The 140000-nt window shown below is 41.8% G+C and overlaps 12 protein-coding genes across 19 annotated transcripts; 8 read left to right on the top strand and 4 right to left on the bottom strand.

The window, feature by feature from the left end:
- Positions 1-2218: 2218 nt before the first annotated feature.
- On the top strand, positions 2219-13533 carry sult6b1 (sulfotransferase family, cytosolic, 6b, member 1). The gene is made up of 7 exons (XM_068568502.1): positions 2219-2495; positions 6763-6875; positions 7573-7662; positions 8527-8653; positions 10968-11062; positions 11860-12016; positions 12402-13533. Exons 1-7 carry the CDS (start codon positions 2300-2302, stop codon positions 12527-12529), a joined length of 906 nt encoding a protein of 301 aa, XP_068424603.1. The 5' UTR covers positions 2219-2299; the 3' UTR covers positions 12530-13533.
- A 362-nt stretch (positions 13534-13895) lies between these two features.
- On the top strand, positions 13896-20639 carry znf365 (zinc finger protein 365). Of its 4 annotated transcripts, none has more exons than XM_068568496.1 (6): positions 13896-14032; positions 15189-15871; positions 16445-16754; positions 16884-17055; positions 17743-17789; positions 18294-20639. In XM_068568496.1, exons 2-6 carry the CDS (start codon positions 15199-15201, stop codon positions 18508-18510), a joined length of 1419 nt encoding a protein of 472 aa, XP_068424597.1. In that variant the 5' UTR covers positions 13896-14032; positions 15189-15198; the 3' UTR covers positions 18511-20639. The 4 variants fall into 4 exon arrangements, with proteins under 4 accessions (XP_068424597.1, XP_068424600.1, XP_068424599.1 ...); XM_068568499.1 differs by having other exon boundaries at positions 16450-16754; positions 18294-18420; XM_068568498.1 differs by lacking the exon at positions 13896-14032 and adding an exon at positions 14129-14160.
- An 8823-nt stretch (positions 20640-29462) lies between these two features.
- Positions 29463-32142, top strand: LOC137779482 (2-aminoethanethiol dioxygenase-like). Its single transcript, XM_068567273.1, has one exon. It carries the CDS (start codon positions 29517-29519, stop codon positions 30327-30329), a length of 813 nt encoding a protein of 270 aa, XP_068423374.1. The 5' UTR covers positions 29463-29516; the 3' UTR covers positions 30330-32142.
- Positions 32143-34747: 2605 nt separating this feature from the next.
- On the bottom strand, positions 34748-36362 carry LOC137779478 (E3 SUMO-protein ligase EGR2-like). Its single transcript, XM_068567266.1, has 2 exons — positions 36155-36362; positions 34748-35986 (listed from the first exon to the last, which is right to left on the bottom strand). Exons 1-2 carry the CDS (start codon positions 36297-36299, stop codon positions 34896-34898), a joined length of 1236 nt encoding a protein of 411 aa, XP_068423367.1. The 5' UTR covers positions 36300-36362; the 3' UTR covers positions 34748-34895.
- Positions 36363-44417: 8055 nt separating this feature from the next.
- kif11 (kinesin family member 11) lies at positions 44418-54488 on the top strand. Of its 2 annotated transcripts, none has more exons than XM_068567250.1 (27): positions 44418-44655; positions 44855-44940; positions 45479-45608; positions 46354-46451; positions 46565-46643; positions 46757-46942; positions 47139-47263; positions 47370-47460; positions 47623-47768; positions 48129-48225; positions 48315-48410; positions 48583-48671; positions 49098-49185; positions 49363-49436; positions 49553-49667; positions 50250-50321; positions 50523-50658; positions 51383-51555; positions 52035-52160; positions 52242-52397; positions 52512-52651; positions 52736-52896; positions 53000-53118; positions 53310-53532; positions 53626-53804; positions 53996-54106; positions 54222-54488. In XM_068567250.1, exons 2-27 carry the CDS (start codon positions 44867-44869, stop codon positions 54330-54332), a joined length of 3195 nt encoding a protein of 1064 aa, XP_068423351.1. In that variant the 5' UTR covers positions 44418-44655; positions 44855-44866; the 3' UTR covers positions 54333-54488. The 2 variants fall into 2 exon arrangements, with proteins under 2 accessions (XP_068423351.1, XP_068423352.1); XM_068567251.1 differs by having other exon boundaries at positions 44418-44666.
- Positions 54489-55532: 1044 nt separating this feature from the next.
- On the bottom strand, positions 55533-65420 carry LOC137779489 (protein phosphatase 1 regulatory subunit 1C-like). 2 transcript variants are annotated; one of them, XM_068567282.1, is made up of 6 exons: positions 65325-65420; positions 63253-63310; positions 61628-61665; positions 61049-61103; positions 58977-59177; positions 57728-58048 (listed from the first exon to the last, which is right to left on the bottom strand). In XM_068567282.1, the coding sequence occupies exons 1-6, from the start codon at positions 65403-65405 to the stop codon at positions 57993-57995; spliced, it is 489 nt and encodes a 162-aa protein (XP_068423383.1). In that variant the 5' UTR covers positions 65406-65420; the 3' UTR covers positions 57728-57992. The 2 variants fall into 2 exon arrangements, with proteins under 2 accessions (XP_068423384.1, XP_068423383.1); XM_068567283.1 differs by lacking the exons at positions 57728-58048; positions 58977-59177 and adding an exon at positions 55533-56178.
- Positions 65421-69616: 4196 nt separating this feature from the next.
- Positions 69617-76411, top strand: LOC137779491 (NLR family CARD domain-containing protein 3-like). Its single transcript, XM_068567285.1, is given in 11 exon segments — positions 69617-69856; positions 70025-70112; positions 70506-70616; positions 70874-70990; positions 71604-71682; positions 71834-72062; positions 72225-73989; positions 74077-74250; positions 74365-74514; positions 75255-75301; positions 75414-76411. Coding segments are annotated over 10 exon segments (3312 nt in total). The 5' UTR covers positions 69617-69856; positions 70025-70050; the 3' UTR covers positions 75992-76411.
- Positions 76412-79319: 2908 nt separating this feature from the next.
- On the bottom strand, positions 79320-85489 carry plekha3 (pleckstrin homology domain containing, family A (phosphoinositide binding specific) member 3). Of its 2 annotated transcripts, none has more exons than XM_068567275.1 (9): positions 85125-85489; positions 83367-83483; positions 83113-83262; positions 82686-82807; positions 82428-82532; positions 81772-81815; positions 81345-81439; positions 80239-80580; positions 79320-79421 (listed from the first exon to the last, which is right to left on the bottom strand). In XM_068567275.1, the coding sequence occupies exons 1-8, from the start codon at positions 85162-85164 to the stop codon at positions 80471-80473; spliced, it is 783 nt and encodes a 260-aa protein (XP_068423376.1). In that variant the 5' UTR covers positions 85165-85489; the 3' UTR covers positions 79320-79421; positions 80239-80470. The 2 variants fall into 2 exon arrangements, with proteins under 2 accessions (XP_068423376.1, XP_068423377.1); XM_068567276.1 differs by lacking the exon at positions 85125-85489 and adding an exon at positions 84657-84752.
- A 1732-nt stretch (positions 85490-87221) lies between these two features.
- On the top strand, positions 87222-100943 carry chrna1 (cholinergic receptor, nicotinic, alpha 1 (muscle)). Its single transcript, XM_068567263.1, has 10 exons — positions 87222-87276; positions 91523-91665; positions 92352-92396; positions 92823-92932; positions 93065-93260; positions 93823-94060; positions 98969-99192; positions 99285-99399; positions 100003-100127; positions 100643-100943. The coding sequence occupies exons 1-10, from the start codon at positions 87222-87224 to the stop codon at positions 100769-100771; spliced, it is 1380 nt and encodes a 459-aa protein (XP_068423364.1). The 3' UTR covers positions 100772-100943.
- A 2410-nt stretch (positions 100944-103353) lies between these two features.
- Positions 103354-112598, bottom strand: lnpk (lunapark, ER junction formation factor). Of its 2 annotated transcripts, none has more exons than XM_068567264.1 (15): positions 112465-112598; positions 111497-111565; positions 110341-110382; positions 110080-110130; positions 109844-109980; positions 109668-109726; positions 109402-109442; positions 109081-109164; positions 108947-108998; positions 108717-108833; positions 108298-108408; positions 108105-108210; positions 107179-107249; positions 106878-107048; positions 103354-105317 (listed from the first exon to the last, which is right to left on the bottom strand). In XM_068567264.1, exons 2-15 carry the CDS (start codon positions 111521-111523, stop codon positions 105118-105120), a joined length of 1269 nt encoding a protein of 422 aa, XP_068423365.1. In that variant the 5' UTR covers positions 111524-111565; positions 112465-112598; the 3' UTR covers positions 103354-105117. The 2 variants fall into 2 exon arrangements, with proteins under 2 accessions (XP_068423365.1, XP_068423366.1); XM_068567265.1 differs by having other exon boundaries at positions 108298-108390.
- A 6348-nt stretch (positions 112599-118946) lies between these two features.
- On the top strand, positions 118947-121980 carry LOC137779769 (homeobox protein Hox-D11b-like). Its single transcript, XM_068567955.1, has 3 exons — positions 118947-119610; positions 121482-121623; positions 121887-121980. Exons 1-3 carry the CDS (start codon positions 118947-118949, stop codon positions 121978-121980), a joined length of 900 nt encoding a protein of 299 aa, XP_068424056.1.
- A 5734-nt stretch (positions 121981-127714) lies between these two features.
- On the top strand, positions 127715-131017 carry LOC137779480 (homeobox protein Hox-D9b-like). Its single transcript, XM_068567269.1, has 2 exons — positions 127715-128523; positions 130519-131017. The coding sequence occupies exons 1-2, from the start codon at positions 127725-127727 to the stop codon at positions 130752-130754; spliced, it is 1035 nt and encodes a 344-aa protein (XP_068423370.1). The 5' UTR covers positions 127715-127724; the 3' UTR covers positions 130755-131017.
- Positions 131018-140000: the final 8983 nt, after the last annotated feature.

Genomic DNA, 140000 nt, shown 5'->3' with positions numbered 1-140000 from the left:
CAGAGATATTACTCGTTAGCAGTATAGGTTAATTGTTTCTTTAGGGAAATTGTTGATAATATATATATATATATATATATATATATATATATATATATATATATATATATATATATATATATATATATATATATATATAATAACGGCAGCCGTCCGTGGTTTACCATAAAAAGAGCTGAAAATAGTTCATGTGAAAAGGAACTATAAAACTCATAATGCGCCACAAAAATGTGCCAGAGAATGAAGGAAATGCCTTCATTTGAAACGCTGCAAAACGTTGGGTCCTGATTCCTGATTGATAGCTGATTGAAATCCTCCAGCTTCCATTTTAAGTCCCAGCATGCCCCATTCAGACAATCTCTTGGCAAACAATATGTAATTTTTCTAATTTTTGAACCGCACGCACGACACAGTTTTTGGACTGAAACTCCTTCCTAACAGACCAAGACTTTGTTTTATTGTGATTTTTGTTGCAGATTCTGATTCTTTAGGTCCTAATCTTTCCATAAAGGTGTCTTATTGACGCTCCAGGAGGCTTTTTTGGGGAATCTGGCTCATATCATGCTGGATGTTCATAGTTACCATCAAAATATCTTGTTTTTTTGCAGATATACCTTTTTTCCCAAGACTTTGCTGAACAAATACATACAATAAACACAAGTATTGTAATTAATTTGGGGTTCCTACGACGACTTAAACACAGAGGAAAAAGAGGTCTGGAGACAAAATTGGTTCCAGAGTTTTCAACGTGTTAAAAAGCCACCAGGTGAAGAAAGATGCGTCTGTGTGTCACACACTACTTCAGATGGAATTAAAGAGCAGCTATATGTCTTTGGAAAAGGAAGGAAAACGTCACTTTGCCGCAAAATTCACATCCTTTTCACTTCATCTTGCGCGTGCTTGGAATACAAATGCATTGTATTCGTTTGATGGCCCGTGCTCATCACGTTACTGCAACAGCTGAGTCGACAAAATGTCTGTCAGTATTTATGGCCCTTTCCTGTTCCTCGGGGTTTTTGCTTTAACAACTTGCCCGGCTTTTCGGTAACAGCTTATTTTCATACGCCGCCATAACCAAACGTCTACAATACAGCGCACAATGCCCGAGTGTGTACGAAGCCAGCGCCGTGAAGGAAGGGTTCTCCCAGCCGGGGGAGGAATAACTCCACTGGTTCGGATCTCTGACCTCCCATCAGCGCTCTGGAGTAGAAAGACTGAAACCACAAACAACGAAGCATTAGAAGAAGAAAAGAGGAAATAAATACATTGAAACGACGCCAGCGGACATGCTGAGCGACTCATGTCATCCGCTGACTCGCGGCTATCTCGTGAACTGAAGAGAAAGACAATGAACCGTCACCAAGGGATTTCGTACCCACAATGCAGCGGGGCTCCCTTTCAGGAACCGCCGTACGGAGGCAGACAGGCGACGCAAAGTGACTTTTTTCACTGCACTTCTTATGAAATTTAAATCTTGACTGAATCGCTCTGAGACCGAGAGGACGACATCACCGTGTTAGCGAGCTTAGCGTGGAAGCTAACGCTTGCTATGTTGGTATTATCTGGAACCAGATGACTCAATGAATCCAATGTGTCTTTACAGACACACACACTTTATGGACTCATCCCATGCAGTTTGGGGCATAAAGTGTAAATATAAATGTGTTACGTTCGCCGCTTCCAAAAAACAGTGTATTGGACTTTTTGGGGGGGAATTCGCATAAATTAAATAAATAGTTTCCTCCCCTTTCTCTCCGGTCACGGGGGGAGTTTCTCCTCGTCTTCCTCAGACATTTCTTTTCGGGCCTTGTTGGCAAACGTCGCTGCTGTAAACGCCGTGAAGTCAAAGAAGCGAATGTGTTTTCTGAGCTGTGCAAATAAAATATGATTACATAGACTTTCAGTGGTAATTAGTGTGTGTGTGCGTGTGTGTGTGTGTGCATGCATGTGTGTGTGCGTGACTTGGGGTCTGCAGAAAGTCTGTCAGCATACATGTACCTGCCATCTGCTAAATATTGTACAGAGCCATATCGCATCATTCACTCGTTCATAAACATACACATTTTCTTGCATGTGTGTTTGTTTTTGTGTGTGTGTGTGTGTGTGTGTGGAGTAAAAGGAGGAGGTCCCCGGTGCCTCCTCCTTTTACTACACACACACACACCCTCTCTCTCTCTCTCTCTCTCTTTCTCCCTCGCGGGGCAGCAGTGGATGGACGCTCAGCTGCACAGAAAGCAGCTTCTCTTCTGAACTTTTAAAAACAAAAGAAAAAGCAGAATCATCGCTTTACTGACTCGAGATGAACACCAACGTCTTCGTCAGCCAGCTGCAGTCCAAGATGCAGGAGGCCAAGCAGATCAGCGACGAGGAGAAGCTGTACAGATACAAGGGGGTGTTGTATCCGCGCCTCATGTGCCCGGAGGATCATCTCAAGGCTCTGGAGGACATCGAGGCCAGAGAGGACGACGTCATGCTCGTGGCTTATCCCAAATGTGGTGAGTTCAAATAAAACAAAAGAAGAAGAAGAGAGTAACAACAGTCAGATGGTATCTTCTGTCATAAATGATTAATAACAACAACCGCGCGGTCCTCCCATCCCGACATGTTTGGAAAAAGGTAATTTGATCCATCTGTTAGAGCCGCCTGACCTTTGACCTCCCAACTGTTGTTTGTAATGTTAATGATTGCGACAGTGAGGATGGTAAACCTTTTATTTTACCTGTTTTTCATGTTCAAGCGGTGGCAGACGTGGTACTTGGAGCTTTGAGGGAAGTAACAGTAGTACTACCACAGTATTTATTGAAGTATTTACATATACATAACAGAAATAAAAGGGCTCAATGTGCATAAATGGCTCACTTCAGATTAATATCGCTATGATGTTGGATTAGTATCACTGTAGCATTAATATATTCATCACTTTAATGGTGCAGCTGGTAAAGAAGACGCTCATTTTATTCAACAAACACACATTTTCCTATTCTCAAGTACATAAAGTAGAAGAGTCTAAGTATAAAGTACCAGAAATTTGAAGTACTCAAGTAAAGGACAAGTACCTCAAAATTGTGCATTATTTGAGTAAACTATACTTTCCACCACTGACTCTGATTTTATCCATCAAAGCTTAAAACACTAAACCCCCCAAATCTGCATCTTTCCTCTTACCTGTACTGCTGCTCATCGGCTGATGAACTATGGCGGTTCCTGTGTGAACGTCATCTGGACTAACAGAGTCATGATTTCACGAAAAGAGACGTTGCTTTTTGGAGTTTTTTTAATGATTTTTTTTTGGCACTTTGAGTGCCGCGTCGTCCAATTATACCCGAGAGAAGGCGGTCATCTCTGCGGCCCCTGGAGTTGTTAAGTTACGCAACGACGCGTATAAAAGTAAAAGAGTCTCGGAGTTGGAGCGAGTTTCAAGTGTGTGAAGGTTGTGTCGCGGGCGGAGCTTTGATGAACCATTTGAGGGAAGGTCAGGAGATAAAACGGAGGGTTTGAGAAAAGACTTTTCTCTCATCTTTGCATTTTTTTTACTTCAGATTCTTGCTGAAATAGAAAAACAGTGTAAAACAGGACAAACCACGTGAGGTTGAGGCAACAAAACTAGTTGGTTAGGTTTAAGGGAGAGATGGTGGTTTGTTGCGTGAGTGAAGTGTGTTTACGATCTGATGATCACGGTAAAATAAGTCAACCTTGACTGTTGGTTCCCCGCAGACAGCTGTCTCCTGAGAGCCGCCTGATAACCTGCATTCAACCTGCTGATAACCTTCGAAGCAGCTGGTTCTGCAGGAGGTCCGACCGCCTGGTTCTGCTTCACATGAAGTTCATTCGTAGAGCACATTTCACCAGCAAGGCCACTCAAAGTGCTTCACGTGAAAAAAACATGAAAAGCATCAAAATGTAATGCGGAAGAAAACAAGATCTCAAAACAATCAAGAACAGTCATTAAAATACACAAAAATGTAAAAATAAGTTGCAGTTTAAGAAATAAAAAACAGTCGTGAGATGCAGAGATTTATTAAAATCCTTGAATCTGGTTCAATTAAAGGCAACAGCAACCAGAAAAGTCTTCAATCTGGATTAAAGGAGCATCTATGAGGGTCTATGAGGGTCTATGAGAGTCTATGAGGGTCTATGAGGGTCTATGAGGGTCTATGAGAGTCTATGAGGGTCTATGAGGGTCTATGAGGGTCTATGAGGGTCTATGAGAGTCTATGAGGGTCTATATGAGGGTATATAAGGGTCTATGAGGGTCCATGAGGGTCTATGAGAGTCTATGAGGGTCTATGAGGGTCTATGGAGTCTCTATGAGGGTCTATGAGGGTCTATATGAGGGTCCATGAGGGTCTATGGAGTCTCTATGAGGGTCTATGAGGGTCTATATGAGGGTCCATGAGGGTCTATGAGAGTCTATGAGGGTCTATATGAGGGTCTATAAGAGCCTATGAGGGTCTATGAGGATGTATGAGGGTCTATACGAGTTTATGAGGGTCTATATGAGGGTCTATGAGGGTCTATGGAGTCTATGAGGGTCTATATGAGGGTCTATGAGGGTCTATGGAGTCTATGAGGGTCTATAAGAGTCTATATGAGGGGCAATGAGGGTCTATGAGAGTCTATGAGGGTCTATGGAGTCTATGAGGGTCTATGAGGGTCTATACGAGTTTATGAGGGTCTATGAGGGTCTATGGAGTCTATATGAGGGTCTATGAGGGTCTAAGAGGGTTTATGAGAGTCTATGAGGGTCTATGAGGGTCTATGAGAGTCTATGAGGGTCTATGGAGTCTGTATGAGGGTCTATGAGGGTCTATATGAGGGTCCATGAGAGTCTATAAGGGTCTATGAGGGTCTATGAGGGTCTATGAGGGTCTATGAGGGTCTATGAGAGTCTATGAGAGTCTATGAGGGTCTATGAGGGTCTATGAGGGTCTATGAGAGTCTATGAGGGTCTCAGCAGACCTGCAGCTTTCAGGGACTTTGTTCCAGATACGTGCAGCAGAAGAGCTGAACGCTGCTTCTCCATCTTTAGTACAAAGAAAAAGGAAATACTCATGTGAAATACAACTCAAAACTATATTTATTAATCAAAGTACTTGAGTAAATATACTGGATTACTTTGAACCTCTACCACTGTGTATATTTGTAAGGTATCTAAAGAGAAGAAAACGAATGCTAAAGATGAACCAATCACACTTTACTACAAGGTTTTCTGTAAAATCACTGCACTGGGCCACAAAGTAGTCTGGCACACAGGGAAGTTTGGTTTTGCACAAATAAAAAAACAACATAAAACATGTTAAATTTAGAGGCGATTTACATAAAAGCAGGTAAACTGATGGAGAACTCCAAACAATAAATAACAAATAGCTTTATTCATGTAAAATGGATTAAAAACTTCACTTCATCAGCATCTCCAGAGCCCTTCCACCACCAAATAGCCACTTTGCTGGCATCAATTTGCAGGACTTCTGGGCGCCACAGTGCATTAATGTGCACGAATACCTGAGCGAACGATGATTTATTGATCCTTAAAGGCCCCGACGTGACACCACGTCTAATCTCTTTCTCTTAAAACACAAAGCGCTCACAGTTCGGTTTCTTTTTCCGAGGAAGAAAAGCGTGACATTCCTGCTGTCGCCGCGGTGCGTTCAAGGAATGTGACGTGTTTTCTTTTTGGAGTTTTCTGGGTTTACTTTTGAGAGGCTTTTTCTTTTCTTTTTTTGGGACACGGGTTCGCCGGTTGGAGCAACGACACCAAGACCGACTTGTTAATCGCCTTTAGAGGAATGTGAGATTACACGCACCCGTCCCTCATCTCCATGTGTAGGGGGGCCCCTGTTTGGCTTAGGGGCCCCACATGGGGGGATAGCGGCGCTTATCTATGGGTGTGTGACGGCCCCACCGGCCCGGCCAATGGGGGCCTCTCTGTAAAACGGCTAAATGCTCCCTTTTGATGTTGCGGGCGGTTGAATCAGTGCTAAACAGCCGACTGCCACAGATAATGGCTTCCTGACGTCTTGGTGAGATACGGAGGAAGATTGAAGAGGACTGACCCAACCTTCAAATGTACGGCATGAAAAAGTGTTTCACTGGTTTCTCTGTGTGTGGCGCTACATGGAAGTACAGTTGTTTGTCTCGTGCCTGTCTTTCCCCTAAAAAATAATACATGATAAATCACTTCAAGAAGTCGCCAGAAGTCATTTTCAACACTTTAATTCAATTACACATCGATTAAAAAGATGTATTTTAACCCTGTGTTTGAGCCGTCGTAGGAACCACAAATTAATTACAATACTTGAGGTTATTGTATGTATTTGTTCAGCAAAGTCTTGGGAAAAAATATGTGTATCTGCAAAAAACAAGATATTGTGATTATAATTATGAACATCAAGCATGATATGAGCCAGATTCCCCAAAAAAGCCTCCTGGAGCGTCAATAAAACACCTTTTTGGAAAGATTAGGACCTAAAGAATCAGAATCTGCAACAAAAATCACAATAAAACAAAGTCTTGGTCTGTTAGGAAGGAGTTTCAGTCAGAAAACTGTGTCGTTCTGTTAAAAAATGGAAATATTATGTATTTTAAGCCCAAAAAGTGTCTGAATGGGGCATGCTGGGACTTAAAATGGGAGTTTTCGCGCACAGTTTCCAAAAGGTTAACTTGTGTGTGTGTGTGTGTGTGTGTGTGTGTGTGTGTGTGTGTGTGTGTGTGTGTGTGTGTGTGTGTGTGTGTGTGTGTGTGTGTGTGTGTGTGTGTGTGCAGGGTTTAACTGGATGGTGGGCGTGGTGAGGAAGATCATCACAGAGGCCACAGGGATGAAAATGGAGTCACGGATGCCGCCGCTGATCGAGTTTTTTGGACTGGATGTCATTAAGGTACTTTTCTTTTCATGCCACTATCTGCTGACTCCACCTCATCCATCTCACCGCTTTAGTTACTTTACAAATGTAAGATTTCTTCACACACAAAACACAAGTGTACAAGTACCGGTTGAAGCTAAACCTCATCAACCTTTTTAGCTCCGAGCTCCTAAGCGCCTGATTTTTGAGAAAACGATTCTGATTCCTCAGGTCCGAACCTTTCCAGAAAGGTGTGTTATCAGTGTGTGGGATGTTAAGTAAACTGCTGGTTAGGAAGTCAATCTGTTGGGGCTCAAAAGACAAACACAGCGTCTTTGCAGTAAATTGTAGACAAACTGAGACAGATGTGTGATCAGAAAACACATTTTTACAGACACGAAATAAAGAAATTAAACAGACGTGCAGATGTGCTTTGTGTTTGGAATTTGGATTATTGGAAACCTTTACTGCTGGCCTGTTTCAAGTGTTTAAGGTGTTTCCGTGTGTGTGTGTGTGTGTGTTCATGTGTCATGAATTAAACTGTTAAAATCCTGAGAAATAACATTCAACCAGTTGGAAAATATGTGTATTCTCTTTCTCAGCGAGAGTCAGATGAGTGTTGATTCCACGCTAGCATTGTGGTGCTAACATGAAATGGCTAACGCTAAATAGCAGCGTATCCTTGTATGTTCTAACAGATAAAGTTGACACCTCCGTCCTGCTCTGTCCTCAGGTCCTGGGTAAGACTCCCTCTCCGAGGTTTCTGGGGACTCACCTGCACCCCGACAACATCCCTGCCTCCTTCCACGCAAAGAAAACAAAAGTGAGTTTCAAAACGTCTGCAGCAACACTTTCACCTGAATCTCCTCACGTCGTCAACGTTGAAGAAGTCCTTCACTGGATCAAATAAAAGACAAAGCTGGTTTGGGTTTATTCAGAAAAGCTGAGTTTTTTTTCAATGAAGACAACGTTAAATGAATTGGAAATACTCTCTATACATTGTTACTGTGGTAAAAGACTATTCTAGGTGGAAACGTCTGGTTATTAATGAAATATCTACATTGATGTATAGAGGCCCATCTCCAGCAGCATCCCTCCAGTGTTATAGTGGTACATTGTGTTTGATAATCTCCTTAGAAGACTAATGGATGAGTAGAAGACCCTTGAAACCCATTGGAAACCATTTAAAATCATTGAATCCCATTGAAACCCCTTGAAAACCCCTGAGATCCCTAGAAACCCATTGAAACCTATTGAAAACTCTTGAAACCGATTGAAAATACTAGAAACCCCTTGAGATCCAATGAAAACCCCTTGAAAATCCTTGAAAACTCTTGAAACCTATTGAAAACCCTATAAAAAAAAACATAAAAACCCTTGACACCCATTCAAGAAACTTTAAAATCTCTTAAAATTCATTGAAAACTATGGGAAACTCTTGAAAACCCTTGAAAACTCAACCCAACAGTTCTGCTGGTGAGAGAAGATATGAAACTGTCCTTCATTTGAGCTATTTGAATATCTGGAGCATCACATTTGTGGGATCCCTTAAACCCTCAAAAATGGTCAGAAACAGAGATTATATCTCCTGTAATGTATTCCCTTCAGAATATATTTCAATTTCAACTCTATTTTCCATGTTTCCTCCTGCCGTGTTGGTTTTGTGTTTCATGTGTGTGTTGTTCAGACTCTGGTGATCTTCAGGAACCCTAAAGACACTCTGGTGTCCTTCTACCACTTCTCCAACAACAACCCCGTCCTCCCATCCGGGCAGTCCTGGGAATCCTTCTACTCCCACTTCATGAGTGGAGACGGTGAGAAAGAAACACACACACACACACACACACACACACACACACTGTTGTTTACTTCTGAAGGTCAGATAGAGACACGACCTTCATGAGTAAACAAGGTCGTCCAGAAGATAAGCGACTTCTACACATCGTTATTCTTGTGCTTATCATCGGTGCCACCTGGTAACTCTATGAGCTTCTTCTTCTTCTTCTTCTTCTTCTTCTTCTTCTTCTTCTTCTTCTTCTTCTTCTTCTTCTTCTTCTTCTTCATCCTTTTCTTTCTCCTTCTCCTTCGTCATTCTCCGTATCTTCTTCTTCTGCTGCTGCTTCTTCTTTTCTTCCTCCTTCTTCCTTCTTCTCCATACTTTTCATTATCTTTCTTCTTCTTCTTCTTCTTCTTCTTCTTCTTCTTCTTCTTCTTCTTCTTCTTATCCTTCTTCTCTTTCTTCGTCCTTTTCTTTCTCCTTCTCCTTTGTCATTCTTCGTATCTTCTTCTGCTGCTGCTTCTTCTTCTTCTCTTCCTCCTTCTTCCTTCTCCTCCATACTTCTCTTTCTCCTTCTTCCTTCATCTTCTTCTTCTTCTTCTCCTCCTCCTCACCTTGTATCGGCCTCGCTTCCTCCCTCTCCCTCCCTCTTTTTCTCTCTCAGAATCTCTCTTTCTCATCCCTCTGTTCTGCTGAGTCTTCATCAGTCAGCAGCATCATCAGGTAACAAACTGGTCTGTTTCTCACCGCGGTGCATTATCCTCATTTCCTCCCTTCAGCTGCTCCAATCTGACTCGATGATCCTTCATACATCGCTGTTGTGGTTTGGAGAACATCCTGATTAGCGTTCATTTCCTCCTGACACCTCCAAGACTCCATAAAACACAGAAAAAACACCTTTTGCTTTGCACATTATGACTGCAGCGCCGCTGCGTTTATGGGCTAATAAACACTGTGTGAAGCTGACTCAGCCGGGTAACTGTGGAAGTTTGGGATTTCTTTGAGTCCAAGTGGGGGCTAAAGAGCCAGCTCTGCTCGGTGCATTTTCTACATCAAGACGCTCATAAAACTGCAGTTTTAGATGCTTCTCATGCCTTCACGGGCCAAAGGAGAGCGGTTTATCAGTACTTATGCCATGACGTATCGCAATCCTTTCATGGAGTGAAATACAGCCAAAGTATCATGAACGACTACTCAATTACAGCTAAAAGGTCAAATGCCTGCATTAAATAGTTTTACCTCAATAAAATAAGTACCAGGGAGGCTGGGGTTTGTTTAAGGTTGCGGGGCGCTGGAGTCCATCCCGGCTGACATCGAGTGAAGGCGGGTTCACGCTGGACAGGCAGTTCATCACAGGGTGCTAGAAACAGAGCAGCATTCACAAGGACGGGCAGTTTGAAGCCTCCAATTAACCTGAGATGCATGTCTTTGGACTGTGGGAGGGAATATATATATACATATATATGACCCTGTGTTAGAGTCGTCGTAGGAACCCCAAATTAATTCCAATATGAGTGTTTTTTGTATGTATTTGTTCGGCAAAGTCTTCAGAAAAAAATGTATATCTGCAAAAAAAATCATTTTTAAAAAGATATTTTGATGGTAACTATGAACATCCAGCATGATATGAGCCAGAATCCCCAAAATGCCTCCTGGAGCGTCAATAAGACAGCTTTTTGGAAAGATCAGGACCTAAAGAATCAGAATCTGCAACAAAAATCACAATAAAACAAAGTCTTGGTCTGTTAGGAAGGAGTTTCAGTCAAAAAACTGTGTCATTCTGTTAAAAAATGTAAAATATTACGTATTTTATGCCAAAAGATTGTCTGAAATGGGCATGCCGGGACTTAAAATGGGAGCGGGAGGATTTTTGCTCGCAGTTAAAGGTCAAAGCAACGGCAAACATTTGTTTTGCAACTCAGATGAACAGCAGAAGAGCAACTTGCTTCAGAGCGCTGGTTGTTTTCAGTGCAGCTAAACATGTTGGGGCTGCACCAGGTTGCTAATCGCTACAGTACAAAGCAGCGTACAATGAAAAAGCTCTTTACTGTTTTCTGCAGCATCACTGGTCCGGTAACTCCACCACAACGGTAAATAACTGCCTGCAGAGATTAGAGCTCTGTACAGAGGTTAACTTTATTGCTTTATCTGTTACTGCTGACACGTTCCACCCACAATCACAATGCTGGAAAACAAGTCCTGCTTCTCACAATCTGCTCGCTTTGTTTCACTGACATCGACAATCTCCCTGCTGTAAACCTCCCGCTGCTATCACCTGACCTGACCTTTGTGTGTGTGTGTGTGTGTGTGTGTGTGTGTGTGTGTGTGTGTGTGTGTGTGTGTGTGTGTAGTTCCCTGGGGGTCATACTTTGATCACGCTCTGGCTTGGGAGGAGAGGATGGACGACCCCAACGTCATGATCGTCACCTACGAAGAGCTAAAGCAGGTAGAACACACGATGACTGAGAGAGTGGTGGAGCTCTCAAATAATTTATACGGTTAATATTTAATATGAAAATGTCAATCACGTTCATTTATATCCATGTGGAAAACAATCACTGCCTACACTGTAAAAAAAACACACCGTGAAATTGACAGTTATTAACTGGCAGCCATTGACAAGTAAAAAAAAACACAGTAAATAACAGTAAATTATACAGTAGTTTTTTTGGGTGCAATGATTTTTTACAGTAGATTATTGGCTACTGTGATTTTCCCACAGCACTACTGTGTTTTTATATTATTATTTTTTATAGTGAAGCTTTGACTACTGTAATATTTGAATGAATACACAGTATTTTACTGGGAAATAGTTTACAGAAGGTTACTGCTCACAAACAGTAAATTTCACAGGCGTTTTTTACAGTGTAGAAGTGTCTGGCCCAATCCCAATCTCCACCTTAAATATATATATATATATACCTTTTTCTAACGTCTCCATTCTTTCATTGGCTTTTGCGTGTTTAACCTCACGTTGCAATGCATTGTGGGTAATTCTTCTAGGCAAAGTCATCATCTAAGGGTTCAAAATGTTCGCCACAGAACCATCAGGCACTCAAACTGACAATGGGACACCTCCCTAAACCCTAAAAAACAAAGAGGCACGTAGAGGTTTAGCCCGATAAAATACCTTTACACTACAACATTATGGATTAAAAATGGAACATAAAAGTAGGGATTAAAGTGGAGATTGGGATTGGGCCTCCGTCTGTAACGGATCTGCTTCTGGTTCCTGCCCTGCAGGACTTGATCGAGGGCGTCCATCAGATCTCCACCTTCTTTGGCTTCAGCCTGACGGAGGCTCAGGTGCAGCAGATCGCGGAGGGGAGCACCTTCGCCGCCATGAAGGAGGGCTCCGCCAACTCCCACGGCACTCTGGGGAACGTCGTCTTCAGAAAAGGTGCTTTGATTATTTTTTTGGGGTGGTTTTTAATTGAAGTATGAACTTAATTTCATCCATTGAAGGCATTTCTTTTCAAACTAAATATGCATACGTGTGTGTTGCATTGATCTTTAGTAACTGCATCCACATCTCACATTTACAGTCTTCTTCTCTGCTAAAATAACAACCTGAATGTAACGTTATTTAGCGTGTTAGCAAAATGTCACAAGTGAAATATGATGTATTTTACCAGGAAAACAGATTTGACGTGTCCCTCTTCGTTAGCTTGAACTTCAGCGGTGCAGATACACATGACTTACTCATGTTGAAGCTTTTGAGAAGATCTTATTAAAGGGATAAATCTGAGTGTCATGAACTGCGTCCATATTTGTGTGCTGAGCAGGCGAGGTCGGGGACTGGAGGAACCACTTCACACCGGAGCAGAGCAAAGAAATGGACGATGCCTTCAACAAACACCTGGCGGGAACCAGGCTGGGAGCCAAACTCAACTACCAACTGCACTGCCAGTAGGAAGCAAGAGGAGAAGACGAGAAGAGGAAAGAAGGGAGGGAGCATGAGAAGAAGGGCTGGGGGGCTTTTCTGCCCTGAGCTGAGACTGACAGACTCTCAGGCGCTGCACAGATGCCTTCGTCACATGGTTGGTCGAGGGTTCAGGGCCAAAAGTTCCTTTGTCACAGTCTAAGAGAAAAAAGGAATAAAATGAAAAAAGGGTGGAAGAAAAAAGGGAACAAGGGCTTGTTTTTTTTGTCTGATGAACTCCAACCTGGAACTGTTGTAGCTGTACGAGTTCTACAACGGAAAACATTAATAGTTTCACATTTTTTTCACAAAATAGATGGTTAAGACCTTCAAATTTGGTCAAATCTTATATTAATTCAAAGTAAGAACACAAGTCTTTGTCCGCAGAATGCCGTCACAGACAGAAAACCAGAATTGGTTTAAGGCGTGGCCATTTTTTCAAAGACAAAGGCAAACCAAAGTGCTTCATACAAAGCATTAAGAGGTAAATACAGAACAAATAAAACATGAAATAAAAAAAATTGAAAATAAAGAGTAAACATGGGCAGGAAAAGCAGGGAAAAAAAAATACAGTGACGATTAGATATGAATGAAACATGTTATCATAACTTATCATCAAGACAGATTCCTAGTTAATTACATTTTGAAGAAGAGAAAGGTGATTTGAGTGTTTGGTGTTTTCCTGCGTACCTGGTTGCTATTTACTCCAAGCACATAAACCTGTATGCAAACCAGAGTTTGTCAGATTCAGTTGTTTGACGTGTGCTTGATCTTCTGCCAAAAATCATACCAGATTTCAGCATCATTTAGCAGCGAAGGTCTCACATGTCAGCTCTTTTTCACAAGCACATGAATGTTAAGTCCCAGGTTGTTTAAACACATAAGAGTTGAATTATCTTCATAGTAGGAGTTACTTGAATTCAGGTGCATGGAAACAACTGTGGCTTTAAAGCATTACTGTGATGAGATTATGAGATATTATAAATATGCGTATCACAGTACATGATCAAAGTAGTGAAATGAAAATAAAAACTCTTTTCCAGATCGCTTATTTGTTCTCCATTTGTATGACATGCCATCTCAACATCCTGTTATTTATGTCAAATTATTAGCTAAGAGGGAAGTAACGATCACGCCTGCATCTTATTCTGAAAGGGCTCACCGGATGTGGCGTTGTTATTGATCCACTACAGTGTGTGGCTCGTGAATGAATGACGTCATGCGGGCTTATGTCGGTCTCCATCGGAATCAGAATCTGCTTTTTTGTATGGCTCCATCTCAATATCGTATTATTTATGTCAAATTATTAGCTAATATAAAAGTAACAATCACGCCTGCCTCGCGTGTCTTACTCTGAAAGGGCTCACCGGATGTGGCGTTGTTATTGATCCATTGCTAACTTAACGGCGGTCCAGTGTGTGGCTCGTGAATGAATGACATCATGCGGGCTTATGGCGGTCTCCATCTGCGACATGACACCTTCAGACACTAACGGTGAGACGTTTTGGTTGTGTGTGTTTTTTTTAACTCTGCCGCTGCACCTGTCAGAGCGGCACACCAACGGTTTCCCGGTTAAATGATTCTGCGACTGTTTCCTGGTAGCTCGCGAGCAAACGTTCCAGGTAAGCTAGCTGCTAATGACGCTAAAGATGGTGCGACGTCTTTAACCTGTTACGCGGTTGTTAAATGGACGCTCTGAAGGTAACGTCAACCACTTGTGTGAGGGTTTTTGTATTATTATTTATTGTGTGTACAGGAAAGCACCTGCTCAGGTCGCCTGCCGCCGCCATCCGAGCTGTCCTTTTATAAATTACACATGTGTTGCTAGTCGATGGCACTTTCCCCCTGATTTGAATTGGCTATAGCGTGCACCCAACTGTAACCCCCGTCCCCTCCCCTCCCCTACACACACACGCACACACACACACGCGCACACACACACACACACACACACACACACACACACACACACACACACACACACACACACACACACACGACCGTTCAAAAGTTTGGAACCAGTTGTGCCCACGTTGGTGCATGACGGGAAAATTATGTAAATTTTTGTCTCGAAGTTTCCGGGTTTCTTCTGGGCCCTCTGCAGCCACTCTGTGGGGAGGATGAAGAGGTTTAATCTCTGATGTGATTCATGATCATTAGTGCTCACCTTCTGTTTTGTATACTGAAGTTGAGAAACGGCTTAAAGCAACTCAGTCTAATTTCAACATTGTTTGCTGATAAACATGAATGGCATCTTATCTTACATTATTAGCTATCACTGTAACTGTATTGTAACTGTAGTGATACATTTATTATCAATAGGACAGCTCTAGTTTAATCTGTATTTATCAAGACTGGGTTGTTTTTCGATAAATCTATGAATTATTTAGTGTGTAGAACGGCTGTGAATAATGAAGTTGTCATCCAATGTCTTATGTCGGACCAACAGCCCGAAACCTAAAAATGTTCACCGCATTCTCTCATTATTCAATCTAAAGCAGCACATCTTTAAAATAAAGAGAATAAAACGAGGATTTCAGAGAAACGTTAGTTTCACAGAGCTCAACTTATGTTTAAACGACTTCTTTGTCAGAACAACAGTCAACAACTCAAAGATGTTCATTCACATGTTGATTCCTCTGTATTTCAGGTGTGGAGTGATGCAGCAGAAGTTGTGTTCCAGAGGTTCCGGTTCTTTCCTCTCGGAGAGGAACAGCCAGCCCTGTGGCACCAGCACCTCCTGCGACCTCCCCTTCCGCTGCCCCCGCTGTGGCGAACAAGAGCGCTTCCGCAGCCTGGCCTCGCTCCGTGCCCACCTGGAGTACCGCCACGCGTACCTGTCGCCGGACGTGACCCCCGGCGGCTTCAGCATCACCGGCAAGCTCCCCGATCCCTTGACGGCGGCGATCCCCTGGCACGACATGAGCCTCCCGACCCGCAGGGGGCAGCAGAGCGCGTGGCGGCCGCCTCATGTCCGCTCCCTCAGTGACAGCCGAGACAGCGGGTACCCGCACTCCTACAGGTCGGCGAGGAGACGCACCCAAAGCGTCGGGGTGGGGACGCAGGCTGAGGAGGATGAGGATGAAGAGGATGATGATGACGATGACGACGAGGAGTTTGGGTCAGGGGACGAGGATGATGACGACGACGACGAAGAAGGCGCAGAGAGAGGTGGAGGTAGAAATGAGGAGGAAATAAAAATGCTGTTAAAAAAGTCAGACACTTGCCACCACCATCACCTCAACCACCATCACCACCCGTTCCCTCCTTCGGCTCCTCTCGGTCCCGCACCGCGGCCGGAACTGGACTTGGACCTGGACCTGGAGCTGGTCGGTGCGTTCAGGTTTACTTTCTTACAATACTTTTTGGGGGCAGAGTTATATTTATATAGAGAGTTTTTTTCAGTGCGTGTCAGAAATGTTTCTGAGCTGTTGCAGTTCATCAGGATGAAGCAGGATTTTGAACTCATTGTTAAAAATAACTCAATTGGGACAGAAAATGAATGCAAACTGAACGAGAACCCCTGTTTATTGGACGTCGGTGTTTTCTGCACGTTGTGGGTCGTATGATGGAAGATTTTCTCAGGAATGTTGTCTCTGAATCAAAGTTGTCTTTCGTCCGTTTATTCTTGCAAGAAAGGAAAAGTATGCAGCAGCTACTCAGAGCAGTCTGTGACACCAGATTCAATGAAACAGTCACAACCTTACTTTATATACATGAGGGTTACGCCTCCAAGCCATGGTGATGCAAAGAAAAACGCTGAGTCATGACAAGTGCTTGACCTCTTGTCCCTTAGTCCACAATGGACACGGTTCAGGAGACTCGTTCAAAGATGAATAATCCTGATCGCGGTCACGGCTAACGCCGCAGTAACTCGTCTCCTTTCCTTTTCCCGTCGGCCACCAGAGCAGAACTCCTACTCCGGCTCGGAGACGGCGGCGGCCTCGGCGGCGGTGCGCCGGCGCCTGGCCCGGATCCTGCGGGCGGCCGACAGCACCATGCAGCGCCGGCTGGCCAAGGTGAGCACGGAGCTGGCCCAGACGGACACGGAGCTGCTGTGCGAGCGCGCCCACTCGCAGCACCTGGCCCAGGAGCGGCAGGAGGTGGCGGACAGGGAGAGGTCGCTGAGCCGGCAGGTGGACGTGGCCGTCATGGTGATCGCCGCGCTGAGGGAGCAGCTCAACGCCTCCGAGAACGAGCTGGAGCGCCGGGAGAGGTAAACGGGGCAAACGGATGGCGGATGTGGGGGGAGTTCGGACCCGCACGTAGTATTTAGCTTTCAGGAGATTTCTCATTCAGCTGGTTTGGAAAAGTGAAGTGACGTGAACTGGTTCCCGCTTCTCAGGGAGGTGATTACCATCCAGAAGTTTCTGGAAGCGGCGGCTCGACAGGAGACGTGCGGGAAAGTTCGAATCCAACGCTTCATCGAGAATCTGCTGAGACGCATCGCCCTCGCCGAGAGGCTGGTGGAGTACTACCAGGTCAACGGCAGCCCGCAACAGTGCAGCCACTACAAGGTACAGCGGCAGGGCCGGGGTGTTGCATTCAAGTGTTTCCATGTTATTCGACTTCACACTTCTATTCCAAAACATCTCAGAGGGAGGGCTTGTACTTTTTACTCCTGTAGATGCAGCTGCAAAGTAAAGTCACACAGCTGTTTATGATCCTCTCAGTCGCCCAGTGGAACACTTTAGCATCCTGAATCGCTCACTGACCTTTAAAAACACAGTGTAGTCGATGGCTTTCAGAGGAAACCATCGTTTTTAATTACCCTGCTTAATTACTCCTCATTTGGTGAAAGTTTTGTGTTTGTTTTTTTGAAATTCTGTGCAAGAGCTTAAAACTTTCCCTACAAAATATATATAACTTGTAGGATGCAGTATTACTCACTACCTAACAAAGTTATTAGTAGTAAAAAAAAAATGCTTTACTTGAATCGGTGAAAACATTAAAATGCAGTTAAAGCGTCAAAGAATCGATCATTCTGGATCAGTACTTTTACTTTTGATACTTCACGAACATTTTCCTGACGTTACTTAAATTGCATGTACATGTATACTTCTTCATCGTGAACACAACACACACTGGCTTGGAAAAAACTGAACAAATCCTACATTTCAATAGGTGAAGAGGTACATTTCATGCTCAGTAATTAGCTAAGGTGCAACTTGTAACCTTTGACCTTTTTCTTGTGCCCTCATCAGTACCAGCAGCCAACTGATAATGGACCTCACAGGATCACTAAAAGCAGGCGAGTACCTCCACGTTCTCGTGGGATTTTTGTAAAAGGAAAGATTAAATCATGATCAAAACATTTAGCGTCATCCTTTTTTTGTTTTGTCTTTGTCAAGTGTGGATTTCTCTCTTAAAATTAATATTATTAATACTGACACCAGAAACAATAACTTATTTTAAATCACTTCTTAAAACACATTTTTATAGAGTCCTTTTATGTCTTTTTATGATCTATTATGCTTTTGTTCCCATGGTTTTGTTTGTATATTTTATATATTTGTTTGTTTTCTACTGTTCTTTTAGGCTATTTGTTTGGTCTTTTATGGTGTGGTCTTTTTTGTTTGCCGCCTTGTATGCTTTGCATATCTGTGAAAGCACTTTGTAAACCATGTTTTTAAAAGTGATATATAAAGAGAGTTATTATTACTACCTGCAGAGCTCTTTTGTAACTCATGAAACGTGTTCAGCACCACTTTTCCCGACTCCCTGTCTTCATTTGTTCATATTTTCACATTTTCAGGTCGGCGGGAGGTCAGCTGTCCTCGTCCGGTCTTCACGACAACAGAACGCACGGCGGCCACCCTCTGTTCTCCAAACCGGGCGGCGGCGGCGAGCGAGACCGTGAGCGCGAGCACCGGGAGCGTCTGGCCCAGTCGTCCAGGCTGTTCTGCCGACCCGAACACCGGGACGACATCTGGAACCACCAGCGGCGCCGGTCCGCCGGGTACGAGCCGTGAGAACTGTTTGGACTCAGCCGGGGAGGAAACAAGGAGGAGGGGGCGTCAGCGGGTACAACTCCATTTAACAGTTGTGTTATTACGGTGTGTTAACCTATGGAAAAGTACAGAACGGTCACGGTGAGCTTCTTCGGAGCGGCTGTGTCTAATATCTGGCCAGATTCTTTTAGTTCAAAGCGTTAAAAAAAAGAAAAAAGAACTAACATTATGAACAGAATGTGAAGCGGTCACATTTGTGTGTATTGTTGCACAGATATCTACTAATATCTGGGTTAGGATTAAATGAAAATACGTTTTCTCGTTTCGCCGGACTGTGAGTTAGGTGATAGTAGCCTTTTTTTTATTTTTTATTTTTTTAGATATGACTGTAAATTAAGATCATATTGACGTTTTAAGAGGTAAAATCTCTTTATTTGCAGCATGTGGCCAGTTTATTTAAAGTATTATTGGTAGTGACTTTCCTAAATTGTACAGGATGTTCCAAAAACAGGTTTAAATATTTAAAAAGAAGAAGAAACTATTTATCGCTATGTATTTATATTCAAAATGTTGATAATTCCCCGAATTTACATTTTTTTCCTTTTTCCTTAAGTACTTTATTTTAGTATAATATAAAAATACTTTTGCATATATTACATTAAATATTGGTAAAAAAAAAAAAACGTGATTAGATACAACTGCTTCTCTTAAGTGACACAATTTGTATAGTGATAGTATTTTTTTATGACTCAAACGTATAGAGTAAGATGAAGTATAAATCTTCACCTCTTTTTTAGCAGTCTGATCCCTAAAGAGATAATACACACAAAATACACATAACTACTACTGCGTAACAGGGTAATGGATGTAATGCAATAACTATTATTACTGCATGAACACATTGACATCGCATTGTATTTACAAACATAAATCTATATTGTGAAGATATTTTATTCCCAGCACTGTGGTATTAAATATTTTGTACTTTTCCATAGATTACGGTCCTGAAAACATTGTGACGTGTAACACAGGGTGCTTCTTTTGAGCGGGATTTAAGTGTGTTTAAGGCTAAACTTCCAGTATTCAAACATATAAATGGATAATAGATTTTTGTCTTATTTGTCCACACAAATCACCGTATGTATTGCAGTATTAATCTCAGTCTTTAGTGACACATACTTTCTGAACCCTCTGTATTTTAGAGCTGTTTCAGGTATAAAAAAAGAAGAAAGAGAAGCTTTTCTATTCATCTACTGAGTTGAGTTTTCATGAAGGAATGAGGATAGTTGTCGGTGGCGTTGACGTACGCGTCCTTGACGTCTTCGCCTGGTTCCCACAAGAAAACCCGACCCGTCGGTCCAGTTTTCTGATCTGTTTTGTGTTTTTTTTAAGGCCAAATTTATAACGAAGAGCTACAGCGGAGAGCGATCAGGATGATGCTTACGCATTAGCTGTGGGGCGCGACCCTCTAGTGGGGCGCAGAGGTATTACAGGTGGGGCGCGGGGGGAGATGCAGATTCTTTGAAAAAATATATCATTTTTTTTGGTGGAATTTTCTGCATAAGGACCAATTCAGATACCGTCTGATACTTGTACATAGAGAGAAAGGTTAGATACGTTGATGTGTAAATACTCCATTGTGATATTTCTATATATTTTCTGGCAGTCGTGGTCCTATGGAGCCAATCGCACCCGTTAATCTGTGTCAAATATGTTTTTTTAAAGGCAGCCGTTTTTGGGAAAGTTTTGAGTTAGCCTAGCTTAGCACGAAGACTCGGGAGCTCCATTTTAAAAAGTGAAAATGTGCGTTTAAAAATTTGTGCTCAGAGCAGAGGAACCACAGACAGGAAGTCCAGAAGTGATAAGAAACAAACATGATGTTTTGGTCTTCTTGTGAGATTTGCCAACGATAACAAAAACATAGAATACCATCTATACTTTTTATTGAATTAGGCAAAGTTAATAAAACGTGTTTTTGGGAAGCGCTTTCGTCCCTCTTGCATGGAGCGCGTGTGTCCCGGGTCTTTGAGGTCGAAGGCTTTTGAGGAAACCGCCTATTTTTCCTTCTTTAAAACTAACACACACACACACACACACTCTCACACACACACACATAACGAATGTACTCTTTGAGTTAACGCAGTGGTGTCAAACACACACACACATATATATATATATATATATATATATATATATATATATATATATATATATATATATATATATATATATATATATATATATATATATAAACATTTTTAGATTAAAACTAGCAGATCTAAAATTTGATTCTCCGTGGATGCGTCCGGCGCATTTGCCGTAAACGAAACAAAACTCTTGTCAAATAGGAATCACATTCCCCTTTTTCTGTGATTTGTTTTTCATCAAACGATTAGAATGTAAATGTAAAAGATGGTATTCGGTGTAAAAAATGCATCTCTGCTGTCGTTGGTTCGGGTTTCATTGACGGTGTTAATAGATATTTTGTATACAAAGCTATATTGTGTCGTCAAGTGGAAGTAGTAGTGCTACAGTACTTTGACTTTGGTAGAACAATTCGATGGGTCACAAACTTAAATTGTGTTTTTGGAACGTCTGAATATTCCAGAAATTCCGTTTGATAAATTCATCACGATGTCGAGTTCCTGCCTTTCAGACTCTTCTGAAGCTTTTATTAAATCATTTGTTTCAAGTTATCTTATTTTCATGTCTAATCAGGATCAGTTTTAAGTCTTAAAGCTCGGCAGACATTTTTTAAAGACCTCACTGCAGGAGTTGCGTCAACCATTCATGTAAAATGTGTTGCAAGTTGCAATTCTTCAAGCCAAATTATGTGCTGTATTTTTTTTCCACCAGGTTTTATCAAACTAAGTTAAATAGAGAAAATCTCCCAAAGCCCAAAGGAAACTGTGTGTGTGTGTGTGTGTGTGTGTGTGTGTGTGTGTGTGTGTGTGTGTGTGTGTGTGGACGAGTGTGTGTGTGTGTGGACGAGTGTGTGTGTGTGTGGACGAGTGTGTGTGTGTGTGGACGAGTGTGTGTGTGTGTGGACGAGTGTGTGTGTGTGTGGACGAGTGTGTGTGTGTGTGGACGAGTGTGTGTGTGTGTGTGTGTGGACGAGTGTGTGTGTGTGTGTGTGTGTGTGGACGAGTGTGTGTGTGTGTGTGGACGAGTGTGTGTGTGTGTGGACGAGTGTGTGTGTGTGTGTGTGGACGAGTGTGTGTGGACGAGTGTGTGGACGAGTGTGTGTGGGGGGGAGGGGGGGGGGACGTGTGTGTGTGTGTGGACGAGTGTGTGTGTGTGGACGAGTGTGTGTGGGGGGGGGGGGGCGTGTGTGGGGGGGGGGACGAGTGTGTGTGTGTGGGGACGTGTGGACGAGTGTGTGTGGGGACGTGTGTGTATGTGTGTGTGGGGACGTGTGTGTATGTGTGTGTATGCGTGTGTGTGTGTGTGGGGATGTGTGTGTGTACAGTGCTTCAAGTTTGTAATACTTCCTGTTGTGTGATGGAAGATGCATGAGGCAGCCCTACTACTACTACTACTACTACTACTACTACTACTACTACATATGTAGCTATTGTGTTACTGTGAAAGCATGCTTCATATGTAGCAAAAAAAAGGGAGCAAAGTACTTGCGCTGTGTACTCGATGTACTTTTGTAGCAGAGCGAGGTCTGAGGACAGTTGCACTAACGGAGCTCAGCGTGGAGCTGCTGCAGCTGAGAGCTGGACAATCAGCAGAGAGACGTCCGGAGTATAAATATTAAATGTTTTGAGGGGGAAATGAGAGAGAAGCTTGAGAAGTGAACCAGTATTATAACTGCAGTTAATGTTAGTTTGATTACGACACTACTACCTTTCCTTGTCGGTAGAGATTAAAGTTAGTTTCATGTTGTGTTTTAAAAGTTTGAAATCCTTGAGTCCATCCCGTTCGTCTGTAGGGATTTCCTTTTTGCAGAAGTGATCTCTAGTTTTGTGCCTTCACTGGATAAAACTCTGTCGTCTGTATAACACTGTGCAAAATGCAATACTGTGAAGAACTGGAATACTTTTTATGTTTGGAAATGTGTCCGTCCGTGTGTGTGTGTGTGTGTGTGTGTGTGTGTGTGTGTGTGTGTCTGTGTGTGTGTGAGGTGACCATCAGAGATTAAAAGAACAAACATGACACCGAGATTGTTGCCGTATTTTGTTTTAATGCAAAAAATAAAACTCATTTTTATATTTTCTTTACGCTCGAGGGATTGTGACGTCTCGTACTTTGATGAAAAACACTCCACGCTAGTTTAGCCTTTAATTCATTTGTGTTTTTATTGTATCTGAGTTACTTTTCTCTTATTAGATGTGCAACTGAACAGAGTTTTGCAAACGCATCTTTTAACCTTCTGGGATCTTCCAACTCCATTTTCTGTCCCAGCATGCCCCATTCAGACAATCTTTTGGCATAAAATACGTCATTTTTCCACTTTCTTTTAACCAAACGACACAGTTTTTTGACTGAAACTCCTTCCTAACAAACCAAGACTTTGTTTTATTGTGATTTTTGTTGCAGATTCTGATTCTTTAGGTCCTAATCTTTCCATAAAGGTGTCTTATTGACGCTCCAGGAGACATTTTTGGGGAATCTGGCTCATATCATGCTGGATGTTCATAGTTACCATCAAAATATCTTCTAAAAGTGTTTTTTTGCAGATATGAAAAAAATAAAGACTTAGCTGAACAAATACATACAATAAACATCAAATAAAGTATTGGAATTAATTTGGGGTTCCTACAATGACTCAAACACGGGGGAAAAGAGGCCTCGAGCTCATATTGGTTCCTGAATGACACTGTTTTCATTCATTATTAAAGGAAAGATAACAACATGAATACACCAACACATCACACCTTTTTCAGCAGTTACTGTTTTTAAAATAGTTTTTTCACTGTAATTGCAGAGCCGGTGGTGCAGTACTCTCACATGGCCACTAGGCGTCACTCTCCCTCTACAGAGAGACAGGGACTTGTTGCTCTTTTCCCTGAGTGGGTTGCACCAGGATCACTTTTTCTCCTTCAGCTGATGTCCAACATTTCCCAGAATGCCCTTTTTTATGAGTTCATACATTCTAATGCTACACACGGTGACTTTCAAATAGCTGCTAATTTCCTGTATTTTGTTGCGTGTCAGTACTTGATGTCGGTGTTAGTCGGGTGTTCGGGAGATGAGACTCGAGCCGGAGGTTTGGTCTTCGCTCCCCTTTTTCTTCAATTTTTAAGCAACTATTTCTAGAACTTTCCAGGTGGACGAGCGAGTGCGACGCTGTCGTCTATCGGTCTGAAAATGTGCTTTTCCAGTGACAGAAGAATGTTGTTTGTGAAGTCAAGACGAGTCACGTTGCGTGTCAGCGTGACAGCGTGAGGGTGTGCACATTTTTTATTTGTGATGATTGAAAACCACAATCACACCCATAGAAACACAAACACATGATGATGATGATGATGATGACAACAATGTCTCTTTGGCGGTTTACCATCAGCTAATAATATGACACACACACCTTTGATTTATTGCAGTTCAATTTGGAAATATTCGTCATTACAATAATATATGAACTGCAATGGTGACACCCTCAAGAAAACTGCCTCCAAATAAGATCAGAAGAGTCAAATGTGGTATTTTTCATCAGGATCAAAGCTCAATGAATACGAATTTTGACATTCAATAAATGGTAAAAGATTGTAGACGCAACCTTTTAATAAAAACTGCTAATTGTAATAATAATTTCCACTTATTTCCATTCTATTGAAGCTATATCCTTTCATGCCAGCGGGCCTTGACTCGGCCACCAAATGGTTAATATTCTCACTTTTTCAAGTGCATATTTTTTTTATTTGTGTGTCTCTCTGCGTTCCCTCTTGGCCTCCTTCAGCCGGGCCTCTCTGTAGAATCGAGGTGAACTCGAGGTCTTGTTATGTTATGGCTTTTTTTTTTTTCTACGGCGTGACGGCGAGTCAATAAATACACCGCAAGCTGCTGTTGATCTTTCATGGAGAGAGTAAAGCGCCATGACGCAACGCTTTGACGTCACATGACGCTCTCGCCCCCCCCCTCTCTCCTCTCCCCACCCGACTCTTTGACGTCGGAACAATCTCTGCAGAGCAGGCTTGTTTTCTGAAAACAGCCGCGCAGCCGTATCAGCGTGAGCATCTACAGATTGTCACGCTGCAGGCCGAGGCCATGTGTGCCACAGATAACAGATTTCTGCAAGCAGAGACACACAGCTGACGTGGAAATCGCACACGGGGCCGAGTCGTTGTGCGAAGAAGGAGATTGTGCATGAAGCTAATTATTGTATTTTCTTGATGTAGATGTTGCAGGATTCCTGGTGTTGTAAACAGTAAAAGACACACATGCCGGTGTCGTGAACGGCCCAACATCCTGATTGGTTGGTGGGCTGTGCTCTCCTTCATTGTCCACTTCCAGATCACCTCCCCAGGGTTGCATACATTTTGATGTCAGGAGCTGCATGTGAAGCTCCCTCTGTGGGACCGCTTCCTGTCTATACCCTGTGGACCGAAGCCTCTGTCACACAACACATTTGGATCCCCTCAAAGTTGAAGTGTCTGAGGGACAACGGCACGCAAGCTTCAAAGTGGCCTCATCAAGCTTTTACAACAACCGGATCTCTGATCTCCACTCGGAGACGAACGTGATGGAGGAGCTGAAGCGGCTTTTAAGGATTGCTTTGAAGTTCTTTTTTGGGACTGGAGGGATATATATATATATATATATATATATATATATATATATATATATATATATATATATATATATATATGCGTTCATGCAATCAGTCAATCCTACATTTCCCACGATCCCTTTTAACACTCAAATGAGTTGTGGTCACGAGATGGGACGAGCTGCCGCCGCATGCGTCAAGAAGAAGCTTCACGCCTGCAGGCTGCAGGTCTGCGGGGACGATGGGAGGATCCTCGCTGCTGAGATGCATCGTTTCCTTTCCTGCCACCGAAGCATTAGAGATAGATTCACGCGACACACTCTCATTTTAAAAACATTGGAAGGGGTCAGAGTTCACTGGAATACAGTTCAGTAGGCCGATGATAAGTAGGACACTTTTTTTCTGTGTTTCCGTGTTGAGCTGCAGTGATAAGATGGAAACAAAGCAATGTTTGTACCTTTTGGGAGAAGATACCCGCTGGACCGTTGAAGCCTCAGATGAACCCTACACTGTAAAAACAACGCCTGTGAAATGTACTGTTTGTGAGCACTAGCCTACTGTAAACTATTTCCCAGTAAAATACAGTGTATTAATTTAAATATTACAGTAGTCAAAGCTTTACTGTAAAAAATAAAAAACGTTAAAAATAAAAAATAATAAAAATTAAAAAAATGTTAAAAATAAAAAACACAGTAGTGCGGTGGAAAAATCACAGTAACCAAGAATCTACTGTAAAAAAAAATCTGCGCCGAAAAAGTCCTGTAGAAAATGATAGTAACTAATATTCTACTGTGCTTATATACTGTTTTTTGTTTTTTTTACAGTAAGTTGCTTGTTAATGGCTGCAAGTTCATAACTGTCAATTTTACAGTGCGTTTTTTACAGTGCAGATAAACGACATGGATGCATTTAAGTGGATTTTGGTCCTCGTCACCAGCAGCAAGCAAACCCTGTGTTTAATGTTGTTATGGGAAGCTGACTTGACATCAATGTGACATCAACACAACTTCCACGACAGCAAACCTCAAAAGAGTCCGTAGTCAACACACAACAACATGCAGAGCTTCTGCTGTTTACTGTTATAAATATACAAGGTTGTGTGTGTTTGTGTGTGTGTGGCCCGACAGCCTGTTGCAGTGCAATAATTTATCCTGTTTATTTCATTTGGAGGACGTCCTACTCAGGGGGTTCCACAATTTGGCTCAACATCAGGTCTAAAAACGTCCCAAGTCTGAATCACGGTGTCTATTTTCAGCCCGCCTTCCCTTCCCACCAATAAAAACAACATGTTGCTTCAGGGGAACTGCAACGTCACACACACACACACACACACACACACTCTCTCTCTCTCACAAGGCCTCCGTGTCACATTGTGAGTAGGTGGGTGTCAAAGTGATTTTGTATGAGATGCAGGCGGAAAATTGTTGCGCTGGAAGGGGAAGCGAGGAGGTGAGCTGTGTGGAAGCGGAGGATGTCTCCTGTCCCATGATCACAAATACATTTGGGTTATATTTGTATGTTTGTGGGTGTTATAGGGAGATGTATGGAAGCCCATTTCCGTCACAAAAAAAAGTCATAATGACATGTCGCCTTTTTTTTTCATAATTATGACTCTTTTTTTTTGGTCCACTTTTTTTTGTCATGATTTTTATTATGACTTTTTTTTGTCATACTTTTATTTTTTGTCTTTTTTTTGTGAGACTTATTTTTTGTCAGGTTTTTTTTTGGTAACTTTTTTTTGTCGACTTTTTCTTATGACTTTTTTGTCATACTTTTTGTTGTTGTCAGTTATGTTTTTTTATACTTCTATTTTTTGTCGACTTTTTGTGTAATAATTATGACTTTTTTTGTCAACTTTCTTTTTTTTCGTCATAATTACGACTTTTTTGTCATACTTTTATTTTTTGTCGATTTTTTTTTTTTTTTTTTGTGAGACTTATTTTTTGTCAGTTTTTCTTTTGTCATAATTGTGATTTTTTTTCGTCGACTTTTTTTGTAATTTTTTTTAAAACTTTTTTTGTCATGTTTTTTGTCATAATTGTGATTTTTTTTTCGTCATACTTTTTTGTTATGACTTCTTTTTTGTCATACTTTTTATTGTTGTCATAGTTATGTTTTTTCATACTTCTATTTTTTGTCGACTTTTTTGTGTCATGACTTTTTTTGTCAACTTTAAACTTCCCATTAAACTTCTTAGCTATTTTAATTTGAATAACTGTTTGAGGCTCTTTTGTAACGTTCATCACATTTAGCTGATGAAACTTAACTTAAAGTTGTAACAAACTTTTGATAATGACTTATAAAACTCTTAATTAATACGGATGCGTCTTTATGACCTTTACAAGTAAACAAGACCAACGGTGAGAAAAGTCAATTTATTTATTGTTATTCTTGATGCTTGACGTTGGCGTCACCGGGTCAGATACCACGCAAAATCTGATGAAATCATGTCGGTTCACCAGAAACTTCTGGACTTGTTCCAAGGTTTTGCAGGATCTTCCAATATTCTTGGGCCAAGGACACAATCTGATCACTTGGCTGTAAAGACAAAACACCGGCCCGTGTCGGGTCTCCATCACATCAGTTCGCTCCCTCCCACTGCTTCCTGTTCCTCCCTGCTTTCATCACAGGAATAACTACAAATAAATCAAAACCGGCTGACAAAATCTCTTTTTCAGGTTTGATTTTCCATGAAGTAGGCGGCCATCTCTCTCTCTCTCTCTCTCTCTCTGAGCATCTGTGTGGGTGGGTGTTTCCCAGTAGAAAGACGTCCAAATTAACTGCCTACGTCTTTAGAATGAAATGCCAAACACAGATGCCATAACAAGTGAGTCACGCTCACATACATGAGTCATTGTTCATATTGTGGGGACTTAATTAAGTGTGGTTCTTACCCTCAAGCAAACACAAATCTAAGTGTGTTATTTCACTGATCTTTCCGTTGAATCCTTGTGATGGAAAAGGAAGCCACTTCACCTTTTGACCCCAAACAGCTGTTGAGTTTCTCTCCAAAATGTGACAATAAAGATGGCGTTCACTTCAGGGTGGGTGTTTGTGCACCACTTTACTTTGTATTGCATAATAATATCTATATTGTATATTACTGGATTGCAATTATTGAAACATTGATGTGTGCTCATGATTTCAGTCCTGGTTGATTTAGAATTTTAATTTCAGTGAACACGTTTCAATTGTATAAGCTGGTGTAAACCAGTAAATGCTGTCTGGCAGCTACGAATGTGGAGTAGGCGTGACCCACTCTACTCGGCCTCTGATTGGTTCGTAGTCGTTGGATTTGTAACTGTAAGCCAATCAGAGACGGCCGTGCCTCCGCCATCCACGGAAATAAGCCTGGTGCGGACGTGTGTGACAGTTATTCAAAAATGGCCATGAATTAAATATGACTGCCTGCTCCTGAGTCTAAATGGTGTCTCAAGATCACGCCCACTGGTTCATAACATCATACATTAGTTGTTTTTCTTCAAATCTCCATAAATGAAAACACAAACACGTAGGTATCGCCACGGAAAAGCGAAGAAAGCAGACAGCGGGCAATGAACCCGGTGTTGTGCTGACCAAAGAGGGGGACAAAGAATTAATGTCTCACTCTGTCATCATTTCGGACTCGGACAATGTTATCCTAAAAGCGTGAAGCCTCTGTAGCTTACGAATTTTTTTTGTTTCAAAATGTAATACCCTGATGTGGTGTGTAATTTATTTCTATAATAATCTATTAATTTTTCCACATATACATTTTTTTATTTTTTTTGTGTGACATCTTGTCTTTATTAAAATACTCCTGCCACATTTATTCTATAATACATATTTGTGTTTTAACGCACTGTTATGTTTGTTTACCATATTTATTTTTAAATTATGTATGTTTATTGCAACTGCAAAGTTCATTGTTTATTATTATGCACTTCCACCTCATCAAATCCCCCTAATTTTGATTCTTATTCAGATTTTTTTTTTAAGTACAGAACCCTATATTACTGAAAGCTTCAGTTAAAATATTATTCAGTTGCTCATTATAAGTTAGTTAATTTTACAATAAAAGTTAACATCTCAACTTGATATTGTAGATATTGTCCCGAATTATTTTCATACGCATATTTAAAAACATTTTAAATCATTTTTCGGGGTGAAATTAGTCGCATCCAGAGTTCACACGGCAACCATCCAAAATGCCCGAGGGAGAAAGTCTGCGGTGGTGAGTCATCGTCACATTAGACGATCTTTGTTGTTAGCTAAAGAGCTACCGCTACCCAGCGACTAGTGGAGACCGGACCACGCCGCTCTTCGCTCCGGTATGATGCCAGGTGACGGCAACATGACCTCCATCGTTCAGAGAATAGCTCGGCAGGCTCTCGCCACCTTCAGGACCCCGCCCCGGGTCGGCGAAGAGTCCGGCAAGTCTTTCCTGGAGAACCACAGCAAACTGAAAAGTCTGGTGACGGAAGTGCGAGCGGCGGACCTGAAGCTGGCCCCGCGGAGAGCCGACGACGGCGCGCCCGGCGCGGTGTCCCCTCCGCCGCCGTACAACCACCACGGCGGGCCCCCGGTCACCTACATGCACATCTGCGAGACGGACCAGTTCAGCATGGGGGTGTTCCTGCTGAAAAGCGGCGCCTCCATCCCGCTGCACGACCACCCGGGGATGCACGGCGTGCTCAAAGTCATGTACGGCAAGGTCAGGATCAGCTGCTTCGACCGGCTGGAGCGACCTGCCGGCGGGACGCAGGCGGCGGCGGCGGCTGCAGCGGCGGCTGCGGCGGCTGCGGCGTCCCAGCTGCCCCCGGCCCAGAGGGACGCCCTGCGGCGCTCCTTGCTCCGCTCCACCGAGGAGTACACCGCGGAGAGCGCCCCGTGTGTCCTCTCGCCCGACCGGGACAACCTCCACCAGATCGACGCCGTGGACGGCCCGACGGCGTTCATGGACATACTGGCCCCGCCGTACGACCCGGACGAGGACAGAGACTGCCACTACTACAAGGTCCTGGCCGAGGCGAAGGTCAAAGACCCCGAGCACAACGAGAAGGAGGTCTGGCTCGTGGAGATCTCGCAGCCGCCGGACTTCTGGTGCGGAGCGGAGCCGTACCCGGGTCCGGAGGTCTGCCTCTGATCCGTCTGACTGACCTTCCTCCATTTTGGCTGGTCTGGCGTGTGTGTGTGTGTGTGTGTGTGTGTGTGTGTGTGTGTGTGCACCCTGTCGTGGCTTTTGGATTTAATTGGACAAACATCGCTCAGTGAAGGCTCACTGTAAATGAATGCAGGTGAAGCTGAGCTGTCCCTGGCCCACTAATAGGTGACCTTATTTTGTAAGGTGGCGTAAACAGTGCTGCCCTGCAATGGCTAACAGCTGCATTTCCTGTTTTGCCAAAGGTGATATAACTGAAGTTTCCATTTCACTTTTTTCACAATAGAATTGGAGCCTCCGGCAAAACCACCATCCTGTTTGTACTGCGATCCAACTCTGTGTCTGTTTTTAAAGCACCTGCAGGAGTTGGATAATGTCTCTCTTACATATTTCAGATGTATCTTTTACCCCCTTAAAAGGGAACACTTTTTTTTTTGATGTAATACGTTTGTTTGGCCATCTATGTCCATGTTTGCCATGTCGTCTCTTAAAAAAATCTGCTTTTGAGTGAGTCCGCAAGTGTTGATGATTGACAGCTCTAACAAAGGACAGAGAGGACTTGAAGGCCTCCTCATATCTCCTTTAAATAAAGTTTCCTGATCACAGGCACCTCTGCTGCACTTATCTGATGGATTAAGTTTATGTAAAGGTGGTTTCATTGTGTGAACCACCATGTCACCCATCAGCCAAAAGGTTAAAACCAAAAGAAAACACCTAAATTGGAGCTGAGAACGACGTGAGCGTCGTGCTAAAAATAAGCCCCTGTGAGGTATTGTTGCAGGAGAAAAGCAAAGCAATGACAAATTGATTTTGTGCAGGACGCTTATGCTGCATTCAAGAGAAAGCCAGGAAGTCTGCTGCTTGCATGTTTGCTGAAAGTTACTAGTAATCCCACAAAATGTCAACTTTCAGTATTGCATGAAATACTTTTGCTTTTTCATATGAAGCCAATTCATTTAATGTCATTACAAAAAAATGTGCAGTTGCATGAAGGATCCATGCATTTTAGTTTTCCCACGCTGCAGCACTGAAACATAATAGCCAGAGTTTAATCTGTAAGTGTCGGGAATTCCAGACTTCTGACTGGGCCTTGAATGTAAAATCAGTTTGTGGCCGAGAGCAAAGAGGGACTCGTGTCTGTGTTTCTAATCGTCTTCCCGCTTCAGGCTTTGTGGCGTTCTGCTCCACTCTCTTTTTCTGAAGGCTCAAATATATCTGCCGGTTTATTTTGCGTTGTGTTTTAATACTCTAGAAAGTGTAGATTGCCTTTTTTGTGTGTTTTTGTCTTGTTTTGTTGGATCCTCAGGACTGTTTGTGATGTGTGGAGCTGACTGGTTTTCAGGAGACTGTTTTTGAAGGATGTGCACTTCAGCTCCTCGACGCACAAAGTTTTGACTGTTAACATCTTTTCACTGTTCGGCCTCAATGTTTTAAAGAATCGTCGGTGTGATTGCAGTTCACTTTGGAATGAATCAGGAATGCGAGCGTCTGGGTTCATGATCGTGTTTATAGAAGGAAAAGTGGGCCGATTTCCAGCTCGGCAGCAAAGACGTGAAGCTTAAAGTAACAATGTGGTTCAATGTAAAGTAACTACTGAAAAATATGATGCTTATTCTGAAGCGAGTGGTGGAAAGACAGCGACGCATGGGGGGGTTTTGAAATATGAAAACTTTTATTTCAAATTTGTCAGCCGTTGCTGCAACATTTATATTTGAGGGCAGTGGATGTGACCCGTGTGCTGTATGTTGAATCACTGTGTGAATAAAAGCTTGAGGCGACATGTCTTTTAATCAGCTAACGTTTCATATGAATGTTTAACTGCATCGATGGGGTTTCGCCTCATAATGAAAACTTTCTGTTGGTTCATATACAAATGTTCTGTTTTTATTTTGCCTGAAACACGTCGGCTTTATTTGCTAAAGAAAGGGATGTGGAGTGTGAAGGAAAAAAGGAAAGCAAACATGACTTTAATACATTTATTTTATCGAAGTTTCTCGGGGCATTTCTCTGCCACTGGATGCAGGTTTCAATGAAATGTCCTATTTCCAGACACTGAGCCGACCTTCAGCGGGTTGAGGAAGCTCTGAGTGGCTGAAGGACCAGTGTCTGTGTCTCAGATGGAAGTTAAAATCATCGTAAATGGAAAAAAAGTCTTAAGTTAATACAGTTGTTGTTTTTTAAAGTATTTGGTTATTTTCCGAACACACAATATGTTGCAGATGCACTGTAAAAAAACAACTTGGAAAAACTTAACATTTGAAGGCAACAAAAAAAAAGTTTTGTCAACTTTTGACTACAATTTAGACAAAAGTTCTGCCAACTTAAATTTTCTTGTTCGTCTAATTATAACATTCCTGTTCGGCTAACACAAACATTATTGATTCTAGATTTTCAATGTGGGTGTTCAAATAGCTTAAGAGTGCCAAAGTTTGTTGTTGACAAGAAAATCTCAACCTTCATGATCCATTTAGTCACAAGTTCTCCAGCAGAGAGTTTCAAACATGCATGACAGTCAAAGGAATTGTGGAAGGAATTTGAACATCAATGCATCACAAAGTGGGCCAATGCCGTCTGCCATCGAGGGAGTTGTGAAAAGCTCCAGGAGAACCCCGAAATAGACGTTTATGCCAAAATGAAGAGCGGCCACGACAACTCGACAAGTCAACGTTTATTTGCACTGACGAGAAGCATCGGTTCAGCAGAGCAGAATCCTTAGTGCTTGACTTGTTTGCATAAAAAATGTTAAAACTTTTGTTTTTCCAGTCTCTCTCTTTATCTCTCTTTCTCACATTCATCAGGTAGAAACGCCGGTCGGATTTCTTTTGCGAATCCACCGTCCAGTGGATGCACCTGAAAATAAAAATCTCGTCATAGAAAAACAGATGATCAGGCTACAATCTCATAAAATCCCAACGTGCCATAAACCAAAGTCAACTCTTCATTTTGTATTTTTTAAAAAGCTTTGTTTTTGCTGCATCTAGCCGGTGAACAAACATGTCACAGAGTTCCCACTTTTGCCCCACCCTGATTTGTGATGTCACAATGGCTCTTGGGTGTGTACTCTTAACTTAAAGGACCACGCTCCCTCGTCTCCCGACTCCAACAAGCATGTAGATGGGTTTTTTTTAAAGGTTGAATTTAAAATTCAGAGCATTTCCTACATTCTCCTCACGGCTCTCAATATGACGAACGGTTGAGCCGCCCGCTAACGCCGCTAACGGTGCCGACATGAGCTAACCCTGTCGATGTGAAGTAGGTGCTATACGCTCCTGCACATTAGCTGTAGACCGTTGTTTCAACGCAGAGCTGCGACCGCAAGCTAACCAGCCTCAAGCTAACCATCCGCAACTAACCGGCCGCAAACTAACCGACTGCGAGCTAACCGCCTGCAAGCTAACCGGCCTCAAGCTAACTGGCCTCAAGCTAACCGGCCTCAAGCTAACCGGTCGCAAGCTGACCAATGGGGCCGGCTCCATTGCACAAAACATGCATTAAAGAACGTAAAGAAATGACAGAGAAGCTCTGGTTACAACACTGAGGGAGGAAGTCTCTGCTCACTTTACTCTGTTTTGTCTTTACATCCAAAATCCTGGTTTGCTGAAAAAATAATGCTCTGAATGTCACATAGAGACCCTTTAAATATTGTGTATCAGGCTCACTAAAATAGTGACTGATGTGTGTTTGCCATCTGTTCAGCTCGTTGCATGATGACATATTAGTGCCTTTAAAACTGTACATTTAGATAAACAAGCATCGTTAGTCGCCGCTTATACTAGAATTAGCACAATATTACAAAACGTGTTGCGCGTACCTGCCTCATGTATACCCTGCAAGACGTTTCAGAACTTTAATATGATAAATATTGATGATGTCACTACTAAAAAAAAACAGTGAAGAGCATGTGATGATTTCCAAATTGCAATTAAATTAGACTTTAAATCAGAGATTGGGATAAATCATGAATCCCATTTTCCTCAAGACTAAACCAAAATGCTGAAGATAAATTAGCCTCGTTGTGAAACACCTCTGGTACCACAGTGACTTATTGGTAATTACTTTTCTGAGATGAACAGATTCTGTGCATTAAACTGCGGTTCCAGCCAAACCACAGCTGGCATGCTCACTCAGCTGACCCGCAGCATTCTGGTCCCACGTGTTTGCAGCTTGGATTGTGATTAAAATCCCTGAGAATGTGAGAATATGAAGCATAAAAGTAAACACAATGCCTTGCCACAAAGCACTGAAGCGAGCTGCAGCTGTCGGGCACACGTGTGTTTGAACGAAGCACATCTGTTTATCATGTTAAGTGTCAACAATATGACACCACAATGTCCAACTTCAGTTGTGTGTGTGTGTGTGTGTGTGTGTGTGTGTGTGTGTGTGTGTGTGTGTGTGTGTGTGTGTGTGTGTGTGTGTGTGTGTGTGTACTGGAGGCTCTCCCTGGGAATAATCTGGACCACAGAGTTTGGAATGATGCTTGATGCTTCCTAGCCGATCCACTGGCCATGTTCCTATTCAGAAAGTTCCCATTCAGCAGCATCGGGATGAGGATTAGGACGCGCAGGACTTCTTCTCCTTCTGCCGCAGGTGGATCTTCATGTGTCTCCTCCTCTCGTCGCTGCGGGCGAACTTCCTCCCGCACTGGTCGCAGGAGAAGGGCTTCTCCCCGGTGTGCGTGCGGATGTGGGTGGTGAGGTGGTCGCTGCGGCTGAAGTTCCTCATGCAGATGCGGCACTGGAAGGGCTTGTGGCCCGTGTGGATGCGCAGGTGTCGGCTCAGCTCGTCCGACCGGGAGAACCGGCGGTCGCAGCTCTCCGCCGGGCACGGGTACGGCCGCTGGTGCACCGGCGTCTTGCTCGGCCTGCTCGGGTACTTCCGGGGTCTCAAGATCGGCCTAAGAGGGAGGCTCTGGTGGCCGGGGAAGGCGGAGGCGGCGGCGGCAGCGGCGGCCATCATGGGACCTTCGGCCGCCGACGAGGGCGCACCGAGCGTAAAGTTCCTTATGGTGTTGAGAGGAGTGAGAGGCGGCGGCACCCGGAGCGAGTCCAGCGGGTACGGGAGGGATTTCCTCTCTGGGAAAGCCGCCTGGATATCTCTCTGGCAGCTCTGCTGGTAGAAGCCCCCGTACTCGGGCATGATGGACAGCAGCGCGGCGCCGTCTACGGTCGACTTGGGCGCGGGGTTGTAGGTCGGCGGCGGGTGGTAGGCCACCGAGCAGGTGGACGTCGACCACGAGGGGTCCTGGTACATGTCCCCGCTGCAGGAGTAGGAAGGGGGCGGGTGGGGGTGGGGGTGATGATGATGGGGGGGCGCGTACATGTGGCTGATGTCCGGATGGCCGTGCGCCATGGTACAGTCCCCCGCGTCCGCTGCGTCTCCTCCTCCTCCTCCTCCTCCTCCGCCGCCTCTCGCGCCAATATCTGGTAATCTTGAAGACGACGCAAGCACCGGGGCCGCGATGTCCGCGCTGATGACGTTGATGACGTCCTTCGGGGTCCACGGTCCTCCCGCGCCGCCCAAGTCGATCGAGAACTTGCCTGAATACGCCGCCGCTGGGTCCGTGCGTAAAGTTGCCGCGTGGTGCGCCAAGTCCTCGTGGAAAGGCAGCTCAGGTGCGCTCTTCCCCTGGAACTGAAGAGCACCTGAACGGGTTAGGAAAAAAAGTACACTCGGTTAGAAAAGCAACGGAACGAGCATCATCATCATCATCATCATCATGGTTCGTTTAAACATTTTGGAGCAATTCAAATAACTTTTTTTTTTTACTTTCACCCAAACCATCATATAGGACACATGACACACATCCTCACCGCTTTCACTCTCTTCATATTCCTCGACCCCTACATCCTCTTCTTTAAAAACAATCGACCCCTCCTCTGAGTACACATCTTTAGGAACACTCTCCACGAGACTGCTGAGAGACACGAACACTTCGTTGGCTATCTTCGCAGTCATTCCGGAGGTCTTATAATCACAGGCTGTATCTGAATCCAATGTTGACTGCTCGGCATCCTCATCCCGGTGCGCAAACAGCTCCTGCATGGTGCAGTAGGGTTATAAAGGGAATCGCTGGGTTTCCCGTCACGTCATTCACCAAGTATGGACTTGAAGAAGAGGGAACTCCAGAAATAGGACTGGTGGAGCTCTGCGTGACAACACGTGGAGACAATCACACGTTGAAGTTGAACTAAAATCATTTGAATGATCGGGATTTCATTTGCACAACCTTTGGAAACAGCAACAGGTGCCTCGCGCTGCCCTCAGACCCACGTAGAGGAGGAGAAGAAGAGGAAAAACTACTCGGAATTCCGGTCATCCTCTCTCCATAAAAGGATGATCCGGTGAGGTGAGAGGAGCTCTCTCTGCTTATATGGCTGGTATCCGGGTAAAAAAACAAAAACGTGTTGCTTTGTTTTGTCTTTGTGCCAGCTGAGCCCACACACTGACAGCTCAGACCCATTTGTTTTCTCTCCTGCCTTGTCAGGAGCAGATTTCTGCTCTGACGGAGTCTCGCTATTGTTGCCCAGCTGAGATAGATGGGGTGATTAGCGAGGAGGAGGAGAAGAAGAGGAGGAGGAGGAGGAGGCCGGTTGGTGTTGGTGGTGTCTCCGTGTTTAGTGGATTAGTCTGGTTTTAATTAATGATGATGTTAGAGGAACATTAGAGCCATATGTGCAGAGAAAAGCTGCAGCTGCAACTGACATCCAGCACACTTCATACAGGAGTTCCTCCAAAAGGGACATTTTAAACAATTTGGAAAAGACAGGAGGACCCTTAAAAAATTAAAATATATATATATAGTTTATAAACTTTATATATAGTCCATTATCTGTGATTAACTTTCGGGTCTCATAGAGACACACCTTTGGGCAATTTAGAGTCCAGTTAACCTGAGCTGCATGTCTTTGGGAGGAAGACGGAGAACCCACACTGACATGGGGAAAACATGCAAACTGCACTCAGAAGGGACCTGCTGGACCGGGATCCGAACCCAAGACCCTCTTGCTGTGAGGCGTCAGTGTGAGCCGCTACACCACCGTGCAGCCTGCAGGGTGGGCGGCTCGCCACACAACGACAACATTTTTGTCACTGTGGGCGCTCAAAAGGCTGCAGGAGGAGCTGCAGCTGGAGGAGCTGCTGGAGGAGCTGCAGGAGGAGCTACTGGAGGAGCTGCTGCTGGAGGAGCTGCTGCTGGAGGAGCTGCTGCTGGAGGAGCTGCAGGAGGAGCTACTGGAGGAGCTACTGGTGGAGCTGCTGGAGGAGCAACTAGAGGAGCTACCGGAGGAGAAGGAGCTGAAGGAGCTGCTGGAGGAGCTGCTGGAGGAGCTGCTGAAGGAGCTGCTGCTGGAGGAGGAGCTGCAGGAGAACCTGCAGGAGGAGCTGCAGCTGGAGGAGCTGCTGGAGGAGCTGCAGGAGCTGCTGCTGGAGGAGCTGCAGCTGGAGGAGCTGCTGGAGGAGCTCCTGCTGGAGGACCGACAGGAGGAGGAGCTGCTGCTGGAGGAGCTGCAGCTGGAGGAGCTGCTGAAGGAGCTGCTGAAGGAGCTGCTGCTGGAGGAGCTGCTGCTGGAGGAGCTGCAGCTGGAGGAGCTGCTGAAGGAGCTGCTGAAGGAGCTGCTGCTGGAGGAGCTGCTGCTGGAGGAGCTGCAGGAGGAGCTACTGGAGGAGCTACTGGTGGAGCTGCTGGAGGAGCAACTAGAGGAGCTACAGGAGGAGGAGGAGCTGAAGGAGCTGCAGAAGGAGCTGCAGGAGGAGGAGCTGCAGGAGGAGCTGCAGGAGGAGGAGCTGCAGGAGGAGCTGCAGGAGGAGCTGCAGGAGGAGCTGAAGGAGGAGCTGCAGGAGCTGCAGGAGGAGCTGCAGGAGGAGCTGCAGGAGGAGCTGCAGGAGGAGCTGAAGGAGGAGCTGCAGGAGGAGCTGCAGGAGGAGCTGCAGGAGGAGCTGAAGGAGGAGCTGCAGGAGGAGCAGGAGGAGCTGCAGGAGGAGCTGCATGAGGAGCAGCTTCTCCAGCAGCCTTTTGAACGCCCACAGTGACAAAAATGTTGCTGTGTATTGTCGTTGTGTGGCGAGCCGCCCACCCTGTGGCAGATGGGGGGTTTGGCCAGTCCACGCACACACACACACACACACACACACACACACACACACACACACACGGCAACAAACAGGCTCAGAAAACCAAATGCACAAAACTTAGAAAACACACTTTCTCACAGACACAAACACTCCCACATGCACACGCTAACAAACACAAGCTTTCATTCGTCCTGTAACAAATATACATGCACACGCTTTCTCTGTCAAAATCTGATGAACAAACACACACAAACCCACCCACACACACACACACAAGCTTTCTTTTTCCTCTCTCCCCACACACACACACACACACACACACACTGCTCCAATGGGACGGTGCCCTGCTTCCACCCTTCGCCCACGCTCCTCCGGGCCGCCGAGGCTCTGGGGGGTTTTGTGGTTTTTGTGTTTGGCGGCTCGGGGTGTCGGCCGGGGGTCCGGCGGCTCGGCAGACCCCGCCACGCCGATTAATCATCTGTCATCGGCAGTTTTTTGTTAATATGGATCTTTGTCTTCGTCCTCAAACGACGCTCGGGTCCGGCCGGCCTGCTCGCCGCCTGCCGTCCCCCCTTTTTTTTTTTGCAACCGAAAAACAACAAAAAAAAACGACCGAACTGCCCCCTTGTTCCGAGGCGTTCTTTCTCCGAACCCGAAGGTTTCCGCGCCGTCAGCTGCCGCTCGAAGAGAAACGCGCGTGACCTCGGAGACCTCGCGGTGACACCTGACATTTGTCGCATCAAAGACATCGGAGCCGCAACAGAACAATAGCTCGCTTGCTTCTTCCCTCCCAACGAGGACAGATTGAAGATTTCAACCTCAAATTTGAACAAAAGATCACTTAGACGTGTCTCAGCTATCAAATCTTTTCCTTCGGGCCTTGGACTATTTTTTGTCGTCTTTATTTTAACCCTCGTATGGCGTTCGGGTCTGTGGGACCCGTTTTCATTTTTCATCAAAACAAAAATAATACGATTCATTATTTTTTTGTTCCATCTCAGACTTATTGGCCTTGGCTCATAGAGGGGGGGTTACGCACACTGTAACCCCTTCTACGCCCCTCACACATAAAAATGCTCATAAAAATGTGGAAATTGTAGGTCCTGTGTACCTGAATTTAAATAATTAACCATATTTGCTGTTTATATTGCTTCTAATTGGGACGAAGAAAAACATCTGTTGAGTATTTTAACATAAAATTGTTTGATTGTGTTGAATTAAAAAAAAAAAAAATATCCCGGGTCCAACAGACCCACAACACCTGCTGAGTAACACAATAAATGAACACCTTCCAAGGGTTAATGTATTATTTCAAGTTGTAGATGATTCAAACGCTTCTTACAAGTATGAATTTGATCAACCCAGTGCCCTCCAAATGGATCAATATGTTTCGTCCTCATTTGGCCTTTTTTAAAAGAGCAAAAAGTAGCTGTTGTCTGTAGTTTGAGACGCACAAAGTCCATAAAATACAGAATGATTAGATGACTCATTGTGTACGGACATCCACGGAAGCCAACAGTCAGATTATGCAACGCTCCGAGTGAATATACGATGAATGATTTACCTGATAATCGTTTTTTTTAAGCTACGTTGAGTTCAACCCGTATAGGTGCCGGCTCAGCCAAACAGACGGCGAGGGCGTTGGGACGACATGCAAAGCGCCATAAATCACTCCTGAAACGCTCCCGTTTCTCCTCCCGGGGGTTGAGATTCTGGATCAGGTTTTCTGGAGGTGAAGCCGCTAACCAAGCCGTCAATAGCGGCATTGCATATTCATGGGGGGATGTATTGACTGCTGAGTGCGGTATAATAGACAGGCCCGTCAATGAGCCTGAATGGCTTCAACGCCGTCTCTCAGATGCTCGCGGAGCTCGTCGATTCATATCAAAACGGGGATAATTAGCTTCCTGACGACAAAGAAACAGATGAAATACGTCGAGACGGATCATTCAGACCCGACCGGTTGGGCTTCGTCCAACAAACTCCAGATTAAACGCTTCACCTTGTTTCATTGTTGGGTTTTTGGAAAAGCACAAAGGGAAACGAAGCTGAAGCTTTAACGCAGTCAATATGAAGACAATTATGTGATTATTCGTCAAAAAAAAGGCATGAAAACAAAAGCAATGCTGGCAAAAAGATATGAACGTGAAGCAGGAACAATATTCAAGCTGCAAACACAAACATATTGCAGGTTTTTTTTTGTCAAATGTCCCTTCAAAGTTGCTTTTAATAGCCAAATGTTTAATGTGGCTGCTCTCACAATAAGCTCAGATATACAATTCAACCAGAAGGTTTCACTACAAATGGGTATAATCCACAGAAAATCCATCTTTTAGGTTGTTCAAACAGTTCAATCAGGGATGCAACGCAGCATTATTCTCATTTTATGTTACTTGGTTATTTTCTCCATGAATCAATAAATGTTTTGTCGATTAGAAAGTAGAAAATCCAGAGCCTGAGCCTCAGATATGTAGTTTACTACCAATGAACTAACATTTAAGAAGCTGGAACCGGAGGATGTTCGTTTGGAAAATTGACTGAAATGATTCAAAATGTTCAACTCATCGATGAACCGACGAATCGCTTCAGCTCCCGAGTGAATGAAACGTCGATGTTTGAAAATGAAAAGAGGCATTAATTCTGACAAAATGATGAAAGGAACCCAAAGTTTAACCTTACCATTGACTACTGGCATCAAGCTTCCATCTATTTCACACAAAACAAACACTACAGCTACACGGACGCAACATATATTAATAAAGCTTTCTACCGGAAGAGAAAACCTTTTACGATTAACATTGACTTCCACTGAATAGTTGCATTAAACCCCCATTTTGAAATACCTGTTTATCTTCTGGATGACTGAAAATGGCCAAAATTTGTATTTAAAATGGCCAAAAGTCGTATTTGAAAATGGCCAAAAGTCGTATTTGACGACCAATATGAACCGAAATGAAACTCTGAAAAGAAGCGATGTTTCACTCGTTTGCTTCCTCCACCTCTTTGACGCCACTTCATGTGATTTGTGCTTTGAATTCATTCCACGAAGCTACTTTCTCCACCCAGAAAGTCCGAGTGCAGCGACGCGGCGTCTCCTCCGCTGTCTCCCGGCTATCGCGACAAAAAGAGCAAAACTCACTTTTGTATCGAGAAATCCTCCTCCTCCTCCTCGTCCAGCGGGCCTCCTCTTCCTCCTCTTCGCTCTCCAGAGAGACGGAGGTACGATGGAGAGAAAGAGAGAGAGAGAACGAGATGGAGAGAAGGGAACGGAGACGCTTCCTCCACGACCGACGGAGCTCAGCGTTCTGTCGGCCGTCAACCAAAAGTTACCCGCTCTGGATTTTCGGGCTCGCCCCCCCGGAAAGGGTCATCATCACCCCGAGGTCTGAGTGGGCTGCCGATGACAAAAAGAGAGAGAGGGAGAGAGAGAGAGAGGGAGAGAGAGAGGGGGACGGGACACAATACGATTGTTCCCACCTCACTTTGCTTCCACCCTCGCAGTTAAAATTGTTATGCTAATGAAGTGCATTTTTTCTTTTTTTTACGGGCGATTGTAACAGAGAGAAGTTTTGCTTCCACTGGAAGACGAGGCCGGAGGTGTTGGAAGAGCTGCTGCTCTGGACGCGAGGAGGAAGATGATGATGAGGAGGAAGAGGGTGTACAAACACTCTAAACACTGAGGAAGAAGCAGGAGTGGAAGACGCGTTCAAGGCCTCGACTTCAGTAAAAGTACACACTCTGAAAAATACTCTACGGCAGGTAAAAAAAGTCCTGCGTTCAAAACCGGAGTAAAATAAAATATTATGAACAAAATGTACGTTATGTACTTCAAGTAAAAGTATTCATTGTGCAGTAAAATGTCCCCTGTGAGTGTTTTATGTTTTGCGTCTGATGTTTCTGTGACAATGCATTTTAGTTTATTCAGGTTTTGGAAGCCGTAAATGCGAAAATCCTCCCGCGTCCATTTTAAGTCCCAGCATGCCCCATTCAGACAATCTTTTGGCATAAAATACGTCATATTTTTCCATTTTTGAACCGAACGACACAGTTTTTTGACTGAAACTCCTTCCTAACAGACCAAGACTTTGTTTTATTATGATTTTTGTTGCAGATTCTGATTCTTTAGGTCCTAATCTTTCCAAAAAGGTGTCTTATTGACGCTCCAGGAGGCTTTTTTGGGGAATCTGGCTCATATCATGCTGGATGTTCATAGTTATGATCAAAATATCTTTTTAAAGTGATTTTTTTTTTGCAGATATACATTTTTTTCCTAATACTTTGCTGAACAAATACATACAATAAACACAAGTATTGGAATTAATTTGGGGTTCCTACAACGACTCAAACACAGGGAAAAAGAGGTCTGGAGACAAAATTGTTCCACAGTTTTTAAGGAGTTAACAGAGATTCATGAAGCTCAAACGATAAAGAAAGTGGAAAACATGATGGAAACGTGACGTGTGTGTTTGGAGGTTTACAGTCTCCTCATCGCTCACTCAGGTCTGATGTTTCAGCTCTTCGTGCAGTCATTTAAATCTGTTTTCACCAACTTTGACACCTCAAACGAGAGGAAAACGCAGTTTTTGTGACATTAAACAACAAAAAAAGAGCCGTATCGGGGGGTTTTCATTTCATGTGTGTCTGTGAATCACACGCATAACTCTGTGTGTGTGTGTGTGTGTGTGTGTGTGTGTGTGTGTGTGTGTGTTAAAGGGCAACCCCCTCGTCCTCCTCGGGGGCCTGAGTGGGTGGACGGTCCTCAGCAGATGGATTGCTGCTCGCCGCCGGTCACTTCATAAACCTGAAACGGATTAATAACATGAATATATAATGTTGTTCGCTTCATTTCTTTGATTTGGGTGTTTTTGTGTCGCTTCATGTTTTAATTTATACAATTCTCGGTCCTTTTGTGCGTTTCTGTCTTCATGAATATCAAATGTACAAAACAGTTCTAAATATAATTGTAAATTTGTGACATGTTTTACGTTAAAGTAAATGTTAAACAAGTTTGATAATTATCATTTATATTCATAAACACTCCTTTCTGTGTGTGTAGAATTACCAGTTTGATTAAGCATTAGTTATTTTTCTCTCATTGGTTCCATGTCATAATAGCTAATTGATATAATTTACCTTTATGTGCGCTTGTGTGTGTGCAGTTGACAAAAAGACCAATTTCTTCTTCAACACACATTTTTCTGTGATTATGGCAATAAATATAGGCCAATTGTTAATGTTTTTATCGAAATACACCATACCATAGTCTCATAGTCTGTCTGAATTTCAATAACATTAGCTTTGATAAGCACTTGTGAACATGTATTCTTATTCTTTTCATGCTACCGTCAACTTCTGCTCTAATACTTTACAATTTATGATATTTCTTTTGCATGAAAACACATACACAGTTCAAGAAACAAGATGTTTTGTTATAAATTAAATGAATCAAGAGTTTACAAGTCTCTCACTGACTTTAGTATCCTAAGACTACATAAAAACATTTCATGGTTGTACATTTCACTAACGTGGTTTCTTACTTTTCTTTGTTACAATGCCAATAATTTTTGATGTATTAATAATAATGTTAAGGTTTTGAATGTTGGTTGAGACAAAGCTAACATTATCAAGGGCTCAAAGCAGTATATTCACAATGGACGTTATACAAACCAAACAATAGAAGGAAAATAATTAGCAGAATAATCCATAATTAAATCAATAATTAGTTGATAGTTCAAAGATGAATGCATTAATGCATGAGTAATAATTATAGTTAGTAAACATAAATACACATACGGTGTGGTATTACGATAGACTGTATATTAGTCAGTATATAAGTATAATATAAGTCTACTTTTAGTTGTAGTTTCAATAAAGGATCGTAGTACTTCCACCATCACTCTTTATAATGTCGCCACCTAGTGGAGATATTCAGGAATTTATTCCAACCTCCCGTGATGCTCCGCGCTGAAGCCGTCACGTGTTTCCTTTTGGCCAATGGCGGCGTTTGTTTGGCCGTTACTCTTCTTTTATTGGCCCGGCAAAATTTAAAAGTACTGTTTGAAATGTTGCCTGTCGGAACTTTTTAGAGCGCCAGAGAGGTCGTCAGTGGACGGAGTCTGTGCTGTCGGAGGAGAGCAGAAAACACGGATTATATATCATTTATAACGAATCTTAGTGGTGGAAACAATCCGTGGACTATACGTAAAGGGAGCGCGGGACGATACGCGAACGACGTCACACGGTGAGCTAACGGTAATTTGGAGTAAAGCTAGTTTAAAATTGAAGCTAACTAGCGTGCTAACATCGACTCGTTTGATCGAGCTTCTGTTCATTACTTTTAATGGTGACCAAAAAGACGTTATTGTCTCGCTTCTAGTTATTTCCCCCCTTAAGGGTTGTTGTATGTATTCATGTGCTCATTTATGTGACTGTACTTTCAGACTCACGCCGCCATGGCGTCACACAACATGAGCGCGTCGAAACGGGACGAGAAGGGGAGAAACATCCAGGTCGTGGTCAGATGCAGGTACGAAAACCAGAGGAAGAGACTTCCACATGTTTAGCTTAGGTCCTGCATTCAGAAGCAACGAAACATTAATATGTGTATGTACTAAAACATCCTTTGGGGTGATGAGAGACAAGGTTAGTCTTTTATGAGAAGCAACTCTTATGATTATTATACTTGAGACGTCAAAGAATGGTTTCATTATTGTCTTCTTTCAGGAAGGAGTAAAGCTTTAATCTCAGATTTGTAAACAATGTTTTCCTGTGGATGTTTTAAACCGCTATAAAATGATAAAAGGTTGAACAGATGTTCAAAGTGTAGATCTCAAATCTCATTTGCAATCACTTTCCAACATCTTTTGCAGATCATATTTCCACAGCCTGCACAAGAACAATTCGTGATATTAAAAAACATAGCCTAAAGGGACATAATTCAGTCACAAAAACACGAGCCCATTCAGTGTTCTTGAGTTATTGGTATCGAAGCGATTGCTTTGTTATTTAGCGATGATTGTTATTTGGAGAAATCACATCCGTCTCTGCTTCGTCTTTTTCTTCAGGCCTTTCAACACGATGGAGCGCAAGTCGTCCTACGGGGTCATGGACTGCGATCACAGCAGGAAGGAGGTGATGGTGAAGACCGGGGGGATGAGCGACAAGACGGCACGAAAGACCTACACGTTCGACATGGTGAGTCCTGCCAGACGCTTTGTCTTCACACACTTCCTGACACACACACGTCCAGACCCGACCATAATGATCAGTATCAGGGGCGTATTTAAATTAATGTGTCGGCCGAATATAAGCGATTCCTCCTCCAGGGGACTCAACTGTGTTTTTATCAACCGCAGCCTTTAAATTAAATATAATATATCTTCCCTCTAGTGGATCAGTTTTCAGGAGTCTCATTCATCTCACCGCGTTAATTTAAGCTTAATAACTTCATATTTCTGAACCAGGACTGTCGATGTTTAGATCAAGGTGGTTTGTGAAAAAACTGTTTCGGATGTACGATCTATAGCCGTCAGATGCATCTTTAATCAACATTTAGGTCAATATAGTAGGGGTGATATTGTATCGATACACAGAAGCCGAGTATCCATCTTTTATTTAATCAATTCTAAACTTTTTTTTTGGTCCTAGAATAATAAAATCAAGTATTTTTTTTTAAGTGACAAAGTTTTCCTTTTAGGACAATTTGCGGTTGAAAAAAGGTAATAAATCACAATACATGGCAATACTCAACGTATCGCAGTACCGTGATAATATCGTATCGTGGGTCCTCTGGTGATTCTCACAGCTAAAATATAGATACTTGTACTGCATCTCTAGTGTTGCTGGCATTACCCAGTTAATCTCTTTGTCGTGCCGTGAATCATTTTGATCCACGCAAGGTTTTTTTTATTTTTTTTAATGCAACATATTTTGCCAACAGGTCTTTGGTCCAGCTGCCAAGCAGATTGACGTGTACAGGAGCGTCGTTTGTCCCATTCTGGATGAAGTCATCATGGGATACAACTGCACTGTCTTTGCGTGAGTGATCTGCTGCTCGCAATGATTTTTTTTTAATGCTCCAGTAAAATCTTAATTTCTGTGTTCTGAATTGTTCTAAAATAATGTGTTTTAATGGCTTTTCATTTGTTTAGCTACGGTCAGACTGGAACAGGGAAGACGTTCACCATGGAGGGCGAGAGGAGCCCAGACGAGGAGTTCACCTGGGAGGAGGTCAGAGAAGAGCCGCGACGACTCGCCAGCGTCTCTGCCGCCTCATCAGATAAATCGCATCATCAAATTCAAAGAGCAGAACGTGAACTGATTCACTCTTTTGCGTCTTTAAGGACCCTCTGGCCGGCATCATCCCCAGAACGCTGCACCAGATTTTCGAGAAGCTTTCCGAGAACGGCACCGAGTTCTCCGTCAAAGTTTCCCTGCTGGAGATCTACAACGAGGAGCTGTTCGACCTGCTCAGCACCAGCGAGGACGTCACCGAGCGGCTGCAGCTCTTCGACGACCCTCGCAACAAGGTAGCTTTCATCGAATGTCTGCTGCTTTCCCCTCAGAAGCAAGAGAAATGTTCCTTTTTCAAGAGGCGGCTCACACAGATCAATTAAAAATGCAGGATGAATGGGGGCGTTGCTACATTTTGTTGTCATTTTTCCGTCTTCTGGGACCGCTGAGCTCCGTTGTGACGCTTGTGTGTGTTGTGTGTGTGTGTTGCAGCGCGGCGTGGTGGTGAAGGGCCTGGAGGAGATCACGGTTCACAACAAAGACGAAGTGTATCAGATCCTGGAGAGAGGATCGGCCAAGAGGAGGACGGCCTCCACGCTCATGAACGCCTACTCCAGGTGCTCGCGGAGACTGAACCATGTTCAACACTTCCAGATGAGTTTTTTTCTGCTACCAATATTTACCTGATTTGTTAACCGTTTTGTTGTTGTTGTGTCTGCGTAGTCGCTCCCACTCCGTGTTCTCCGTCACCATTCACATGAAGGAGATCACCATGGAAGGAGAGGAGCTGGTGAAGATCGGCAAACTCAATCTGGTGATGATCCTTCATATTCAGTCAGAGAGGTTTTCAACGAAAAGACTTTAAAACCAGAAGCAATTATTGCAATAATAATAATACTTCTACATTTTAATGACGCCTAGCTCCTTGTTTTCCATTTACAAAGTATAAAAACCTTCCCGTCTCCTCTCTCTCCAGGTGGATCTCGCCGGCAGCGAGAACATCGGGCGCTCCGGCGCGGTGGACAAGCGAGCTCGCGAGGCGGGAAACATCAACCAGTCGCTGCTGACGCTGGGCCGAGTCATCACCGCGCTGGTGGAGAAAAGACCCCACATCCCGTACAGGTACAGCGAGAGCAGGGTCCATACGGACATGGGAGACCTGGAGAGGCCATGGAGTTTTAAAATGGTTATTTCCAGGCCTGGGAAAGGCTTTGGGGGGAAAGAAATGTCAGAAAAGTCATGGAAAGGTCGTAGGAAAAGTCCCTCCAACAATGTTCAAACAAAGGGAAAAACTTAAAACACTTGAACATAAAATTATGCGTAAGTAAAAGATAGAGAGATATGATATAATGCATAAATGTGCATGTGTTTCTGGTGTTCAGCAAACCCTTACCCTCCCAAAAAGAGCAGACATTTAAAACCGTCATGGAGAAGAATGTGTCGCACGGCTGATTAAATAATGAGCGCTCTTTCTTCCACCAGAGAGTCCAAGCTGACCAGAATCCTGCAGGACTCTCTGGGAGGACGGACAAAGACCTCCATCATCGCCACCGTCTCTCCTTCCTCCAGCAACATGGAGGTCCGTCCTCTCGTCTCTCTGGATGCGTCCTCGCGGGGCAACGTGTCTGTATTTTATTTTTCAAACTCTCCTCTTTCTGACCCGCGCAGGAGACTCTGAGCACGCTGGAGTACGCCAGCAGAGCCAAGAACATCATGAACAAACCCGAGGTCAACCAGAAGCTCACCAAGAGGACGCTCATCAAGGTACAGGGGAGTTGGGACGTCTCTCTCTCTCGGGAAAAAAAAGGGCGGGGCCAAACGAGTCGGGAATGTTTTCGTTTCACACAAAAGATGCCGACTCTCTCTCTCTTTCTCTCTCTTTCTCTTTGTCTTTCTCTTTCTCTTTTTCTCTCTCTCTCTCTCTCTGTCCACTCAGGAATACACGGAGGAGATCGAGCGCCTGAAGCGCGACCTCGCCGCCACTCGGGACAAGAACGGCGTTTATCTGTCTGCAGAGAACTACGAGTAGGTGGCATGAACACAAATAATGTGTTTATTAATACCATTTCATGGTGGGAGAAGTTGTATGATATTCAAAGAGTTAAACTAACCAATGCATTTATCAAAATGCATTAATTCTTCTAAATATCAGTCTATTATTTTCTGAGGATTAGTTAAACCGTTAAAGGAGTATTAAACTAAACTTTAAATAAATAATAACGGTCCAAAAAAAAAGTAGAAAAATCATTTTTTGCTCCCGCAATGTAATCGAGAGCTTTAACTTTTGTCTCTTGGTGTTTAAAAACAATTCAACACGCAGGTGGAAAACATATAAATATGTTCATTCAGAACACTGAATTGAAAACGGTGTAGATTTAAGACATCTGTTCTGCTGCATCGCTATGAACTGACAGGTGTGTGTGTGTGTGTGTGTGTGTGTGTGTGTTTCAGGTGCATGATGGGACAGATCTCCTCTCATGAGATTCACACGGGCGAGTACACCGACAGGATCGCCGCCATGGAGGAGGAGCTCAGGAAGGTACGCGAGTAACAGAAACTTGTGTCTTTTACTGAATGTATTACTTCAACTGGCAACAGAGTATTTTCACAGTGTGACGTTGTACTTGTACTCAAGTAAAGCATCTGAGTTCTTCCTCTCCATATTTTCCGTTTGCCAACGTGCCGGCCGGTCGCTCACCTGGTCCGTCCTCCTCAGGTGACGGAGCTGTTTGTGGACAACAAAGCCCGGCTGCAGCAGTGCACCGTGGACCTGGAGGAGAAGCAGCACAGGTGAGGAAGAGGAGGAGGAGGCATCGTTGTTATTTTTTCACCTGAACCCCACGGCAACGTTTGAGTTGAGGCTGTGTGAGTTGTTAAAGCGCCTCAAAGAGCAGACGTCTCTGCAGGTTGGAGGAGACGAGCAGAGACCTGCAGGACACCAGAGAGAAGCTCAGTCAGGAGGAGTTCGTCTGCTCCGAGATCAGCTCCGTCCGGGAAACGCTGCACGACACGGCGGGACAGGTACGCACCGCTTCACTGACGCTCCATGGAGCTATCGCTCTATCTCTGTATCGCTCTATCTCTGTATCGCTCTATCTCTGTATCGCTCTATCTATATCACTCTATCTCTGTATCGCTCTATCTCTATCTCTCTATCACTCTGCTCGTCCTCTTTGAATATGAAGCAGATTCTGTTTGTTGAGCCGAACTCACTTGAAGATTGTGGCAACGATTCTTGGAACAGAAGTGTGTGTCTTTGTGTCTATTTCTGTGTGTGTGTCTATCTATATCTATCTGTGTGTGTGTGTGTGTATATATTTCTCTAAATGTACGTTCCGCAGTGTTTCTGATGTTTCCACATCTAGTAAAACACACTTCTGTGTGTAACTTCCTGTCTCAGAGGCTTTTGACCAAACTTCCTTTTTTTCTTTCTTTTTTTTTTCCAGAAAAGATTTATTTTGTGCCTAAAAAAACAAACAAAAACACATATTATTCAGGGTGATCAGTACCAATAAATATGAATACATTCACCACATTATAGCATTATATTCCTAATAGTGAGGAGTGAATATTATGTAACTGTGTGTGTGTGTCGCCCTCCAGCTGCTCAGCACGGTGGACGCCAGCACCGGAGACGTGTCGCGTCTCCACGACAAGCTGGACCGCAAGAAAAAGGTTAAAAAAAACGATGCATTTCAGATCCATCTTATATCAACAAATATCGGCTTGACAAAAGTACACGACGACTTCACAACTTGCTGCTTTGCAATCAATTTAAATGTTCACATGTTGGACCGATCAGGTTTAATCAGTGTGGTGTGATGTCACACTGAAGATCTGTTCCATCCGGACTGACCGACACGTTGGGCTTTGCAGGTGGAGCAGCACAACTCTGAGATCCAGCAGAGCTTCTCTCAGCGCGCGGAGGCAGCGCTGGGCAGCATGCAGCGCTGCGTTCAGCGCCAAGCAGCCGAACACCACGACATGCTGAGCAGCTACTCGCAGGCCGCCGGTGAGTCCAAAGAGACTTTCCAGTCGAGACTTTTAAAAGATATTCTGATCGTAACTATGAACATCCAGCATGATATGAATAAAAAAGCCTCCTGGAGCGTCAATAAGACACCTTTTTGGAAAGATTAGGACCTAAAGAATCAGAATCTGCAACAAAAATCACAATAAAACAAAGTCTTGGTCTGTTAGGAAGAGTTTCAGTCAAAAAACTGTGTCGTTTGGTTCAAAAATGGAAAAATATGTATTTTATGCCAAGAGATTGTCTGAATGGGGCATGCTGGGTATTAAAATGGGAGGATTTTCGCACGGTGCTCAAAAATATCAACGCGATCCTCCACATTGAGTGTCTTGAAGGAGGGAATACTTGAACATGGATTGTTTAAGGCAGAATATTTATGCCTTGAAGCGTGTTTGGAGTGGATTATTTAAAATTATGCTGAATAAATCTACTTATTAGGCAGGGAATTTACGCTTCTGTGGTTGTGTAATTTAACCAATCAAATCTTTTTTTCAACAGCATTAAGTTTTATACAAACGTACAACAGTGAAGTGACATAATATGAATATTTAGTTCTTCAGAGTTTTTCACAAATGTAATTCATATTTTGTTAAATAGTTTTTAGTTTTTTTTTTTTTTTCAATAAAGTATCTATAGATCTGTATTTATGGATAGACATTATGGTGTCTAATGTCCTAATGGGGTCCATCTCTGCTTCTCCGTACAGACGGCGTGCTCGTGATGAACGAGGCGGCCCTGAAGGGGGCGCTGGCCACGGTGGAGTCCTTCGTGGGCGGAGTCGGCCGGCTGGTGTCCGAGGGCGTGTCCCGCTGCCAGGAGGAGGTGCGGCGGCGGGAGGAGCTGTGTCTGCAGGACAAGGAGAGCCTGCTGCAGATGCTGGTGAGCGCCAGGACGAGCAGCACGCTGAAACGGACGACACGAGGCGTGTCGGACTTCTGGATTTGGCCATTGCGATCCCCAAAAATCAAACCTTTTGATCGGCACTTTGATCCTATTTGTATGGAAGCCCATTTCCGCCACACACCAAAAAAAATATGAGGACCAAAAAAATAATAATAATTAGGACCAACAAAAAAAAATATTTGTCAATGGAAAAAAAAGTCTATTATTTTTTTATTGTCATTTTTAAAAAAAATCCAATTTAAAAAAAAAATAATAATAATAAAAAAATTTGGGGGGGAGGTCCAAATTCATTTATTTATTTTATCCTAAGTCTTTATTTAAATTTTTTGGGATACTAATATTATTATTTTTTTGTCCTAATTGTTTTTTGTTTTTTTTATGTGTGTGCTTGTCGGAAATGGGCTTCCATATGTTTGACTGCTGACTTTAAATTGTTTGTGTGTGTGTGTGTGCAGGACGAGCATCGGCAGGACATGGAGGAGGTGCTGGTGGGTCGGACGCTGATGGGGCTGTCGGCTGTGAAGGAACTCAACGACACTCTGAGCGCCACCGTGGAGACGCAGCGAGCTCTGGCCGACAAGGTGACGATATTTAATGAAGTAACCTTTTTTTGTCTCGTAGCCTCTGTCGTCGTGCATCTGTGCTAAACATCTCTCTCTCAGGTGGAGGCGATGAAGGAGGTGGGCGTGTTCTTCAGCGGCTTGGTTCGGGAGCTGGCGGTGCTGCGGGAGGAGGCCGTGCAGAGCCTGAGCTCACTGCAGGCCGAGCACGAGCAGCTGGAGGACGGCATCAGACGGGCGCAGGACAGACACCAGGCGGTAAGACGCGACGCTGGGAAAATGAGCTCTATAGCCACATTTCAGTGTCTCTTAATATTGACACATGTAAATGTCAATCAAAACCAACACTGTGTACGCGCTTCCTGCTGGCAGGGTATGAAGCAGACCATGCAGTTCCTGCAGGACCAGCTCAGCCTGCTGTCCCTGGAGGCCCAGAAGGACTACACGGATCTGCGCTCTTCCACCAAAGCTCTGCAGAAACCTCTCCAGGTCCTCCAGGAGAACATCAGCAGGTCAGTCAAACGAACAAAGAAATTTACACATTTTAAATGTACATTTTCAGCCTCTAAAATCGCGTCTCGCCCTCCCGTGTGCAGCGGTTGCAGTTCAGTAGAGCGTCGGGCTTCGGCTCAAACAGACGAGCTCTCCTCCACCTCCTCCTCGCTCGCCGCCTCTCTGCGTCTGAACGCCGACGAAAGCCGGCAGGCGCTGGAGGAGATGACGAGCTGCTGCTCGCACCTCCACAGCTCCGTGTCCGGTACGTCGCTTCTTCCACTTATCGTCTGAAACCCACCCGCCCATCACGTTCCTCTTGTGTGCCTTTTTTTTTTTTTGCTGACACTGTCGATTTGTGAGCGCAGGCCTGGTCCAACGTGACCTCCAGCGGAGCTCCAGAGCCAGGGAGCATGTGGAGACTCAAGCCCAGAAACACCTGACCCTGATGGGGAAGATTTCCACTGAAGCTCAGACTCTCCGTCAGGTAAAAAACATTTCATAGTTTTGCTTCTGCTTTTATAAGTCTGTATCTTCCACAAAACATGCTGTCGTTAAATACCTCGAAGTGGCTAAATCCTACTGAAGTTTGCGGTTCCACTGCGTCTCATCAAACACTTCATCTTGGAGATGTAACCTGTCCTGACCGGCCGCATAATCCTCCATCTTTCCTCCCAGAGCGCCGAGACGCACTGCAGCGAGCAGCTCCGGGCGATAGAGGAGGAGCTGTCGGGTCGGCAGGAGGAGGTGAAGCGGTCTCTGGCGGCCGTGCAGAAGCAGACCTCCCTGGACCGGTCGGTGGTGGAGCGGCAGCAGGCCGAGCTCCGGGGCCACGTGGAGACGAGCCAACAGCTGGTCCGCGGCTTCCTGCAGGAAGAGCTGCAGCAGGACGTTCCCACCGGTAAACGACCCGAAATGTGTCCTTTTTTTGTTTGTTTTTTGGACTCATTTAACCGGTCCAGCGTTATCAACCAGTTCTGCTTGTTGCCTTCAGGCGCGACCCCTCAGCGGCGGGACTTTGTGTACCCGAAGCGCCTGGACAGGTTGCAGAGCCGCGGCGAGCTGCTGGAGCGCCTGAGGAGGCAGCAGGAGGAGCTGCAGGCCGCCATAGACGACGAGGAGGGGGAGGAAGAGGAGGAAGAAGAGGACGACAAAAACAGCCAGATTGATCACGTACGTGGTTTTGTTTCCTCCTGCGTGTCAGTTTGTCTTTAACTGGTTGACATCGGACGGTTCCTCCAGTGGTCGGGTTCACATAACCTCATTATATACTTAATAGGTTGTTTGTGTTTCATTGAATTCACTTTAAACTAGTTAATTTCTGCTCTATTTTTACCTTTCCCCCCCCGTCTCGTAACGTCTAGGACTCTCTGGAGGACGAGCTGAGCACCTGTAATGAAAGCTTGGCCACAGAGCCGTCCTTCACCGACGAGAACCTCGTCTTCAACGAGGGCAAACGCCGTCCCTTCTTCAAGGTGATGCAGCGAGAAATGTCTGAAAGAATACTGAGTTTCCACAGGAAATGCTCGTCACATCTTTACAGTGCATTGATAAGCATATTTCTGTATTCCTGCAATCTCTCTTCTCCAGCTAAAGAAGGGCGGCAAGAAGGAGACGAAGGTCCCCATCAGGCAGAAAGTGCCAGAAAACGACGCTTCCACGCCACAGAAATCCAGACTACCACTCCGCTCCCAGAACTAAAACAGTTTTAATGTATTCTTCTGAAACATGTTGTTACTGTCCAACTATTTTTAATCTATTTTGTTTTCTAAATGTTTGGATTCTGTCTCTTGTTTTTAGTAGTGTACGTCTCAACGTCAAGTTGCTTGTAAAAATAAAGAGATTTATACTTCTGTACTTTGTGAATTATTCATTCCAGTAGACTTCTTTTCCCACTGATTACTTCATTAACTGTTTATTTAATTTTTAAGCTTTAAACTAAATGTTTTGTTCCCTTGCTGTCACTGAATTTGTATGAGACGATTATATAAAAACAGCGCAGTGTCCGATAAATTCCACCAGGGGGAACCACAAGAAAAGTAATACCATGAATATACTTCACATTTTATATCCCTCAGCTGTGTAGAAGTCAATGCTTTTTTTTATTGCTGTTATTGAGACGAACAAGATTACACACTGCAGATGAAACAAGATGAAAAAAAAAACATCAGTTGATTCAACAAAAATACATTGAAGTAATCTGATTTATCAAATTCTGTAAAAACCTGTGCTGGTGAACTGTAAACTGATATTTCACGTTGTTAAAGCATCTGTAGAAGTTGTGAAATGGCAATTTTTGGGGAGAATAAAAGCAGCAGCTTATAATCATAACTGACCTTTTTTTTCACAGCGGATACTTTGACCTCAGGAAAACAGCGCGCGTAACGAGCGCCGCCATCGTTAATGTTAATTACTGTCAAAATGTCCGCTGTGAAAAATGACCGGATAGGCTCCAGTGCCTCAGAATCGACATTAATGAGCTCAACACTTAATGTATTTATTGCATTACTTATTTTTTTTTTCAATAAGTATATTTTTAGGTGTTCGCTGTTGTCAACCGCCTTCCTGATTTTAGAGTTTATGAAACTTTGGGGAAAGAAACAAAAGTATAAGTCATGTAAGTTGTTAGCAATTAGCTAGTTTAAAATAAAAGTTTTGTACTTCAAGATTACTGTTTTGTTGTGTTTTTCATTTAGTCTTAGCGTAAACTGACAATGACAAGAAAGCTGTTTGTCCGATGACTTAATTAGCTTGAGCTGTTTCTGGTTTCAATTAGCTAACTAGCTGTTTCTTGTTTCAGCTAACTATCTGTTCCTGGTTTCAGCTAACTTGCTAGCTAGCTGTTCCTGGTTTCAGCTAACTAGCTAGCTAGCTGTTCCTGGTTTCAGCTAACTTGCTAGCTAGCTGTTCCTGGTTTCAGCTAACTAGCTAGCTAGCTGTTCCTGGTTTCAGCTAACTAGCTAGTTAGCTGTTACTGGTTTCAGTTAGCTAGCTAGATAGTTGTTCCTTGTTTCAGCTAACTAGCTAGATAGCGGATTCTGGTTGCAGTTAACTAGCGGGCTAACCAATCCTGGTTTCAGTTAACTAGCTAGATAGCTGTTCCTGGTTTCAACTAACTAGCTAACTGATCCTGGTTTCAGTTAACTAGCTAGCGAGCTGTTCTTGGTTTCAGTTCACTAGCTAGCTATGACAGCAAAAGGTACATGTTTTGTTTCGATGAGTTTGATATTCGCGGTCACGTTGACGTGAATGTGCTAACGTGAGCCGTTTCCTGTCCGAAGGCGACGCTGGTTTGACTGGTTTCTTCACGCACTCTTAATTAAACATTTAACAGTCGTCTCCAGAAACGCTCCCTCTGAGTGATGTCTTCTTGTCTTGTAGCTGCTGCGCTCCAGATGGACGCCACAGAGTCCGTTGTTTTTTGTTGTTGTCCAGATCGTCAAAAGATCGGCCGCCACTTTGGTGCTGAGGTTTCTTTTCCCGAATCAGTCGCCCTGAAGGTTGGCTTCCTCCTCGTCTTCCTCGGGTACGGCACTTTTCAGCTTCCCTACGGACACAGATGGGATTAAAATTAATTAATGTTTTTTTAAATATATATATACAGTATACATAAAACTCAAACGTTTATAAATAGACTTTTAATTTTCCTTAATTTGTATGCCAGAAACGCTCCACGACGGATTCCCCTTGTGGCTAATGTCCTTAATTATTCTGCGAGTAATTGCTCTTTCTCCTTTTTAATTCCCCATCAGGGCGCTTTGGTGTCTTTGCTAATAAATCTGAGTTCTCTCAACTGTTTTCACTTTATTGGTTGTATTGTGCCATAAAACATCACGTACCTGCTGCTGTAAACTGAGCATTACTTCCTGTGTGATCTGGATTCATGGGCCCTGCAGAGGATCGGTTTTAAATGATGTTTTGTTGTAATACATGCCGTTAACGGCCCCTAATCCCCCATTCACAAATATCCACATCAATGTATACACCTTTCTAAACAAATCAAATCTCAGAAAAACATGTTAAACTATACTTATCACAACTGAGACTCCAACACAAGTCATTCGCTGCAGTGGTTCAGGACGTTTACAGAGAAAGAAAAGCAGTCAAAGTGTAATAAATCCTCCTCTTCCAGCTGCACGCAGCATCAACAGGAAATACCTGCTAGATCCTCAACGAGCCGGGAAAGTAAATGTTCTTTAACAGACGGCATGAGATGATTTAAAAGGTATTGATGGATGGGAAAAAACAACCCATAAAAGTAGCTCAATCCCATTTTTGTCCCTTTGTGTGAGTAAAGCAACACACTCGGCCACATGCTGCACAACCAAAAACACTCGTTCACAAACATAGAGACATTTGGGCGGGCAGATGAAAACAGCTGGTCCTTTTGCCCTCGCCGTAATATTTTAATCTCCTGATGGTTGGTAGTCGTTTTTTTTTCTTGGCGCTTTAAATAGGTCGTAGAAATTTAGAGGACAAAATAAAGAGATTGTTTCCAGGAAACATTCCCACATTTATAAGAATGCATGGGAGGGTCTTCCTGCTTATTATTGTTCTGCAGCTTTGTTTTTGTTGTTTTTGTGACCCTGAAGGACGGAGAAGGAAACATTCAACACATCCAGGAGGCTGTTGACGTAGACGTGGAGTTCTTATCTTAAATCAGAAACATTCAACGACTTCCTGGAAATGCAATAAATGGACACAATGTTCAGCTTGTGTGACGTCGGACGCACTTAAACTCTTTAACGCGTCTCCAGGCTCCAAAATGTCTCCACGCTCCAAAATGTCTCCACGCTCCAAAATGTCTCCACGCTCCTCTCCGCTGCCACAATGTTCCCTCCTCATGCAGCTTTTTCTCCCATCAAAATCAAGAAAAGTGTTTTTTTTTTCAAGCAATTTAACTCAATATATATATATATATACAAATAAAGCTATGTTCCATGAAAGTATATAGAGATGGAAAACAACCCAAATACTACAAAACTCTTTGTACTGCAGCTTCAAAATACATGATTTTAAATCTATTCAGACTTTTCCCCTCAAGGTTAAAGAACACTCAGACATTCAGTAAATGTTTCAATATCATAATTATTTATTCACAGCCATTTCTACACAAGCGAAGCTTCACCTCACGGCAATTTGAGTTGTGATTGATTTGCTACGTTGAACTAAAATCTTGTGTGTGTGTGTGTGTTTGTGTGTGTGTGTGTGTGAAAGAGAGAGTATGAGGGAGCTGTTGGCGAATAGAAACACAGTATTTGTGTGTTGCACGAGAGTGAAGCAGTGCATTCTGGGATCGGAGGAAGAGGAGGAGCGGCGAGTGAGACGGGGAGACGTTGGGTATCGAGGGACAAACGGTGGCTATCGGGAGATGGAGTCAGGACTGGACGCTTCCTGTTTGTGGTCACATGACAGGTCTGAGGAAGAAGGAGGAAGGAAGGAAGGAAGGAAGGGAGCGAGGGAAGAGAGCATGCAAAAGCCACAAGAGAGGGAGAAGAGAGAGGAGTTAGTGCTGTTAGTAGTCAAGAGATGAACAGAATATTGTTATGGAAAAGTGGACATATTAGTAACGCTGAACGTGTGTGTTTGTTTTTCAGAAGTTGTAGATTTAATTACATTTTAAGGTTGTATCTTTAGCTTTAACTCGTATTTATGAATGCGAGCCGACAGACTAATAACGTTATGAACACGTCAGTGTCATTATGCAGCATTATGAGTCACTTTGTGGGTTAAAGTTTAATATTTCCCTGCGTCTCCGCGGTGTTTGCGTCCCCTGAGGTGTGTCTCTGAAGCTGCTCTGTGCTTTAAAGGAGGAGCGGCGGTTTATTAGCGGCCTGCAAGAGCCGATAAGAGCAGCTCCGACTTCAAAGTGCAACTGCAGACTTTTTACAAGCAACTCCTTTTAAAGTTGATTCATGGAAGATATTTAAAAAAATGGATTAATGGAGTTTTGGCCGGCTTGTATTTAAAGCAAGAGGCCAACTCTATGAACGCTAACCCTATAAAACGAAAGCTGACTTGACCAAGAAACCTCCAAAACTATTGTATTCATTTATTAATTTAGTCTTTATTGTATGTAAACTGTCGGCTCAATAAATAAGAAAAAATAACTTTTAAATAATTTGAATATACATTTTGTAGTTGAGCAAAATCATATGGTTGTTGCTTGTTATGATGCTAGTTATATCAACACCAGTGTGTGTATTTATTGTATAATAATATTTTTAAATACACGACCAGCTGCATATTATTGTCTAACTTCCATGCAATAACTCTTAGATTAATTTTGGAGTAATCCGCTGGTCAAAGTTTTCTATTTTCTTTCCCGTATTGAAAAGGTTTTACCCCCTGAACGGCTCTCGGCCAGTCCTCTCTCCTGATTGGCTAACAGCAGCCCCGCCTCATTCCCATTGGCTTCCTCTGGCCCGTTGTGATTGGCCCACGGGGAAGCGGTGGCATAGAGCTGCGCTGTGATTGGGCTCAGCTGGCCGTCTGTGTCGCTTAGCCCCGCCCCCAGAAGGTGCTGCTCCACCCCCAGCTGAAGCTCTGAGGAGAGAAGAGCACCTCTAGTGGAGAGACGCTTCAACTGCACACATGTTGCAACGAAGCGGGGAAAAAAAACAAAATAGCCAAGCTAAAATTTAAAATTTAAAATTTGGAACTGAAATAAAAATTAATTTGTAACTGACAAAAGATATATTTTTAAGGTTGTATTTTTCTATAAACTACGTCCTATGTTCAGTTTGATATGATGTCATGAGCTGCACACGCATTAAATATTTTATGTATTTGTTACCAAAATTTGCTCCATAATTAAAACAATAAAAAGCCTTTTAAATGTTGAAATAAAAAGTTAAAAACGTAATTAAATTATTAAATAAAAAACACATGTTGTTTCTGGTCATGCGCAATGTAAATGTAAGCATTTGGTGCATTGGCAGTTACTCATGAGGACGGACACACACACACACACACACACACACACACACACACACACACACACACTCAGACGGGATCAATAAAAGAAAAGCTTTTACCGTCTCCACTTCCTGGAACTGGGTGCTGCACTCTCTGTTAGTGAGTGCCACACACACACACACACACACACACACACACACACACACACACACACACACACACACACACACACACACACACACACACACACACACACACACACCTTGTTTTTCCTCCTGTTCGTCCTCCTTTTCTTTAACCCTCAGAATCTGGAACTTTTCCTCCAAACTCATTAAAGTTCTGCGTCTCGTGCTCATATTTAAAGTCCAAACACACACTGTGGCCTCGCAAAGTCATCACACACACACACACACACACACGTGACAGTTTCATAAAATATTCAGTTCAAGCGATGATAACACAATGACAACAACAACAAAGCCGTCCGACGCTGCGCTGCACAAACTGTTTGATGCTCAGTGACAATCACTCCTGCAGAGTCAAACCAGGACTTGCAGACAACAAACACGTCCTGAATATTAGTTATTAAATACTCTTCATCAATACTCTTCGTCAGTACTCTTCTTGAGTGTTACGAGACAAACACACACATCACATGGTTGAACCTTCATTATAAACAAACTCATTTAAAGTCGTATTCATGGCGGTAAGAGTTGAAGAGCAGTCACAAGAGCAACGTCCTCCATGTTGAGTAAACATCCCACACCTTGTACTACACACAGTACACACATAGTACTGCGTCTGTAAGTGTACTTTGATGGACCGATTGTAAATGCTGAATATGCAAAATGCATTTACATTATTTTCTGAGATATTGAAAGAGAAAAAAATGTATATTCTTGTTGCAATACGACGTATAATATTACTAATTACCTCACAAACTATTAACCTAATAAACCAATACCCTAACACACTATTAACCTAATAAACTAATAACTAATCCATCAGAAGTAACCACTGAAACACCAGCAGCTGAACCTACAGAGCAGACACATATTGACAAAATAAAAACAGAAGTGGGGGGTGAAGCTAGAAATAGCTTCAGATAACACGGAGAAAGACAAACAAAGAGTAACTAAACACACACACACACACACACACACACACACACACACACACACACACACACACACACACACACACACACACACACACACTCCAGCAGAGAGAGGACACAGCTGCATCCAGAACTCTCCGTTCATGACAGTAAAAACAGATTCTCTCGGTTTTTAAAAACGCTTATTTGATGCAAATGTTCTCAATTTTGCAATTTTACCGTCAAACCAGATGATTTCAGGACCTGAGAAGTAAAATGCTTCATCTCCTCGCGGGGTTTTCCTTGCACACAGCATATTTACTGCATTTATTTAGTTATTGTGCATATTTTGCAAAACATCTCAGGGGAAACCAGGCGGAGAGGAAAAGGTGTCCATGTTTACCTTTCATGGTGGGCGGGGCAAAGGTGCTCTGCTTCCTCTGAGACGACTCTGAAGCCTGCGGACCAGAAGAGGAAGAAACGCTTCATATATATATATATATATATATATATATATATATATATATATATATATATATATATATATATATATATATATATATATGTATATAAAAGAAAAGTCTGATTTATCAGGTACACAACGGCATCGTCAGCGTAACGAGACACAAATCAGTAAATTTGTATTTAAAGATATTCAAAGCCACGCATGTCTCTTCCATCACTCTCTGCTTTGACCCTTTTTATTCTCAGAGTTAATGTGAGATATTAATTTAATATTTAGGCAACGCAGGAGAGGAATCCTGTCATTAAAGAGTCACATTTTAACAGTTTACTATCAGAGTTTAATGGCTCCAGTCTGGTATGAAAACAGTTCAAAGTGATAAAAGCGGTGATAAAATACAGAGATCGTTTTTATTCATGTGCATATTTTAGAGGACACATCAGGCTTCATGTGTGAAGTTGTGCGTCTTTGTGTGACCACACATCTGACGTTCGTCCCCAGTGTAACATTTACACAAACCTGCGTCTCTCCGCTGGCGTTGTGTTGCTCTCCAACATCTGCAGAGAGAGAAGAGAATTATGTCATGAACAAAACCGCAGAAGAGATTTGTTTTCTGCAGCGTCAGTATTTCTTCAGAGCGGTTTCCGGCCTTCAGAAGAGGTTTTGCGTTGGAAGTAAAGTGTATTAAATCTCTTTTAACTCACTTTCTCACTCCTGTTGTGTGTTCTACTTGTCTGTAAACACTCTCGAACAATTCATTCATTCAACAAGCGGACATCATCTCCTAAAACAGCGGACGCTGGACCAGCGGGAGGAAACAGGGCATTTGTTTGGGGACTATTTTCAGCGGCGGATTAATCTACATTTGCTGCTCCAGTGTGTGTTTTATGATTATCAACCGGACATTTCATAAAAGAGAAACTATGGCTCACAAATTCCCTCAAACCTCTAGTTCAATGTTTATGTTTTTAGCCACTTTGAGCTGGAAAAAGATAAGTTAAACCAAATCAGAGGATGTGGCTTTTGAAAATAACCAAACCCCTTGTAATGTCCGTTAAAGTGAGATGCTTTTCAGAATATAGAAACGTTTGTTAAATACACAGGAAGTCCAACAACATCTGCACTTGTTGGTGGTCTTCTTTATTTTGAAGTGACACACTTGTTTTGACAGCTGACAGCTGGTTTCCACTTCACAGACTGAAGTTAAGAAGTCTTTTTAAGTCCATAAAAACCCTTAAAGAACAAAAGATGACAGTCCTGGTTGCATTGATGTATTTTTTTAAGTATATAGAAGTTGTATAAGTTGATGTTTGCGCTCTTCCTGTTCTGTTTGACAGCAACACTCTTCTTTCTTTGGGGGGAATAAATACAAAATGAAGATTTAAACACAACGCAACCGTAGTGGAACCAGCCGCACCGAGCCGAGCTCACGAAATGGAATGAGGCCGATTATTCAATCAGTCGCTTCCTGTGGAGGTTTATAAGAGCAGAGAGCTCTCTCTGACACACACACACACACACACACACACACACACACACACACACACACACACACACACACACTATGCTAACCTGACCTTAAACCAGGTCTTCAACCTTAAAATGTCATGATTTACATCGTGAGGACGCGCTATCGCCCGCATTGATGAGTCCCCACAATGTGACCGTGTAAACAGGTTATGGTCCCCGCAAGACACGTAAAATATGCCTACACACACACACACACACACACACACACACACACACACACACACACACACGAGACATCCATCAGTCTGAACACTGAGACCAAAAACTGCAACACAAATCTAATAAAGATTCCATTATAGCTGCTTCATATCTCTCTCTCTCTCTCTCTCTCTCTCTCTCTCTCTCTCTCTCTCTCTCTCTCTCTCTCTCTCTCTCTCTCTCTCGCTCTCTCATCTCTTTCTTATCTCTTTTTCTCTCCCTCTCAAGTTTTTCTCTCTCTTCTCTTTCTCTCTCTTTCATATTTCTCTCTCTCTTTCAATTCAATGTGTGAATCTTGCAATTACATCTCAACAACGTGTGTGTGTGTGTGTGTGTGTGTGTGTGTGTGTGTGTGTGTGTGTGTGTGTGTGTGTGTGTGTGTGTGTGTGTGTGTGTGTGTGTGAAGCTCCTCTCACCTGAGCCGGGTTGTCTGTAGATCTGCAGCGTGGCAGGAGTCGGTCTTCTGCGACGGATCTGATGTAAACAAACAAACAAACAAACAAACAAACAAACAAACCTTCAGGTTCTTTTAAATCGTTGCTTTCACGATGTTTTCAGCGTGACGAGACGCTCGTGACTTCTTGACACCTGACTTGAGGTTTAGCTTTAAAAAACATGAATAATCTGCTAAAATCTGATTAAAAGTGAAATAAAAATCATCACCAGGAGCCAGTTCTTCTCACACTAGTTGAGACTTAATCAAACGCATATCATTAATTACCAGAATACTTAATACTTTAGTTATTATCTCAAATGCCTCCTGAAAATATAACTTTTAACTTTTAGTGCCTCTTTAACTTTTTTTCCCACATACATCGTGGGGAGAACATTTTATTTAGCTGAAGCTTTTCTAAAGTATTCAACCGTGAGTACAAACTCAGAACAACAAGAATCAAGAAAGTACAAGTTCTCCAACAAAGTTAAACTACAAAGTGCTACCAGGAAGTGACATGTAATGCTACTGAAGAGCTAATAGTGCTACTTTCTATATTCAAGCTTTAGTCGGAAAACATGTGTTGTTAGTTTGCAGCTGAACCCCCCCTGAAAAAAATCCACCCTAAAAAAATTCACCCTAAAAAAATCCACCCTAAAAAATCCAACTCAAAAAAATTCACCCTAAAAAAATCCACCTCCGAAAAAAAATCCACCCTAAAAAATTTCACCCAAAAAAAATTCACCCTAAAAAAAATCCACCCCAAAAAAATCCAACTCAAAAAAATCCCCCCTAAAAAAATCCCCCCCCAAAAAATCCACCCTAAAAAAGTCACCCTGAAAAAATTCACCCCAAATAAATCCACCCCTAAAAAAAATCCACCCCAGAAAAAAAATTCACCCTAAAAAAAATCCAACAAAAAAAATCCACCCCAAAAAAATCCAACAAAAAAAATCCAACTCAAAAAAATTCACCCTAAAAAAAATCCAGCCCAAAAACATTTGCCCTAAAATAATCCCATAAAATGTTTTTTAAATAAAAGTGTACTACTTTTTTAAAATTATTTTAAATAAATCTTTATAACGTCAACGTGAGAAAACCTGAAGTTTACAGAGCCGTGACACCCAGTGTGACACCCAGTGTGACACCCAGTGTGACACCCAGTGTGACACCCGGTGTAGAGATAGGATTTAACCCTTTAAACCTGCAGAAAGCGTTTAAATCTGATTGGATCTGAGACGAAAGGGAACGCAGGAATGTGACTTCAGATGCTATCTCATAAAAACCCATGAGTTGCATCTTTGAGACGCGTCTCCGACTCGCTGAAGGTCCCACGATCCCACTTCCTGTGAGACGAACAACTTCCTGTTTCCCTCCACAAGAAGAAGAAAAAGCACCTTCAGAGCATTAAGACCAGCTTCTGTTCACTGTGGCACCTTCACACTGTCTGTACTGTTTGTTGTTGTTGTTGTTGTGCACTTAAATCGGCTTTTTAGTGATCTCGCGTTTCCCAGAATGCCTTTCAGCGCTGCCACCCCAGGAGAACGGGCGTGAACGCCATGCAATCGGCTGCAGATCGTCCGTGACGGCGTTGACAAGGACTCTGATTGATTGGTCCTTCTGGAAAGTGACATGAACCTCAACCGGACACTTATTGAGAGGATTTGTGACATTTTTGATTTAAAAGTGTTTTTGTAAAATCTAAACTTGCGTAAACATCTCAGGAAAACTGGATGTGGGAAACAATGTGATGGAGGGCGGGTTCTCCCTTTAATCCTTCATACCATCTGCCCACCAATATTACCTCTGTGAACTCTTTGCCTAAAATGCGTCACACGCGTTCAAATATGACGGACACACAACACACACACACACGTCATCACACAGACACACAAATGGCAGTTTTCATGAGACATGCTGGTCTGCACCCACAGAGAAAATTCCAGACAAGATAACACACAGAAGCCTTATTCAGAGACACACACACACACTCACACACACTCACACACACACACACACACACACACACACACGCATATATTCGGATACACTCACATGTTCGGCGGCCTGTGGGTCCAGCGTTCCCTGCAGCGGAGGGACCGCGAACTGGATCTTCTTCGGACTGCTGGGCTCCATTATTACTGACTGAGAGGTAGAAAGAAAGACAGAGAGAGAGAGAGAGAGAGAGAGAGAGAGAGAGAGAGAGAGAGAGAGAGAGAGAGAGTAAAGGAGGGAGGGAGTAGTGATGGAGGGAGTGGTCTTCCGTCAGCCGATGGGGTCCATTATCACTAATTGACAGACTTAGAGAGAGATGGTTGTTGCAGCATTTCCAAAACAAACTATGAATTAGTTTAATAATATATATATATATATATATATATATATATATATATATATATATATATATATATATATATATATATTAATCTCTTGATGTTATTCTTCATCGTAACGCTCCTTATCCCCACTGAATCAGATCTTTTACTTCATGCAAAAGTACTAATACCACACTGAGAATACTGCACTGCGAGTAAAAGTCGTGCTTTTCAGTTGTGTTTTTGACGGATTACCACGTATGTAAAGTAAAAGTACTCACTGTGTAGTACTGTCAGTGTTAATTCTTTAACCTCTGATGTGTCAGGATTAAATCACGTTGTGTGAAAAGAGATTAAAGCTGTCAGACAAACGTAGTGAAGTAAAAAGTACAACATTTACCTCTGAGATGTAGAGGAAGTTTCATACACAATTCTTTGAATTGCTACACACGTGGTACTTAAGGGAGTAAATGTACATTCCAAAAACTGCAAAAATATTCACATAATATTGATATTTACAGGTTGTTCAGCCTCATTTTGTGTTATTTGGGTCCGTAACACAATAACCGTGACGGTGAAGAGCTTAGTTCATGTTTAAGTGAACACCAATGCTCTTCATGGTTTACATTGTTATATTATATTATAATATAATATATTATATATTGTGATGACTGTTTTGCTTCTAACTTGCTAGAGTCTGCAGCCCTGTGGTTCATATTTGCCATGTTCCACATCATATCACTTATTTAATGGAGGCCCATTCCTGTCAGTAAAAAAATATATACAAGTAAAAAAGTCACAATTCTGAGATAATAAAGTCTAAATCATGAGATATGAGATAGTATCTCATTGGTATGACTTTCCGTATGATATATTTGACTTTATTATCTCATGTGAAAAAAAAGATTGTGTCGTGAATGAGCTTCCGTAGCTCCTGTACCAACATGAAGCTTTTTATGTGTACATTTTTTTTTTATTGAACTTCCACTTCATGTACTGAATCTTTGTGTTTTTGGAGCTTGTGAACGCCCCGAGGTCGATTAAAAAACGACTAAATTCCCAGAATAATGACGTCGATGTTGGAAGCCGCTGCTGCAGCTCGTATACTATAAACTATACACTGTAAACAGTAAACTATACATTTTACACTATTTCCAAACTGCATTTAAAGTTTCCGTAAGAGTTGCGAGGCTCCCGAGCGTCAAACGTGGAGATTCATGCGCACGGATTCATGAATGTGTTTTAAAATCCATTACGCAACAATTAATAAGCAACAATAAGTCCATGAGGGCGATGAAACGTTCCCTTCTGGTTCAAAGACGTGAAAGAGTCGATGTGTTCGATCGTTTTAGGCTTCATGTAAAAACCTAACATTAATAATTGGAACGTTTTTCCCCTTTTTCAGTTATTACTGTGCAGCGTTCAGGACATTGTGTTATGTTATTAGCATGTGCATTCATTACGCTGCTGTGACAATGAGAGACTGTATTACATCAGTGTTTTTAATGGATATGCACTGAAATGTCCCACGCTGGAATACCAGATATTCATATATCATATTCAGCTTTGCTTCCACACTTTGGTCTCAGTTCAGTTCAGTTTTGCGCATGCAAAAAAAAGCATTTTAAAACATTGAATTTTGTAATTTATAAATCGATTGAGAATCTTAGAACATAACAATCTCTTTCTGTGAATTTTTATGTTTCCCACCTTCACATATGACCCCAGAAGAGCTTCACATATCTGTCTACATATCTATAGATCTATAGATCTATAGATATAGAGTCTGTTTTGTCCAAGAGATCTAAATTATGGGACATTAATTTGGTAAAAAAAACAACGGAAATGACACACAAAGAGAAATCGGAGGATAGAAAAGACAAAATATATGGAAAGAAGAAAGTTCTGTGTGTGTGTGTGTGTGTGTAAGTGTGCGTGTGTGTGTCTGTCATGTCCAAACTTTCTCACCGAGAAACCAGGATCCTTTGCAAAACAATGACAGCTGTGTGTGTGTGTGTGTGTGTGTGTGTGTGTGTGTGTGTGTGTGTGTGTGTGTGTGTGTGTGTGTGTGTGTGTGTGTGTGTGTTGGCAGTCGTGGTGGAAACATCTGGACAGGCTCACTGGCTCCTGTAGGTGGAACAAACCACACACACATCAGACAGAGAGCCTCTTTGTTGTTGTATTTCTTCATAGTTGGAAGTCTTTCCTGTAGTACTCTCATTTTGTTGTACACACACACACACACACACACACACACACACACACACACACACACAGGTGACATTATTACTATTTTTTGAATACTTTCTTCTAGGATTGAAGCGTTTAAGGTTAAAAACCTGCACGCGATACAATATATTTTATAAATAAAATGACTGAATATTATAAATGTTGTGTTATTGTCCTACAAATACTTTGCATGTACAGCCAGAGGAGTACGTCTGGTCACATGACATCTATTGTACGTCTGGTCACATGACATCTATTGTACGTCTGGTCACATGACATCTATTGTACTTCCAGTTACATGACCAGAAGTACAAGACATCTATTGTACTTCTAGTCATTGTACTTCTGGTCACATGATGGTCACATGACATCTATTGTACTTCTGGTCCCATGACATCTATTGTACTTCTGGTCACATGACATCTATTGTACTTCCAGTTACATGACCAGAAGTACAAGACATCTATTGTACTTCTAGTCATTGTACTTCTGGTCACATGATGGTCACATGACATCTATTGTACTTCTGGTCCCATGACATCTATTGTACTTCTGGTCACATGACATCTATTGTACTTCCAGTTACATGACCAGAAGTACAAGACATCTATTGTACTTCTAGTCATTGTACTTCTGGTCACATGATGGTCACATGACATCTATTGTACTTCTGGTCCCATGACATCTATTGTACTTCTGGTCCCATGACATCTATTGTACTTCTGGTCCCATGACATCTATTGTACTTCTGGTCCCATGACATCTATTGTACTTCTGGTCCCATGACATCTATTGTACTTCTGGTCACATGACATCTATTGTACTTCCAGTTACATGACCAGAAGTACAAGACATCTATTGTACTTCTAGTCATTGTACTTCTGGTCACATGATGGTCACATGACATCTATTGTACTTCTGGTCACATGACATCTATTGTACTTCTGGTCACATGACATCTATTGTACTTCTGGTCACATGACATCTATTGTACTTCTGGTCACATGACCTCTGTCATGACCCTCAGTTTTTGTGAGTCTACTTTCACTCCATCTTTGCCAGATTGTCTTGTGTGTTTCTCCAGTGTTTCCTCGTCCGTGTCATCTGATCTGTTCTGACTGGATCGTCTGCTTCTTGGACTTTACATTCTCTACCTGAACCTTTCAGATGCAACCTGAGCTACACAACCACAAAGAGACACAACTCAACAACAAAGAGGGCACTTTGTTGAGGTCCTTTAGTTCCTCCTTGTTGTTATTTACAGTGTGTTGTTGTCTGTCTGGCTGCACAGCTGATGGAGAACAAAGAGACAAACAGCAGAACTCTAATGGGTCAAGTTTGTTAAAATATTCTGACTCTCTGCTGCCCTCTAGTGACCAAAGCTGAGCATATTGTTTAGTGGCCCGTTAGAAAAGTTTTTTTTCTTTGTTAAATCTATAAAAGCTTACGAATTAAATCTTGACCAACCAGGAATATTTGTGGTGATGAATGCTTTTCATAAAGCAGAGTTTCTGTCTCCTTGAAAAACACTTTAATATCATGTTTATTAGTATTATGTGAAGGTTTGCCCCTTATCGGTTGTGAGGGGCTTCCGGTGTCTCGTGTCGACCACCCGCCTTCACTTCCGGGTTTGACTTTAGTTTCACTTTAAAGCTCGTGTGTCGCAGCTGCTTGTGAAGGTCCGTGAGCGACTCTTTTCTTTCTCAGGGACTCTGGAGGACTCTCTGGTCCTCCAGGTGCAGCAGAAACCAGTTCACGTGGAGGCCAGAGGAGAACCCGCGAAGAAGAACAAACGCGAGAAAGTCTCCAGTCCGCGTGTCTTTTTTTTCCTCGTCAAGGAACCGACGGGACTTTGGAGTCAATCTCGCGAGAAAAAAGTTACAGAAAATACTTTTGTTTTTCTTCCATCAACGGACTACAAATGGATTTATGAATAAAGTTAAAGTTTTCCGTAATCGTCTGCTGTAAAGCCACCCTGCGTTCCTCGTAAGGGTACTTTCGGTAGCGACACTTCCGGTTCCAGATTTCAAACTAAAAGATCGCGTGAGTCCCACTTTACGCTATTTTAGATTACAAAACAATAATTTATGAACCTGTGATTTGGAATCAGTACTATTTAGACTACAGTCAAATACAATACTTGTGCTGTGTACTTCCTGTGTAATCTAATGTCAACATAGAAGAGCACTAATGTGTGAGCTCTCCCAGCAGGCGCTGGTGTTTGTGTAAACTCTGCAATGAGTCAGTGGGAGGAAACCAGTCCGTGTTGGGAACATGGCGGCCAGGCCACAGCTCAGAGGTGAGAAGACCATCTCTCACTATCGGCTGTCACCAGGACAGACGCAGGAGAACGTTCCTGATACGACTTTAACATGAGTCACCTCTTGTAGGTCCTCTGTGGATTCATTAATCACTGTATATGTTTATTTACACTTCATATACACTACACATACACACTTTGCATTTTTGCACTTCTCTATTGTTTAAATTAAATTTCCTAAATTAATACACATTGCGCTGTGCATATCTTTCATACCAGTTATTTTTATTTTGTACATATCTTTTTTTCCCTGTTTTTATATTTTATTATTTGATTTGTGTTATCCATCCATCCATCTATCCATCCATCTATCCATCTTCTCATGTCACAAGGTCTTTGACTCACTGACTCTGGTTCTAAATGTGTGATCAGGATCCATCAGAGACTGGACTGTCCTGGTCCTGGACCTGGACCCAGCTGTGTGTCCCTGAAGAGTGACCGGTCTATGAGTCGTCCTACAACCTTCAAATGTGTTGATCACAGGTGAGGATTTCAAACTAATGATAGTTTGGTTTCCAAAGCAAAAGATATGCGTTTTAAAATGGAGACCTCATGTGAGGAGGACAGGGATCCAACCTGCTACCTAGAGATTAGCACACTCTACCACATGAGCCACATATCAAATATGACTTAAAAACTTTATACGCTGTGATATCAAATAGCTTTTGATATCACAGCTAAATGGGCAAAATGGCTCTTTGGATAGGAAAGGTTGCTGACCGCTGTACATGTGTGACCAGGATCCATCAGAGACCGAACTGTGCTGGACCTGGATCTGGACTTGGACCCAGCTGTGTGTCCCTGAAAAGTGACTGTTCTATGAGTCGTCCTACAACCTTCAAATGTGTTGATCAAAGGTGAGAATTTCAAACTGATGATGATGAGGTCACATGTGCTGCTACAACTATATATGCTAGCCACTGCTGTATATGTTAGCCACTGCCATATTTGCTAGCCACTGCTATATATGCCAACCACTGCTATATATGCCAACCACTGCTATATATGCCAACCACTGCTATATATGCAAGCTACTGCTATCGATTGCCATATATGCTAGCTGTTTCTATATATGCTAGCTACTGCTATATATGCTAGCCATTGCTATATATGCTAGCAACTGCTATATATGCTAGCCATTGCTATATATGCCAGCCACTGCTATATATGCCAGCAACTATATATTGATCTTATACTACTTATAGTTGATAATTATTATATTATGACTATCAATAACTTGTGTGTTTGCAATCATTAATATACAGAGTCTTATAGAGTGTGCATTTATAAAAGAATGGATTGAGAAAAGATGAACAGAGACACAACACCAAGCTAATATGTCAGAGAAAAGGTTCTTGAACTCAGCTGTGTGTCCTAGTCGGTTGTCTGATTAACTTCAGAGATAAACAATGTTCTAATGAGCCATAATATAAACACAATGTGAGCTGATGGTTCATGACTCCTCCACAGAGAGGAACAGGAGAGCTCAGAGGTTCCCAGAGGTCCGTCTGCCCAGCAGCATCAAACACACCTGGACTCTATATTTACGGTCTGTACATGTACAACTACTTTTACATCTCTTCTGTTCACCATCATCTCCATGCTGCACTCTTTAGACCAGTGGGGTTGTCGGTCTGTCCAACATGGATCTGATGTTTGGTTTTGTGGTTTTAGTTTGTCATTCATATATTCTGTTCCAGCTGCTGGAGGAGAACATCCTCACTTTTGTGAAGGGCGAGCTGAAGAAGATCCAGAAGGTTGTGAGTTCAGATTACCCAGAATGCTTAGAGATTCAGAGGGAGGATGAGGAGGTGTTGGATGGTGAGGATGAAGAGCAGAGGATGAGGAGCAGAGAAGCCTTTCAGAAGATCTCACTGCACTTCCTGAGGAGCATGAAGCAGGAGGAGCTGGCTGACTGTCTGCAGAGCAGTAAGAGGATTTCTCTAAAGATTTAACATGCTGGATGAATGGAACGTTTACTAATGTCTCAAGAGATGGACCAGAATATATTCATAGACTCATTCTTTGAGGAAATTACATGTTGAAATCTATTCTTTGACTCCTTGATCTTCTTGTTGTGTGTTCATTCAGGACTTCTTGCTGCAGTTTGTCAGCATAAACTCAAATCCAACCTGAAGAAGAAATTCCAGTGTGTGTTTGAGGGGATCGCTAAAGCAGGAAACCCAACCCTTCTGAACCAGATCTACACAGAGCTCTACATCACAGAGGGAGGGACTGCACAGGTCAATGATGAACATGAGGTCAGACAGATTGAAGCAACAGCCAGGAAACCACACAGACCAGAAACAACCATCAGACAAGAAGACCTCTTTAAAGCCTCACCTGGAGGAGAGAAATCAATCAGAACAGTGATGACAAAGGGAGTGGCTGGCATTGGGAAAACAGTCTTAACACAGAAGTTCACTCTGGACTGGGCTGAAGACAAAGCCAACCAGGACATCCAGTTCATGTTTCCCTTCACGTTCAGAGAGCTGAATGTGCTGAAAGAGAAGAAGTTCAGCTTGGTGGACCTTGTTCATCACTTCTTCTCTGAAACAGGATCCTGCAGGTTCGAAGAGTTCCCGGTTGTGTTCATCTTTGACGGTCTGGATGAGTGTCGACTTCCTCTGGACTTCCACAACAATAAGGTCCTGACTGACGTCACAGAGTCCGCCTCGGTCGATGTGCTGCTGACAAACCTCATCAGGGGGAAGCTGCTTCCCTCTGCTCGCCTTTGGATAACCACACGACCTGCAGCAGCCAATCAGATCCCTCCTGACTGTGTTGACCTGGTGACAGAGGTCAGAGGGTTCACTGACTCACAGAAGGAGGAGTACTTCAAGAAGAGGTTCAGAAATGAGGAGCAGGCCGGCAGCATCATCTCCCACATCAAAACCTCCCGAAGCCTCCACATCATGTGCCACATCCCAGTCTTCTGCTGGATCACTGCTACAGTTCTGGAGGACGTGCTGCCCAAGACCCTCACTGAGATGTACATCCACTTCCTGGTGGTTCAGTCCAAAGTGAAGAAGGTCAAGTACGATGGAGGAGCTGAGACGGATCCACACTGGGGTCCGGATAGCAGGAAGATGATCGAGTCTCTGGGAAAACTGGCTTTCGATCAGCTGCAGAAAGGGAACCTGATCTTCTATGACTCCGACCTGACAGAGTGTGGCATCGATATCAGAGCAGCCTCAGTGTACTCAGGAGTGTTCACACAGATCTTCAGAGAGGAGAGAGGACTGTACCAGGACAAGGTGTTCTGCTTCGTCCACCTGAGTGTTCAGGAGTTTCTGGCTGCTCTTCATGTCCATCTGACCTTCATCAACTCCGGTGTCAATCTGATGGCAGAAAAACAAACCATGTTTTCTAAAGCCTTTAGAGACAAAGCTGAACCAAGACATCTCTACCAGAGCGCTGTGGACAAGGCCTTACAGAGTCCCAATGGACACCTGGACTTGTTCCTCCGCTTCCTCCTGGGTCTTTCACTGCCGACCAATCAGACTCTGCTACGAGGTCTGCTGACACAGACAGGAAGTAGCTCGCAGACCAATCAGGAAACAGTCCAGTACATCAAGAAGATGATCAATGAGAATGTGTCTCCAGAGAAAAGCATCAATCTGTTCCACTGTCTGAATGAACTGGACGATGGTTCTCCAGTGGAGGAGATCCAACGGTTCCTGAGGTCAGGACGTCTCTCCACGGAGGAACTGTCTCCTGCTCAGTGGTCAGCTCTGGTCTTCATCTTGCTGTCATCAGGAAAAGATCTGGAGGTGTTTGACCTGAGGAAGTACTCTGCTTCAGAGGAGGCTCTTCTGAGGCTGCTGCCAGTGGTCAAAGCCTCCAACAAAGCTCTGTAAGAGTTAGATTCGTAGATCATAACTTAATACGCCGCTATCTCTTCTACTTGTTGCTTATTTTTTCTTTGTCATTGTCTCTTCAGACTGAGTGACTGTAACCTCTCAGAGAGAAGTTGTGGAGCTCTGTCCTCAGTCCTCTGCTCCCAGTCCTCTACTCTGAGAGAGCTGGACCTGAGTAACAACAACCTGCGGGATTCAGGAGTGAAGCTGCTGTCTGATGGACTGGTTAGTCCACACTGTAAACTGGAGACTCTCAGGTCAGGATTCATCGACATGTAAAACTAATGGACCCTTAAATCCTGATTTACATTCACGGATAAACTCGTATCCTTCTTGAGATGTGACACGTGTGTTGTTTCGTGTGTTTGCAGGGTGTCGGGCTGTCTGATCACAGAGGTAGGTGGTGCTTCTCTGGCCTCAGCTCTGAGCTCCAACACCTCCCGTCTGAGAGAGCTGGACCTGAGCTACAATCATCCAGGAGACTCAGTGAAGCGTCTGTCTGCTCGGCTGGAGACTCTGAGGTATGAAGAGAGGCACGCTGTAGCCACAGAGCATCAGTTTGATGGAAGAGGTAGAGCTGGAAACCGGTTCATATGACCTTGACTCACCTAGCTCACATCAAACCACCAAAAACTTGGTTTGTAACGTGTTAACGCGTCCAGCAGCAATCCATTAACGCCGACAGTGATTTTATCATGCGTTAACAGCATGTTGTTGTTTTTAGCATTGGGAGGGGCTTAGCGTTACACAGCATTGATGCAGCCAACCAAGTGACTTGCTCAAGGACACAACGACAGGGACTAGCGGAGCCGGGACTCGAACCACCGATCCTCTGATCGAAAGACGGGCATGCCACGGGCAAGCCACGGTCGCCCCAAAATTGTGCGTAAAGACGTTAGCCGTTAAACGGCGCACTATGCGACTTCCGTTTCAACTGCGTTTTTCGCCTTCAAAATAAAAGCACCTGATCTCAAAACAGGAAACCAGATTAAAAAAAAATTAAAACAGATTTTTATACCGTACGTTAACTTGCTGTTGCTCCGAAAGTGCCTGTTATGTTGTTCTGATAACATTACATTCAAGTAAAAGCGTGCAATACACTAGTTTTTCATTCATTATTGAATTGAGTATAATGCGATTAATCGCTTTTAATTGCAGAAAAATCATGCGATTAATCAGTTAAAATTTTTTCATCTTTGCCCAGCACTAATAATGTCATGTCCATGTTTCCATGCTGCTCGGACCCGCCTCCTCCTTTCAGGGTGGAGCCCGCTGGAATCCAATGGCTCCGACCAGGTCTGAGGAAGTGTGAGTGTCACACCGACATCCCCCATTCACATCTCTGATGTCATCCTTAAAGTGTCAAAGGATGATAGATTCATAACTGTGGCTGTGTTGTGTGTCTTGTTCCCTCCATCAGATTCCGGTGAACTCACACTCGACACAAACACAGTGCACAGGAGACTCAAACTGTCCGACAACAACCGGCGGGTGACGTGTGTGGACGAGGATCAGCCGTATCCTCCTCACCCGGACAGGTTCGACTACCGGCCTCAGCTGCTGTGTGGAGCTGTTCCGATTGGTCGCTGTTACTGGGAGGTCGAGTGGAGAGGAGAAGTTTACATATCAGTGAGTTACGGAGGAATCGGAAGGAGAGGAGACAGTAAAGACTCGTTGTTTGGAATGAATGATCAGTCCTGGAGTCTGGAGTCTTACAACGATCGTTACTCTGTCCGTCACAATCAGACAGCAACACTCATCCCCTCTTCTTCCTCCTCTTCCTCTGGTAGAGTAGCAGTGTATGTGGACTATCCTGCCGGCTCCCTGTCCTTCTACAGAGTCTCCTCTGACACACTGATCCACCTGCACACCTTCAACACCACATTCACTGAACCGCTTTACCCCGGGTTTGGGTTCTGGTCTGGGGTCTGGTTCAGGTCTGGTTCCTCAGTGTCTTTTTGATCTCTGGAGGAAGGAGAGTCTCTTCCTCGTAGGTAGAGACATTTCCTCTCACCTGTCCAGATAGATCATTTTCAGGATAAGATTACATAAATCAGGCTTTTTGATTCCACGAGGCTTGAACCTGCTCCAGCGCAAGATCCCATTGATGAAGGAGCGATATTAGTTAGATGACGTTTTTATAGGGAGAGTTCAAGATCGCCAAGCTCCGTTCTCACATCATGACTTCCTGTACGAGCGGCTTTTTAGAAGACCTTCTCGTACATTGAACACCACACGGAGCATTGACTGTATGCATTTACGTAGAGGATCAAACTTGACTGACAAGTCTCCTTCTGAGGATCACGCTTGACCAAATATGTAGAAAATCCCTAAATACTTTTAACTTTTTGTGTGTGACACTGTAACTGTTTACTTGAATTCAATATGTTGCTGACTCATATAGAGGAATAGGAACAAAAAAACTGAAATAAAACTTAAACTAAAGACTCCAGTTCTTTATCAATCTCACCTTCTTCCCCTGCAGAGACAGTTTCCTCCTAATCTCTTCCTCTTCCTCTCTTCTTCCTACAAATCAAAGAGGGCTTTTTTGGAATTGCAAGTAATTGAGTTTTTTCCCCAATGCCATTGGTGCCAGTGGACTGCGCACAGATCCGCATCAAATCGCCCCGAACGAGGCAGATTTCGTCAATCGAAAAGGTTTTCACAGCGTTAATGTGCAGGTACTTATGACTTATGATTATATTCCTCAAATTGCATTGCTATAAAAACTGACAATAGGTTGCAATTGCCTGCGCACGTACTGTACAATATCCAGTACTTTCGAGTACTTTATTAGATCAGACCTGTGGATGACGAACTTATGGAAGTCCATTTCAACCACAAAAAAATAATTAGGAGCCCCCCCCCCCCGAAAAAAAATTATATATATATATATATATATGACGAATAAAAAAAATGTAAAAAAATATTGACAAAAAGGACAACAGTCTGAAACTTCGATTTGACATAGAAATGGATTGTGAGAACATTAAACGTGGCTTTACAACAGATGAAATACATCAAATGCTTACAAATTCACATGGGATTGAACTAAGCAAACGCACACAAGAAAAAAAGTGTACAAAAGTTAAAAAAAAAAGTGTACAGAAAAAAAAAAAGAAATTATATTGGTCCTAATTTATTTTTTTGTGGCGGAAATGGGCTTCCATACAACTAAGTAAAAGCATTTAAGTTTTAAAAAAAGTCAAAGAGGCTTTAGGGATATAAACAATGAGAAGTGAGCCTCATGAAGTTGTGTGTTGTAGCACGGGAGAGTCACGTTAGTTTAGTTTAGTTAGTGAGTTCACTTAGAAACATGGGAGGACGACCAGGAATGTGAACTCAAGTCAAGCTCACAGTTCTTCTCAGAGAGAGAGAAACCGAAATAGCCGGACGTCAATCATCAGGTTAATTAAAGCTGGATAATGAGACATTTGATCCATGGATGAAGAACGTGGGGCTCAGGTGAGACACACACACACACACACACACACACACACACACACTCCATAAACACACACAAGAATCATCCAAAACGTCCAGAGTTACCACGTTAACTTCTTTAGTTGTATTTATATTTATTTACGCTTTTCATGGCAGGTTAGACACGTGTGAATATAAACCCCGACACACAAAATAACACTTTTAAAACAAACAAATGAGAAAAGTCCCATCGATTCACTTCAGTTTAAAATCTCGTAGTTTTATTTAAATAATGCAAAGTCCGATACAACCACACACGTCACTTCGTGCAGACACTTAAGGCATGAAAATCTCTCCGCTGGTTTGTCCAAAAACTGGACAGAAAATACTTTTCTGTTGTAATTCAGCAGTTTAAATGAAGTCTGTCTTCATGTGTGTTGACTTAAAAAGGAACAGTTTGACATTTTTGGTGAATAACTTTGTCCCGTTTTCTCAGTTGAGCAGATTGACGTCGCTCTCGTGAAGCTGGAGCCGGGCAGGGGGGGACGGTTAGCTTAGCTTAGCACAAAGACTGGGAACAGGGGGAAACTGCTAGCCTGGCTCTGAACAAAAATCCAGCAAATCTAAAGCGCACATGGTACGCTTTGTTTGTTTAATCCGAAGAAGAAGAAGAAGAAGAAACACAGATTACAAAACAAAAGTAAGAGAAGGGCATCGATCTTCAAGCTAATTACCCAAAATATTGAACGGTTCCTTTTTTTAAAAGAGCGTGTTTGTCCAAGATGAAATCGTGATGAAGACGTTAAAACATTCACACACTTGATCATTCATATGTTGTCTTCAAGAGTTGTGGAGAAATCTGAACGGTATTTATTTATTTGGGGGATATTTTACAGCGAATGCTCTTTAAATTTGTATTATTCATGTTTCATCTTTGTTTAAATCACACTTTGTTCTTCACTACTTCACAAGCTCATGTCACGGTTTTAACTACAAAATCATCTGATGTTTGTGTACAGATAAAATCATCTAATAGGCAAGTGAAAGGATAATAATATAAATGATAATTTAAAGAACTACCATGAAGTTATAAATAATTATTAAGTTATTTGACGTCAGAAGCCAAGAAAACACAGTTTGGTTGTGTTGGTAACAAACACTGAACACACGTTTTGGTGAAAGTAACACAAAGGATGAAGCTTTTAAATAGTTGTACCGTTACACGTAAGGCTGCTGCAACTCCAAAACAAACAAACAAACAAACAAAAACTTGAAAATCAGATTTCCAGGTTTCCCACCACAGTACCTGTTCCAGAGCACGAACATTCAGAAGGACGACGTCGCCTTCAAGTCCAAAGTGCAACACAACCACAGCGACGCAGGGAAACGTTACTCCACCTGATTGGCTGTCAGTTTAATCACGTCAACACCTGATTGGCTGTCAGTTTAATCACGTCAACACCTGATTGGCTGTCAGTTTGTCCACTGCAGGTGTTTATTAAAGTGTCTCTGAAGGGAAATACAAACACACTGTAGCTCAAATGTGGGTTTTTGTTTTGGCCTCTAGCACTTGTTTACGTCTCTATTGTTGACATCTCTCTTGTTTTATTGTTGACGTTTCCATCGTTTTATTGTTTATGTCTCTCTTGTTTATGCCTCTATTGTTTACGTCTACATTAATTACGTCTCTCTTGTTTCCATCGCTAATGTTTACGTCTATTTTATTCTTCACGTCTCTCTTGTCTATGTCTCTATTGTTCACATCTCAATTGTTTACGTCTCTCTTGTTTACGTATATTGTTTTATTGTCTTCGTCTCCATTGTCTTTGTCTCTATTGTCTTTGTTTCTATTGTTTACGTCTAAACTGTATTCATAAGCTGAAATGCTTTACGTGGAGATTGATTTGTCCTTCACCAGAATTTTTTATTTATTTTCCTGTAACATGTTTGTCATGAAATTGCCGATTCATCGTTCGTAGACGAGGTTCCTCGCTGCACCAACGGACTAGTGGAGACACAAACAAACAAAGATGCTAAGTGGTTAGCTTTGGCGAGTGAAAAGTGTACAGAGAGAAGAAGAGGCAGCATCTGAACTGAAATGTTGAGCTTCAATAATTCATAAAGCACTTCATGTACGTACGGTGGCCCGGAGAGCTCAACACGCAGAAAGCAAATGAACAAAACACCGCTGGAGGATCACGTCTCCTAGTTTTTTGTCTTTTCCTGTTTTCCTCGAGATGCAATTGAGCTCTAGGGGCCACCGTACTTTACCGTCTTTTCAAGTGGGATTCATCAGCAGACGACAACACTCAAACACAAACATAAAAAGGCAGCAACTTGCACACGTTCACATCTATCTGTAATGAGTCTCGAGTGGAGAACCGGGTTGAAAGAGTCGTTGAACTTTGGCATCTGAAGACCTTCGGCTTCTCTGAGAGTTCGAGCGAAGATGGCGGACTCTCGGACTTCGCTTCCGACGACCTCGAAGGACGAGAAGCGAGCGGGGAAGAGGCCCGAAAGAAGACCGGGAGAAGACGCTCGCTCGGTCAATGAAAAAAAAAAAAGCGACGCAACTTCTTGAGCAAAGGCAGAAAATACTTGATTTGAAATGTTTCCATCAAAAAGACCAAACAACCCTCTCAGGACAACAAGACCTCCGGGTCTGTTTCGAAGCGGCGAACAGACAATCCACTTATTCGTTAGCTGCCTACACGACCGGCGCAGTCCTCACACGGTAACTGCTGTTTTCCTTCACAGATTTGTCCGGGATTTGAGCTTCAGGTCACGATCCCGCCCCCCCACCGCGTACTTTAAATACTCACGGTGTCTCGGGCACGAGGTTCTCCCGTCCTCTCCAGTGTGAACCGTGCGACTGAAACAAAAACAATCGTTACGATTTCCAAAGTGCACGTGTTTGGCAATCAGCTCGCGAGGAGGATAATCCGAGGGGATTATGGATGTCCGTCAACTCATCGCTCCGTTTCGACGAAAAAAGACGACGTCGGTATCGAGACTGAGGGTGTCCTCGTCCCCCGTCTTGACCTCTTGACCTCTTCAGATGGACAGGTCGGTGTCGGTGTCGGTGGGCGTGGTCTTTGGACTCACGCTGCCGCCGCTCTCCTCGGGGATGGAGGACGAGTCCCCGTTGACACTGGGCAGCACACCTGTAACACACACACACACACACACACACACACACACACACACGCACACACACACACACACACACAAACAGATGTAGTAGTTAAGTTTGTGTAAATCCCTAAAAATTGATGTTAGAATAAGTACTGAGATATTCTACTGAAGTATAAATACTCTTACAAGTATACATCTAGATTGTGTTTTATATATATATATATATATATATATATATATATATATATATATATATATATATATATATATATATATATGATATATATATATATCATATATATATATATATATATATATATATCATATATATATATATATCATATATATATATATATATAAATATATATATATATATATATATATATGATATATATTTATATATGTTCTAAAAATAAATATATATATAATATAATATATATATATAAACACATAATAGTATATATGTTATTACATTTTTTTAAATATATATATATATATATATATAAATTGCAATAGCTCTAAGAGTTATGAAAAACTAAGCCTGTTTAGTTAGTCGTGCTTTCTAACTGTCTAATCAATAATCAATATCTAGTCCATGTTGTTACAGGTCAGAAGAGACAATGAGGTTTTAAAATATAAAGATCTTGGTCGAGCCGTTTTAAAAGGTAGTACATAATACTTCAGGAATCTGGCGTTTACTCTGAACAGAGTATTTCTGTGCTGTGGTTTTGCTTCTTTACTAAGTAAAACTTTTTACTTCTTTCATCTTTAAAAAAACAAGCAGCTAGCTTACGTTCAGCATCGTAGAGCGAGCTGTCGGAGCACGTCCGGTTCCTGCGCTGAGTTGACCTTTGACCTCCGCTCATGTACTCCTTCAGCACACCGGACCTGAGGAAAGCAAAGGCAGTGAACGGCCAGAGAGCATAAACCAGCATTTTGTGTTAGAAAACCAGGATACCAACACAAAAAAGAGGAGTTTCAAACTGAAACAGCTGTAATTTTAAAGGATATCGTCTGGATTTGACTGATGAAGCCTCACATTTACTTCAGATGGAATATTTTAGACCCAACAGTCACGATGGAAACAGGAGAAATGATCACAGAGGGCTGATTTTATCTTGTTGGGAAAGACACGTGTAGCTGCATCTTTGCATGAGTGCTATATACAACTTAAGTTATTATTATTATTATTATTATAAATATAAATAGAGGGAGCTCACCTGTCAAAGCTGTACGTTCCCGGGTGACTGATGGACCTCTTCATCTGGGCAACCGGACAAAAAGAGGGAAGAGAATACATTTTTGTTTGAAATTAAAAAATAATATTAAAGTATTGTAGAAGTACTTCAAAACTGTATCTAAAGACAATAATTGAATAAATATATTACATTTAATATACAGTGATGGACTCTAACCAAGTGCATTTGCTCAAGTTCTGTACTAGTTCAAGGTACTTTTACTTATTATATACTACGTCACAGACGGATCTATTGTACTTTACAAATTACAATTTTGGTATAAAAACATAAATGAAGAGCTCATAAAACCCAAAAGTTTATACAATAACGGCTAAAATGTTGTTGATTGGTATCGATAAACATATAAATCTCCTGACAGAAAAGAACCTGGCAACTATTGTAATGGCGTGTGACGGTTCTGGTTCTCACGTGTAGGAATGTGATACCTTTCTTTGAAATAATTTAATGGCAATAAACAACATTTGACGGATTTTTCGACAACACCATTTTGACCACATGTTTATTCATTGTGAGTTTGACATCGCTGCCAATATGTTTCTTTCTGTTTCATATGAAACCAAAAACACATTTCTGTCGGCGTTTCTTGTGTAGAAAGTGTGTGTTGTTGTTGTTGTTACCCTTTCAGGGGGCCGGAGGTCAGGGGTCATACTCTGGTTGGCGAGGGTCATACACTCCTCCAAAGTCCTGATGAAGGTCTCGCAGGTTGCGCTGAGCAGAGAAGCCTGGAGAGAGACAGAGAAAATAAAAAACAACACAATAAAAACAAATGCGTCATCCTTCAGTAGACGTAAACATTCTGTCTGTGACGTTAAGATCGTCTTAGGAAACAGCATCTTACAAAAAAATTTTTTGGGGGTCAACAGAAGATGCATCACCTCAGAAGTGGGCGTGTCCTCTGGGTCAGAGCTGTGCTGTGATTGGATGGTTTGGACCTGCTGCACCAGGAGGTCGCAGTACAGACGCAGTTCAGACATCTTGGTCTTCAGACAGTCTGGACCTGGCAACATGGGACGCAAACAACACAAAAAGTGTAGTATCTGCAGATTTTATCCGTATTTCTCCCCAAAAAAACGGCTAATTTATATGTTTGAAAAAAAGATCTACTTCTCTTCTTCTAGATTTTGTTTCTAAAGTGAGATCAAAAACATGCGTTTCCTTTACAACGAGAGACACACTGCATTCGTAAAATATCTCCACAAAACAAAAACACCTTCATGAGGACGAACTCAGAGATTTCTGAGTGTTTTCCTCCAGGAAGAGCCGCAGCAGACGGACAGACAGACTGAGAGCAACTCTTTGTACCTTTGTGCTTGTGGCTGTCCAGAGTTCCAGCTTTGGACGAGCCCAAAGCCACCAGCCACCGCTGTCGCTCCGCGGCGTTCACAGCTCGGACGTAGAAGTGCTGCTCGCCGGGGATGATCAACTCCAGACGCGTCGGGTCCGACGGATGAACTGAAACACACAAAAGAAAACACAAAACGGCGTTCGATGGATGCGTTTTGAGTTTTTTGTTTCCGTACTAACGAAGCGAGGAGGAGCAGCGGAGGCCTTCTGACCTTTGATGTCACACACGGACATCTTGATGGAGCCTTTGCTTCCTTTCCCGACGTCGTCCTCGCAGTCGTAGTAAGAGATGACTCCGCTCTCCAAGACGAACCAGCGCGGCTGCCAGCCTGAGGACACAGAACCGGAAGCAGAGGTGTTAAACGTCTGCGTGGAGGTTTGTGCAATTTAATGTACCTGATCAGAGGTAAGTTGCACGCACGGTGGATTCTATGGTTGCAACTAATGGTTCATAATCATTGTTGATTAATCTGCATATTCATTTCTTAATGAACTGCTTAGTTGTCCACGACAACACATTTTATTAATGGTTCAATTTTCTGTAGCGCTTTTCTGAATACTCATTCACACAGTGATGAGAGAAGCTACTATGAAGGTGCCACATCAGGACTAGCTATGGGAGCAACTTTAGTGTTAAGTGTCTCGCTCAAGGACACATCGACTCTGGCTAGCAGGGCCGGGGATCAAACCGCCGATCCTCTGATTGAAGGACGGCCTCTGCTCACCACTTTTTCTGCTTGGCTTGCAGAAAAACTCATGTACAAATACACATGATTTGATGTTTTTCTACATATTCATTGTACACATTGTGTAACCCAAAAGTCAAAATCTAAATGAATCTCCATTTGAAGTATGTATATCTTGTTTGTTTTTTCCTATTTAGCCAATGCACCTTATTTGTGGGTTTAAAAAAAACAAATAAAACTCATTATGCTTTTTTGTGTTATTATAGTATGTTTAGTCATAAACCTGCATAAAATTTCATTTAATATCTGAGTCTACCCCGTTTTATTGTCATTGCTCATGAGTCACAACAAAATGATAAATTAACTTAATGTTAATCTATTTTTCTTCCCCTAAACTTAAATACTTTTGTACATTTTACACCGAGGCCTCTGAGCAACACATCATGTGACACAGTTGAGAGACTAACTAGCTAAATGTAATAAAAGTTAGGTACTTGTAACTTTGGATCTGATCTGATCTGCTGACACTGTTGTTCTGCTTTTAAATCCTTTCTTGAGACATATTTTTACAGTCCTGCTTTAATTTCTAAATATAGCTCTGTTGTGTAACTACTTGATTTTTTAAAGTCTATTTTCACCTGTCCTTCCTCATATGCTTTGAAATGATTCATCTGTATATTTATTTTTAAACGGCCTTTTAGTTCTTGATATTTTGTGTTGCTATTGATCTATCAGCTTGAAAAGTGCTATACAGATTAAAAAAAGAAGATTATTATTAGAATGAATCAGGGGCAGACCTCTCACGTGACCTCTAACCTCCTTCACAGCTGGCACAAAGCAGTCACGAGCAATGTTTACATGTTGTCTTCTACCACCATTATTCATAGACACGATCTGCTGCCATCACTGAGGTCAAATGCCACTGTGGGTTGCTTTGTATTGCATTTATACTGCATAATTACAACATAGTAATCATAGTGATATCATTAGCAACGGCTGCAGGTTGAATTAAACGGCAGTGAAACGACACTTTGATGACAATATAATATACACATATATTATATTACAATATATATACACATATATACAGAAAGTGCACATGTAATATATATATATATATATATATATATATATATATATATATATATATATATATATTCTGTTACATTACGCTACGTTTAGCTAGAACACAAACCGTCGTCCGTTGCTCCGTCACGGGGACAAGTCACCGGAAGTAGCCGTTTGGACAGACGGACAGACTCACCTGTTTGGACACAGACTCACCTGTCATGTAGTTCGTCCATTTGTACAGAACCCCCTCCATTGTTTCCACTTTACATCGGTTAATTTATTCCTGGTAGCTCTCCGCCGTAACAGCCAAATAACTGAAGCGAACAAGCTAGCTTGCTAACGTTCGCTTTTTTTTCCTCGCTCGAGTGACAGGGGGTTAGAAAACGAGCTTCCGGTCGTCTAAAGACGCGTTGGTCTGCTCGCGGGACGTGAGCGCGGACCGGCAGCGATGGCGGGACGCTGTCATGTTCACGTCGGTGCTCGTGTCGAGACGTTCACGAGGTGGGAAGCTAACGTGTGGACAGTCAGCGGATGGAGAGGGGAGGATAACACCAAAAAAATGTCAACAAAACGGCAGCCACGCTACGGAAGCCTGTGTGGGGCCATTTCATAGAATAAAGGGATGCTGCTGCTGCTGCTGCTGTGAAGATACAATGAAAAGCATTCAAAACCTCACCAAAAGTTAAAGTATGTCATAATTATCTGCAGATTACTCAAAGTATAGGGAAAGTACACAATGTCATTATGCAATAAAATAAAAAATTACGGTGTTTTTCTATTTATGATGTGTTTTGATTAATATTAATTTCATCCTATACTTCTGCTTATAATAGTTATTCTGTCTGTGTATATATTATCATGGCTATATGGGATGCTTTATACATTTAATGCACATTTAATGCACATGACAGAAATAATTAACATGATGAGAGCAGCAGACATGATGAAAAAGTTATGACCACCAAACTATACCTGCTGCATATGTATTTTTGGTTGTTTTGGTTGTGCTAATGTTCAACTACTTCTTATAAAGCCAATAAAATGTATTTGTATTAAGAAATACATCAAATGAATACTTCAAAAATGACCGGACAGAAAGGGTACAGATATTGAAATATTAAGTTTAGTTAAATTACGTGTTCTTTGTATAAAGTATCACAAATCATAAGTTTGAATCAGAGAGCTTTACATTCACAACAATCCATTTAATTGTATTTAAAAGGGAACTAAATAGCAGACACAAACTGGAATGTGTCTAAGATATTGCAGACTTCTTCGGCTGCTCTCTTCCTGCCATCCAGTGGATGAAATGCAACATAACATTGGCCTCATCACAAACTTCTGACAGATCCTGTTCTCTTTTTTATTCATTGTTATTATTGACAAAAAACATTTCAATACTGCAGTTTTGCCCAAGCTCTCTTTCATTATCAACATAAAGTGCAAACTCTATTTGTTAACTAATTTTTTAATGCAAATAACCCGACTGAAGCACATCCACTCGTGCCATCTCGACGTTCTTTTCATCAATCATCGAGTCAATCAATCAATACATGAGATATCCATAACAATGACGCCATGTGCATCTGCTGCAGAGTTATGTGAACAATGAGTTTAAGATATTAAAACAAGCAGCTGGAGCATCTTTGATGCTAAAAACATACAATACAGTTAACCTTTAAACCTTCGTTGTGTTCGTGAGATGGTCAACACACACACACACACACCAACACACACTACTGAGTTTCCCGTCATGGCATGCAGGCAGTGTGTGCGTGTGTGTGTGTATTGTGGGCTGGGCATGCTTGTCATTCCATCAGTGACAGCTCTCAGCTGTCCTCCTGTCTGCCTCTCTGTCCCCGGCTATGTCCCGCCTCCCACCCGCACCATCCATCTGTCCACCTGTCCGTCATTCCTCATCTCCCCGCGCCGCATGCGCTGCTCGCCCCTCCTTTCCGCTATCACACGGATATAAGATGCTCCATACCGGAGTCATCGCTGTAAGAAAAACTTCCACATGTGCGGGAAATGACGACCGTGTTGGTTTTGGCAACATTCAACACACGCAAACACACACACACACGAACACATGTACAATCCCAGCTGTCTCCCCGTGCCTTGAAGTGTGCTGAGAGGTTGGGATGTTGTTGGGTGGGGGAGGTGGAGAAACCAGAGCCCAGAGTTCTCCTACTGGGCGACAAACCTTCCCACCGCTCACTCCAGTTCGTCTGCTTCTGAGAGGAGTCGCTGAGCTGGAGGCTTGACTTCAGGGGCCTTTGTTTCATTTCTACATAAACGTCCGGTGGAGATATGAACCTCTCCCAGGTCCAGATCTTGCTGCCATGGATTCTCGGCGTACTTGCCGGTAAGTCTTCCTGTGTGTGTGTGTGTAGGTTGGGTAGGTTTCTTGGCTTCCTGTTGCAACGCAGGTCCTGAAAACATGTAAATAAAGAGGTAAATGTAGTCTGGCTCGCTCGCACCAACAGCTCTCTGAACGATACGACGAACTACAAATATAAAACACACTTTTTTAAAGCAGGGAGAAAAAGTTGTTGGCCTGTTGTTTCCAACTTCATCTGTTTCGTTGTAGTTTGGGGTCGCACAGACACATTTTTAGTTTCTTCGCAAGTTCTCTCATGGAATAACCTTAATTTCTAGGAACAATAATAGACTGGAGAGTTTTACATGAAGGTTCTCTTTTTCTGGCCATTTTGAGAGTTTAATCAAACCCACAAATGTGATGCTCCAGATCCTCAACAAGCACCAACAGAACTGTTTTCAGCTGTGTAACATCACTGCACAAAGGTTTTCAAGGGTTTTCTATTCATCCATTAATCTTCTAAGGTGATTATCAAACACGATGTACCATCAGAACACTGGAGTGATGCTGCTGGAAACTGGACTCTATACACCTAGAATAGTCATTTACCACATTAACAATGTATAGAGTGTATTTATGATTCATTTAATGTCATGTTCATTGAAAAAATCAGTGCTTTACTTTGAAAAAATAAGGACATTTCTAAGTGACCTCATACTTTTGAACAGTAGTGTATATTACATGTATTTACGCGGGCGTGTCGCTAAAGTGAAGTTCTGTTTGATGAAGCTTCCTGACACGACTCCAAAAAGAAAAGAAAAACCTACGAATACATCTGTTTTTATGCTTTATGAATACAATCCTCTGCACTTTTAGTCACGATATTGAGTCAACGTGCACTGAGAGAACGAGTTCATGAGTGAAACCAGCTGACACTTGACTTACAAACCTGTTTCATCACTTCATCGGGGGATTTCTGGATCACACAATACATCATATCGCCACCCTCTGCTATACACTTCACCACAATTAGGATCTTTGAGCCCGTGCAAAGGCAACGTTGGCATTCGTCCTTCAGCCCCCCCTCCCTCCTAAAAAAAGAGGCGGCGCAGCATCGTTGGCATTCCTCGCTGCATTCACATTTCAGGAATTTACCGAAGCTGCTGTCCTCTTGGGGAGTGATTTATATTTATCAGAGAGCGGCTATGGCTTCATTGTCTTTGTTCAAGGACGCTCGGACCGGACGTACGCTTGTTGATGTGTGCGATGTCTCTCGGGGGGTCAAACCTGTGGGACCATTCATTTACTACTCGCACAAACAAAACCGCACATCTGTTTTTGCGGACTTTAGGTTCACAAAAGCAGCAGAATATATGAATAAATGGTAGATACACGTACATAAAAACAAATGCTTTACATTCTGAAACTGCATTAGTCAGCACTTACAGTGTCATTAAAGCAGTGCCTCCATCAGGGTGATGCACCTGCTTTTACCCGATTCCAGCTCAGTGGAAATCCTCAGCATTGAGCCAGATCATCAATACTTACATTTATCCTTTTTCCAACTCTGTGATTTGAGCATTAACGGACAGAAGTGGCGCCTTTTAAGATGCACCCATTAAAACCCACCAGCTGGACATTTAGCTGCAGATGTGCAATACAAACATATTCATATTTATCCTTAAGAAGCAACTCTCGGCTCGTTCTTCGAGCAGTCCAGGATGCACAATTTACATGTTGTGTAATTCTTCTCTGCTCCTTCCTTGCAACAAATAAACGTCCCGATCAATGATTTTACTATGGAAGCCCATTTCCGCCACAAAATTAAATAAATAAATAAAAAGTCATAATTATGAGATAATATATTTCAACCTTTTGTCTCATAATTATGACTTTTTATCTCATAATTTCAACTTTTTATCTCATAATTATGACTTTTATCTCATAATTATGACTTCTTCTTTTTTGTGACGACAATGGGCTTCCATATTTTACCACAGGGTGTCGGGGGAAATTTTTCTAACACTCTCACGAGACCTTTTGGGTCAAAAGCTTATTTTCAGGCCCACAGTAATATCACTCAAACGCGACAAAAAAACATACTTTTGTCCCTTTTAATCCGGCTCGAAAGTGGCGGTAAAGTACAAAAAGAGCCTTCGGGCATCCTGCGGAAATTGGAGTTGGCAGCGAGCAGTGATTGACAGCTCCAAGTGGCCCCTCTCGGTCCCGCCTTCTCTCCACATCTATTTTTGCATGTGGCCGAGATCAAAGCTCTCAGGACAACGGACAGGCAGCTGGGCAGCGACAGAGTGTGTGTGTGTGTGTGTGTGTGTGTGTGTGTGTGTGTGTCCTCTAGCCAAATGAAAGTGTGGATTGCCAGCAGATTCCTACAACATGCATCACATCGTGACTTTGCACGATGCGCTAATTCACCCAGTCACACTGCAATGAAACCTGGTGTTTCACTGTGATTGTGCCAGCAAAGGGCGGTGCGATGGACCTCTTGTAGTGCAAGAGATATAGTGCGTGAATCTAAAGTCTAGACATGGACGTACTGTTTGGGAAATCAATGGCGTTATGGCATTGTTTCTGAAGCACAAATTACAGTCAGAAACCCTTGAATTTGACGGATGTGCCGACTGGCAGACGTTAACATCAACAACAAGCGACTATTTTATGTTCAAAAACAACAACAAATACATTAAAACTCACGTGGATTCAAAACCTGTTGTTTTTTATTGGTGGTTTAAAGGAGCTTGAGGGTCCGACTTTACTGACAATTTTATTTTTTTGAGGATGATTTAGTTCACAACTTCTGGGACTTTTTCCCTGCAGGCACAACAACAAAAGACAAAAGACAAAAGACAAAAACCAAGTCCCAGAGCGCCGCTTTTCTTCTCTCTATATGAGTCCAAACTTGATAGTTGTGTTTGCATTCGAACGTGCCGGCCGCACAAATACACAGAACGACATTTTTAAAAAGGGCAAAAAATAGCAGGAATCCAAATAACAAAACAATGAAGCTGCTTTCTAAAGAAGTCTGAAGGAAATCTGTCTGAAAAACAGCCACAGACGTCAGAACTTAACACACCGCGTCGATGCGACGTCTCCTAAAGCTATAAAGCTATGAGCTAACACTTGATTCATTCATTTAATAAGGTAGACATCTGTCTGTAGTTCATTGGAAACCAAAACGTGAAGCTGGTGTACCTGCACATCTCCCCCGTTGGCATGACGTAATTTATGAGCTCACAAAAAAAGTCTAAAAAAAAAAAGACCCGATCTGTGAGCTGGAAGCGGCGTTCATGATGAAGAGGTGTTACATGTTCACTGCTCTGAACTCTAACTGATGCAGACTGAATGTCAAGAGGATTGGTGTGAGGGATGTGGAGGTTTTTCTCCCCCCTCCTCCCCTCCAAACACCCTCTTAACACTCAGATTAGGTTCTGCTCCGAGGACTTACACTAAAAGAAACATACTTGATCGCAGCGCTTTGACAGCTCGTGGAGGAACTCATCGCCGAGCTTTTCACCAGGAAGGCACGCCAGCCTCTCTCTCTCTCTCCCTCTCCCTCTCTCTCTCTCACATCTGATATTTCCTGTATCTTTCCCGATGCATTCTCGTACTCTCGCGGCCCCTCTCGCAGGGTTTCGGGTTGCCGGCCGCGTTAAGCCTGGGAAATGTTTGCTGTGTGAATCACGAGTTAAAAGCAATCGGCTGGCCCTCAGCTGTGAGTTTGTGTGAAAACATTTATGAGAGGGGGGGGGGAGGAGCGACATGTCGCACCGTGTGTCTCGCGGGACTTTTAAGTGAAGCTCGAAGCTCTTTTCATTTTTTTTAAAGTTTAAATTCCTCTGTCAAAAATCAGCTTTTTTTTTCTCTTTCCTCGCCATGACCTCTGACCTCGTTCAGAAGACGAGGCTCACGAAGGCCGAACGAACCCTTTCCGTAAGTCAGCACTAGATGCCGACGTTACCCGAGGGAATTACCCACAATGCATAGCATTGTGACGTTGAATACGCAGCTACCAGTGGACGCGTGAAAGCAGGTTAAACAGATTTATTCATCAACATTTCGTCGTCCTCTCATCTTGTGAGGAAAGAGCCCAGAAGACGATCAAATCAGGGAGTAAAAACTATAAAATACCCACAATTATACTTTATTATTTAACGTAAGGTGATGTGTTGCAGCGCTGCCCCACTCAACAAGCGCTGTCGCTGAGTCCCCGCGGGGGTTCGAGGCCTCATTGCGTCATTTATGTGGGTATGTGTGTGTGTGTGTGTCCTCACAGGTCCGGCGTTCGGCTCGGAGGACGAGACGCGCCTGGTGAAGAAGCTGTTCACCGGTTACAACAAGGTGGTCCGTCCCGTGAACCACTTCAGCGACGCCGTCGTGGTCACCGTGGGGCTGCAGCTCATACAGCTCATCAGCGTGGTGAGAGATTTGTATATTTACACTCAAAGGTTTTGGGGTCACCCAGAACAAATTTTCAGTTCCCTCGCAAGTTCCGGCATGGAATAGTCCTCGTTTCTAAACGCAAGAACAGACTGGCGAGTTTCACATGAAAGTTCTCTTTTTCTGGCCATTTTGAGAGTTGAATGGAATCCACATATGTGATGCTCCAGATACGGGGTTTAAAGGGTTTTTAAGGGTTTTTAATGTTTTTTAAATTGGTTTTAAGTCATTTAAAAGTATTTCTTAAAGATTTTCAACGTGTTTTACAGGGTTTTAAGAGTTTTTAAGGGATTTTCAAGGATTTTAAGGGGTTTTTAGTTAAAAAAAAAAATGAATAAAATGATTTTCAAGGGGTTTTCTACTCATCCATTGGTCTTGGAATAGCCTTTATTTCTTGGAACAAGAACAGACTGGCGATTTTCACAATAAAAGTTATCTTTTTCTGGCCAAACCCACAAATGTGATGCTCCAGATACTCAACTAGCTCAAAGGAAGGCCAGTTGTATAGCTTCACTCACCAGCAGTCATTGTTGAAATGCCACAGATTGCCCATTAAAAACACAAAATCTATGGTCACGCGCGTGCAGAAGATATTTTGTCCTGATATCTCTCGCGAAAATGTGCCATTTATTTTTTTTAATTTGTCTTTTTCTGAAATCTCCCAGGATGAAGTCAACCAGATCGTGACCAGCAATGTCCGTGTCAAACAGGTAAACGTAGATGTTATGGATAAATATGACAAATTCACCATTTTAAACTTCCCCGCACTGCGGATACGTATAAAGTAACGCTCACCTTTGCTTGCTAACACTCATGAAAAGTGCTATTACCATGTGAGACCCAGATACAGTTAGCCATTATTATAAATCATATATTTTAACAATGAAATCTGATGTTTAATCCACATACTTAAATGTGTAATTGAGCCTATTCCTGTATCGTATGTGCTTTGTATTGGTGAATACATCACACTGATGGTATCACTAACGAATGGGAGGATTTACGACATGGTGACTCCTGTGATGTAGATTCTACATGACAACGTTGCATTTTCATGAATAAATAATATGATTTATGGGATTAAAACAACAGAATTTGGCTCTATCGGTGTAGTAACATATTGATATTCACCCCAGCAATGGCTGGACGTCAACCTGAACTGGAATCCGGACGACTACGGAGGCATCCGGAAGATCCGAGTCCCTTCACTCGACATATGGAAACCAGACCTGGTGCTGTACAACAAGTAAAGCCACTCACTCACACACACACACACACACACACACACACACACACACACACACACACACACACACACACACACACACCTATACGTCTGACCGCCTCACCTGCTCCTCCTCCCTCTCCTCTTCCACAGCGCTGATGGTGACTTTGCCATCATCCACCAGACCAAAGTGCTGCTGGAGCACACGGGCATGATCACCTGGAACCCTCCGGCCATCTTCAAGAGCTACTGCGAGATCATCGTCCTCCATTTCCCCTTCGACCTGCAGAACTGCAGCATGAAGCTGGGAACCTGGACCTATGACGGACTGCTGGTCGTCATCAACCCAGTGAGTGGGACTATATATATTATTATGATATGTATTATAATTATTATTTATTATTATATGTATGATATATTATTATTATATATTACTATTATGTATATATTATTTATATATAATATATATGCATATATATTTAATATAATATATTGTATTATAATATACATAATAACAATATATAATATTTATTTATCTATAGAATAATTCTATATTATTATATGTATTACATATATTCTATATTTATTTATATAAATATTATATATATGTATAATATAATAACATATATAATCATATATAACATTATATGTATATTATAATGATACATATATGTATATATTTAAATATATATTATTGTTATTTATATTATATATTTATATATAATATATACTAATACTAATAATATATATATATAATATATTATATATACAGATTTAGTAACCATCACTCCTGTCATAAAACTGCATTTTACATAATGTAATGTTGAATATCCTCACATCCTGCATGGTCCCTTCATACAGCTTTACTCTCTCTCTCTCTCTCTCTCTCTCTCTCTCTCTCTCTCTCTCAGGACAGTGACCGGCCCGACCTCAGCAACTTCATGGAGTCCGGTGAGTGGGTGCTGAAGGACTACCGCAGCTGGAAGCACTGGGTGTACTACACCTGCTGCCCCGACACGCCCTACCTGGACATCACCTACCACTTCCTGATGCTGCGCCTGCCTCTCTACTTCATCGTCAACGTCATCATTCCCTGCATGCTGTTTTCCTTCCTCACCGGACTGGTCTTCTACCTGCCCACCGACTCCGGTACAGAGGCACTGCCTTGCTATTAGTCTCATGTTTAATATAAAAATATATCTTGTGTGGTTGATAATCCTGTTTTCTGTTACTTCCTGTGTACACTTTGAAGGCGGCCTAAAACTGTCCGATTTGACCACAGTTTTTTGACTCCGCCCCCTGCTGTGGCCGCCAGCTCTTTCCAACGAGTTTATTTGAGCTGCGTTTCGTCGATGAAGTTAAAAAAAATAATAATAATTTTCAGCTAACAGAAGAGGAAGGTTAAACATAATTTGACCACGAGTATGAGCAAAAACTATAAGTATGAACAAGATGTCTCCTCACGTTATGGAAAATATACATTTTTATACCGTAAAATGCAAACCAATGCTAAAAACGCCCCAAAATGCCTAAGAGGCCCAAAAATGCCCCAAAATGCCAAAAAAACGCCCAAAAACATAGAAAACGCCAAAACTGCCAAAAAAGCAAATAAATGCCCAAAAACGCCGAAACAGCCAAAAACACCCAAAATGACCAAAAACGCCCAAAATGCCCCAAAACGCCAAAACTGCTCAAAACGCCCAAAAACACCCAAAAACGCAGATAAATACCAAAAACGCCCAAAATGCCCAAAACGCCCTAAAATGCCAAAAAACCTCGAAAATGCCATAACTGCCCAAAACGCCCGAAAACGTAAATAAACGCCCAAAAATGCCCAAAACTGCCCAAAATGCCCAAAAACGCCCAAACTGCTCAAAACGCAAAAACCGCCCAAAAATGCAGATAAATACCAAAAACGCCCAAAATGCCCAAAATGCCCCAAAACGCCAAAAAACGTAGAAAATGCCAAAACTGCCCAAAACGCGCAAAAACGTAAATAAATGCCCAAAAATGCCAAAACTGCCCAAAATGCAAAAAAACACAGATATATACCAAAAATGCCCAAAATGCCCCCAAATGCCAAAAAACGTCAAAAAACGTAGAAAATGCCAAAACTGCCCAAAACGCGCAAAAACGTAAATAAATGCCCAAAAACGCCAAAACTGCTCAAAACGCCAAAAAACACCCAAAAACGCAGATAAATACCAAAAACGCCCAAAATGCCCAAAATGCCCCAAAATGCCAAAAAAACCTCGAAAATGCCAAAACTGCCCAAAACGCCCAAAAACGTAAACAAACGCCCAAAAATGCCCAAAAACGCCAAAACTGCCCAAAACGCCCAAAATGCCAAAAAACGCCAAAACTGCCCAAAACGCCCGAAAATGTAAATAAACGCCCAAAATGCCCAAAAACGCAAAAACTGCTCAAAACGCAAAAAACGCCAAAAACGCAGATAAATACCAAAAACGCTCAAAATGCCCAAAAACGCCAAAAAACGTAGAAAATGCCAAAACTGCCCAAAACGCAAAAAAACACCCAAAAACGCAGATAAATACCAAAAACGCCCAAAATGCCCCCAAATGCCAAAAAACGTCAAAAAACGTAGAAAATGCCAAAACTGCCCAAAACGCGCAAAAACGTAAATAAATGCCCAAAAACGCCAAAACTGCTCAAAACGCCAAAAAACACCCAAAAACGCAGATAAATACCAAAAACGCCCAAAATGCCCCCAAATGCCAAAAAACGTCAAAAAACGTAGAAAATGCCAAAACTGCCCAAAACGCGCAAAAACGTAAATAAATGCCCAAAAACGCCAAAACTGCTCAAAACGCCAAAAAACACCCAAAAACGCAGATAAATACCAAAAACGCCCAAAATGCCCAAAACGCCCCAAAATGCCAAAAAAACCTCGAAAATGCCAAAACTGCCCAAAACGCCCAAAAACGTAAACAAACGCCCAAAAATGCCCAAAAACGCCAAAACTGCCCAAAACGCCCAAAATGCCAAAAAACGCCAAAACTGCCCAAAACGCCCGAAAATGTAAATAAACGCCCAAAATGCCCAAAAACGCAAAAAACGCCAAAAACGCAGATAAATACCAAAAACGCTCAAAATGCCCAAAAACGCCAAAAAACGTAGAAAATGCCAAAACTGCCCAAAACGCAAAAAAACACCCAAAAACGCAGATAAATACCAAAAACGCCCAAAATGCCCCCAAATGCCAAAAAACGTCAAAAAACGTAGAAAATGCCAAAACTGCCCAAAACGCGCAAAAACGTAAATAAATGCCCAAAAACGCCAAAACTGCTCAAAACGCCAAAAAACACCCAAAAACGCAGATAAATACCAAAAACGCCCAAAATGCCCAAAACGCCCCAAAATGCCAAAAAACCTCGAAAATGCCAAAACTGCCCAAAATGCCCAAAAACGTAAATAAACGCCCAAAATGCCAAAAAATGCCAAAACTGCCCAAAACGCCCAAAAACGTAAACAAACGCCCAAAAATGCCCAAAAACGCCAAAACTGCCCAAAACGCCCAAAATGCCAAAAAACGCCAAAACTGCCCAAAACGCCCGAAAATGTAAATAAACGCCCAAAATGCCCAAAAACCCAAAAACTGCTCAAAACGCCAAAAACGCAGATAAATACCAAAAACGCTCAAAATGCCCAAAAACGCCAAAAAACGTAGAAAATGCCAAAACTGCCCAAAACGCAAAAAAACACCCAAAAACGCAGATAAATACCAAAAACGCCCAAAATGCCCCCAAATGCCAAAAAACGTCAAAAAACGTAGAAAATGCCAAAACTGCCCAAAACGCGCAAAAACGTAAATAAATGCCCAAAAACGCCAAAACTGCTCAAAACGCCAAAAAACACCCAAAAACGCAGATAAATACCAAAAACGCCCAAAATGCCCAAAACGCCCCAAAATGCCAAAAAAACCTCGAAAATGCCAAAACTGCCCAAAACGCCCAAAAACGTAAACAAACGCCCAAAAATGCCCAAAAACGCCAAAACTGCCCAAAACGCCCAAAATGCCAAAAAACGCCAAAACTGCCCAAAACGCCCGAAAATGTAAATAAACGCCCAAAATGCCCAAAAACGCAAAAAACGCCAAAAACGTAGATAAATACCAAAAACGCTCAAAATGCCCAAAAACGCCAAAAAACGTAGAAAATGCCAAAACTGCCCAAAACGCAAAAAAACACCCAAAAACGCAGATAAATACCAAAAACGCCCAAAATGCCCCCAAATGCCAAAAAACGTCAAAAAACATAGAAAATGCCAAAACTGCCCAAAACGCGCAAAAACGTAAATAAATGCCCAAAAACGCAAAAACTGCTCAAAACGCCAAAAAACACCCCAAAACGCAGATAAATACCAAAAACGCCCAAAATGCCCAAAACGCCCCAAAATGCCAAAAAACCTCGAAAACGTCAAAACTGCCCAAAACGCCCAAAAACGTAAATAAACGCCCAAAAATGCCCAAAAACGCCAAAACTGCCCAAAACGCCCAAAAATGCTCAAAAACGCCAAAACTGCCCAAAACGCCCAAAATGCCCAAAAACGCCAAAACTGCCCAAAACGCCCGAAAACGTAAATAAACGCCCAAAATGCCCAAAAACGCAAAAACTGCTCAAAACGCAAAAAACACCCCAAAACGCAGATAAATACCAAAAACGCCCAAAATGCCCAAAACGCCCCAAAATGCCAAAAAAACTCGAAAACGCCAAAACTGCCCAAAATGCCCAAAAACGTAAATAAACGCCCAAAACTGCCCAAAACGCCCAAAATTCCCAAAAACACAGATATATACCAAAAACGCCCAAAATGCCCCAAAACGTCAAAAAACGTAGAAAATGCCAAAGCTGCCCAAAACGCGCAAAAACGTAAATAAATGCCCAAAAACGCCAAAACTGCTCAAAACGCCAAAAAACACCCAAAAACGCAGATAAATACCAAAAACGCCCAAAATGCCCAAAACGCCCCAAAATGCCAAAAAACCTCGAAAATGCCAAAACTGCCCAAAACGCCCAAAAACGTAAATAAACGCCCAAAAATGCCCAAAAACGCCAAAACTGCCCAAAACGCCCAAAATGCCCAAAAACGCCAAAACTGCTCAAAATGCAAAAAACGCCCAAAAACGCAGATAAATACCAAAAACGCCCAAAATGCCCAAAACGCCCCCAAAATGCCAAAAAACGTCGAAAATGCCAAAACTGCCCAAAACGCCCAAAAACGTAAATAAACGCCCAAAACTGCCCAAAACACCCAAAATGCCCAAAAACCGCTCAAAACGCAAAAAACGTCCAAAAACGCAGATAAATACCAAAACTGCCCAAAATGCAAAACACGCTCAAAAACGCAGATAAACACCAAAACTGCCCAAAATGCAAAACACGCCCAAAAACGCAGATAAATACCAAAAACGCCCAAAATGCCCAAAAATGCCCAAAAATGCCAAAACTGCCCAAAACGCAAAAAAACACCCAAAAACGCAGATAAATACCAAAAATGCCCAAAACGCCCCAAAATGCCAAAAAACCTTGAAAATGCCAAAACTGCCCAAAACGCCCAAAAAAGTAAATAAACGCCCAAAAATGCCCAAAACTGCCCAAAACGCCCAAAATGCCCAAAAACGCCAAAACTGCTCAAAACGCAAAAAACGCCCAAAAACGCAGATAAATACCAAAAACGCCCAAAATGCCCGAAAATGCCAAAAAACGTAGAAAATGCCAAAACTGCCCAAAACTCGCAAAAACGTAAATAAATGCCCAAAAATGCCCAAAAATGCCAAAACTGCCCAAAACGCAAAAAAACACCCAAAAACGCAGATAAATACCAAAAACGCCCAAAATGCCCAAAATGCCAAAAAATGCCAAAAAACGCCAAAATGATCCACATCTGATGAGTTATCAGTGTGAGAACTGTGGAATGAGCACGAAGTCAAGTAAGTTTAGTGGAACCTTTTCATGTTAGTGAATTATTACTAGTCTGTCTATAAAAGCTCAACTTCGCCTCCATGTCTAAGAAAAGCGTCCCCTTCTGCCCCTGCAGGCGAGAAGATGACCCTGTCCATCTCCGTCCTGCTGTCTCTGACCGTCTTCCTGCTGGTCATCGTGGAGCTGATCCCCTCCACCTCCAGCGCCGTGCCGCTCATCGGGAAGTACATGCTCTTCACCATGGTGTTCGTCATCGCCTCCATCATCATCACCGTCATCGTCATCAACACGCATCACCGCTCGCCCAGCACGCACACCATGCCCAACTGGATACGCAAGGTTTTTCTTTCTTTTAAAAATATGCACGGATACCTGCGGATGGTTTGATGAAAATGTTGAACTGATTCAAAGGAAGGCGTTCTGTCTCCCAGGTCTTCATCGAAACCATTCCCAACATGATGTTCTTCTCCACGATGAAGCGTCCCAGTCAGGAGATCCGGCAGAAGAGGTTGTTCCCCACCGACATGGACATCTCCGACATCTCAGGCAAGGATGCGGCGACACTGCAGGGATTCAGACTTATAGACGAGTAACACTTAAGTCCAAACCGAATGTTTTATCATCTCTAATTAACCAGCAAATCCTTGGCTTACAAGAGCATATAAGTACATTTTTCATGTTTCAGCCTTCCTCTTGTGTTAGCTTTCTGTTAGCATCTCTTGTGTCTTAAATCAGCTGTAAAATGTACTTAAAAAAAGATCTATCATCAATGTGTTCCTCATCTCTTGGTTACCTTCAATACATTTGTTTTATTTATTTTCATTTTAATATTATGAACTATTGTGAAATCTACGGGTCAATTTGGACCCATGTACATTTACTTCAAGAAAAAGGCTAAAAATGACTCTTACATCCATTTTAGCGTTGTTATCGCTTTAAAGTATTTAAACAGCCATTGTGGTTGAGGATAACCCAGTTGCATTATGGGTATGAACACCTTCCAATTCTTGCTTTCTAACATGTTAAAACATGAAACAATCTGCGTTAAATACACCTGAAGTTCACCAGGATGCCGTCCTTCTGTGTATTGTGTTCGTATGATTATTATGCATATTCATTCCTACCTGTCCCACCTGTCTCTCTCCTCAGGTAACCCCGCCCCCACCAGCATCACCTACCAGTCCCCCATCGCCAAAAACCCGGATGTTCGCAGCGCCATTGAAGGCGTGAAGTACATCGCCGAGACCATGAAAGCAGACGAGGAGTCCAACAACGTAAGACAAGACGAAGAAGTGTTGATGCGGTGCATTCAAAAATGAAGTCGCTAACAAGGCCGCACTGCAGTCTGCGTAGTATTTAAAAAATACTGAATTTATTAATTTAGTTATTTGTGCATAACAAAGTGCGTTTTTATTAAGTAAAATACAATTTTCCAGTGACTTCCTGAGGTGTAGTCACCGGGGAGGTCGCCCGGACTGAAGGAAGTCACTCTGCAGGAAGAAAAAGTCAAAATATTCCTTTAAATTTCTATTGAATTGAATTTAAATCGTTTTTATTATAAGATTTGTTGTGTTTTGTGTCACTAGACCAACAAATGGGGACAAACACACAACAATCTTGACAATGGCAATTCAATTAAAAGTTTATTAAAATTGAAAAGTCTTATGTGTGTAAAGAAAAAGAAAACATTGACACTCAGATAACATAAGTCAGAGCTCTTGGAACATGACTCTTCCTCTTTCTCCTCCTCCTCCTCCTCCTCCTCCTCCTCTTCCTCCTCCTCTTCCAGGCAGCGGAGGAGTGGAAGTTCGTGGCCATGGTCCTGGACCACATCCTGCTCTGCGTGTTCATGGCCGTGTGCATCATCGGGACGCTCGCCGTCTTCGCCGGGCGGCTCATCGAGCTCAACACGCTGTAGAGGACGCGGCCCACAAAGGTCACCTCGGGATGGTGCGTTCACTGACACTGAGGAGAAACCCAATGCATCTCAAAAGAAAAGTCTCGAGATCTGCACGGGTCAAATACTTGAAGCTATTCTTGTCTGTTGTTTTCGGGTGTTTTTGTACCGTGTTTTATTGCTGCGATGGAGAACAAAAGCCATAACCGTGATAATAATTATTCACTTGTTTTACCTTGTTTATTTATTCATGTTTTGGGGCAGCTTGATTGAAGGTTTAGGTCAGAGGATTGTTCTTAAAATGTCAAAACAGAACTTTTAACAGGAGAAAGTGTTCAAGTCTAAAGATGCACATGATATATATATATATATATATATATATATATATACATATATATATATATATATGTATGTATATTTATATATGTATATATATATATATATATATATATATATATATATATATATATGTATGTATAGCTATACATGTATAGCTATATATATATAGCTATATATGTATAGCTATATATATAGCTATATATACATGTGTGTATATATATAGCTATGTATATATATATATATATATATATATATATATATGTTAGGTTATATATATATATATATATATATATATATATATATATATATATATATATATATATATATATATATACATAGCTATGTATATATATATGTTAGGTTATATATATATATATATATACATAGCTATATATATATATATATAGTAAATACGTGGATAGAAAATGAAACATGTCTCATGACTGAAGCTCCGCCTCCGTTTGGAGTTCATGTGTTTAATTGTATTTTAAATGGACTTCATTGAGTCTGGTTGAGGACTCAGTCTTTGTCTTTGAGTGCAGGAGAGATTTATTCCCGTCCTGGAAGTTTTATTGTTGATCTTTTCCCGACACTCACTTGACCTCTAAACCCGTCGTTTGTATTTATGCGTCACGGTTTGCTTCTTCGCGGGAATTCCTCTTGAATCTAATGTAAAGTTTGTTACGAGCTCTCATAATAAGTAAAAAGTTTCTCATAATACTTTGTTTTTGGGGAAAAAGTTGTTTAACCACACTGAAGCATCGTGGTGAAAATACATAAATAAAACAGTTTAATCTGATCTGCTGTCACAAAGCAACAGAGCTTGTTTTTGGTAAATGTTGAGCCAACTAAAGGCTGTTAGGTTTTAAGAAGTTAAACCTGACATGGATCATTTGATCATGAGTGTCTCACAGCTGCAGCGTTGCTGCCCGACGGTGACTTGATTTATTTTGCAGCTGTGATTCCTGATGACAAAACTGTGATGGAAGATTTTCTTTGTCACTCGGGGACGAGGGGATAAAGTCTCAAGAATCAAAGTAGTCTTTTGTCCGTTTATTATTATTGATTGATGATGATTATGATTACTATGATGCTGATTATGATTGTTATTATTATTATCCTGCGTCTTCTGTTGCTGCCGCCACCGCCGCCGCTGCAGCCGTCGCCGCCGCCCCCACCACCGCATCCGCCGCCCTCGCCGTCGCCCTCGCCGCCGGTTAAAGAGTCAGGTAAAGACTCTGGTTAAAGACTCTGGTAAAGACTCTAGTTAAAGAGTCTGGTAAAGACTCTGGTTAAAGACTCTGGTAAAGAGTCAGGTAAAGACTCTGGTTAAAGAGTCTGGTTAAAGACTATGGTAAAGACTCTGGTTAAAGAGTCTGGTAAAGAGTCTGGTTAAAGAGTCAGGTAAAGAGTCTGGTTAAAGAGTCAGGTAAAGACTCTGGTAAAGACTCTGGTTAAAGAGTCAGGTAAAGAGTCTGGTTAAAGAGTCAGGTAAAGACTCTGGTTAAAGACTCTGGTAAAGACTCTGGTTAAAGACTCTAGTTAAAGACTCTGGTAAAGACTCTAGTTAAAGACTCTGGTAAAGACTCTAGTTAAAGACTCTAGTTAAAGACTCTGGTTAAAGGGTCAGGTAAAGACTCTGGTTAAAGAGTCAGGTAAAGACTCTAGTTAAAGACTCTGGGTAAAGACTCTGGTTAAAGAGTCAGGTAAAGACTCTGGTAAAGACTCTGGTTAAAGACTCAGGTTAAAGAGTCAGGTAAAGACTCTGGTAAAGACTCTGGTTAAAGACTCAGGTTAAAGAGTCAGGTAAAGACTCTGGTTAAAGACTCTGGTAAAGACTCTGGTTAAAGACTCTGGTTAAAGAGTCAGGTAAAGACTCTAGTTAAAGACTCTGGTCTCGCTGTCCGTGCTCTGTCAACTTTTAACAATTCTCAACGATCAATCGTTAATAACAGACATTTGGTCATATTTTTACATTTATATGAATCATGCATAATTTTCTGATATTAAATGTATTGAAAGTGAAAGTACAAGTTTTAATGCTCGTCATGACTGTAAACTTCTTTATCATATTTTCTTTGACAAACCTCGACACCATGTCGCTTCATTAGGACTCAAAGGATGTTGGTTGTAGAGATTCTTTAAAATCTAAACTTCACCCAAATCACAAAAAACCTAAATGTTCTCTCGGCTGGTTTCAATTGGACCAAACTGAGATTTAAAAAAAGCTCCAGTGAAGCGTTCAAGAACCACGATTATTGTCCTTCTTTGTTGTTGGAAAAACTTTTATTAGGCGTTCCACTCGCCCGCGTAGAGACAGCGATAAACCTCGCAGAGCAAAACCAAAACTACCGATGCAAAGTAAACGGTTTGGAAATATGAAATCGAAGCGACAGCGTCATGTTTTATCAGGTGTGTGCGTGTCGCCGGCAGGTTCTCGTGGGATAAAAAGCTTGTAAACACTTTGAACCATCGAAGAACCAAACGTCAAAGATGTGGAGTCCTTAAATCCATCTCATGGTTTCAAACTACTCTGGGTTGTTCAACAACTAACTAGAAACACACAAAAATCTTAAACTAAACACATTAAAAATACATATTAAATAAGTGTAATGTGCTGTTGGTTTTCCACTCAGCGTCTGTGTGTGTGTGTGTGTGTGTGTGTGTGTGTGTGTGTGTGTGTGTGTGTGTGTGTGTGTGTGTTTCTAGCTCCAGACCGGTTCAACATATTCACATTTGCATAGACACTCGTGATTTCTTCCGCTGAAATAACAAAAAGAAGTTGTGGTCGGTAAACACTGCGACGGCGTCTTCATGTGATCCTGAACGCAGCTGCAGATGACGTCGTAAACTCGACGACGAAGAGAAGAAAACATGGAAACGTGTTTTAACCGACGCTTTTAAATAGTGATTATTCCTCAAAAACGTTTAAAACACAAATAAATAGAAAGAGACACTCAGTGCAAACAGGAAAAACAAGAGTGCGTTTGGCAAAAATTATTATTTATAATTATTTTTTATAATAATCCTCGGAGGACGGAGGATCGTTAAAACATTTCTTGGTTAAGAAAAAAAACCACATGCGAGAGATCAAAGCAGCGGGTTTTTAAAATAGTCTGCACACAAAGATGCACTTCCTCTAAAAAAAAAACCCCACATTTCGGAGTTTCTCGCTGCAGAAATAAAAGTGAAACATTTTTGACGGGTGATTCGCTCGCTGCCAGAGGGCAGGAAACTTTCTCACGATCGACGAGGAAACCAAAAAGGCATCAAAGTCCAGACTTCCTCTGGTGAGTTTCGTGGATTCAGCAGCTGATCCGAGGGCAGCTGACGTGGGTAAACTATCACGTGTCCTACATACTAACATGGAGCAGGCGCGTGGTAAAATGTCAGGATAAGAAATGGATCCAAGTGGGTTTAAAAAGTACCTTGAAAGTCCTGATTCACAACGAGGTTGTTTCTCACAACGACAAAACAGCATGCTGTGTTCCATACTTGAAATTGCGTATTAATAACCTGTGATACTCAGCTACACCACAGCGAGTGGCGTCAGGGATTAAGAGGACAAAAGCATAACATCTTAACTTGTCAGTCATAAAAAGCAAACAGCAGCCAGCCAACCACGTCAAACCTAAAACAACCGTGTAGTTTAAAAGATGCTGGAGGGGAAAAAAACAAAGTCTGTCTTCACATATCGAGCATCATAAGCAGCTGACTGCTCTACGGAGACAAAAGCTTTAAAGGAACTACAATCGCGGATCCGACGCCGATCCGACCGCAGCGGACGTCGTACTTTCGGCATCATTTTGAGGCAATATCGTTGGACAATTCTAGCGCGACGCTCGGCTTTAAGGGGCGGAAACGGCAAACCGAAACCCTCATGAGGCCGACGGAGCTTTTGATCGTCGATGGAGGAACGATAGAATTCAAGCTCAGAATCCTCGTCCAGCTTTATTGCTTTAAAATGTCGCCCCCTGTCTGTCGTGGCCAGTGCCGACGCTCCTGCTCCTTTACCGGACTCTCTGCGACTACGAAGGCTGAGACTCCGTCTCGCTGGGGGCGCTGGGACTCTGCTCCGACTCCACCGCCTCTTCCTTGACCTCCTGAACCGCCTCTTCCTGCAGCTCCGCCTCCTCCTCTTGCTCCGCCTCCTCTTCCTGCTGCTGCTGCTCCTCTGACCGGCTCTCTACTTCCTTAGTGCGTCCTTCGTCTTCCCCCTCTCTCTCATCTGAGGAGAAGAGACACAAGTGAGACGAGCGTACAACCAGGAGACGGACGGACAGAAGGGCGACGGGTGAGAGAAAGACGCAGCGTCTCGGATCGTGGAATAGCTCGCCGTGCAGCGCGTGATTGGTTGTTTAAGGGTTAAAATCAGTTAAAAAATCTGAAGAAAATCCACAGCATTCCCGATTTGAGAAAGAGAAAGCGTAAAACCTCCCTCTGACGCAACAACTCGGCTTTCAAGAGGATCATTAAACCCCAAAAATGTCTCCGTTCAATATGAAAGAATCATCAGCACCAGAATTATTGGTTCTCGTAAAGCTTAGTGTTTCACTGTGGATCCTCACAATGCATTTCATCTGAATGGGGGTTAAATTAACAGACAATATAAACGCTTATAAGCTAAATACTTGACATGTTTTGTTTGATCATGCACAAACTCTTTAATGTGTAGATTAGAAAGCAAATCAATTTGGAAATACATACCGAGGACCAGATCTGGGTCAAACACGCGTATTTTCTATTTGAAGGTTACGTTCATGGACAATTCAGACAACAACAGCTCAGTTATTTAGTTTCTGTGATGTGCCAGATTCATTTTAATCCTCTGAATGAGATCAGAAAAAGGTATGTGGAGACACCGCTGGACCCAGGTGTGGTGAGAACATCCAGTAACTGCTTCAACCTGCGAGATCTTTTTGTTTTTAGCGTGATTAGCGGCAGCAGATCGGGCTCTACCGTGTTATGGATTCTACAGCGAGAGAAAATAGACCCATTCTGAGGTAAATCAGTTTAAGATTGAGCCGGATCAGACGGGTGGAAGGAGAGGAGAGGAAAGGGGGAGGGGAAACCTGGACTCTGCAGAGGTCGGTTCTGAGGGTTCTTTGGACTCTGCTGGATCCGGAAATTGCGGACCGAACTCCACGCAGCCGGAGCTGCTAGAGGCAAGATCACACGGTTAAACCCGCCGGTCACATGGTCAGTGAGACGTGCTGAGGAACGTCTAACAGATGTTCTGGTGACGACAAATGATCGGCTGAACCTCGACGGGGAGCGATCCGGTTCAACTGATTTAATTAGGGTTAAAAAAAAGAAAAGAATAAGAGACATTGAGATATAACCTCGGTGCCGGCTGTATTTCTCACTTTTAAAGGGGCCGATTGCACAAGAAGCGACTTTCTAGCGTAGCTGCTTCAAAAAACGGGCAAAACAGACACGCGTGAAAGGCGCCGTACCGTAGGAAAACAACGGTTTAGCTAGCGCCGCGTTTGAGAGTCGCGTCTGGTGCGATCGGGCTCTACCGCTGCAATTTCTGAAAAACTCTCCGTTGCTTTCTGCAGCAAAAAGGGTGAAATGATATCTGAAAGGTGCCGGTGTGTCACCTCTGCAGGCTCCTCGCTCTCTAACAACTACACGAGGATGGAAGCTGACATTGGTTATAACGTTGAGAGGGTAAAGAATCAAACACAAGCTAATGAGAAAAGGTCAACTGGAGCGAGGACGCTCTTGAACGCGAGTGGTTAGGACGTGGAGAGCCGGTGTGGGGGGGTTGGTTCTAGTTCAGTACCTCCAGAGGGCGGTGCGCTCTCCTCCGTTTCTGTCCCGGAGCGCGGCGCCGGTCCGGGGGAGCGCGACTCCGCCCGCAGCCTCCTCTCGTAACTGAACTCCGGGAGCCTGGGAGCCTGAGGGCGGGTCTTCCTGGCCGGGTTCAGGAAGTAGCAGTACGCGCAACGGAACGCTGCGAGAGAGGAGGAGGAGGAGGAGGAGGAGGAAGAGGAAGAGGAGGAGAGATTGTTCAAATGAATGCACGTCGTGTTCCCACTTCATTTAAGAGTCCTTCTCGTTTGATGCTTCGTTTCTCTTCTTACCGAGATATTCAAACTCTTCTTTCAGAGCCATGCCGTTGTGAGAAAAGCACTGCTGGCAGACCAACGCGTATCTGTAGGAAGGAAGGAAGGAAGAAGGAGAGAAGGAAAGAAGAAAGGAAGGAGATATGTATGAAAGCAGGTTTGTGTCTTTTTTACCCGAACAAATTTCTCATTTGTAAGTAAATTATCTGCAAATCTTTGCTCTCAAGTAAGAAAATTGCTCTAAAAAAAAAAAAAAAAACGCTCTCAAAAAAAAAACACTCAAAACTAAAATTCGCTAAAAAAAAAAAGATTTGCTAAAAAAAATATATATATATTGCTCTAATTTTTTAGAGCAAATTTTTTTTTTTAATAAAAAATATTTATTCTAAAAAAAAAAATTGCACTTAACATTTTTTGCTTTTCCAAAAAAAAAGCTCTCAAAAAAATGCTCTAAATTTTTTTTTTTACAAATATACGCTCTCAAACAAAAATAAGCTCTCAAAACTCAAATTTGCTCTCAAAAAAAGAAATTTGCTCTAAAAAAAAGGATTTTTTTTTTTTCAGAGCAAAGATTTGGAGATAATTTACTTACAGACAAGAAATTTGCTCAGGTAAAAAAGACACAAATCTACCTCCATAGATATGTTTCCATAAAATACTTTTGCAATGTTCAGCGCACTCAACGAATTCTTTTAGCAAAAGTTCATTTCCACTGTTCTTCTTCGTCTGCTTCCGTCAGTGTTTCCTAGAGAACTTCTGAGAACCCCGGGAGACTTTCTTATTTCCTTTCTACACTTTATGTCGCCGCTTCTGTTCATATTCATCATTCTGCTGCTTTTACTTCCCAATCTGCAGACCTCCAAACGATAATACGACTCTGGGTAAAAGTTACCAGCTACTTCCACAAGGGGGGGTTTCAGGTGGAACAGAAGGTTTACCTTTACCTGTTCTGTGGTCCGTCTCCGACCAGGTATTCAATGACTCGGTCCACAGGTCCCCTTTCTTTGGGCAGGATGGGTCTCGCTAATGGAGGACCCGGTGGGTGCATGCCTTTAAAAAGAAAACAGAAACACTTCAGCTGTTCTGTGAAGAGTTTGGTGGCTAAAAAGTGCACGGATCTCAACTGCTGCAACCTACCGACTCCTGGTATTGGCGAGTAGGACGTCCTGGGTATCACACCGTGGAGGACGGCGGGGGACAGGGCGGATCTCTCCGGCGGTCCTCCTGGAGCTGAAAGAGGGACAGGTTCTGGAGGGAGAGCGACACGGACGCATGTCTGAAACCACTAAATTCATTTTTCTAAAAAGGCAGCCGGGCTTTTCTGTTCACTGCAGCTGCTTTTGACTTCGTGCTTTGCCTCCAGAATCCACGGACACGGACACGGACACCTGGAATAACCCTCGGGGGGGCGGGAGGGGGAGGGACTAACACGACTGACGAGCTCTCGCCGTCGACTCGGGTGCCGCGCGGGTCTGGCGGGCAAAAGTCGACGCGCTTTGTAAACTGCGACGCTTTCGTCACACTCGATCTTAAGCGTCTCCGCGTGGCACCCTTACCCACAGGCGTCCCCCCTGGTCCCAGCTGGGGCCGTGCTCCGGGTGGGGGAGTCATTGCCACCGCGGTCGGGGTGCCCATCGGCAAGGGCCTCATCTGCATCCCTCTCTGTCGAAGCTCTGCATTAGAGGAAGGGGAGGGGAGGGGGAATGGTCACAGAGCTTTTGGTCATCCACAGATCGTCTCTGCGCGACGCTCTATCTTTTCCGTCGCGTATCGATGTGCGTCGTACCTTGTCCCGGCCTCGGAGACATCTGAGGACGCACCGGAGTCGACTCCAGCTCCTACAACAAAACGGGAAACACTTCAAACCAGCAAGTCGAGACGGAACACAGGAGAAGAAGAAAAAAAGACAACGTCACTCACGGCTTTCTTCTTAGCTTCGGGATCGAAGCGTTCCAGGATGAGTTTGGCGTTTTTGTACGTCTCCGTTTCCATCACTTCCTCCAGCTGCAAACACGAACCAGAGAAGCTGTCATTTCAACACGTGCATGGACTTGTGGGCCGTTAGTTCAAACACAAATGAGCCCTAGAGACACTTTTCTAATGCTAAAAACCCCAAAAACCTCAAAGTAAAACCTGAGGAGGCAGCATTCACACTCCCTCACCTCACGGCAACCAGACTCTTCAAACAAGTCAGTAAAAGCTTCACATATTAAGAGATGTTGTAAAGACTTGGACACTTACAATCCTTTTTTTGGAAACTTTCAAATCTTCCAATTTATCATCTGGAAAAAAAGGAGCAGAAATTTTAAACCACCGAGAGAAATATACAACGTCGAACATATTTGGAAGTCTTTTATACGTGCAGAGAATGTATTTTTACGATAATATAATACTATGTGGTGAGTTCGAAACAAGGTTATACAAATTCTTGAAGAATGCTCACTCATAGTGTCAAAACCCTGAAACATAAGTTGCGTGTGAGCCGTATGGATGGAAAGACAACTCACTGTTTCTCTCGGTGCGTTTGGAAAAGAGAAAGAGCAACAACTTCCTGATGAGCCACACCCTGAAGACGAGGGAGAGAAACCAGGTGAGCTGTGTCGCTGTTCAGCGTCTCAAAGATGAACGCCGTGCTCAGGAGGAACAGTGGTGATGAAAGGACAAAACAAACGTGAGCACTCACAGCACGGGCGAGATGAAGAAAGGCAGAGCCATGGCTATTCTCTGCAGCCATTGTTCAGGGAGGTAGAGACAGTACACGACCAGCGAGGTCACCAGGTACAGGACCGACGAGTAGATGAGCAACCGGCCGATCCACAGCTGCACACACACACACACACACACACACCACGGTGAGAGAGAAGAAACTGCAATGGAAGCATATCTTTTCGCACCTCTGAGATGATTCGCTGACTCTACCTTTTGCAGACGTTGGTTTTTGGCTCTGAACTCCTCCAGCTCTGTAATCTCCTGCAGGGGGAACCATGAAGGGGTTAAAGGTCATTTAAACAGTGCAAAGAGGTTTAAAATCCTTGGACGTTGAGTTCAATGTGTTCTCTGATTTCATTTGGGATGCTCAAATATGAGTTCCAGGTCAATAAAAGTAGCTGTTAAAATAGGGCGTGTTCTCATGAAGCCAGATTGAGGACGTTCAGTGTCATCGTCCCGTGATTCCCGTACCTTGTCGATGTTCTCCAGCTGCTCAACTGTGGTTGGCTTCGTCTGGATTGAGGGAAAATTATAAGAAAATCATCATCGTGTTCATTGGACAAAAAAATGTCAGCCGAAGTATCGGTGTTGACAAGAAATTCACAACTGTTAAACTGTAAATACATACTTATTCACACTAGCGTTTGGTTAAACACACTTTTCTGTTGAAATGTTTGGCCTCTAATTGTCAAACTGGTTTCAACACTAATTTATTAATTATTTTTTCCTGACCCCTTCAGCACTTTGTGAACCTTGTCTGTAAAATTGCTATACAAATAAACATTACTTACTTACTTAATTAATTAATTAATTAATTAATTAATTAACTGTGAATGTGTCAATAATCAATCGCCTCAGCTCCTGTAAACATTTACTTTTGACTAACAAACACTTGAATGTAAACTAAAGGAAGTGGAACTTCGTATTCCTCTACATCTGTACATTACTCTGATTATATTTCTTACTCTCTTTCTGAGAAATGAATGATTTCAAAAGCCAATGGTAGCACTGTCTATTTCCCACCCTGTCTGCCTGCCTGCCTCTCCCTTCTGCAGTACGACCTAAAATAGCACGTAAATTGCTTCCAGCTCGGGTTCAGGGTTCACTGTGTCAACGCTTAACATCATCTCAAACGCTTTCATCGCTTCAGTAGAACAGAAGACACGCTCTTTTATGATTCAGTGCTCAGAACATATTTTGTTCTCACTGTTCAAGGCTTGTAAAGTAAAATAATTGATAAAATAATAAAGAAAAAAGAGCACAGGGTTGGTAGTCTTACTGATTTATGTCCATCTGCAGTTGCCTGTATATTGTGGAGCTCTTGTTAAGATGTTATGAATACTGGCTGACGTTCTGCATAACCTCGTAATAGATTCAAGCCCTTTTAAATCTCTGGAGTGAAAGGTTGTCCTATAAATGTCGACCCCGGCTCTCTCCCTGAAAAGCTCGAGCCAACAGAATCTTCTGAAAAAAGACTTTCATTAAGATTTGAGAAAACTTGCATTAGTTTCGTCTCGTACATGTTGTTTTTATCCTGCATTGTGCCTCCTCGACTCCTTGATTTCACTTTCTTGTTTTGTACTTAAACCTGAACTATTAATTGTGTGCATTTCTCTCATCCACTCACCTTCCATCGGGATATCAGACCCCCCATGTCTGTACGTTACGTCGTCTCCTTTTTGATTCCTCTGGTTCACTGTGGAACAGAAAGTCACTGTTAAAACATAATCCAAACAAGTTATGCTTCCGATGTCAAACACCACATTTAGGCCCTGCATTGACATAATAAAACTTACATAATCACAGGATTAAGCAAGATTACCATACAAAACCTGTTCACAAAGGCTGCCTTTGTCGTTGTGGATTTACAAAGGGAAGCTTTTCCCACAGCTCGTCACGTAACTTATTGAACACAAGTCATATTTTACATCACACAACATATTCTGTCATATATTCAACACTGACAGAATAATCATTCTACATGGACAATAAAAAAGGTAGCATTCAGGAGGGATGTACCTTAAAATATACGTTACGCTAGGAGATATCAGGCCACGATCCAGTCTTTTTATTATTTTTATTTACACAATCTAAATAAGTCCTGATGTGGCAGCTGTTGTTGCGTCACAGCTGTCACTCCAGAAAGAGAAAACGCAGCATTGTGTTTCATAACAATGAGTTTAAGTGGAGATTAAGAAGCAACAGCATGGACTTCACATTTACAAATAAGTGCATAGCTTCTTAACTTCACTAGTAACATATTATATTAGTTTATTTGCTTCAGTAATTTGCAGAAAGTTTGAATGGTTTGCACTATTTTCAGTACATTTCTATGAGTAAAAAAAAAGACCAGATCAATACTTTTGTGATCTTTCTAAGCTAATATAATAAAACACTCAAGGTTAGCCAAAGTCACCAGACATACATGATATCAATGCTAAAACGGTTACAGTTTTATTCTCCAAGACGTGATACGTTCACCTGCCTGCTAGCTAGCGCAACAATAACAATGACAGGTTAGCATCGCCGCGCGCAACACGCCGTCTTTAAGGTTTCTCGTCTTCAGCGGGGCTTTAATTTAAACTAAATACTCACATTAGGCGGCTTTTAGGCGCTCATTTTAGTCGGCGATTTAGTTAAGCTGGCGCAGAAACCGCAACGCTGTCGCTGTTAGCTTCGCTGACGCCTCTACACCGTGGTACTGTCGATGAGGCGAGCGTCAGTTGACGTCGTGCGTGATGACGTCACTGGGAGAGGAGGATATTTTTCTTCCCAGAGTGCTTTGCGTTGTAGTTCTTTTTTGTAAGTTACGGTAGCTCTTTTTTTATTATATATAAAATATTATATATATATATATATATATAAAATGGAAAAAAACGAAATAAAATTACTATTTAAAATAAATAATAAAAATTAAATAACATGTTAAATCTAACACTTTAAATTTCCTTTCAAATAATACATAAATAAAAATATATATATATATATATATATATATATATATATATATATATATATATATATATATATATATATATATATGATGCATCTTTTTTTTAATATGGAGTTTTATGGAGACTAATTAATTCCAGTGTCCAGCATTTAACCAACAACAATTACTGAGTATGTGCATCATCTATTGACAAATATTCACAGCAAATCATGAAAAGGCCCAAACCGCCTCCTGCTTTATTTACATTATATCAAGATGCGAGTCACCTTTTTCACCACTAGATGTCGCACTCATTGCATTATTTCACGTGGACTTTCATCATTCAACGCGTCCTTTGAGCTGAAGCTAAACTGTGATGACATCCCATCGTCAATTAAACAATTAATTGTAACCCTGTCATTAGTGTGCATCGCACCATGATTTAAAAAAAATGTACTTAATAAAATCTTCTTCAAAATATCTGCAATGTAAGAATGCATCATTATTTCCTGCAGCTAAACAGCAACAACTGTTAAATGTAGTTGTTCGACATTCTGACATATTATGTCACACGCACACACCACATGGTGTGCATGTAGTTTTCCTTTTCAGTAAACAACTTATTCTACAAAATAAAAATGTAACACGGTAAAAGCAGACTGGGGCCCCTTAAACACACATTGTGTGCGTGTTTCCACTGCTGCTCTTTGCCGTGAAGACGTGGAAAACTGCCGAAATTTCTGCAGCATTTGCTCAACTCCCGCTGAGCTGTTTCGGATTAGTCTGCAGTGTGCAGAGATTTGGCCTTCAGCTTGAATGCTCGTAGCTTCCTCTGGAGACCGAAGAGTTATGAGCCCAATAAAACTTCCTCTCCCTTCCTCCCCCCTCTTCCTCCTCCTCCCTCTCTCTAACACACAAACACACTATGTGTATTATAGCTGATGAGTAATCTTCACGTGGATGTTATTTCCGTTTCATTAACCCGAAATTAATTAAACACTACGATGAAAATGAAAAGCATGGGGGAAATACATTTTTACAACTCTCCTGCAAAATAGGCCCTAGTGTGTGTGTGTGTGTGTGTGTGTGTGTGTGTGTGTGTGTGTGTGCGCGCGCGCGCGTGCGCGTGCGCGCGCGTGTGTAACAGTAATCACATCATCTTTTTTTTGGTAGTCGGTGGTTTCTGTTATCATCTTCTGAAGATTTTAATGAACAGATGTATCTTATTTTGACAGGGAAACACACACACACACACACACACACACACACACACACACACACACACACACATATATATATATATATATATATATATATATATATATATATATATATATATATATATATATATATATATATATATATATACACCTCATATGTAGTCTAACACACGTAGAAGTGTAATATAGCAGCAGGTTTTGGTTGCAGGAAAAGTTAAATTTGACTTGATCATTTAAAATATTGCACACATAATAAATGAGCTGTTCCATCATAATCAATATTTCATGCTCTGGTTTAATATTTCTCCCTCTGTGACCTCGTGAGGATGAAAAGGTCCCGCGTGCCATTCGTCGTCTGCGTGCCCGCGGTCCAAAGACACTTCTGGCTTTATTAAGGGGGTTTAATCCCCTTTATAGTAAACTCTTTACTGGTCACGTGATGTCTGCAGAGAGAAGGAGACACCTGCTCGGGGGACAAACGTCCACGACGCGGGCGCGCGCGGCCCGTGGGCTCGATGCTGTGATCCGCGTGCAGGTAAAGCTCACGTGCTGCTGCTGCTGCTGCTGCCTTCACTTTGTTTGGTGCACTTTCATTTATTTCTCTTTTCAGTAAATATGTTCTGAGCTTGACTCGCGTAGGGGTTCGTGCTCGTTCACATTTTACACGATGAACCCGCGCGTGTACGCGAAGTGATGGAAGTTCAGTTGCATACAAATTAAAACCGGTGGACTATAAACTATTATACATTTTACAGCCTTGAGCCTTAAATAAAGTTGATAAGGAACATAAATAAACTAAATATTTCCACATTATGTGTTTATTCACAATTTGATATGTGAAAATAGGAAAATTATTCACCTGTATTACACATTTCTAGTTTCTATTTCGAGATTTCAGATGGTTTAAAGCTAAAGGAGACACAAGCAGCACAATATATTCGGCCTAAATCCGATTTGTTGATCAATTTAGATCAAATTTCACATTAAATAAGAGCTTTGTCAGTAATTTAGTTGATATAGTTGTTGTTTGTGACCATAATGTTGCAGTAACCAAACATAAAAGCACAAAGCTCACTTCTTTCCCTCCATAAAGTATTGCATTTGCATTCATTAAATAGCAAGAATCTTTGAATTAGACATAAATATCATACAAGATAATCCTCATACAGCATCGCTTTAGACCTTTAAATGGTTTCCAGTTTCAGCCTCTTCATGATGATTTAACTACGGCCATCATGCACATTGTCGGGCGAAATCAGTTTATTTAAATCGACTTAAAATGTTTACGTCAGTCCTGAATTACTGTAAATGAACACCTGCAGAGAGAGAAACTGCCCCAACATATATATATATATATATATATATATATATATATATATATATATATATATATATATATATATATATATATATATATATATATATAAGATATAAGAGAGCCTGAGCATGGGTCCACCTGCTGAGACGTCCATGAAAAACCTTCACGAAGTCAACTGAGCACAGATGTAACGCATCCACGTGACTACGAGCCTCAGTCTGAGCCCAAAAGAGACATTTAATATCCAGAAAGAGCTCGAGTCCCAACAGACAGGACCCTCAAGCGCGAGGCCGCTGTTTGACACCATGTCGTGGCTTTTTACGGTCCTGCTTTTAGTTTATAACGTTTGTGACAGTTGTTTCCTGAAACATATTCGGTTTCGTGGCCTAAAACCTCCAACAAAAGTTGTACCGACACAATTTTTCCGAGCATTATTTCCCGAATAATACAGCAAATAAACATTACGATGGCTCCAGTCTTATTTCATATAGTTATCCAAACAAATGTTTACTTATTGTTAAAAAACATTTTGTGTTTCTGTTGACTTTTCCAAAGAAAACTGTGTACATTTTAAATAATTTAAATGAAGGCAATGTTGCAAAGAATTTTAAGTGTACTCAACTAATGGGCAGAGAAATTTAGTGACAACACATTTTAAGTTTAAAGTAAGTTCTCTCAACAAAAAATGTCAAGTGCTGTTGATTTCACTCCACAAGAACACACAATTTCAAGTTCCTCCAATTTAATATTTTAAGTGTTCTGAACTTAAGTACATGAGTCGATGTGACGATTAAATGCAATGTTTTAAGTCGTGTTAACTTGAACACATAAGTAGGTCTGAATAGTAATGTTACGTTTGACAAAGTTGAGATCGCACTTTAAGTGAACTTCTTATCATAAGTTGACACAATAACACCTTAGTTGAGTGAACTCAAAAAGGCTTTGCTTTTTTTTTTAGAGTGCACTCGTCCCCTTAAACCATGAAAGTGTGAAAGTGCGAGACTCGACCGGCGTCCTCATGATATATATATATATATATATATATATATATATATACATATATATATATATATATATATATAGAGGGACCATTAAAAAGCTGAAGCAGCCGAGTGAAAACCCTGCCGCCATTTTATTCTTCACACCTGCGCGTCTCCTATTTTATAGCCGTGGATTGTCAAAATGTCTTCTGTGTGAGGAACGTCCGTCTCGTTCGGCAGGCGGCCGCTTGTTATTTACACATTCATCTTCGAGACTAGCGTGCGTGCTGACAATTAGCATCATATTTCAAATAAACAAATACAATTTTAAAAAAAGGCCCCTGCAGGCCCGTGATTAACATCTCCGACAGACTCGGGTGCCTTTTCTCCGTTTGTCCCCGTTGTCCTTCATGAAGATATTTTACTGCATCTATGCTTTCTGAAGCCGGCAGCTCGTAGCCTTTTATTTCTGTTTATTTAACCTTGATTCAGTCCTCACTGGGGCTCCTTTAAGGAAGAAGCTTTGTGTGTTTTGTGGTTTATGTGCGTGTGTTTTAAAGCGTGCTGTCTGGATGTGACATTTAAAGTTTCTCTTTTTAATAGCACATCGTGCAAACCAAAGTCTTTTTGCACACAACAAATCCAAAATAGACGTTAAAGTGTTTTATATTTTCTATTCTTTGCAACAGAAAGGCAGTCGAATGGCCTTCCGTCTTGTGCTCGTCGTCTGTCTCCAGATGAAGTGATGAAGGTTCATCACTTCATAGACGACAAGATGGAGAGCAGAGAGAGAGCAGCTCAGATGTGGGTCGGGGCTGTTTTTATGGTTTTGGTGCAGTTTATAGTTGCTTAAAATCTGAGTTTAGAGGCTCAGTTTGTCACTTGGCCTTTGCCATCCTTATTTTTTCCAGATTATCAAAAAACATATTGTACATTTTGCACTTTATACACAGTGTGTGCAATACTGTCATTGCATTCTTGTGCCTTATTCTTGTTTTATTCATCATTTTTTAACCTTTTATTGTAATTTGTCTTGCAGTAGAACAGCAAAATAAGCTTCTAGTAACTTTGTTATTTGTGCACATGACATTAAAACATATTTGTGTGTTTGTGTGGCATCATTGAGCCTCTATAAGTGCATATGCGTGCACGCTAAATAAAAGTCAACTCATTTCTGTCACACGCTTCCACATCCAGCGGCACTTTGATGTCAGAATTAAACGACGATATGCTCTCTGGACAATAAAAGAGCAGCACATCAAAAGACAAGAACAAAATAACTGCAGGGCGTGAAGCGTGACGTTCCTGCAGAACACTGATGCCCTCATGACGAGCGAATGCATCAAATAGGAAACGTCTTTTCATATACATTTAGAGAAATAACTGGGAAACCCCCTCCACATTACAAGGGTTTCTTTTCACAGCGCTCGTATAGTTCATAAGGACACGAATGTAACTCGACTGCACTACTGTTTAGTATTGTTCTAAAACAACTAGTACTCTCACTGGACAGTACTTATTGATGGAGGGTGAAACGTATACTGCTGTGGATATAATATTAACTTCCATCATACAGCTTGATGTTATTAATTGATGATGATGATATTTCCCGTGATATATTTGTATTAATTTAGATTTAAGTGAGACAAAAAGTCTGATGTTGAGTTGGAAAGCTTCAGTGAGGCGTTGCACATGTTAAAAATAAAGAGTCACTATTAGTTGTTGATTATCATGATGCAAAAAATCCATTAACAAAGTTCAAATTTACTTAATTTAAGAAGAAAACGAATCAGTTAGAGTTGAAGTAGAGTAATTTGCAATGGAAAAAAATGCAACATATTGGTAGAAAATTGCATGAATGAAAATCCTTTGAATGTTTTTCGGCCCAAATTTAGACATAAAACTCAGCTGTCAGCGAAATGTCAGATTTATTGAGCCTTAAAAAATCATCTGTATGAAAAGAAAAATGTCCTTTCAAAGACACAAGGCTCCAGATACTGTACAATTGACATCATTGTTAAAAAGAAATGCCACAGAATTAAAATGAGTGATTGATGCTGCACCAATTAGCATCCCCTAGTTTGATGTGCTCTTCCCACGAGACCGGATGAGGTGATCAGAGGTTACGAGGAAAAACCTGGATGCGAGGCCTGTTGGCCTCCTGCGAGTCCAACATGGGGGCCGCGAGGACGCCGCTTCCTGCCAGCAAAGACTTGTTTGTGCTCCTTATCCGAGAGGAAGATCAGCTCTGGACGTCTGGGTGTGGTTTGACAAGTGGAGAGAGAGAGAGAGAGGAGGAAAAAAATACACCAGAGGTCTCATGACAATGAGCACACACGGCTCAAGGTCAAAGATGTCCCCCTCACCTCCCAACCGTGAGCTGGTTTCAGTGGGAACGAAGATATGATGGAAATAAGCTTCTTTTTTTTAATTTTAATTAGGAGAATATTCCAGTTAGTTTCACCCTCGAGAGATACTCAGTTTATTAAATATAATTGCAGGGTTGAAACAAGTCATTTGCCCCCATGTGGCACCGTAAGGGGGTAGACACTTGCACCCAGTGTGTGTCGGTTCATTTGTCCAAACTGCGCCCTGCTCACAGCGTTTGAAGTCATTTTAAATCGTCCATGTATTCACCGAGCTGCACCTTCCCGTCCAAGTCGTTGGACTTCGGCTCCGTCCCGTCGCCGTTTTTGACGGGCAGCGGGAGCAGCGCCCCCGGGAGACGGCTGCCCGACTGCCGGGCCTGCTGCCCCCGCGAGCCGCGAGGGCAGCAGTACCCTCCCCCGTGGAGATGGATCCTCCACCGGGGGGCCCGTGCCGTCCCCTCGGCGGGGCCGCCGCCCTGCGTCCGTTTTCCGGGAGGAGAAGCCGTCTATCACGAGTACCGGGGCTTACGCTCCTCCGCCGCCGCCGCTGAGGACTTCCTGTACGGCGGCGGAGCCGTTTACGGCGCCTCGGGGCCACGTTTTCGCGGGTCTCCGTTTGCCGGAGACCCGCGGAGCTTCCCCCGCGGATACGCGGCGTTCAATCCGGACTCGGAGCTCCTCTTCTCGGTGGGACGGCCGCCGCCGCCGGTCCTCGACCCGTTTTACGAGCACATGGCGGCGCGGAGAGCGGACCCCGGAGAGAAGAGGCAGAAGGAGGCGAAGAGGGTCCGGCGCACGGGCTGTCACGCCGGGGAGAGCAGCGAGGTGAGGGCGGGGTCAGAGTCCCCCAGGGCCGGCAAGGAGGACGAGGAGGATGCGCCGTCATCCAGCGGCAGCGCAGGAGACTATTCCCCGGGTGAGTGCAGGTCATGCCACGCTGCGACTTTGGAGGAAATAAAGAAGAAGTGTAATTTCCAAACTTTTTCCTCAGATTTTTTTTTTTTTTAAGTTTTGAAAAACCTCCTCATGCCACAAGAGATGTTTCGGCCTTCAGCTACTATTTGATATAAAGGTGTTTTAATACCATAAAGATGCATAATATAGGTTTTATAATTCATATACCTTACAACCTTGTGCTTATATTTTATTTAATATAACTGTTTTGGGCTAAAAATGAATGTAAATGTTGTCAAGAACCGGAAAAGGCCCAAACAGGGCAGCGGACAGTAATTTACTTAAATATGGACATTTTGTAAACAAACAAAAAAAACCTCTTATATGTATGTGTTTGTTTTATTTGTTGTGTGTTTGTTCAGTCTAACATGAGACCAGGTTTTGTCTTTTCAAAAAAAAAAAGCGATTATATGCATTAACACCAACACAAAAAAAAGTATCCGAATAGTAGTGGAGTCTACTTGTATAATCTACTTTCTCTCTACTCTACATTTCCAAAAACCTGTCAGCGTGTGTTTAATTGCCTCAATTTAACAATATAATCCCTCTAAAATCCAATATGGAGAGACTGTGTTGAACGTCTACACGTTTAAAAAAAACATCCTTTGCTTATGAAACATTATTTGTGCTGATAAATGTGATTATTCATTCATTTAAAGTAGATATTATTCCACATTCTCTCCATTTGTTGACAATCGTTGAACCTCGGGCTAATGAAATAGCAGAATCAGTCACATGGTGTTTGCACGTGGGCCTGTGACTTGCATGTGTGCAGCTCTGCATGGCAAACAGCTTAATTTACCTCGGGAGCTTTGCTTTACAGACTCATGAACACATCACGAAGGTCACGTTAACTTCTTGAACTCTTCTGTTTCCACTCAGACCTTGACATTCACCTTTTTAATTAAAAAATGTTAAGTCATTTCAGTTCCATGGTCAGCTGATTCATATTAAACTCAGTTAAAAAAGTCATTATCGTTCACAATAGTGTTGCATCACATTATAATGTTGGAGACGCACGCCGGCCTTATCGCTTTAAAATTGGGTAATAATAGTTTTTTGTTGTATTTTTTTCCCCTTAAGGGCTATATCATTAGTTAATTTAAGTAAGGTCGGCACTTTTAGCACGAACTAGTTGACTTTACTCGAAATTTGCGTGGAAACCCGTTGACTCAAAACATTTAAGTTTTAAGAACTTAACAGGTCAAGTTGAGTCAACTTGGAGCCTAAAGCGCTGCAGTCCACATGTTTAAGTCCACGTTAGTAATCTCTACTCAAAATCATTGAGTTCACTTTCACTCTTTCTTTATTTTAGTTCAAGTTTAATGACATCACTAATATAACAATATAACATTATTTACTTTTAAGATCATTAGTTCATTTAAGTTGTCTGGATTTTAAAATTTAATTCGTCGTTTTAAGAAAATTGTACAGAAGGAAAGAAAATCAACAATAGATTTGAATGTTCCAATGAGATTTATTTTTTTCAAACATTGCATTGTAACCGTCCACATGTTTTACTGAAGTAATACAAACATTTTGTGACTATTAACATATACGGGCATTTACATTCTCAATTTCAACATGACAGAGGAAGGAACCGGGTTAAACATCCAAACAACAGAATCTGCATAACATAATTAAAAAATAAGTACCTTAGTCGTTAAATATTGTTTTAACTACATCTTTACAATCCTATTTATCTCCTCTAAGCCTGTCATCTCTCTCTCTCTCTCTCTCTCTCTCTCTCTCTCTCTCTCTCTCTTTCTCTCTCTCTCTCTTTCTCTCTCTCTCTCTCTCTCTCTCTCTCTCTCTCTCTCTCGCTCTCCCTCTCTCCAGCAGAGCCCCGTGAGAGGAGGAAGAAGCGATGTCCGTACACCAAGCAGCAGATCGGAGAGCTGGAGAGGGAGTTCCTGCTCAACGTCTACATCAACAAGGGCCGCCGCGTGCACCTGGCCGGCCTCCTGCGGCTGACGGAGCGGTGCGTTGCACCTCGCCGCGTTTCATCTGATTTATGAATTATGAATCTGGTTCACAGGACGTGCACGTGAAATGAGGGACAACGGGAAATATCACACGTTTGACTTCAAAATCAGGGAAATAATTGGCAGATTTATTGATGTTAATTGAAAGAAAATGTATGCGACGACCCTGCATGTTCTGCTTAATATGTTGCTTTTTTTTTTAAATATTAAAAACCGATGAATCTGACGTGTTTCTTTGTTCTGTCCTTCGCGGACGCAGACAGGTGAAGATCTGGTTCCAGAACAGGAGGATTAAAGAGAAGAAGCTGAAAAGCGAGAGACTGCTGTTCCACAGCGGGTACCGCTTGTTCTGATGGACGGATGGAGGGAGGAAGAAGTAAGAGAGAGAGAGAGAGAGAGAGAGTTTTTCTTTCACAGCATCCTTCCAATCGTGTTGGCTGAGAGACACCAAGAAAACTTTAAGACAATAGTTTTTTTTGTATTTCAACCGTCTGAGGTCATTTTCTCCAATTTACATGGTTTCTTAAATCTACTTCTTTTAAAGGCGTTTGCATATCAGTTACATAAAACTAATTGCACCATTGTCCGAGGGCAAAAGTGTAAAGTGATAATAACATGGCCCTAAAGCTTTAAAAAAAACATGAAGGGTTAAACATGCACGTGATCCATTATTTTATATCTGCACATTTTCCCACATTTCATGAGCTGAAAGCTGAACATTGGATAAAGCCAGATTCAAAATTCCTGTTTCTTTTGTTGATATATTAGAGTCAAAGGTTTTTCACTGAGGGGGTTTAGAGGATATCTCCTTGTATAGCTCCATAAATCACAATATACTGACAGCAGCCTTTTAAAAAAATCCCTTTTCTGCATGTTTTTAGTTATAAAATGTTGAATAAATCAGGTTATGAATGCGAACAAAACCCCTCCGCTTCAGAATATATGTAGAAATGAGAGAGTAAAGTTATATAAATGAGGTTATAAACACTCAGGATATCTGTAGGAAGGAAAGAGTAAAGTTTGAGCTGCTGAAGAGGAGATCTCTGGATCAGAGTCTGAGAACAAACTCATGGAGAGAAAACCTTTAAGGAGAAGTTTAGTTACATTAACACACATTGTGAAGACGTGCAGGTGAACACATGACCTCACTATGACACTTCACCACTTCATCACTGACTTTAAGAGGATTTGTTGTGTTACAAGTTCTATGAGATATTTAAATATGCAAATAAGGGATTATCTAAAGGTAACTTTTGGTAAATTTATGAAAAATCTACAGACAAAAGAAGTCAAATAAACATGTAAATGTGTATTTTGGATGTTTTCTCTCCACTTGTCTGAAAGGGCACATTGTATGGAACCAAAATATCCCAAAATATCTAAATAAATAGTTGGTATATTACAATTAAAATGTAAAAAAAAAAGGTTTTGCCTGCAGTTTTCATCTTGATAGAGACATAATGTCAAACAAATAAAATATAAAAATTGATAAAACTCGCCCCTGGATTCTGAGGATTTCATAAGGTTGTGATGAAAGCTGAAATGTTTATGTATAAAACATTTAGCAATGTTGCAATAGCCGATCCAATAAAGGCTTCATGCTGTAAATCCACCAAAAAACACATAAATAAAATGTAAAAATACATAAATCCAGTTCCTTCCTTTGCAGTTTCTCTAAAAGCACAAACGCACCAAAGAGCCGTCAGAAAACAACAACTTCTCTGTTCTGAATATTGTTTTTTCTGGATTTTTAATGTCGATTATACTTCATTATACCTGATTATTCCTTTATCTTTCTATCTGCATCGACTTCTGAACTATACGTCCTCTTAATGTTCATGTAAATCTATGATTTAAATCATGATCTCATACGTATTTCATCTATTTAGCGTCTCAATATAATCATTTCAGGCAAGCGAAGACAATCTAAATGTATTATTCTGATACCTGTGTGATATTGTTAGTTAATGTGAGCACAACTGTGTGTAGTTAACTGTGAGGCGATGACAATCATTCATCTTCTGCTCTGTCTCCTTGAACATTTAAATGTCATTATATTAATGTGTTTTTTGCTATTTTAATACATGTACATTTAAAGAAAATGTCATTAAACAAATTTTTGTTACGACTTCACTGACGTTAAGAGGAGAATTTATTGTTTTATGAGATGTTTAAATATGCAAATAGGGGAATTTAGGAGAAATCGACAGACGCAAACAAACAAAAGTAGCAAAATAAACATGTAAATGTGTATTTTGGATGTTTTCTCTTCATCATCATGTGTCATTTTCATGTTTTATGATGCCGTTTCATAGATTTAAAAGCATTTCTTATGACTCAAACATGTTATTTAGACTCTGATTCAGTCTGATTGTGACATTATTAACACCACCGCTTACACAAACCAAATGTTCTAACAAAATAAAACGTCTTATGAAATCAGAGAACGCACATCCGCCACACAATTAATGCTCATTTTAAATTAGTATGCGGCAATTTGCTTTGTTCTTTTTTATTCACACAGCAATAAAAATCAAAATGAACATGTGCGATCACTTCTGCACCAAAAAATACACAAATAAGCATCCCCAGGAGCGCACATTTCAGTTGGATGATGCTCTATAACCCATAAACACAAACAACAACAACATCATCCAGCAGGTAATTGCTGCCATATACGCTGATATAAAACTATAAAAAAAGAAAGCTGCAGTAAAAGCAGCAAATGGCTTTTCTTCTTCGTTGGTGCGCTCCTGGACCCAGACAGTGAGTCCAAGGCTGCAGATGAACCTTGAACCGCACAACACACAACACACAACAACACACCACAAGCGCACAACCACCATTTCCTCCACTTAAAGGCTTTTTATTGGGGGCAATGCAGACCGTCTGCTGTCCCCCCGGCAGGCTGCCTTTGTCTCACGCATTCACGCCGTCTGCGTGAGAGTGTGTGTGTGTGTGTGTGTGTGTGTGTGTGTGTGCGTGTGTGTGTGTGTGTGTGTGTGTGTGTGTGTGTGACGTAAAAGAAAAAAGAAAGAAAGGCAAGGAGATGAAAGGAGAGACTGTGTTTGGGTTTATTGTCGGCCGTTGCTCAGATGCTTTTAGTTCTGAACTACTTGTGTGTTTCAAACTGATTTTAGTTGTTTAGTTGTATTTTTTTGTGCCTTATTTATCATTTGTTCACAATCTTGAAGAAGTGGAACATGTAATAACAGTAATCACACACAATATGGGAACCGAATAGTTTAAGATAAGATAAGATAATCCTTTATTTGTCCGTCAGTGGGGAAATTACAGGATTACAGCAGCTCTGCTCACAAATAAATGAAGATTTTAAAAAAGTCTAGCAATATAAATAAACAGTAGAACAGTAATACAATTAAATTAAACAGTAAGAAGAATATTAAATATACAAAAGGAATAAAAATAAGAATATAAAAGTACTTAAACGTATATTGCACGTATTACACCAGTGATGAATTAACCAATTTTAAGTCCCAGCATGCCCCATTCAGACGATCTTTTGGCATAAAATCCATATTTTTTTTCCATTTTTGAACCAAACGACACAGTTTCTTGACTGAAACTCCTTCCTAACAGACCAAGACTTTGTTTTATTGTGATTTCTGTTGCAGATTCTGATTCTTTAGGTCCTAATCTTTCCAAAAAGGTGTCTTATTGACGCTCCAGGAGGCTTTTTTGGGGAATCTGGCTCATATCATGCTGGATGTTCATAGTTACCATCAAAATATCTTTTATAAGTGTTTTTTTTTACAGGTATACATTTTTTTCCCCAAGACTTTGCTTAACAAATACATACAATAAACACAAGTATTGTAGTTAATTTGGGGTTCCTACAACAACTCAAACACAGAGAAAAAGAGGTCTGGAGACAAAATTGGTTCCACAGTTTTCAACGCGTTAAATAAGTTGTATTTTGTAAGGTTTGTAATATCCGCGCCAGCTGAAATGAACAGTTAGTTTACCGCTAACAGAAGTTGTGGATGCAGGAATAGCAAATCTTATTAATGGACACTTCAGTCCAGGTGGAGGTAAAAACGTTGCGTCAGCAAACACGAGTGCTGCAATGAAACAGTTTTATTAAGTCAGATTAAAGTAAAACACTTCAACGAGACAACAATTAAAAGCAGGAAGTCGATGGTGGAAATAACAGTTAAAGGGCCACAACGTTACTTTAACCTTTAAAAGCAGAATCTAAACAATAAATAAAATGTTGTAACACACTGGGGTAGAGCAGAAAATGAATAACAGTAAAACACAGCTAAATATCAGATATTATAAAACATGGCTTAAAAGGATGAAATTAAACAACAATATTATTTTACCTCAAACTTATATATCTTTATCTTATATATATATATATATATATATATATATATATATATATATATATATATATATATATATATATATATATATATTATGTGTAGTCATACAATACTTGTGTGTGTATGTGTGTGTATATATATATATATGTGTGTGTGTGTGTGTGTGTATATATATATGTGTGTGTATATATATATATATATATATATATATATATATATATATATATATACATATATATATATATATATATATATATATATATATATATATATATATATATATATATATATATATATGGATAGATAGATAGATAGATAGATAGATAGATAGATAGATAGATAGATAGATAGATAGAAAGATAGATAGATAGAGCAGTTATGATGTTATAATGTAATTTACAGCTGGTCCCTCGGCCTCGGTCCTCAAAGGTCCAACTAAATGAAATATAAGCGCTGATTCATGTGTTACTTTATTTTATCACAGCGACCAGTTGAGAGGTTTTATACTGAATACTAAATAACAATAAAACAGGATGTAAAGAGCTGCGGAAGCTTCTTCTCCCGCAGTGAGCAGTTTGTAGCTCGTCCCGCCAGCAGGGGGCGCTGCAGCTGCACAGGAGACGAGATCAAGGTCTAAGTTAGAGAACTTAAGGCAAACGTGTGTGTGTGTGTGTGTGTGTGTGTGTGTGTGTGTGTGTGTGTGTGTGTGTGTGTGTGTGTGTGTGTGTGTGTGTGTGTGTGTGTGTGTGTGTGTGTGTGTGTGTGTGTGTGTTTCTCTAATTGTCAATAACTTCTAGGATTCTAGGAGAAAGAAATCCAAGATTTCAAATTAATGACGATGCATTTGTTTGATAAAATAATCCAACAGTTTGTTCATTTATCTTAAAACGCACTTAATCCTTTAGTTGAAAAATGTATATAAATATACCATTATATATATATATATATATATATATATATATATATATATATATATATATATATATATATATATATATATATATATATATATATATATATATATATATACTTAATAGTTTAATGTTTACTGTAACTTTTTGCTTGCTGCTGCACATTTCCCCCTGGGATATATATGAACTTCGTTTGGGGAGTTTTCTCCACGATTTTGCAATAAATCCACATCGTTTCATTGTGACGTCAAGACCGAGAAAATCTCTTCTCCAGATAAAACAACAGCAAAAAAAAAAACTGTCGTCTGTGAGTCTCGAACCCGCGACCCTTTGACGCGACACGGAGTTGACTTTGTCCCAAATTACGAGCTTTTGGTTTTGCATGAAGAAAGTCGTTTTGCAGAAGCACCTAAATGTCACACACATGCGCGCGCCCACTTCAAACGGGCTTGTAAAACGACTCCCTGCTACTTTTTATTCCACTTGTAAAAACGGAGTTTCATGTCCAGAAGTTAAAAAAAAAAAAAAAAAGCTCGTGGCCCTGGTGTGTGCTGCATTCAGGCCCATCTGGTCAGACTCGAGGGCCCATAATCACTTTTTTGTGTTTTTTTTCCGAGCACAAAAGAAAAGATTTAGATTTATTTCCTATGCTGGGTAAATACCGTCCACCCACGTGACCCGCGGTGTAACCAATGGGGAGCCGAGAAGAAGGTATGGGCAAGGAAAAAAAAAAAATACTACCATTTTAGGGGGAGGATGTAAGCCACTATACCGGCCCCATCCAACGTTTTACAGTCGCACTTAAGTGTCTTTTTTTATTGAAATCATAAAATAAACATGTCGCTAACGAATTATTATTCCATGATGGGGCTCCAGACCGAGGAGCCGTACGGTGCACATTTCATCCCGGGAGGCTTGCAGGGTTCGTCGGCCGGCTGCACAAAGCCAGCCCGGAGAGCGGCGGCGGCGGAGGAAGAGGAGGAAGAGGAGGAGGAGGAGGAAGGGACCCCCGGCTCACACATTCCGGATTTTTCGCATTTCTCCAACAAGCAAAGCTTAATAAACGGCTTTTCTCCCTGGGCGAACACCTCCACCTCCCCTTCGCCGTCCTCCCCGCAGCCCGGCGCCTCCATCCCGGGCCTTTTCCACCCGCACCACCACCTCCTGAGCCACCATCACCACCACCACCACCCGCAGCAGCAGCATCACCTCCACCAGCACCACAACCAGCACCACCACCCGTACTACGGCCAGGCGCAGGCCGAGCACCTCGCGCCGCCCTCGGTCGCCGCCGACAGCAGGTTCGTCCGCTGCTGGGAGGGCGCGACTCCCGCCTCGGAGTCCCCGGGGCTGTCACACGCTCCGGCGGGCTTCCCGGGCTGCGTGGCCGCGCAGGGGGACCTCACCGCTCCGAGCCCGAGGTACGAGGCGGTTAAGCCCGAGAGTTCGCCGCCGGTGCCGCCGTCGGTTCCACCACCACCACCACTACCGCCACCACCACGCGACAGCCCCGGGGACTCCAGCTTCGGCAGCCCGAGCGAAGTGGTCCTCGAGCGGCTTGGGTCTGCGGAAGAGCCGCGGAGGAAGCCGGAGCCCGAAAAGGAGGACGAGGGGAGAAAAACAAAGCATGACCCGGGTAAAGACGAGAAATACAGGCTCCCAACCTTCAGGAATGTTTATTAGCAGTTATAAGAGGTGGCGATACACAGGTGTGTGTGTGAGTGTGAGTGTGTGTGTTGAGTGTGTGTGTGTGAACGAGAGGGAGAATGTGGCCTATAAGTAAGTAAGTGTGTGTGACTTTTATAGCCCTATAAATGTCTTGTAAACGGTCAAATATAAAACTTTATTGTCCATTAAAATAATGAAGGTGCTATTGCTGTTATTTAACAATTTGTCACTATAAAGAGAAAACAGGAATACAGGCTCGCGCTGCACTTCTCTGTCTGTGCAGAAAATAGACTAATATGAGTTATTCTCGTAATTGCTGCAGCTTATTCTGCATAAAAATAAATATATGCACATGCATACTTTAGGTGTGCAACATGTCTGGAGAAAAAAACACCTTCATGAGTTATAGGGCCTTTGCTGTGTTTAACTTGCATGCATCAAACTTTTGTAATAATATTTTTTACTTGAGATGCACTAACATATATTTTTTAAAGCTTAAAATAAATTAAAATGACAAAAGAAGACACACACAGAATGCTTTGATGTGCAGCAAAATAAAGTGCCTGGACCAATAATATGAATAATAATTAAACATTTTATTGGATTTTTTAAAACTGTTTTTCTTTGCAACACTGCGCTTTCTCTCAATATGCACTGTAAAAAAAAGCCTGTGAAGTTTACTGTGTGAGCAGTAACCTACTGTAAACTATTTCCCAGTAAAATACTGTGTATTCATTCAAATATTACAGTAGTCAAAGCTTTACTGTAATATATATATATATATATATATATATATATATATATATATATATATATATATATATATATACACATACACATATATAACACAGTAATAAAATCACAGTAGCCAAGAATATACTCTAAAAAAAATCATTGCTCTGAAAAGAGTACTGTAGAAAATGACAGTAACTAATAATCTACTGTTACATACTGTGTTGCTGTTTCTTTTACAGTAAGTTACTTGTCAATAGCTGCCAGTTAATAACTGTCAATTTCACAGTGCGATTTTTTACAGTGTATGAATTGGTCAGAAATGAGGTTTAAGACATTTTAAATGTCCAGGTTTCCTCTGCTTCTTGTTGCTAAATGGAAGTTTTTAGAGCAGAGCTGTCCTCTGAAGTGTGTGTGTGTGTGTGTGTGTGTGTGTGTGTGTGTGTGTGTGTGTGTGTGTGTGTGTGTGTGTGCGTGTGTGTGTGCATGTTGCTGCAACCCAGAGACAGAATACTTGTTGCTCTCCAGTTCTCGGTTGGCCAGTAAAACATCACCAACTGCAGTTTAATCATTCTAAAAATGGCGGAGTGTGTCTTTTTCTTCTTCTTCTTCTTTGTAAAACCAAACTCAAGCAGAGATTTACACTTCATCGGGTGAGCTGTGGTTTTTATTGCTGCTGCAGCCGACGTCCCAAAACACATTTTAATCTTTAGAAACAGCTCTGCATACATCACACATATTCTGCATGATGACACATTGAGGTGAGTTATTCAAATGGAGGCATTCACAACCCGGACAGCTCCACTAAAAAGGAGCATTTTAGTTTAAAATAATAACAATTGAAACAACTTTATTTAAAACATGTGCCATTGTTTCTTTTTCTAATGAGCCAGAAGTTTGTATGCTCATAAAATGTGTTCCTGCAGGGAATATTTTCTGTCCTTCAGATTTTTTTATGTCAGTCTTTGAACTCCTGCACAACACACACACACACACACACACACACACACACACACACACACACACACACACACACACATACACTGACACAGAGAGAGAGAGAGAGAGAGAGAGAGAGAGAGAGAGAGAGAGAGAGAGAGAGAAAAGCTGCCTTGCTCTTAAAGTAAAACAATCTACACCTTCTTCTTCTTCTTCTTCTTCTTCTTCTTCTTCTTCTTCTTCTTCTTCTTCTTCTTCTTCTTCTTCTTCCTTCTTTCTTCTTCTGCTGCAGAAAACCCAGCAGCAAACTGGATCTATGCCAAGTCCACCCGGAAGAAGAGGTGTCCGTACAGCAAGCACCAGACGCTGGAGCTGGAGAAGGAGTTCCTCTTCAACATGTACCTGACCCGGGACCGGCGCCTGGAGGTGGCGGCCATGTTGAACCTGACGGAGCGACAGGTGAAGATCTGGTTCCAGAACCGACGCATGAAGATGAAGAAGCTGATGATCAGAGATAGGAGGGAATGAATGATGGATTTTATTTTATTTTTTTTGTATTTTACCTCCCTTTTTCCTCCTGTAATCGATGAGGATGAGGAGAGATCCAGCTGGAAGACGCAGTGCACCAAGAGGCTCAACATCTTTTTTTTTTTTAATGCCGGCTGCTGTTGCTAGGGAACGGACTGTGAAGATAACATGGCTGCCCTTGAAAAACTGCAGTGGGGGGGATTCTGCAAGGAGGGGAAGATGTGGTGTGACTAGATATATTCCTCAGAATAAAAACGGTCAAAATTACAGACAAATCCATAAATTGAATCTTTAAAAAGAAATGTAGTTGATATCAAAGAGTTAGCGCTTTTTTTTTTTTTTTACGACACACCTGTTTTTGATGAGGCTGTCAAAAAAAAAAACACAAAAAAATAATTGACACATACTTGACTTCACTAAAAGAAAAGTGTCTGTGCTTTCTGCCAAAAGACGAATAACAGTTTATGATTTAATATTAAAACTTTGGTCCTCATAAAACAAAATCACTGCTTTCTGTGATTCAGACGAGATGTACATCTGTTTGTGACACACACACACACACACACACACACACACACACACACACACACACACACACACACACACACACACATGGAATAAACTGAAACAAAACAAAGCCAGACCTTTCATCATCATCATCATCTCGATGCGTTGCTTATAAAAGAGAGAATAAAGAATAATGACGTCACTAATTTGAAAGATTGGTGCATTTAATTGATTCCTATTCAAATTTTTTTAATAATAATTTTAAAAAAACGATTCCACCTTTTAAATGAAATCTTTCTGCATGTTTCCGTGTCGTTCAGGTGACTGGCTGCTGCTCGCACCGGACGTGACGTCACTCCATGTGAAATCCTCGTGACGTTAAACTGGTCGAATGGGACAAAAAGTCGTTTATGTATTTATTTTTATTATGAAAAACATCATAGTGAAGAAAATGAACCAGCAAACAAGTGATTACAAGATGGACATGTTCTGAAGAAAACACGACAATAAAGTGAGATTTATAACTAATAACGCATTTAAATGACTTCCGGTCGGTGGTGGATTTAAACGAAAAGTACTTTTTCCCCGAAGTACTGTGTACTTAAATAATCTGAGGTGTTGTACTTCACATTTTCAGAGGAAATGTTTCTACTTTCTACATTTAGTTTTAAGCTTTGAATTGTAGATTGTAACAAAATATCAGAAAACCAATTGGTCACCAAATAATAATAATTATTATTATTATTAATAATAATAATAATAATACAAGTTAATATGCACAGCTGCAACATTAAAGAGATATGTAAATAAAGAAATATAAATACACACGTTTACGTCCGTAATACTTTGACTCTCAAATCAAAAGAAACCGTCACGAGGTGAAATGTGTGGGTGATGCGTTCAAGGACACTTTCTGTTGTTCATGTCGCTCCGCTATAGTTCTTGTTCGGTGATGACGTCAGCTCCTAAACCAAGGTTAGCTTTGGGAAGAACATCAAGGTTACACTGATGTATAAGTACATATAGTTATGTACAGGCAGTAACAACACTTCGCTGGTTTACGTCACTCGTGCGGTCACGTGGCCCAACCGTAATATTACGTCATAGCTGCATGCAATCAATTATTACAAAATAATTGCGATTCTAATTGACTTTCCATTTGCATTGTTTTTGTGCTGAGCGACACACACACACACACACACACACACACACACACACACACACACACACACACACACTCACAGACACACACACGCACACACAATACAAATACGGATATTCTGTAATATTCTGCAGATAATTAATAAGGTGAACGTATACTCAACATCCGGGTCATTACGAGCACAACAATCCGCAGCAGTTACTGTACAATTACATCTACACACACACACACACACACACACACACACACACACACACACACACACACACACACACACACACACACACACACACACGGACAATTCTGGTCCATTTAACCACTTTATGGATTATTAGCTTGCAATTTGTGATACTGGAACAGAAACATTTTTACTATGTATTTTAAATAAATAAAACCTGCAACACCAAAAAGACAACAAAGAGGCCTGTAAACAGATAAACACTGTGTTGACAAACAGTTTCCTGAAGTGGGACCGCGGACCTTTTGTTCATCCGGAAGCTTCCTGGTTTGTTTGTTGTGTTGTTGTTGTTTTCTTTTTTTGTTATAAACTGCGCATGTGTCGCCTTCAGGGGGCAATTTGTTGTTATTGCTGTTGCTGTCTCGTTGCTAGTAAATCTGTTGTTAATGTCGATGTTCACTCACACACACACACACACACACACACACACACACACACACACACAGACACACACACACACACACACACACACACACACACACACTCGCACACACACACACACACACACACACACACACACACACACACACACACACACACACTCGCACACACACACACACACACACACACACACACACCTTCAGTTCACGTGAGACGTGTTCCACAGAAACAACGCACAAACCTTCATTTCTGAACGTAATGACCACATCCGGTCACGTCATGAATAAGATATGAATATCAGTATTTTAGATGTTTTTATTTGTATTTTGTATTTGTTTGTTTATCACGAGGACGAGACTCAGCTAGCAACACAACAGGCTATGTTAGCCTACATGTTAGCCTGCAGCGGCCTCGCGGGGGAATAAAGATGGATGACGTCATCGTTGTTAATTAAACGCATTCTCTTGTTTTTTATTTTATTATTTTATTCTTCCTCTCTTCATATTTACACTGATAGTTGAAGCTTTGTTTGTTAAATTACTTTTAAAATAAGCTCATAACATACAACACATAATAATAATAATAATATTAATCACGATAATATGTTGTTATGTTGTTAATTATGCTTTTTTAATGGACAACAGTTTTATTAAATATAATCTAATTTGGGTATAATATATATTATACCCAAATTAGATTAGATTATTATAAATTAAGCTTCCATTATAATGTCTCAAATGTTTATGTTGAAATAGAGAAACACACCAAATACTACCACAATATATAAATATAAATACGTACAATAATGCTACATATTCGTTAAAGATTACAGAATTATTTGATAAAATAATTTCGCTGTAGAAAGTTCCAATTGTGCTTATTTAAATATTCATATGGTCGTATGAAATATGAACTACTGCACTAAACTACTGATCATTGCTCTCATACTGTTATCCTCTGTTATATTATATTATTATTATGAACAGACACAAAGTAAAGCCACATCTGAAGTCCTTAGATTCATAATAATTATGAATATTTGTGAGTCCTCACAACGTCAAGGTGCTCCTCTCTCAGGTGTCCGCTGCTCGGCGCAGAGCTCTGATCCTCCTGCAGGGTCATAAACCAACAGCATGCAGTTGCAGAATAAACGTGACTTTCTCCTCCTCCTCTTCCTCCTCCTCCTCTTCCTCCTCATCAAGACACAGAGAGGCCATAAAGTCATTCATCCCAGACTTTATGGTTTTATTGGGAGCCTCTTTCCTGCCGCGGAGCCTCAAGTGTCCTTAAATGTTAAAGTCATTGTCTGCAGATGAGAGTCCAGACTGGACCCGGGTGCAATGACGTCATCACGCGGGGAGGCCTGCAGCCGGGCCCGGGTCCAGCCTCACCTCTCCTCCGGTGTGAAACACTCTTTGCTGTAATGAATGCACTTTTAATTATTGTTTCTTCTTCTCGCTATTAATATGAAGCAACAGAACATGTCCCCCTCGTCTCGTTTTCCAAATTAAACCACCGGCGTGTGAGTTATTATGTAGTTTATATTATATCTTCATGCAGTATAACAGATATGAAAGTGGAGCAGGACATACTAATGAAGTGTGTATTTCTTCTCTGTTCTTATTTTGATTCAAAATCACGTGTTTTTTCTATTTGCAATCGGTGGAATATCCATCACACTGGTGTCTGTTCATTCATATTAATGGATCATTTCTCTCTCTCTGCATGCACGAGCCCTTAAAATGTCGATTTACAGTACATAACAACTGATTATGAAATGTTTAAAACGCCAGAACACAATGAAAAAACATTGTTGTGCATCAGAAATGAAGTAAAACAGAAAGTAACGGTCACGTGACTGTTGATCCCCACAGAGCGGCTGCAGCAACGGGATTATTTGCAGTTTATGTTGGACTTGCACCAATAGATACTGATATTAATAACCTTCTATACTCGTTAATGTGACGACACAGCGTCGTTGTGGTTTCTTACAAATCATCTGAAACTGCTCGCTGTGTCGTTTCGACCTGATTCAGGATCAAAACGTTCAAAATTCATCCGATCAACATATTACCACTGAATAATGATGCGAGACAAACCAAGCATCAGCAAAAAGACAAAGCCAGTTCTTACATTAGTTATGTAATAAATAAACAACAACAAATAATTACTATTTTTATAAAGGTTAGTTAATTTGCATATAAAACAAAATAGTGTTTCACCCTTGATAGTACTTTACAATCTATTGTATTTATCTATATTTAAACTTTTTACTGGCGTCCACGAGCCCAAATTGTGACATTTTTTCACAAAATAAAACACTAATCACAACAGAAGAACAATGTCAGAAGGAACAAATGGTAAAACTGAATGAAACAGCTCGTGAGACGAGACAAACACACTGAGCTGTCTTTCAAGTCTCTCTGTAATGACGTACTTTGTCCGCTAGAGGGAGCTGCTGCGCCGTCTGTAATAACAGCCTGTGTCCGCTAGAGGGAGCTGCTGCACCCCCTTGAGTTGCAGAGTGACCGCAGTGGTTCACGAGTGACTCCATTCTGTTCAATTGACGGACATTCGTTTCATTCAAAGGAGTAAATGACGTCATTTCACGTGTATTTACTATTAATACTTCACGACATTCATCCTGTTTTACGGATTATTCCCCCAAAAAAGAAAGTCTGGAATAACTTTGAAGGAAATAGCCAACAATTCCTTTTAGATACTTTAGTCTATTTAAATAATTTAAACGATTAAATAAATAAAACGCCCTCATTTTGAGACACTCGGTATTATTAATACAAATTATATTCAATATATTTATATGAATCCCTTCTTAATTTACACAGCAGAGCTACGTTCACCGTCGGTGACGTCACGGAAACACCGGAAACTCGGGAGCTTGTGTGCGGTCAGAGGGGTGTGGTCCTACTTCCGCTTTCCCTTTCAAAATAAAACCTTCTCTGCGGTCACTCGCTAATCGTCCCCAACACAACACAACGTTTATTCTGTAACACTGGATATAATAAATACAAATAAATACATACAAGTACAAATAAATATAAATAAATGAATACATGTAAATGAATACAAATAAATACAAATAAATATAAACAAATACAAATAATGTAATACACATGAATACAAATAAATACACATACATATACATTAATTAATACATGTAAATTAATACACTTACAAATAAATTAATAAATATAAATACAATAAAATACACATTTTTAAACATTGTATTAGAAGAAGCTTCCTGTTACTACAAAATAAAATAAAGGCCTTTTCTCTCCTCCAAGGCTGGTGACGTCATTAAAGTGTAAAACACATGCAGCTTTAAAACGTGCACACACATACATGTTTGTGTGTGTGTGTGTGTGTGTGTGTGTGTGTGTGTGTGTGTGTGTGTGTGTGTGTGTGTGTGTGTGGTGTGTGTGTGTGTGTGTGTGTGTGTGTGTGTGTGTGTGTGTGTGTGTGTGTGTGTGTGTGTTCTAGAGGGAATAAATCTCAGAGGAAACAACAACAAAGAAGATGGATTACCAGCTGTGTTTCTGCAATAATCCTTGAAAATATGGAATGATTCACAATCTGAGCTGTGAGATGAGTTATTGTGTTGTCATTGTGTTGTCATGTTGTTGTCATTGTGTTGTCATCTCCACACAAGCAGCGTGTGTTCATGTCAACACAACACAAACACTGCAGAGTTTCATTATTTACACTAAAGCAGTTATTTGTTTGTTTCACGTTTTCTGAACATGTTGAAACATGAAATGATCCATTGTGTTATAAATATGTGTTTAAGATTCTTCTGGTGACGTCAGAGTCAAAGATTTAGTTCATATTTATCTCCTGGTTTCATTCCATAGAGCAGAAAATACTGTCAGAAAAAAACAATTTATTTTTGCCATATTTGTAGTAATAAAGGGTTAAAAGATACTGAACCTTTATTACTTGAAATGATTTAATTAAGGCAATTTTCCTAAATGTTGTGTTTATTATATCTAATTAGAGAAATCTACAGACAAAAATATACAATGAATATATATATATATATATATATATATATATATATATATATATATATATATATATATATATATATATATATATAAAATAAAACTGACTGATGTTGTTTCCTTGAATGTTTTATTACTAGTTACATACATATTATCTTTTTTTAAATCTTAATATATATATATATATATATATATATATATATATATATATATATATATATATATATATATATATATATATATATTTTAGATATTTGAATTCCAGTGAAATGAAAAGAGAAATGAATCTCATCAGGTTACAGCAGCTTTTGTTTCTTCTCATAAGGATTTAACAGTGAAAATATTAATAAACACTTTCAGCCTGCTTGGGTAAATAATAAAAGAGGAACGTGTGACCTGTTTAAGGGGAAAGATGACGAAGAAAAAATATAAATTAATACATTTATTAGCGTTACATGAGGCACGTTTCAGATTAATAGAATCTAAAGACCTTTTGTTAAAAAAGATGAAAAATGCAAATGGTTTAATTTCATTGTGTGTGTGTGTGTGTGTGTGTGTGTGTGTGTGTGTGTGTGTGTGTGTGTGTGTGTGTGTGTGTGTGTGTGTGTGTGTGTGTGTGTGTTGTTCATGAAAGGGAAAAGTGTTTTTGCTTTTTCGTAAACAGCTTTCTCTCGAGTGCAGATGCCACAAATTCCCCTTTCGGTCTGCACACACACACACACACACACACACACACACACACACACACACACACACACACACACACACACACACACACACACACACACACACACATACACACACACACGGGTCATAAACTTTATGTTTTACGAGCCGACACCAATCGCCATTGGCCGGTGGCTCGGTCACGTGTGCGCGCGCAGTGCGCAGCGCCTCGCGGGCATCTCTCTCTCTCTCTCTCTCTCTCTCTCTCTCTCTCTCTCTCTCTCTCTCTCTCTCTCTCCCTCCAGCTTCTTATTGACCTGTTTTCTCTCCGCAGCGTTAAAACCTTGGTGTCGTTTTTTCGTCTGGCAGTGAGCGCGCGCATAACGCAGCGGGCCTCGGTCACGCGCATCAGATGTGAAAATAACGTTCATGCCTCGACAGAAAAAGGTCCTCAAGAGACGTCCAGGTATTTATGCTGCACGCTGTCTCTCCACACCGCTGTGGACGCACTCATCTTCTGCTCATCTTCTTCTTTTGTTTCACGCGTCGTTTATTTATTTAGTATTTATTTATTTATTTATCTGTGTTCTACTTTTGTTGCGTTGATGTCCGGATGCGGCGGAGGAACACGGAGTCCTGCGGGCGGATCACTCAGGTACGCCTCCATAAACCATGTGTGTGTGTGTGTGTGTGTGTGTGTGTGTGTGTGTGTGTGTGTGTGTGTGTGTGTGTGTGTGTGTGTGTGTGTGTGTGTGTGTGTAGATGTATCAGTACAGGAACTGCTGCGGAGTGTTCTGCTCAGAATGACCCGGATGTTGCATTTATAGGTTCATAGGTTTTTTTACAATTATCTGCAGAATATTACAGAATATCTTATCTGAATTTGTTGTAATATATATATATATATATATATATATATATATATATATATATATATATATATATATATATATATATATATATATATATAATGCATGAATAAATGTGTATATTTGAAGGCACAGCTCCATCTAGTTAAACAACATTATATAACATTTGGTTACAATCAGCAGGTGTAGAAACTTTACCAGGCGAATATATTTATATATGTACATATATTTAAATGTGCAGATTTGCTGAAACCCTTGAATGAGATTACATGTAATCCATGAGGACTAAAGCGCCTCAGTAACACACTCAGTGTGTGTTTGAATGCACATGTATGGAGACATCTTTAACATATGGAGTTATATCTGATATTGTTCCTCACAGAAAGGCCTCGAGGCCTTCAGTGAAAACATGAAGCGGAGCTCTCCGGTTCCTCCCGTCAACACGACCAAACCTTTAGGAACATGTGCAGGTCTCTCCTCCTTGAAGGAACGCTCCCTTGTCCCCTTCTCTTCCTCCATCCCTCGTTCCTTGCTGAGGCCTCGCTGGGAGGAAACAACCTGAACCTGAGACAGATGGAGGAGGGAAACCCTGTTTTCTTTCTTTCCATTCACGTTCTGATTTTTACGAGGGCCGCCTGAATGCCACACGGACAAAAGAGACAGTATTTTTCTCCCCTTTTCTTTCCCCCCAAAAAAAGAAAGAAAGAATTTTACATTTTTATCTCTCCTCCTCCCCCTTCAGGCGGCAGCAGGCGGCGCCGAGATAGAGACACAAAGACAGTATTTCATGCAGCCGCTCAGTCAAGCTCAGGATTTACAACCTACTGCAATGCAGCAGGCTGTGTGTGTGTGTGTGTGTGTGTGTGTGTGTGTGTGTGTGTGTGTGTGTGTGTGTGTGTGTGTGTGTGTGTGTAACAAAGAGACAAAAGGAGAGACGGTGACGCAGAGAGGAGACAAACATTAAATTAAAGAGTTTCTCGGTGCTCTTCTCTCCCTGCAGGACGCTGCCGCACCGAGAAGACGACGAGCTGCAGGTTGGACTTCACTGTTTACTGTGTTGTTGTTGTTGTTGTTGTTGTTGTTGTTGTTGTTGTTGTTGACTAACAAACAGCAACAGGATGTGTTATTGACGTTCATCCACGAACTGTTTAACCTCATTCTGTGCATTTCACATGTTTATTGTGTCGTTTTCCTTCCTCTTCCTTCTCCTCCTTCTCCTTCTTTTCTTCCTTCTCCTCCTCCTCCTCCTCTTCCTCCTCCTCCTCCAGGTATCTTCATCTTCAGCAGCTGAAGTGAAGCGGTTGTCCTTCATCATCTGATGCAGGTAACAAAATAATAAAAGAAGCTCTGAGTGAACAAAAAGCTTTAATATCTGTTGTTTTACATGTGAACTCATGTTCT

The sequence above is a fragment of the Clinocottus analis genome, unplaced genomic scaffold (genome assembly GCF_023055335.1).
Source record: "Clinocottus analis isolate CAN_PGR_092001 unplaced genomic scaffold, fCliAna1.0.p SCAF_8, whole genome shotgun sequence".
In the NCBI taxonomy this organism is placed as follows: domain Eukaryota; kingdom Metazoa; phylum Chordata; class Actinopteri; order Perciformes; family Cottidae; genus Clinocottus; species Clinocottus analis.
The sequence above is the reverse complement of the archived record's forward strand: the minus strand, read 5'-3'. Positions and strand labels throughout refer to the sequence as shown.

What these genes read in the sequence shown, in the direction of transcription:
- sult6b1 (XM_068568502.1), top strand. Translation starts at nt 2,300, where the DNA reads ATGAACACCAACGTCTTCGTCAGCCAGCTGCAGTCCAAGATGCAGGAG. An exon ending in TTGGACTGGATGTCATTAAG is followed by an intron (nt 6,876 to 7,572) that starts GTACTTTTCTTT and finishes CTCTGTCCTCAG; the next exon opens with GTCCTGGGTAAGACTCCCTC. An exon ending in CCACTTCATGAGTGGAGACG is followed by an intron (nt 8,654 to 10,967) that starts GTGAGAAAGAAA and finishes GTGTGTGTGTAG; the next exon opens with TTCCCTGGGGGTCATACTTT.
- znf365 (XM_068568496.1), top strand. Translation starts at nt 15,199, where the DNA reads ATGCAGCAGAAGTTGTGTTCCAGAGGTTCCGGTTCTTTCCTCTCGGAG. An exon ending in GAGCTGGAGCGCCGGGAGAG is followed by an intron (nt 16,755 to 16,883) that starts GTAAACGGGGCA and finishes CCCGCTTCTCAG; the next exon opens with GGAGGTGATTACCATCCAGA. An exon ending in CACAGGATCACTAAAAGCAG is followed by an intron (nt 17,790 to 18,293) that starts GCGAGTACCTCC and finishes TCACATTTTCAG; the next exon opens with GTCGGCGGGAGGTCAGCTGT.
- LOC137779482 (XM_068567273.1), top strand. Translation starts at nt 29,517, where the DNA reads ATGATGCCAGGTGACGGCAACATGACCTCCATCGTTCAGAGAATAGCT.
- LOC137779478 (XM_068567266.1), bottom strand. Translation starts at nt 36,299, where the DNA reads ATGACTGCGAAGATAGCCAACGAAGTGTTCGTGTCTCTCAGCAGTCTC. An exon ending in ATATGAAGAGAGTGAAAGCG is followed by an intron (nt 35,987 to 36,154) that starts GTGAGGATGTGT and finishes TAACCCGTTCAG; the next exon opens with GTGCTCTTCAGTTCCAGGGG.
- kif11 (XM_068567250.1), top strand. Translation starts at nt 44,867, where the DNA reads ATGGCGTCACACAACATGAGCGCGTCGAAACGGGACGAGAAGGGGAGA. An exon ending in AGATCGGCAAACTCAATCTG is followed by an intron (nt 47,461 to 47,622) that starts GTGATGATCCTT and finishes CTCTCTCTCCAG; the next exon opens with GTGGATCTCGCCGGCAGCGA. An exon ending in GCAGCAGGACGTTCCCACCG is followed by an intron (nt 53,533 to 53,625) that starts GTAAACGACCCG and finishes TGTTGCCTTCAG; the next exon opens with GCGCGACCCCTCAGCGGCGG.
- LOC137779489 (XM_068567282.1), bottom strand. Translation starts at nt 65,405, where the DNA reads ATGGAGCCCAGCAGTCCGAAGAAGATCCAGTTCGCGGTCCCTCCGCTG. An exon ending in ACGCCAGCGGAGAGACGCAG is followed by an intron (nt 61,104 to 61,627) that starts GTTTGTGTAAAT and finishes TCTGGTCCGCAG; the next exon opens with GCTTCAGAGTCGTCTCAGAG. An exon ending in TGCCCCGCCCACCATGAAAG is followed by an intron (nt 59,178 to 61,048) that starts GTAAACATGGAC and finishes TTCTCTCCTCAG; the next exon opens with AGCTTCAGCTGGGGGTGGAG.
- plekha3 (XM_068567275.1), bottom strand. Translation starts at nt 85,164, where the DNA reads ATGGAGGGGGTTCTGTACAAATGGACGAACTACATGACAG. An exon ending in GGACAGCCACAAGCACAAAG is followed by an intron (nt 82,808 to 83,112) that starts GTACAAAGAGTT and finishes CCATGTTGCCAG; the next exon opens with GTCCAGACTGTCTGAAGACC. An exon ending in GGAACGTACAGCTTTGACAG is followed by an intron (nt 81,440 to 81,771) that starts GTGAGCTCCCTC and finishes TGCTTTCCTCAG; the next exon opens with GTCCGGTGTGCTGAAGGAGT.
- chrna1 (XM_068567263.1), top strand. Translation starts at nt 87,222, where the DNA reads ATGAACCTCTCCCAGGTCCAGATCTTGCTGCCATGGATTCTCGGCGTA. An exon ending in GATTCTCGGCGTACTTGCCG is followed by an intron (nt 87,277 to 91,522) that starts GTAAGTCTTCCT and finishes GTGTCCTCACAG; the next exon opens with GTCCGGCGTTCGGCTCGGAG. An exon ending in GGACATCTCCGACATCTCAG is followed by an intron (nt 99,400 to 100,002) that starts GCAAGGATGCGG and finishes CTCTCTCCTCAG; the next exon opens with GTAACCCCGCCCCCACCAGC.
- lnpk (XM_068567264.1), bottom strand. Translation starts at nt 111,523, where the DNA reads ATGGGGGGTCTGATATCCCGATGGAAG. An exon ending in GTCTCCGAGGCCGGGACAAG is followed by an intron (nt 108,834 to 108,946) that starts GTACGACGCACA and finishes CCTCTAATGCAG; the next exon opens with AGCTTCGACAGAGAGGGATG. An exon ending in ACCAGGGGGGACGCCTGTGG is followed by an intron (nt 108,409 to 108,716) that starts GTAAGGGTGCCA and finishes CTCTCCCTCCAG; the next exon opens with AACCTGTCCCTCTTTCAGCT.
- LOC137779769 (XM_068567955.1), top strand. Translation starts at nt 118,947, where the DNA reads ATGTATTCACCGAGCTGCACCTTCCCGTCCAAGTCGTTGGACTTCGGC. An exon ending in AGACTATTCCCCGGGTGAGT is followed by an intron (nt 119,611 to 121,481) that starts GCAGGTCATGCC and finishes CCCTCTCTCCAG; the next exon opens with CAGAGCCCCGTGAGAGGAGG. An exon ending in CTCCTGCGGCTGACGGAGCG is followed by an intron (nt 121,624 to 121,886) that starts GTGCGTTGCACC and finishes TCGCGGACGCAG; the next exon opens with ACAGGTGAAGATCTGGTTCC.
- LOC137779480 (XM_068567269.1), top strand. Translation starts at nt 127,725, where the DNA reads ATGTCGCTAACGAATTATTATTCCATGATGGGGCTCCAGACCGAGGAG. An exon ending in AAAAACAAAGCATGACCCGG is followed by an intron (nt 128,524 to 130,518) that starts GTAAAGACGAGA and finishes CTTCTGCTGCAG; the next exon opens with AAAACCCAGCAGCAAACTGG.